Below are 135,856 nucleotides of genomic sequence, written 5' to 3'. Positions count from 1 at the left end.
ATGATTTGCATTTTTGATACATATTGCTTATACGAAGTATGTAAAAACGAGATTCTGTGAATCTTTTATTATACTTGGTAAATCAGTCATAAAATATGTGTTTTAATTAATTTTCCAATACTTATTAAACTGATATTCCAAATATATGTACAACAGTTCATTTTATTAAAAGAAAATGATTGTTCTTGATTCTTTGCCGTAACTGAAAGGCAAAATTAGAATCCATGTACTCCCAAATCGATTAATATGATGCACATGCTTGAGGCTAGCAGCGAGTTTTTTTACGACAAGTAGCAAGATTGTTGGCAAAAGAGTTGATGTTCTACTTTATTTAATCAAATTCATTGAATACTTTAATCGTATCTAAATGGAATATACTGGGTGGGAACTTGGAACTTACACATTTGGAAATAATAAATATAATAGGCTGTGATTCTGTTGTTATACATTTAACAAAAATCTTTATTAATCTTTTTCTGATACATATAGACATTATGATACATTACTGATAGACAATGCTTATTTACTTTATTCAATTTGGCCACCATTGGCCTCACAGATGGTGACAGGCCTCTTGCAAGTATTGCGAATGAAGTTTGGGTCTGTGGGAGTCCACTCATCATCGATGGAGGCATTCATGGCTTCAACTTTCGGGTGGCAAATGATAGAAGCCTCTCCTCTCGATGTACATAAAAAAAAGTCGAGGGGTTTGACATCTGAACTGTATGGTGGCCACATTCTCTTTTCCCAGAAAACGATGTTGTTAGCTTAGAAGGTCTGAGTAATTTTTGCAGTTTGAGCAGGGGATCCATCTTGCTGAAAAATTAAGTTACCGTCGGGGAAATTTGCTTATACCCAGAGGGGAGGTTGGTCTTGAAAATATTGACTTAGCTACTGTGAGCTTGTAACCCTCCAGGAACCAGATTAATGATGGGATTTTTCCTTGAGTCTCCTTCCTCTCCATGTAGTCTAGTCTCTTCTTAACATTGTAGATGATCTTATGAGTCCTTCCCGTCAGCCTGACCACTTCTGTTGGAGTGTGGCCCGCACGAAGATAAGGTGATGTCCTATACCTAGAATCTTGCGGCGTTGACATTTCTCTTCTAATTTAAAAAAATCAAAAAGCAGCATGTGTTTGACATACCTATAGCTACCTATACAATTACAGACAGTTCTAATTTTCTCATACGCAATCTCTCAAATTAACATAATACAAGTGTGCAATTTTCAAGTTTCCACCCTGTAGATTAAAGGTAGCAAGAGTTGATGCTATTATAAATACCTGAGATTTTAATGACAAATGTGCAACGATGCACACACATTGCTTAATTAATTTAAATTTTGAGAGGTCGTACCGGGCCTTTGAAGCTGTTCATTTCATGATTAAAATATAATTATTAGCTAAAAATATATATTATAAGTCTGTCGAAAAATCGGATGAATCAATTTCAGCTATGAGATATTACTAAATTATAATGATGTAGCAGCTCCCAAATTTTGATGACCTGTACGGCGTTATCCTTAATCCATAGAACAGAACGTGTTCGAATCGGACGTAAAAGTTAGGCCTCAACAAAAATGTAAAATATTTTCGTGCATGAAAGAGACTAAAAAAGTTTATTTAACTAATTAAATTGGTTAACTGAGATAGGTATTTTACGCTAATATGCTGACTTCAAACCTGGTCGTAGAGATATTATTGATGCAGAACGCTGTGGACGTCGAAATGAGGCGGTAACCACAAAAAACATCCACGTAATCGCTCTGAATTATCGGAAAAGGAAGTTGTGTGAGTTAGCTGATATCATAAAGATATCAAAAGAACGTGTTTCCTTGACATGGCCTGAATATTTGTCCCTGAGAAAGCAATTTTCAAAGAGACACTTCACCAAAAACGTGCTGATGATTCTGAAATGTATTTGCCCGTGTTTTAACGTACATACAAAAATATTTGCATTGGTATATGACTATCGATAAAACATGGATCCATTACTTCACTCCGGACTCAAAACGATCATCATCTGAGTGACAAACAACTGGTGAACCTCATCCGAAACGTCCCAAAGCACAACAATCAGCTGGTCTCGCTATTCTGGATGCACATGACATGAAATATCGCTCTAATAAAGAGGTTATCGCTGAAACTGAGCACTATTTTGAGTCAAAAAATAAAGTGTTTTATAAAAGAGGCATCGAAATGTTAGTGGGCCGTTGGAATGATTGTGTTGTTCTTGACGGAGTTTATATTGATGAATAATGCCAATTTTGAACGAAAGGCAATGCCCGTTTTTAAGCCTGGAACTATTCACCCCTTAAGTTATTACAAAAAAATCCTTGACAATATAAATGGATTCATTCATCATCCAAAATGCATTGACTTACGTAACATGATTTTAATTAAAATATGTTCATACATAAATCAGGTGGAAAAAAACGAAATGTTTCTCAAATAAAATATAATAATATAAAACTCTTATCTTTAATAAAGGATCTATGATGTCAAGTCATCAAATTCTTATTTTTCATGGATATAAAAACATATTACATAAATGAATTTGTATAATGTTTTAAATATATGTAATATAATCTAATGTTGGGGTTCTATCTAGAAATCCTAGATCGATTTGAAACCGTTACAACTTTACGTGTACCGAACTAATTTGGTACTTAATAGAAGTTTAGTCTCGATCCCCCCACAAAGAATAATGCGTTAAGTTATATGAATTTGAAATATTTCACACTCAGGGGTACCACAACGAATTTCATAGCGGAGGGGTAGTATTTTTATTCATACAACCGACAGTGTGACTCATAAGTCTTCCGGGCAGCAACTTCAATTTAATATTTTTCCTGGAAAAATGTATATTTTTAACTATTTTAAAAGGCATATGATTCATGCCACCTCTTTGTTTGTTTGTTATTAAGCAAACTTGTTCCTGAAACGGTTTCTTGTGCCTCTAACAACGACATCATGAACCTGAAGCACGCCATAATTTGGCTTCATTTGGGCCATTACCAAGGACTTGTAAGAACTCAATGTGTCCAAGTCATTGGTCTACTACAAAATCAAAGGGTAGAATGAGACTGGGTGTGTCTATGACATGATAGAAAGATGGATCATGAGGATAGTGTCTCTTGATAAACTATGCGTTGGGTGGTATGGGAGGACCTAAGGATGAAGCCGTATCGTCTACAAAAGCTGCAGTTTTTCAGCAAGGCCTCAATGGCTTACCCTGGTGAAGGTGCTTCTGAAATTCCTCAATTCTTGTATGTACGTTTCAATCATTTGGACTGACGAAAAACCCTTTAGCGCAGAGCTGACTTACAACAGCCACAACGACTGGGTGCTGGGTTGGAGTATCAAGAACATTCCCCTGATATGAAGGTAATTTACTTATCTCCTTGTTAGCCTGTAATTCTGCATGGGTCAACTTGTCGGAAGAGGCCATCTTTACAGCATGTAAAACAGTTCCGAATCGTCTAAGAACTGTAGTTGCCGCAAATGGTGGCCATGTGGAATGAACTGTCACTCATTTTGAAGGAAATTTTACGTTGATTGCAATGGTAGAAAAAGATGTTTACTTTCTTGTCAGTGAAGTTGTCCTAAGACTTAGGATACAGAGTGACTTATAGGTCACCCCGTATATATTCATAATGTCTTCAGGAGTCCATACTTCGAGGCTTCCGCAGGGGAAGAGTAAGTGCACAAGTCTCACTCGCTAGAAGCGGTAGTACTCATGTATTTACAACTTGTATAATCAGACAGGGGAGAAAATCAGCCTAAAACATGAGGGCGAGTAAATTGGTTCACGAACTGAAAATGATTTTATATCGTTCCACGGTCTGAGCCTCCAGTTTCTACCTAAATATTTTTAATTTCAGACTAGAAAAATCCCTTAAGACCGAAGAGTAAAAAATCGGTATCGAACCGAGTCTCAACACTAAATTATAGGTATATGCAAATAGTACACAGAGCTACCTCAATCATCATTTTTATCTCTATTTCTTCATTTCCTTCATTACTGCATATTAAATTACATACCGCCTATGTGCATATATTGTAGACTCCATTAAATACCAAATACTTTGTTGTACTTACTTTAAATAGTAATGTGCATACAGGGGCTTCCTTTTTCCAACAGGCAATAAAACAAGGTTCATAAATCAAAAAAGTTTTATTTTTTCTTTATTTATCTGTATGATTGTAAATATACACTTAAAATAGAGTTTGTGTTATTGTCTTTTATGGGGACCCATACGGCTGGACCTAGGAGGCTGAAATTATGACTGGAGCCTCTTTTAAGCCGGGGGTAGAGATTGTTTTCTTTGTGTGGGGGGGGGGTAAATAAGGGGGCTTATTCTATACTCAAAACACAAAAACTCTTTTATTGAGCTCAAGTAGACTAGATAGGGGATTGAGTTATAAATCAAAAAGTGATTGGTGTATCAAAAAAAAAACCTATGCGAATAAGGACGTTTTCTAAATTTATTGAAAATTAAAAAAGTTATAGGCAAAAAAATAGTCTGTTGAAAATTGGAGAGAAATGGATCTCCAATGGAAAATAGGATTCGAATAGAAAATAAAGTATGTAGAAATTTGTCTGGAAATTTGTTTTCATACAAATTAAACACATAATGATTGATTTTTAATTGAAATATTTGTCGTTTTCTGTGTAATTTTTGGGTTTTTTCCCCTCCTTTTTTCGTCAAACGTTCAATTTTGATAAAGAAATGCCACAAAACGATACATTGATTTGGCAATGTTTTGACAAAAATGAAAATTGACTTCTTATTTAAAAACATTTTTTCATGTCGATATGTTATTTTGTTATTTGAAGTTTGCCAAACTATTTTTTTAAATTCATAGCAATACATATGTTATAATGCTCGTCCACATAGAAGGCTGTAAAAATTAAGAAAAAATACATTGACCATTGTTAATGTGATTCCCCGCTCCCTCTTCAGCTCCAACAACCCAGAGTAACCCTTTGCTAGTATGATATACATGAAAAGCCTTATTTGACACAGTTTTTAAATATAGTGGACGTTTGTAATATTGTTTAAGTACTGAATAAACCAAACTTTGGTATTTTAATACTTTTTTTTTTCTTCTTTTTGTTTCTCTTTAAATAGCTTTTGATAAAGAGGTTTAAGAAGGTAAAACGCAAATTATAATTATTAACATATCTTATGTTATATTTTTCATATTTAAGTGATTAGATAATTTGTTTATGGAGATTCTGCAAATGTCTTGAAAATCTTGGTTTTTTCGGAATAAATCCGGTTCCAATTATTTGATTTGACCAAATTGCACATATTTAAAAATCCTGCAAAACACCAAATCTGATAGTATTAATTTGAGCTCTCTAACACCATCCATTGAGATATTTTCACTCAAACAATTTTGCAACTTTTAAATTATAAAAATGTATTGAAAAAATAGTTTTCTGTATATTAGTAATTGATTCAATTTAATGATGTTCGTAAATGGCACCAATAAAAACTCTAGATCTACTTGCAAATATTTAATATTATAATTTTTGCAAATTTTTTCATAAAATTACAGTTTTCCACAAAAAGAAAGTTTAAAAAAATTAAAAATATATCAAATTTTTGGATTTTTTTCAAAAATTCACAGCTTTACACAGAAAATTTAATTTATTAGAAAATTTTTTTTTAGAGATATTAAAAAAAAATTTACACACAAAATTGAAATTAAAAATTTTCTACTAAATAATAAAAATTCCCTGATTTGGGGAGGGTTTTAGCCCCTAAAGCCCATTCCTGTGGGACACCACCGTGATGGGAACGCACGTTTCTCATTACTCCAAGGCATGATAGCGACTAACGCTTTTTAATATTGACGTCATAGTGTATAAGTGGTCGCGTGTTTTGTTTAAATCTGCCTTTCTTATCCAACAGTCGGTACGATACATTAAATTCTAGCGATAGTGACGTCATAGTCTATGAGTGGTTTTATTTTGTCATAATCTACCTGTCTTGTCCAGCAGTCTGTACAATACATCAGATTGTAAAATTCAAGCCAACCCGATTACATGATGACCTAACCTTGTGAAAAACGTAATCCCTTATTTTTCGCTTCATTTCAATGCTTTATAAAAGGTGTTGCAATCATCTGATTTGAGCCAAATATGTCCCGTTATGTTCGATAACTTTTTGCTAACGAGAATTTAACTTATCAAATGCCTTTTTTAGTAGTAGCCCTTGTTCTTATATGCAAAAAACTCCTACAACCAATTTTCACTGGTCAAATTTGAACCCTATGTGCGTTGGTCATAGCCAAGAATAGTAAGTAGTCACTTGGTACTAGGTATGGACTGTAGGATAGATCTATAAGAGCTCCCCATCTTAGCTCCCGGAGCTTCTGACGCGCCATCAAAGATGTGCATGGCCTCTTGTTGTCTTGATAAAAAAACATTCCTCTTCTAGTCGAGACTCTTTTTGTATCCAGCCTTCTGCAAATGGTTCAAAACGGGTTTATGATTGATGCTCATCTCCTAGGAGATGCTTTGACTGTCAACAGGACGGTTTATCTCAATTTTTTCCATGATTTTATCGACATTTTCATGGATAGGCCTGCCATTGCTTGGGTTACTTCATCCTATCAGGGAACTTAAATCAAAAGTACAAAACCAGAGCCAGTTCAACGTCAATGCTGGATCCACAAAAAATACACATGGGCCTTCCAAAGCTTCTTGGCCGTATGACCGAGGTCATCAAGTGAGCAGGATTTCATTATGAATAATGGAATGTCATGAATACAGCTTTCAAATAATAAAAAAATTATGATTCTATCCCATCTTGTTCGTTCGTTATAAACCTTTAAATATTTTCTCAATTTATCTGGAACACCCTGTATATCTAAAAATAGTCTAAAAAAGTGGGAGCTAATGCCCCTTATGGCTTCGGCCCCATTGATGTACAATTACAGCGAGGCTATGCATAGAAAGTAATGTTTTTCCAAGGATAAGAGATATTAACGTTTGAATTAAAAGGTAATACGATAATCATTCACCGATTATATGTATATCTTATAAGGAAAAGTTATTTTACACAAAAGATATGATGACGTTTTTATAGTGTATGTAATGACAGTAACCCTTCTCTTCTCCATCTCAATGATAGCCACAAATGGAAGTTCTCCTCTACTCCAGAATCCCCTCATTCTATGAGGAAAACAATAACATATACAATAATATTATCGACATCATTATCTTGTGTGCTAATATGTAGAGATTGTGTGGGGTTAAGTATATCAGGCAAAATATTTTACCCTCTTCGTCTTTTTATCTATCTAGGTACGTGAAAACTACTTTGGATCTAAGGTAAATAATAAAAGATGGGTACCTATTATGTAGTTTGTAGATATAACTATATACGAGTACTATGTACCTATTTTATAAAATCTCTTTAAAAAATGGCATTACGAAATCATTGGAATGTTATAATATTTCTTAAGTCGGTACTTTTTAAATTCATGTTTTCCTTGGAAGTTAAAATTATATTCGTCTTTCTTACACAATTCAAAAGTGCATAATTTATTATTAATAGTATTCTGCCTCAGTCCGATATCTTTTTTTTTCATTTCAAATTAAAACCCTCCAAAATGTCCTTTTCTAAAAGAAGGTCGCAGATATATTTTTAGTATAAATAGTCAATCTGGATCGAATTACTTAAAATTATAACTGTTTCAGACCAGTATAGGGATTCCAGATGCATACCAAACACTAATTATTTATATACTTTTATCAAATACAAAAATACTTTGTAACCAAAATATGGTGTTGATAAGCTACGGCCTTAAAGGCTGTATATGGCCTGTATCATACTTTTTTAGAGCTGCTAAAAATCTAGCATAAAATATAACAAATGTGATTGAGATGAAGTTTCCACATGTTAATAGTTGTAACTATTAAATATTAAGTGATCCATTGAAATCCGAACAGTTACTCATTCAATAGTTATTGAAGGTTGAGTGGTTTAAATTAATTCATACTTCGATTTATTAAAACATAAATAATTAGTTACGTAACAAAATATACCTAAACTTTCTAGCTAATGTACAAGTCGAGAAAATGTCATGTGAACGTAGTTGTTGTTCATGATTTTTCAAATAAATATTACATTTTGGTTTTTTTACAAATTAAATGATAATATCTTTAATGATGACCTGTCACTAAAAAGTTTGCTCAGCCTTGACCATAAGCTGGAGCTCTTTATGAGGAGTAATAAGTTAAAAAAGTAAAAAAAAAAAAAAATAATAAAACTTAATTGCAACAAAAAAGCTGTCTTTTATACAAAAAAACGTCATTAAATTTCTTGGCTGAAAAAAAAAATCTAGGGTGGATAACCTTATTCAGATTGGAAATTGAGTAATGGAGGTAAAAAGGTGACATAGGTTTCCCTTAAGACCAAATCTAAAAGTAAGTGTCCAAACAAATTTACTCCACTACAACAATATATTTTTTTAACCGCCAGGGGGAGCTTTGATTATGACGTATTACTTTTTAACTAACCTCAATGAATTCACAAGATGAATTCTGCAAGAATAAATTGCATATATATTTTATGACGATTCTTAACTTTATTTCATCTTTTTTAAATCCGTTCTAATACTGACAGTTCGAAGGACTGTCAGTATTATGGAATAGGACTGATGGGATCGTTCCTCAGACTGGTATGGACCGTATAAGTAAATACTCACACAACAGTAGTTATTAGTAATGTAATTCTCCAAATCAATCTTGTATTAAATAAATATTTTGATGGTCTTCTCTGGGGGCCAATCCCTCAAGGTATTGATCTCGTGATCAAAACTAATGTTTAAGTAATTAGATTAAACACAACACTAAATTAAGTGCTTTGGTATATATGTAGGTATATCGATAAAATATATTGACCTTGGATATATTGAGAGAGAAACCAAAGCTTATTAATATAATTGATTAATAACTAAAGTCCATGTAATAAGACTAAGTAATTCAAAGTCCAAGGAATCAAAAACTACCTATCAATCAAATAATATGGCTTTTCATCGAGATCAAAATATTTTTTTTATCACCATTACTTAATTATTTTTAACTACATCAATAAAATGACTAAAGTCATACTGACAATGATTTATGTCTGAACACAATTTTGACTTCATACCTATAAGAAGATTCAAAAAATTTTCATTGTAATTGTCTTTTATGGGTTGTAATATTTAAACATTTTTATGCATGAATTCTCGATAAGTTATTTTTTTTTGAGGAATTGTCAAATTGCATTTCAACGGTCAAGCTGTGTGTCACGATACTTGATAATTATTTAAAGATTTTGTTAAAATGTAATCTATTAATTATAAAATAATAGGTAACCTTAATTATTTATATCAATGCATGCCCTACATTGAGTCTCCCCCCCTCTCTCTCTCTCTTGATTTAAAATGATTGAATATAAACATATTCATGCTAACCCTCCTTAAGAGGGATCGACTCATATTCACCTGTTCATCATATACGCAATAATTGTACATATTATATAGCCTAGTCCTTATAATGAATGTGTATGTAAAAATTAAGTGCATTATTGATATACATATATTAGGTTGGGCAAAAAGTAATTTCGTATTTATCTCCCTATTTTTAACCAAGTAAATCTTGGTCATTATTGGACACATCGGATCATACGATAAGGCGATGTAAAGGTGTGAGTGAATACTACAAACTTTTTTGACAGTATTGCATTAGGCCGGTTCAGTATTGAATTATCGTGCAACGAGTATGGAGAAATTCGCCATATTTTACACTGTTAATCCTTTTCGAGTACACTGTATAACTTTGCCCGCACGTTATACTTTCTCGGCCCATTTCAAATGGGAGAAAGCGTCAATACAAAGTTTAAATTCAATTATGGGAACCTTTTATTAATAAAGAAATACTTGCTAAATGAAGCACAGCAAAAAATGTATTATTTGAGTTGTAGGAAAGTGACAAGGAGTTGATCCGTGGAGTGAGAAATGTGGCCGGAGGAGATCACATCTCATTATTAAAACTACTACCACTATTTCTGCGATGTGATCTCCTCCGTCTATGGATCGACTCCGAGCCCCCTCCCTTTGTATACTCTATAAGAGAGGTCTCATAACTTTGTCAACATAATAACACCTTCAATCTAATTTCATAATCCTCCATTGTACTAATTGGCCGAATATCTCCAAGAAGTCGAGCGCCCATTCCTCCTACTTCAACCGCAATAATATATTAATTGCTTCTCAAGGTTATTTCCTTAATATTTAAACGTTGCAATAATTGAATATCAAATTTCTGCTGTCGCTAATTACAAGATCAAGTTTGACGTCTGGGCAAACTTCTAAAGTGTCCCCTCTTTCGGTTCGTGTAGGAGAGTGGTTGTGAATTTTTAATTAAAAATAAATAAATTTTCACAAAAATTCTGCCCTTTACTGTGAACAACTCGGACGTTTGAAGCTGTCGATCGAACAGAAGCACCCGGGATTGGTGAATAGAGACAACAAAATATCATAAAGATAACACCGGGCCGCATTCATCTTTGATGACGCACGATAAGCTCGGACGGGATGTTGTTATCCATCCACCCTACAGTCCCGAACTGACACCTGTTCCTATCCTTGGCCAACGTGCTTGGAGATATGAATTTTGCCTCAATAGAGGCCTATGAAAATTTGTTGCTAGAGTTTTTTGGCAATAGGGATAAGGGTACTACGATAAGGGTATTATGAAGTTGGATTCTCGTTGACAACAAGTTATCAAACAAAACAGTGTTTACTTGGCTTAAATTGGATGACTCTAACACTTACAACAATGCATTGAAATAAAGCAAAAAATATGAAATTACTTATTCCCCAAACTATTATTATACGTTTTGTTCTGATTGATATTATGTTAGCATGTACATTACATACGTATTCAAAATGTGGAAATTGGATGTTCCTGTCAAATAGGTGTCAGGCAAATATAATAAAATACATACATATAAGCTTAGCCTGCATAAAGATGTATAATTCGGAATATTTCATAAAAAAGGTTTTGAATAAGGAAATGAAAGGATCGAGTGTAGAGGGGGATCAAAGGTAGTGGCAACATGCCTTTTTCCCCAAACGTCAAAAAATATGTAGTCACAAAATTGATATATCGATTATATATTATTACTAACAGAGGGTGCTCACGTTATAGGACTGAATAGAGGGAATAGAAACAAAGAATGAAGGACACAGACAAGTTACAGAGAGAGAGAGAGATGTAGAAAGAGACGGAAGGAGAAAGAAAGAATGGAAATGAGGTAAATTCATTCATTTTCAGTCAAAAACAGCCTCTTAATGACCTCGCAGGCACAAAAGTCATAAGAAGGTGCATGGTTACTTTATATTCTACTTGCTAAATTTCAGACTCCTCTGTTCCACCGATTTTGTTTCCATGAATGAAAAGAAAAAAATAAATAAATAAAACAAACTCAGATCTGCAAATTTATATAAGATGATGTCAATTTTTGTCGACTGTTCTTTGAGATATTAAATAAGAACTGATTTTGAGAAAAGTAATTTTTTGGAACCTTTTTTTATAAGGCAATCCCTTTCCTATTGTTTTTGAATTAACTTTTGCCAAATGAATTATTGATTATTTTGCTCCCAGTTCATCCCATTTGTATAAATTCAAGCTCACTCATTAAAAATAAAGTTGAGGTATTGTAAACAACATTCCAAAATGAATTAGATGTAAAAAGTGTTTTAATATTCCCTAAATACGTGGTCCATCTTATCTAGTGGAACATTTCATTTTCAATTTTAATAAATCATTCATTTATTCGTCGATTGTCTTCAAACTCAGCAAAATATAAGTTTTGTGACTCAAGATTCTTTATGTAAAGTTTCGGCTCAATTAAAACCTACAAAACAAACGTGAACGAGTAAAATGGAGGGATAACGGAGATAAATTCTGAAGCTTCTCCCACGTGGCATGCCCCTCATGGCTATATCTAAGAATCTCTGGTCAGAATCAGTGAGACATGTCTTCAGAACAAACAAAAAACAGTCGGAAGCATGGCCTAGGTCCCATTGTTTGTGGAAGGGAAGGAGTGGCTCAATGCAGATGATTACATCGAACTTCTGAATGAGAAAGTGTTACTTTAGGCCAGATAAAATTTTGGCGACAACTTTATTTTCACTCAATAGAGAGCTCCGAGTCATTACCTTCCTGAGAGAGAACTTTCTGGACTTTTAGGATCTCAAAATGTGGCTGCCTTCCTCTCCAGACGTGAAGCCCTATGAATAGTTTATCGAGGAGGATTTGGAGGAGAGGGTGCGTTTTACTTCTCAAAGGAGTGTCCAGTCTATAGAGGCTTCCATCGAGAAGGAGTGGACCAGGATCCCATGATCGATTGGAACAGTTAAAAACAATAAAAAAATGTGGGTACTATTGCAAAGAAATGGATCGTCTTGGGACTCGATATTGAACCTAGTTCTTTTTCTACTGATAAATAGTAGGGATAAGTTCCTCAACGAATATATTATTACCTCCGTTGGTCAGTTCCAGAGGAAAGTCAAAATTATATATTATATTCGAGATCCAGTAAGATATACATTGCAACAAAATTTGATTTGGCAAAATAAGGACACCTGGTTCCTATGAACATAGCTTTAGAGAGCCTATAAAGTTGACACAGCTGGACCCATTAATAATTATTAGGAACTCGTTCACTGACTCACCCAAAATGGCTACGGTATAAACTGCCACATCCTCTCGTTATGTCTTTGTTGTAAATCGGAGCTGAAGTAATCTTTTCATCTTCACTTTTACAGCCAAAAAAATATTTCATTATTATTAAAAGGTTGCAATAATTGAATTTCGACTTTCTGCGGTCGTTGTCTCCAACGACTAGGCAAACTAATACAATCTAACCCTTGAACAACTTGCGATAAAATATCTTTAGTAAAGAAAAAACTTGATAATTGATGGAAATTTTGAGCTTCTGAGTAGGCTCAATAATAAATCTTATTTACAAACTCTTTGCATCTTTTGAAATAACTTCTTGAGGGTCTATATTTTATGTCACTTTTAAGTTGCAATACTTTGAAACTAATTATAATATGTATTTTGTATTGTAATTAACATTTTCAAATGCAAAGAATGCATAAAGTAACAATACAGCTCTCAAACATAATTTATCATATACATAGGTATACATAGCTTGATGTATTACATAAGGTAGTTGATTAAATTGAAGTTCAATATACGAATAAAATGACTCAGATAAGAACTTGATGATTAGGGCGTTTTTATGTGTGTATTGTATACTTTTCTAATAGCTAACAACACATAAATCAGAGCTGATTTTTGCGTGAGCAGTGTCCGGGGTAAAGATAAATGTGGGGGCCTCTTTTTCAAATAACTTTTTTTTGGAAAGGCAAAGTCTTCTTAAGGCTTTTTAAAATAAATTGTATCATTTATATTAGAGGTAGATCAGACTAGGAAACATTGGGGGTCGTGCTAAGTCAGGGTATGAAATATTGGGTTCCAGGCCAAACCTCGGCTTTAACGCAAAATATGATACAATTAATTTATTCCAATATATACTCATGAGAGCTAAATATATTTAAATCATTAGCATATAATAACTCATTCAATAAGTACAATACCACATGTTCCATTTCATAAACAAGCATTAATTTTGAAGCTTTACATCTTACATGTAAACTTTGGAAGAACGGCCTAGAATCTCCGTACATAACCCCAACATTGTTTATTATATCAGGGTTTTTTTTCGGAAAGTCTTTTCCTAAAAAGCCGGTCTTGACTGGGAGGTTCGTCCTGGATATAATTTTATAAACATTTAAATATATACACAGAGAAATAATTTTTTTATTATATAAAAAAAACTATGAACTTATTTTTTGTTTTTTTCTTAAATTGGCCTTTTTTAAGAAAAAAGGATGGAAATAAATCATATTTTTCTATTAAAAAAACATCAAAAAATGAAATATGAACTAGAGGTGGATTCGGTTCCGGTGCGAGCCCGAAAGCCCACCATTGGAACCTCATTTTACCAATCCCAAAAAGCCCCAGGCCCAAACATTCCAGCCCGACAGTTATTTCTAATGTAAAATATTTCCTTTACAACTAAAAATAAGTTGACAATGATGTTATTGATTTTTGTAAGTTATACACTTAATGGCCCAATGTAACACTTTCTTATCCAGAAGTCTTCAAAATGTAACTTCTTTGTTGTTCCATTTTAATCTTTCTCGTTTCTTTTGTTTTATTATTGAGTTGAAACTTTACATACGGAATCTTGAGTCAAAAAACCTATCTTTCCCCGAGTTTGAAGACAATTGACGAATAAATTTCCAATTTATTCAGTTTAAATTAAGCGTATCTCTACATAATATCAACCATGTACATGGGGCTTTTAATCACCCTATACACTATAGGTATATTTCAATAACATGCGGTCATAGGTACAATAAAAATAAATTTGACTACGATAGCTGAAAAAAGATAAAAATATTGTAATACTAAATATCCTTTGCATTAAACATCCATTTAATTTTTGCATATCTCTAAAATATTATTTTAATATAATCATAGTATTAGGAATATTCAACTCCTTTGGAGTTAATGGATCTCATTAATATACACAAAAAAAATTATTTCATCAAATATTGAAAAAATATGTATTTTATCATACACCTAGGGGGTTAGAATATACTTAGCATGTATTTTTTGAATAACAAGTTGAGTATTAACTTTTGTTAAGAGCCAAAATTATATGCTATCAAAACATGTCAAAAACAAAAAAGCAAGAAATATTAATGCAACACGCAATCAGAATTCATGTATAGATAAAGATAAGTAAGATGCATGCATTGAGCTTTAGTTATTCATCCAGATCTCACAAATGTAATGTAAAAAAATAATCTAGTATATAATATTTCTATTTTAGAGACTGACATGAAATATCCTTAGTAGACCGATTTTAACTGTGTAACCATTATTCCCGTTTATATGGACAGCTGTAACATTGGACAGGATTATATTCAATTACATGTTGCAAAAAACAACTGACTTGTAGAATGTTTAAATAAATTTAAAGAATGCCAAACCTACGTTGTTGCAGGGGCGTCCTCAGAATTATATTTTTTTTGGGAGGGATGGGGGTGGAGGGGGGGTAAATTAAAAAAAAATGAAATTAATAAAAAACACCAAAAATTTCAAAAATTATGTTAAAAAGTTTCAAAATTAAAATTGAAAAATATAATTTTTTGATAACACATTTCAAAAATTTACATATGTTCGCTAAAGATTTGAAAAATCCACAATTATTCACTAAACATTAAATAATTTAGAAAAATAAAATTTGCTGAAAAAAAATCCTAAAATATTTTATTTTTTATATTTTCATAGCTATTTACCAAAAATTTCAAAAATTCTTATCTATTCATACAAAATTGATTTTATTGGAAAATAAATTAATACTTGAAATTTCTAATATTAAAAGTTTTTGGAAAAAATTTCAAAAATCTACAGCTGTTCATAAAAAATTCCAAAAAGTCACAACTATTCTAAAAAATTTGGAAACGAAATTGAAAAATTAAAATTAAATTTGCTGAAAAAAAAATCCAAATATTAATTATTTTTAAATATTCATAGCTATTCACGAAAAATTTCAGAAATTAAATTTCAAATATATAATTTCTTAATAAATATTCAAAATCCATTGCTATTCATAAAAAAGTGATTTTATTCAAAAATGAACTAATATTTTTAATTTCTAATGAAAGAAATTTCAAAAATCTACAGCGGTTCACAAAAAATTCCAAAAATCAATAGCTATTCGCAAAAAATTAACTAATTTCTAAACAAATTTGAAAAATTAAGTTTGTTGAACGAAAAAAATATAAATATTAAATTTTTTAGAAATAAATTTCAAAAATCAATAGCTATTCATAGAAAATTAATAATAAAAAACAACTATTTGGGTGGGGGGGCTACAACCCCTCCAGTCCACCTCTGCTGACGCCCCTGTGTCTTGTTGAGTTTTTGAGTGGCTATGTCTAACTAAAGATTTAAAACAAAAATATATAAAGTGCATGTTAACTTGATTAGGCTCAAAGCTATATTAATATTTTTTCCCCCGCAAGATGTCACTTTCTAACGATAACACAGGTAATGACGCCATTAAATCATTTTATATAAAATTAATATAGTTAATTCAGTTAAAAATGCAAATTTATAGAGATAGTGTATTTTGTAATAATATTCAATGCTTCTACATGGAAAAATAGTTTCCTAAAAACATTAATTGTACAAATATCATATGCCTCGGTTTCCCATTTGACTTATAGCTTTAAGTCGAACCAGCTCCGGATTATTGAACCAAAAGATAAAAAAATGTTGCAAGCTCTCTCTAATAATAGGAATATCAAAATCATTGTGTGTGTTTGAGAATCATGGCCTAACCAATGAATGGATTTTCTTTAAAAATTTTCTCTAGGTTCTAAATGATCAAGAGATGTTTCTAGTAACATTTTTTTTGGGGCTTTCAGACCATGACGACATTAAGATAGCATTTTTCTAAAAACGAGTTTTTTTGGCTTACAAACGACATTTTCATGAAAAAAAACAAAAACAAAGACAATAAAATTTTAAGAATGAGTCTTTTTGTATTTTGGTATGAACCATTACACACTTTTTTAAGACTTAAATGAAGGGAAAAAGGAAATAATCAGACAAAGGATTTTAACACTAGTTCATTCCGAATTTTGTTTTCTCTAAACCCTTATAATCTCCTTTAAAAAAACAGAAGAGTAATAACTAATTTTAATTTGTTAATGTCCCGGGCAATGCCAGATATATCTAATCCATCTCCTTATAAAAAAAGGGTGCCAAGATACATGCCACCACTAACATACAGCGAGAATAATTATTCAAATTTTGACGGTCTTTACTTTTTGTTTTACATTAAACAGAAGAATTCTTAATTTATTTTTATTCCTTAATGTACCAGGGAACGCCGGTCAAACCTACTCTAGTCTAGTATATTAATAAAGCAATTCTGGCCTATCCGGAAATTTGTCGTCACCTCCTTTTTGAGTGTGTGCAAAATGTCTTAGAACTACGAATGACAACTTGATCCAAAAAAATATAATAATTTTGCATCAAATATATTAAAAATATTTAAAAATTTCAATAATTTAGAATATATTTAAAAAAAAAATAGGATAGATCCTTGTAGAATTCCACAATAGAGTAATTGGATTTTGAAAATAAATGTTCTTCTTGGGTAGAACTTCAAAAGAAGTTATTTTTTCTGCTCTGAGCAATAAAGATCTTAGATGGTTACATGAAAATAGCAATGCTAGTAAAAAGTAATTTATCAATTGAAGATCTTTTATACTAAATACCTGGGTGCTGAAGAAAATATCAATCTGTTGACGACGAGTTGATGGATACAAATGGCGGAGTTCACTTTCCAGCTAAGTTGATTAAAGCTACCTTGAATTCATCCATATAAATTGTCATCTATTTTGTAATGATACAAGACTGTTTTGAAAGAGTTTGTTGTCTTATGGTTAAAAAACAACTTTTATTACGGGGAATTTTCTGGGAAGATTTTATGCTAAGGATTTCATTGCAGCCTTCAAAACTTTTCTATTTGACTACACGATCAATGTTGATATAATGGTTTTATAAATAACTCCAAGCATTTCCGGGTACTTCCATTAGTATGAACATCAATAAGTTTACTGACTACAAAGAATAGTCGGATTTTTAATCAATCAAATAGTAAATCCTTCGCCTTTCCAATAAGTTTATGTAGGCAAATCAAATGATTAAACCTCTATTTAAAAGGTCAATATGACAAAAGTATATTACATAATTGTATTTTAATTACAATTATGTAATATACACTACCAATCTATCTAGAGTCATTCCTGTAATTATTATTTTTTAATAATTAAATAGGTCATGTAATGTGTTATAATAAATACATAATTAGGAAGGAAATTAAATCCCTAAGCAAGTTGACCTCAAAACACTTCTTCCTATATATATATATATATGTTACATTTTTAGCAAGTTCATTCAACTTTTAAATTATCTGGTGACAATCATTTTTGTATATATCTACAACAAAAATTGCAAAATCAATCGTCTCTTTTATTCATTTGAAAGATTTAATTATTAAACATTTATGTCTGTTTCTCCCTTGTTAACTTGGACCTGTTTTAATTAATGCTTTATTCTAAGAAATGAAGTACACGTATTTATTATAAGTAATATATAACACGTGGATATTAACATCCATCTTAACTCTTACCTTCTTGAAAAAAAAAAACAATTTTTTTTATTAGTAGAGCATAACTAATTCTCTCCATGCATCGTGCTCTTAGAGTATCTAATTAAAAAGCACTCCTGTAAAAGAAAAAAGGGGTAAGCATTTGCATACGTCTTTTATGCATCTTATATTAATTTTAAATTTCTTTGAACAGAGTTGCTGTTGTTTTTTCTTTTCTGTTTCTTTTGAAATTCAATACTAAACAATATAATATATATATATATTGTATGTTACTGATTATTAATACCGGGTGGAAACTTGAAACTTACACCCCCTATTATAGTGACTTGAGATGTTCTGTGTGAATCATTTATTCTAAGATCTCTGTAATTGTGTAGGTAGCCATGTATTTTAAGCACCTTCTGCTGTATGATTTTTTTTAAATCGGACGAGAACTGTCATCCCAGGGAGATTCAAGGCTAAGGCCATCAACTCTTCTTTGTGTGGGTCACACTCCAACAGAAGTGACCAGGCTGACAGGAATGGCTCATAAGACCATCTATGCACAGTGTTAAAAAGAGTTACTACGAGACCATAGAGAGGAAGGAGGGGCCTGGAAAAAGCCCATCATACCCTACGGCATTGTGGTGTCTCTGACCTGGTTCCTATATGGTTATAGTCTCACGGCAGCCATGCACATCCTGCTCCCCTGGGCTTAGGCAAACTTCTTCGACGGCAACGTTGTCGTTCAGTAAAATAGGCACCGTTCACACTGCGGAAATTACTCAGACCTTTTGAGCTAACAACATTGCTTCCTTGGACAAAAGAATGTGGGCACCATATTGTCCCCTCATCTCTTCTTTCTGACCACACATTGAGAGGAGGACCTGTAGCGTCCACCGCCCGCACGTTGAAACCATATAGACCTCCGTCGACGAGGAGTGGGCGGCCCTAGATCCGAACTTCATTTGCAATACTTGCACCTCTTTTTTCATGAGGTGTGTCGCCATTTGTCAGGGTTATGGCACCCGAATAGAATAAATCAATTTGACATTGGCTATGTATTACAAAAAGATTAATAATATTTTTTGTCAAATGGATAATTAAAGTATGGCACGCCATTTTCTTTTTTCTTTACAAGTGTCTAAGTTTCATGTTTTCACCCAGTATATGTATAAAATATAATATATGACGAACTTCCAAGTACATCATTCTATTGTAATTAAGAGACAGTAGGTTAGTCTAATTAACCTTTACATTCTTACTATTTTAGATACACTGGATTGGTAATCACCTACATCTAATATCAGTATTTGATTCCTTGCCAATTTGTAGTTTTTCCCTGTGTCAAAGATTATATATGGGATTTAGGTACGGAGACTGGATAGGACATAACCTTAATGTGCTTCCTCTTGAGCCATTCTTTTGTTGCTTTGGTCGTATGTTTTGGATCATTGACTTGCTGGAAGATCCATTACACAATCCACTTGTTTGTCTCCCAAGATTTTCAAGGTACGTCCATCCTTCCTTCAGTGCAGTGAAGTCGTCCTTCCCTCTCAGCGGAGAAACCCTTCCTTAGCATAATGTTTCCACTCACATACTTGACAATGGCATGACTCAGCATTCTTCTTCCTCACAACACTTTTTTGCTCTTACATACAACATCTCTCACTGTTAAAATAAATCTACCATTAAAATTATAGACGCTCTTTTCTTTGTCATTTGAGAAACATAAAAATCGGCCTGAGATCGAATACTTATCTTTTCCACTCTACAGAAGTGTTGATTTTGAGTTACAACAATCTAGTTGGTCAAATTTGAATTTTTGATGCTTGAGACAAGGGAAATTTGAGTCAATATAGGAAGTTTTAGAAAATTTTAATTGCACAAAAAAAAAGTTCTATATAAAAATCAGGTTGAGGAAATTGTAATTTTGCATTTCCCGCCCTTTTCTTAACTAAGTTTTTCTTTTCATTGTTGGTCACCTCAGATCATACGATGATTTACTTTCAAGGTGCTAGTGTATACAACAAAGTATTGCGCTTGGTCGGTCCAGTCGTTAATTATTGTGCGTAAAGTATGGATGTCTCAAAGGGAGAAATTTGCTATATTTTACATTTTTACCACAAGAAAGGTAAACACGTTAAAGCAACAAAAAAAAAATATATATACGGGCACGATACTATTTCTGTATGTGTTGCCCAAAAGCCGGTCGACCAATTATTTTTCCCGCTCTATTCTGCCTTCTACTTTGAACAACTTGCCCATTTGAAGCAGGATATCGAACAAAAGCGTCCAGCATTGGTGAATACGAGACATCATCAGGACAACACTAGACCACACACTTTTTATCGACGCTCCAGAATCTCTGGGAGCTCGGATGGGAAGTTGTTATCCATTCACCACCTATATTCCGGACCTGACACCAAGTGACTTCCAACTGTTCCTGACTATAGCTAACATACTATGGGGTAAAAATTTGACCTCAATAGAGCCCTGTGAAAATTATTTATTTGACCAACAGGGATAAGTGCTTCTACGAGAAAGGAATTATGAAATTGGATTCTCGTTGGCGACAAGTTATGAACCAGCACACGTTGCTTAAATCAGATGATTGTAATTCTTCTTTTTAAGCCTTGAAATACGCAAAAAATACCGAATTACTTTTTCCCCCAAACAATTTTTTTTTTTTTCAGGACATTTCTTCCTTGTCGTTTCTGTTATAATCCCTTAGCTGGTTGTGGGACAAATTGAACACATTGGATGGCGCCTTATTTGAGCCGCAGAGCGTATTTTGGAGGATTTTTATGAATAATAACATATTATGAAAGCTCAAAATGAGGAGGTTACTTAATTTTGTAAAATTAAAAGAGCAGAAAAACTAGATGCCGAATGGAATTAATATATTTTTATATTTACTTGATTTTTTATAATAATATTTCGGGCGAGTTCGGGAAATTTTTAATAAATAGTCGAATCTAGTCAAATCAAGTTTTTTTCTCGAGTTAAAGTAATGCTCTTATGCAAGAAATATAAATAGGTAAATAATATATTATATTGGGGGAGGGATACGATATATATAATATGTGTATATATAGATTTGAAGGTAAGTATACTTTTAAATTGCTATTTCATGAGCTTCCTTATATTTTTTTGCTTGTAAGAACGATTCCATTTATTATCTATTAATGTACAACAAAGAGATGATAAGAGTGTTTATCTTTTTTTTTCGATTCATATTTTAATGAATAATAAAAAAAAAGGAAAAACACCCTCAAGGACGTCACGAGGGATCTATTTTACCTTTTTTAAGGACAGAGAATGGAACTGGACTGTACGGCGGTCCTCGATCCTACAAAATACTAGTTGTAATCCGTCAGCGATGGATTTTGATCCTTGGGGGTTCTCCCCCGAGGAAATTTTGAAAAATACAGTTGATTAAAGTAGGATTTTAGCGCAATATGTGAATAAACATACCCTATAAACGAATATACATAATGAAATGATTACCTCTGATTAAAAATTCCACACTGCCTTGGTATAATTATTAATAATAGATGGGCAGATGAATTTTGGGTTATTCGGTATTTTTATTGTAGGGCCATGGGATGGAATTTTCTCTAGAAAAATTTCGACTAAGGACAGTCTTAAGGGTCCTAATACCGGACTGGACCAAATAGATACGGACTAACACAACAATATTTATAGTGATACAAAAAAAAAAAATTTTTTTTTCAATAATGTCTTAGAAAATAGTTTCTTCGTGCAAATGCTACACATTCTAAAAAAAGAGAGGAATAACTTACCAAGGATCAAATATTTAAATAATCTAAGTAAATGCATCTATGAATGAAATATGTGTTTATTCTTCATGTAGTATGACTTTTATTATCAAATAAATCAATGATTTCAATTTGTGTCAAATAAATAAAAATATATTTTTTCTGAATTGGAGTAACACTTCAGAAGTGGGGATCAGGCAAATAGGAAATAGTTGTCACATTAAGTTTTCTTAGATGTACCGATTATACCCTTTGACCTTATGTTTTAATCCGATTTTGAATTTCAATAATCGCTCAACAAATACATGAAATATAAATACCTTTGCATTTGGCTCTTGACAACCCCAGTACCCTACTTTTACTATGTGAATTAGTCTTACATACAAAATTATATAATATTTTGTTGTCATCTGTCAATTTTTCTAATTCCTTAGTATTTCCTACGCTGATTCGTTGAATTTGAATAAGCTTTTTTTATTGTCTCTCCGTCATTGGTCAGATGGGTATGAGCTGATTAGGTGTAAGTAGACCTTTAAGCAATACAATTAATCCACCTGAACCAATGTTAATAGAAATACAAGGTTATACCATCATGTAATTAGCCTTGCCAGAATTTTTCATTTGATATATTGTACCGACTGTTGGGCAAGACAGACAGATTAAAAAAAAAAATTATAACTGTTTAGAAAAAAATAATTTTTTTTGAAAAAACATTTCTTAAATTAAATTTTTCGAAGAAATATCAAAAATCCACAGCTTTTGTAAGCAAATTTGTAAACTAAATTTTCAATATTACATTTTTCGGAAAAAAAAATCAAAAATCCATAGCTATTCACAAAAAGTTAAAATATTTGAAAAAAAAAAATATCAAAAATTCATTCTGTTGACAACTAAATTAAATTTTTTGGAAAAAAAAATTTCATAAAATAAAATGCTTGGAAATTTTTTTTTAAATCCACAGCTGTTCACAAAAAAATTAATTTTTTGGAAAAAATATATATATTTTTATTAATTTTTTTCGAAAAAATTTCAAAATTATAGCTGTTTGCAAAAAAAGTATTTTGTTTGAAAAGACATTTCTTTATTTTAATTTAAAAAATTAAATTTTTCCGATAAAAACTTAAAAATTACAGTTTACAAAAAATTAATTTTTTTTGAAAGTAAAAGCAAGTAGATTTAAATATTAAATTTTGGGGAATTTTTTTTTTGTATTGCTAATTGATATATACACATTGTTACCTCATACAAACTTTCCTCCAAAAATAAACAGAAAAAAAGCCATTCATTATCTGGTAGTTAACCAAATAAGTGAATCATACCAACTGCTATTTTTCTTTTATGTACTCGCAGACTATATTTGTCATATTATTTCTTAATAATTGTTAAAAAGAATTAAGTATATACGTATACATATTTCGTCATATTAAAATCATAGTATTTTATACGATACTATATGAAATTGCTTGGTAATATATTATTTGAAGCAAAGCCATACATTTGTATTTCTATATAATAGGTAAAATTTATTTATAGAAATAATGAAATAGACAATATTTTATAAACTACGAAGGATCAACATTAAATTGTATTCCTTTCCTTATGGAACCGGAAAATATTTATAGAATAATTATTACTTTGTTTATTTATCAACAATAATAAATTATGAAATAGCCAAACGTGACGAATGAATCGACAGCTGAATACAATATACATAGATCATTTTTGTGTTAGCAAGGTAAGGCCCTAATACTTTTGTTTTAATCCTTGGGAAAAGTGATTCACAAATAAAAAGGGCGTGGTCCAATTTCATGTCACTTTTCAAAAGTTTTTCAGTATCTTATATTTATCATATTTATCGCTTCTCTAAAGCATATGAATGAATACCTAATAAGGAGCAAAATGGGGCGTACACTGTGTCCGAAGGGAATGGGCAGGAGGCTCCTCCACAAATTAAGGAATTTTTGATTTTTTTTTCCAAAAAATTAATTTTTTTCTGAAAAGCTCTGGAGCGTTGAAATTTTTTTCCAAAATATTTAATTGTTTAAGAATAGATATGGATTACTAAAAAAAAATTCCAAAAATTAAATTTAGTATAAGATTTTTTTTCCAAAAAATTAAACTTTTTCTGAACACCTCTGGATTTTTGAAATTTTTTTCCAAAATATTTAATTTTTAAGAATTTGCTATAAAAAATTTAATTTTATGTGAATACCTTTAGATTTTCAATTTTTCTCCTAAAAATGAATATTTGAAATTTTTTTTGGAAAAATTAAATTTAAGTAGAGTTTTTTTTTTTTTTAAATTAAATTTCTTCCAAGTTACTCTGGATTTCGAAATTTCTTTTCAAAACGTTTAATTTTTTTAGAATAGCTTCGGATTGCTAAAACTGTTTAAATTTTGTCTAAACAGCTACGGATTTTTGAAATTTTTTTCCTAACAAATATATATTTGAAATTTAATTTCAGAATTTTTTTTCCAAAATATTTATTTTTTTAAAAATAGCTATGGATTACTAAAAAAATTTCAAAAAAAATAAATTTTTGTGTTAAAAGCTGTGTGATTTTTGAATTGTTTTTCCAAATATTTGAAATTTTGTAGTTTTTGGATTTTTTTTTACAAAAATTCCAAGAACCAAGTCCCCCAAAAAAAAAAAAAAAAAAAAAATATATATATATATATAATCCTGCGGACGCCCCTGTTCTTGTTATGTAAGTATGTAATTATGAGTTGGATGCTTCAACAATTGTTACTGATGATGTGTTGAATAAGTTGAAAGATGGAACCGAAATTGGATTATTGCACTTATTTTTGTATACAACCTGTATTTCATTTTACATTTGCTTGTTCTGACATTTATTTAGTATTCACATCCTACTTGAACATAACCATTCAAATAATGGGTTTCCAGAATAAGAGAGTAATAAGTGAACCAATAACATACAAATCAGCTTCTTATACCTAGTTTAGAGCATCTTTGCGATTAATTTCGCATATATATTCAACAATTCATGCTTTGGTTGCAATTAATTTTTGTAAAAGGCCTAGAATCACTTTTAAATGCTTTGAATATAAATCTCCTTTAATTTTGATGTTAGTGTTATATAAAATAATAATGCATTTGAAAAGGATTCACAATGTACTTTTTATGGAATATGAAAATTGTCACATGGATTTGTTGCTTTTCTTCACGTAAAATTTATATTTTCAAGTTCGTTATATGGTTTTAAAAAAACAAAGTTGTTCAAAATATACATGTTTTTGAGAAAAAAACAGTAAACCCATTTGTAAATTGTGAGTTAAGACAACAATAATCTTAAACGAAAATCAATTGAAGGAGAAAATATATCCAAAATAATTGGCCAGGGAAAAAGTAATTTCGTATTTTTGACTTTATTTCAAACCTTTATAAGAAGTGATATAATCATCAGATATCAGCCGAGTATGCCCTGTTCTGCTCGATATATTGTTGCCAACGAGAATCGAACATAGAAGACCTTGTCTCTATTCGTAAAAATACTGGGACAACCATTTTTGGCAGGTTTCTATTGAGGGCAAATTTGTACCCCCAAGCGCATTGGCCATAGACACGAACAGGTGGCAGGCAGTCACTTGGTACCAGGTCCAAAATGTAGGTTAGATGTATAAGAACTTCCCATTCGAGCTCCTGGAGCTTTTGATGTGTCTTCAAAGATGTGCGTGGCCTGGCGTTGTCTTGATGATGTCCTGTTGTATCCTATTTACCAATGGGGTCACTTCTGTTCAATCTCCTTCTTCGAACGGTCAAGTTGTTCACAGTAGAGGGCACAATTAAGGGTATGGCCACAGGGAAGCAGCTCATAGTAGACTTTTTCCTAAAAATCCATCCAAACACACAGCAACACCTTCCTGGCAGTTAACAATGATAATCAGTCGAAGGTAATCCAAAATCAATTTTGATAAAAATCATTCCAGCTTGCTCTTCTGTTGACCTTATGTACACAGCGAGTGGTCCATTAAAGTCTGAACACTTTGAATTTTAAACTTTAACAATATACGAATTATTAGTTAGCAATAGAATTTCATAATAAATAATACATAAATAGTCGTGTGCCTGAGCTCTCTTAATTATTAATGTAGCCGCCGTTAGTGGCAATGATGTCTTCCTGGCGGTGGCGAAAGTTCTGGCATCCACTGCAGATGTAGCCATCTGTCATGGCGTCCCACTGTTGGTAACTTTGAGGGCCTCGGTGTTTGGATGACAGGTATAAAAGGGCCTCCCCTCGACATACACAAAATGTGAAGTGTATGGCAATAGCACCAGGGCTGGTCAAAAGTGTCAAAAAAAGAGTTCAGAAGAATCATTAAAAAGAATCCTTCCACCGAGAATATGGTTTTCTTTTATTGTGTGTGTCAAAAGTGGCCTCTCCGCCTTCATAAGCCACTTTCAACCCACTTTTTTGATAGCTTTCTGGTCAGTCTGCTGTAAAATCATGAGATCTCTTGCATGGGCCCTCATGAACTTGGGGGATTGGCCTGTGCTGTTTTCTTTAACTTCTGTGTGTCCAGTTTGGCCTTTCTGACAGTGCTTTTCTTCTTCTCCAACGTTTCGGACTTGCTGAAGGCGTAGACGGTGGTCCTGGAGATGTCCAATTACTTGGAGTGAGAGAATGGAAATTCGTCGATCCCGTTCAAGTGTCAATTTCTCGACTTGTAAATAAGCTAGAGAGCTCAAGTTTGTATTGTATTGTGATTAATTATGTATTCTTACATTTATCGAAATATGAATTTACTTCAATTACTCAACCTTCATTAATTTTTGAATTAGTAAGTGCTCAGATTTAAATGGACCACCCGGTAATATGTTATGTGATAGTAGCATCATGCTATTCTCAAAAATAGGTATATTATATTCCTCCTCTTAAATATACATTACTTGAACTAAAAACTGGATAAGAATCGTTGATTTATAGAAGCACAAAGCAGTCAATAGTCTTACCCTTCCCACGCAATTCCTTACGGGATTTGTAGTTAAATACTATGTTATACATCTTATTTATGTAAATTCATCATTAATTTCTACATATCTACAAATTTCCTTGAATTGCAATGTGTCAAACTTAACATATGTAATCTTGTAGGCCTTGGGCCAAGAAACTATTCAAATCATTCCATGCAAACATTCAATTACTTTCATATAATAATATATCAGACGTTCATGAGTTCCACATTGCATCTTAAAGCCAGGAAAGTGCTTCTTAATGTATTTATTTCTCAAATCACATTAATGAGATAATGAGATTGGACCCGTTCACATTTTTCTCTGTTCATTATATTATTTTTAGAAAAAACCGTTTATGCGCTCAATATTTAATTTCTTTTTGTTAATTCATTTTTTTTTTAAAGACGATAAACTTGTAAACAATTTTTGTCCCAATTTAGTTGACTAGAAATTCACTTTTTCTTTCCAAGCTGATGTAACTGAATCATATTTATTTGTGCAATTTTTTCTTAGAGAATTTACCTTGTGATTTCATGGTAGTTTAGTAATTAGTTTAGAGTAACTTAGTGTACCTTCAGCTGTTCTAGAAGACAAAATGTATTTTTGTAGTCAACAAAATTTGGACAAAAAAGGATTACGTGATCACTTGATTTTAGCTTTTGTTGTGAGGTAAAAGTTGCCTTTGGGGAACAATATAAAATGATTAAAGACTTATTTCCGTTAAGGGAATTCAAAAATGAACAGAAAATATCCTCCCAATATTCAAGCACTATATTCATATTTGTTCATAATTGAACAAAATTTGTGTCTTGTAAGCTTATAGATAATTAACAGGAAAATATATTTTGTGGTACACCTTTGCTCTGAGGTACACTATAGCGACAAAGTATTCCGTTTGAGAAACACTGTGGTGATCATGAGTCAAATTATCTGCCATACATATCCACATATTTACATAAGCTATTTATCTCTAAGTAACTAATATCTGAAATTGATTCATTTTAAGCCATAATGGAAATATTTTCACTCCTTGTCTTTTCTATTCCAACAAACGGAGCAAACCCATGTTTCGTACTGACCATTCACATGAAATTCCAAGATAGAATAATTAATTATCATATAAATATGTATGGGCGTCTGTAGAATCATATATTGCGTGAAAGATTGGTTTTTGGAACTTTTTTGGATACAAAAATCAAAAAAAGGTTGTTTTTTTATATATATTAAATTTTTTGTAAAAATATTATAAAATCCAAAGTTATTCACAAAAAAAATTCTAGCAAAAAGCAAAAATTCCTTAATTTGGTTTGGGGGGGGGCTACACTCCCTCCAGACCACCCCCTGGGGACGACCCCTGTCATATGACCAATATCATAATTTTGTGAGCTTTATACAATTAGTTTTTGAAGTAAATGATGATATTTAAAAAATATTAAAATTGAAACTAATGAGTAAATAAGGCTTCAAAATTTAATGGTGGGGATTAAAATGGTGATTTATTTCATTATGAATATTCATAATGTTCCACAACCTTTATACAAATTTTGCTGGTCTAATTATATTGTTCAAAGTTATTATTAATATTGAATAAATTCTTAAATTGACTGAAATTTACGTTTTATTAACAGTAACATACCTATCAAGTGACTAAAAACCTAAGGATTCATGAAAATTCTGCGTATAATAGAAATGTTAATAAAAGAAACCGAAAATTCTGACGATAATTCTGACAATTTGGAGATTTTTTTTTTTGAGGAGTTCAGCTAAAATCAGCTGTGACGAGGAAGGAGGGGATGGAAGAAATAATCAAAGTTATAGGCCATAATTTCTCCGATGTCAATCTTCCATTCTACTCTGAGTTTACAATTATAACTCGGTCTTTTATGATCACACTTGAATGTTTAATCAGGTTTTAGGTATCATTAAATCTTTTTAAGAAAGAATGTTCAAACTACTCAGGAATTAAATAATAATCACAACTAATAAGGAAAAGAAAATTCATTCTTAAGATTACAAACTAAAAAATCCGCTCCCACTTTTTATGACATGTTTTATACACCTTTACCATTGCTATATACTAGATGGACCACTCCAAAATCTTGGATTAGCCAGGGCAGTAAATATATAGATCAAAAGTTAATTAAACTATATATAATCAGAGTCAATATCAGTTAATAATTATATATACCTAGGAAAATTAACTTTTGATCAATTAATTTTTGAATAAATTTTATTTAGGATTGTAAATTATTTTCTTGTGCGAATTTGGGATGGATCCCCTTATTAGTTATTAGTTGGTAGTCAATTTATAATTATAATATATTCTTAGTTTAATTTCTAGTACAATATTGAATATAATTAACACTCTAATTTGAATAATTTAAAAATGACATATAATTAAAATATATGTCAATTCCATGCAATGCTTTATAAATATTTCAGCTTATCGGTTGAATTGTAATTACAAACTTGATTTTGTATTCTCTTATTAAGATTAGTATGTAATTTTTTCTCTGCGTCTCATAATCCTTTTTTTTTCTTTGATAAACATTCTTCGTTTTTTAACCAATCAATTAGTTTCCACAAATTAGGTGATGGAACTTTGAATAGAATGATGGAACGCTTCTATGCTGTTGTTTGTTCTAATATTACTATTTAATGTTCTTTCAGAAACATTCCAACATGGAATGTTAAAGAAAGTTGGTACATCCTTCTAAGGGTATCCCCACAATCTTGGTCCGCTCCAATGTAGTTATTCTCAAGGTAGGAGAATAAATCTTGGGGCAAACTGTCGTCATCCGATATATCAATGAACACAACGATGACTTCCTCTATTGTAAGAAATATTAAAGATTTAAAACATGTAATCTTGAAGTTGAAGTCACCATCAGTGTCATAATGATTTTTAAAACCAAAATCGGCAATATGGCGGTACAAATTCTTTGCCATTTGAAACAAGCATCCCGTTATGCTTATAGACGGTAGGAAACATTTATTGAATGCATTGATGGTTGCCTTATCGAAGTCAATTATCAAGGTATTTGGATTTTGGCTTGGGTGAAGGGTGGTCAAAGTATTAAAAAGTTCACTGTATTTGTCTTGGGATATCCCATGAAGTAGCAGAAAAATTCTTGGAATGGAAACATTTTTATATCAGGGCAACATTTGAAAGTTCCATCATGGTTTTAAAGAGAAATGTCCTGAGTCAAAATAGTTTGAGGCAAAAGTACTTACCGCCATTATTCACAGCTTGTATCAAAAGTTAAAAGGATTTCAAGTACTTTTTCGATTTGTGGGGGGAGCCGCATGCTTACATAAAAAGCATGTTTTTTTTTTACAAATAAACATTTGAAAACTTGTTATAAAATTATTATCGTTTTAAATGGAAGCATGCTCAATTTACATATTTATTTTAGTTGAAGTAAATCAAAGCTTTAAATAATTCCTTAGTGAATGTAATACACTAATTTAAGACTATACCATGAAGTTTATTGTTATAGGGATCTTGCTGCTATCCCTAAACTTCTTCATATGGCAAAAAAGGTCGTTCATCTAATCTTAGTTAACTTTTATCACAAATATATTTATGAATATTATTAGAATGTAGAACCAAGTCGAGATTATGTTAATTTCTGTTTCTTTGTAATTAGAAGAGGTATATTACTTGCACTCAAAGTTATTGATTCATCCAAACTAAGCCTTGTTCTTACAAAAATACTGGTAGGGACTATTGCTCAAATATTTGTTTTGGTAAGTGTCATAAATTCAAATAAATGCACAAATATGTTTCAAAAATTGTATATACACTTATCACTTTTACAGAAATCATTTAAAATGTTGTTTAATTCCATCCATATTCACTGAAATAATTATTGCTTTATGTTTGATAAGATACCAAATAGAACACATTTGTTTTGATTCTAGCCATTTGGTCAATGGTCCTCCCAGACTATGAAAATCCGTTACTGAAATGTGTCTTGTGAAAAATCACCATGTTAGTTGCAATCCCTTATTCTATGATCATATACTCTATTCACTTGTGAATTTTTTTTATTTATTATCTCGTATTGCTACAACAAATATTTGAGCAATAGTCCCAACCCGTGTTTTTGTATTACCAAGGCTAAGGTTGGATAAATCAAGAGCTTTGAGTGCAAATACTATACCTCAAATAATTACAAAGAAACATAAATTCACATAATCTCGACTTGGTTCTACATTCTAATAATATTCATAAATATATTTGTTATAAAAGATTATTAAGACTTGATGAACGAACCCTTTGAGCCATATTTAGAAGTTATGGAAGATAGCACGATCCCTATAACAATGAGTTTCATAGTGAAGTCTTAAATTATTTTTTTAAATTATTCACAAACAGACTTATTTAAAGCTTTCATTTACATCAACTGAAATAAATAAATAAATTGTACATGTTTCAATTTAAAACGATAATAATTTGATCAATAACAAGTGTTAAAACGTTCCTGCTCTATCAAAAAACAGCACGATTTTTAAGTAAACATGTGGCTCTCCAACATTTCGAAAAAGTCCTATAAGCCGACTTAACTTTTGATACAAATCATATGAACAAAAAATATTGAAGTATGTATCCTATATCAGCGTGGCTTTCTTAAGTCGAAGTTGTTTATTGTACATTATAAGTATTTGAAACAAATGCCGAGTAGTCCATTCAAACCTGAACCCTTTTAAGTTTTAACCTTCAACACGATATAATTTATTAATTAACTAAAGCATTATAATAAAACTAATTGTATAAATAGATGTCTGTATGAGCTCTCTTAATCATTAATGTTGAACTCCTTAGTGGCAATGATGGCTTCCAGGTGGCGGCTGAAGGCTTGGCACCCACTTCGGATGTAGAACTCTGTCATACTGTCTCAGTGCTGGAGAATAGTGACTTTGATGGCCTTTGAGAAGCCTAAATAATTAGAGTGAGCGAATGGAAGTTTGTCGATCACGCTCAAGTATCATTATATTGATTTGTAATTAAGCTGGAGAGCTCAAGTTTATTTTGTTTTGTAAGATAATTGTTTTTACTTTAATATATTGAAATAAGAATTAATTTCAATCACTCAGCCTTCATTAATTATTGAATTAGTAATTGCTCAGATTTCAATGGACCACGGGGTCTAACAGGAGTAACAACAAGTGCTTAATATTTAGTTACTGAAAATGGCTCGATATTAAATATAAATACCTTATTATTTCACAATATTAGTATCGATATTTTTTTACTTATATTCCTCAATCAGGATACAAGACACAGTGTTCAGATTTCAGGGTTTTAAATGTACCTCTAAATGGGGAAATCATTCTCAAAACTGATGATTCATTCCTTTGACTAACTTGTTCTTCTAAAGTTGAACGTCCTATATTATACATGTACTAACTAGAACTATGATTAATGTACACCTGTATGTATAAAATCACAAAGCATACACAATGTATTTAATACTTCTGAACTCATATTATATTTTTCAAATATCTTATTTAAAATGATATAAACATAAAGAGAAAAGTAAGTTACTGTATTTGAGGGACTAACGTTAAGAAATATTTGAGATATTTGGATCTGGACCAGAAAAATTGTCAACACTATATTTTCAAATACGCGTATTGAGTCGTAAATTATCAACAACAGCCTCATTCAATCTAATCCTAAACAATTTTAAAAGAGATTTAATGAATAGAACCGAGAATAATGATGTTTTTTTTTGTTTTTTTTGTACCGAGAAGGGAAAAATGATGCAAACTACAATAACAATTTTTTTTTAAGACTGAATCTACCCAGATCTATTGTAAATCCATGACTTCCCGTACGTAATTGTATGTACGTTAAAATTACATTTTTGAAATTATTTTCTTAGCTACTAACAATACTAAAAACATCGGTTTCATTGTTCTTAAGTATACATGGTGAACCCCTCAACAACAATTTTACATAATGTGGTATTTAATTTGTACGCAAAAAGTGGAATAAAGTTTGCAAATATGTGCAAGACGGATCTTACAAGAGTGAGGACGAATATTCAGAACTACAAGAGGTAAAAACACACGCTTTATAATTGATTTTAATGTTTAAAAATTATGCAAATATATTAATTAGTGTTGAAACTCGGTTCAGGATCGATTTTTTCCCCGGTTCGGTCTTAATCTATGCCATAAATTAAGTTTTAAATGGAATTTAAATAAAAATATATTTAGACATGAATATTAGGGCTTAAAAAAACCAAAAAAAAAAAACTAGTTATGAATTTTTGAAAATGTTTTTTCCAAAAAAATTTAATTTTTTGTGAATAGGTATTGATTTTTGACTTTTTTTACCCAAAAAATTATGATATGACGAATTAGTCACATACAGGTGTAAAGAGATTTTGTCTTGACCTATTTGGTCTAGTTTTTTTCGGTCTCCCTTTATGGACCTTTTTTTTGGTTTCACTTTATAGACCGATTTTTTTTCGATTTCATATCTTATAAGAGACCATATTATTTTGTTTTTTTATGGATCAACCGTTATATAAAATTTGATTGTTTATGTCATTTACAAGATGGTCAACATCAACCCTGCTGACGTCATGTAAATAAACTCTATATGTAAACAGTCACTAACAATCTTCGTAGTTGTAGCTTTGAAACTTACGAGAAGAATGCCTTGTATTAGTATGGAGATTCGGCCCAGCATCAATATTTTCCCTCGTTTGGTCCTAAGTGATTTTTTCTGGACCAATAATTTTGGTATCACATTGTGGACCGATTTTCTGTCGGTCTTACTTTATGGACCGATTTTTTTCGGTCTTATATATTATAAGAGACCAAATTTCTTTTTTTTTTCTAGATCAACCGTTATTGATTTTTTTTATATCAGAAGTAAACCCAATTATCTAGAACAATTACATAATACATATAATATAAATTTATTCATTGGATTATACAAGCAAATCAGTTGAATAACAGCTAATTATAAATATAAGTACTAAGAATCCGTTTCTTCGTGAATTAGTTTTTTTTATTTTTATATTATTCTTAAGTGGACTTATATGTTCTCCAAGAGTTAGAACCACAGGAAGATAGAGGGAATCGAATGAAAATACTTCTAACTTGATCATCCATTTCCGCGAAAGAGGACGGGAATAATTCATCTAAGCTATCTCTGTTCAAACTTTGTATGACGTCATTGTATTTGAAAGTACATATAAGGTCATGTTTTAAACAGTTTGTCTATAAAATCGATCTACACCGATTTGTCAGGACCGAACTAGACCGAATTTTTCCTTTAGACTGATCTATACCAATTTTCTCTATGAGACCGGTCCAGCCCCCGCTTTTTTGTTAGACCGAACTAGTTTGATCCATCAAAAAGTATAACAGCCTACTACCGGGTTATGATTTCCATACTGAACCCTAAAAGTAGTATTTATATGTGCCTGATACATGAATTATTTTCTGCTACATGTTTAATTTATTATAATTTTATTTTGTCGAAATTTGTAGCTAGGGAATTTTCGCCAATCATTCGCTCGATACGAGGCATAAAGTTTTTGCAGGCCTTGATCACGTCCACGGAGAGACTTTGTTCCAATAATTGATGATGGAGGCATTCAAGGAGTGGATGTTGTTGTGTAAATTGGGAATGACCTTCTTTTCTAACTCCTCCTAAAAGAAAGAATCCATGGGACTCATATAAAGGGAGTAAGAGGGCCAGGTGTGGGCTAATAAAATGATACCTTTTCTTCTTCAAAGATCAAAGAAAACATGATAAAGCCGTTGCTCTCAATGACCCCGAAATTCATGGTTCTGGTTGGAAACTTGGTCTTAAAGCCATGGGCGACATTAGTTATCTTTGTGGCCATCCATTTGTCATTCAGGATATTATGGGATCTGTCAAAAGTCCATTATTTCTCATCCGAATAAAAGATGATTGGATTACCATGAGATTTCAAATCATTCAGAATTTTTCTTCCGTAGGGAGGCCGAGTGGCATTCATTTTGTTGGTAAGGATATGTCTTTTTTGTAAAGGCGGTATGAATTCATCCTCACGGCAATATTTATGGCCGTGAAGACTGTTGCACAGCTTACTTGGCACTTTTTTGGCTAGAGCGTTAATCGGAGTCCTATGAGATAACTTCAAGGAACGTTTCAGGCCTGCAAGGAATCTGGGAGTGCGCTTTTTATCATTCTGGGACTTTCGGGCTTTTATTTTATATGTCCCTACCTCCTTCCAGTGGCTATAGACGACGTAGACTGTGCTATTTGGATACCCGAGCATCTTCTTGATGTACACTGAGCTGTGTCCCGCACAATCCAATTCCATGATGATATTCCTACGGGTCTCCTCCATCGAAAATACTTGTTTTGAATTAAAGGTTGTTGAGCTATCTTTAAGCTACGGCTCCACCTTGTACTTTAAAATTGAAATAGCCGAGTTAGGTGCTTTCCTTATTGGATAGGATGTAGCTAAAGATGGTCTGTATTTACCTGAACGACCCTGCATCTATCAATGTATATAAGAAAATACTTTTAATTATATTTATTATTGTAAAGGTAACTTGGAATAAAAGAATACGAAAATTTGTCATAAGCCTATTTATTATCATTTTAATTAATAGTCATAAAATGTCTTGTTTGACATCCACCCAAGCCCACAATTATGTACGTGCCCACCCACTTCAAAAAGGAGACACATTATCTGTTCTCATATACCTATGATAAAATAAATGAACAGAAAATGATCGAGTACATCTTCGAAACCTTTAATGATAAAAATCAAGACGCACAGAACTTTTAAAAAGTAAAACGAATACTTAAAAGTATAAATGTACACTTTTTACTCAAAGAATCATATTTTGCAGAGTACAAGAAGCCTCAAATTTTTCCATAGTAGGTTGTTTTTTGCTCCCTAGTAGAAAATGTCTTTGTCCAATGTATAAAATAGTTTAATAAGAAGCTCTTAAGCAAATTGAAAATAATTATGTTTATTTTTTCTTACTTTTATTTCGCATTCATATCACGGTATTACCTCGTTAACACAAAAACCACATGTATTTTATTGCCAGCTGTCAATTCCTTCGTCTCACTATATACGTCATAGCTATTTCGAGGGGTGTCTGAAGGATTATATTTTGAGAGGGGCTTGGTTTTTTGGAATTGTATAGGAAAAAAAATTGAAAAATTTAATTTTTTTAACAAAAACATAATATATTATTTATTTTTTTTTCAAAATCCACAGCTATTCACAAAAAATTCAGAAAATAAATTATATAGAAAAAAAAATAATAAATTCACAGTTATTGATAAAAAATTATTTTTTTTTGAAAAAAATTTCAAATACTAAGATATTTGTGGAAAAAAAATTCCAAAAAATTCACAGCTATTCAATAAAAATTAAGTTTTTGGAAAGTTATCCATAAAAATTTTTACAAAATTAATTTTTTGGAAAAAAATTTCAAAAATCTACTGTTTATCACAAAAAATTAAATTTTTGGAAGAAAAATTTCAGAAATTCAAAGTCTTTTGCAAAACTTAAACTTATGCGTTGCACCATTTAAATAAAAAAATTCAAATATTCAAATTGTTTGGGAAAAAATTTCAAATATAGAGTTTTCTAAATAAAAAAAAAGAAAAAACAAACAAAAAGAAAACACAGAAATGAAATAATTAATAATACATTATCCCCTATGTCATAATTAAGGGTGATAATTTTGGTAAGAATAGAAAAGCGTGCGAGCAGAAGAGAAAAAATACTTATGGCATAATTAATTAAATAATATACATCTTCTTCTATGAATCAAGAACGTCATCATTCCCACCTTTATTATTCAATATTAATATAATATTAGATGGTGATAGTCGATAGAGAACTGAATAAAATGCCTAAAATAACGTCGCCTTCTGTCTGGATTTCTGAAAATGGAGGCCCAGGAATTTGGGAATTACTTACCAGATGAGAAACAGATGGTTTGTCGGATTTGTCGAAATAAATGTGCCTTTGGTCTCCTATCTAGAATTACGCGCCACTCATTATTCTCATCTCATATCAAGAGAATGGATATTCATCTAAAAAATCAAGTTAATGATGAATACATCAAGTCAGACTTTAACTCTGATCTCACAAGGATGCTTATTGCATGTAATATAACCTTATCAATTGCTATTCATCTATGTTAAAAAAATTTATGGAGAAATACACGAGTAAACCTATCCCGTCCCGAGGAACCATAATTTAATTAATGGAGGATGTTGGTTCTGATGTCATATATAGAAATACATATAAAAATGTTTTGAGTCGTCTACACCAATTGACGATAAAGTTATCAGTGAAAAGTATAAAATATTTACTAATTTCGAAATGAAACTCTGAATTTTGTATTATCTAACAGTAAGTATTCAATCTTTTTTTAAATCTAAGCCTAAAATATGATTCAATTTTAGCTAAACATATCAAGAATTATGATACACAACTCATTAAATAGTAAAAACAACTGCTTAAATGGTCACAGCAACGGGGGTAGTAGCTTTGGATGGTTCGCAACTAGTTTGTCTGAGACTAGTTTCTTCACTTAAAGACTTGGGTATGATCATAAGGTTTTCCAATATTACATAGTCAATAAATATTACTTCTTTATTACTTAAGGCTTAGCTATGGTTGATAGGCTCCAAGAAATGGTGTTCAGAAAACTCATAAAAGGCAAAAACAACTGCTTAAATGGTCACAACAACGGGGGTAGTTGCATTGGGTGTATCATTATAATATAATTACCAATTGTGTATATATGTTATATAAGCATTAATAGTGGAGAAAAAAATATTTTTTGATGCTCTTAATAAGGAGTAATATCGCCGGACATTACTACATAATTAGCTTTTGCTCTAAATCTTTACGATGTCATGTTAGAAAACTACAATAAGTCAAGAATGGTTGCCTGAATTGTCTTATCCGTTAAATTTGACTGCATGGATTAACTTTTCTTTTTTTTAGATAAATATGAAATAAATGAAAGTGGGATTCTAAAAACTGTTCTTACTAAGATTGGAAGAAGATATGGATTGAAATCTAACATTATTTTATGATTTACTTTATCATTAATAATTATTAAAATATCATCGGTAGAAATATATCTATCCTGTGCACAATTGTATATGCAACTTGCACATAAGGAAAAAAGGTGATGATCTTTTTGATTAAACTCCACGTCTGGCTTGTATTTTGCAACCTCAAGTTATGACATATTGAACTGAATTCCGATGTTAGAACAAGAAGATATTATTTGGATCAATCTATTATTTCAATATTCTGTATTTATAATTTATTGTTATTATTAGTTATATGATTATAATTGTTTAATTTTGTATATTTAACTTAAATGTATGATGGTTTATTTTTTAGTATGTAGATTATATTTAATTGAAGCCTTCCTTTTTAAACCTGGAACTTCAAATATATTTCGAAATACTCTACTTTGTCGTTTCATTAGCTATTTTTCTGAGAATATGGTTCACAATAAATTACTATTTCATGGAGTGTGACGTTTTCAAATCCACTGTAACGGATAAAAATCGTCTAAGTCAATTATATGTTATATCTTTATTAAACATTTTGCTAATAAATACTTTCGTTACACCCTCAAAAATCATAATAAAGCAGGCAGCTGATAAATACTGATGTGATTATCACTGATAATCACATCAGTATTTTAAACAATGCTACCATGTGTCTTTCTCCCCCCTGTCTCCTCGCACGCGTTTTTCTCTACAATATTATCAACTATAGTCATAATAAAAATCCTGAGAAAAGTTATAGGGATTTATAAATAATTAAAACATTCAGCTATAACTTTAAATTATTCAAAACTCTGCTAGTCTCTTCCTCCTTTCTATGCCCTTAGAGGGTACAAAATATGCTGTGCCTTTGTAAGGGCACCATTAACTTTTTGACTCTCTGGTTTTCTTAAAAAGGTTCACATTTTTAATAGATGTTAAAATTTGAGGAATTTGTATAATCAAATCATTTTACATGAGATGTCAAAGATTTATAACCAATGATTTTTGCATTTTGAGGAATATCTTGTATTAAAAGGTAAGAGATACCTTATGATACTCTCAGCTCCCCTAGAAGACAAAAATGTATTCTTGTAGCCAACAAAATATGGACAAAAAGGGATTAAGCGATCATTTGATTTCATAGATGTACAACATCTATGGCATTAGGGAGATAACCGCCTATTTTTTGCACGACAATACATATGTGTGTGAGAGTCTGTGTTTAAATTACAAAAAGAACAACTCAGTTAAATATAAATCAGTTTTATTGTTGATAAAATCAAAAAAAAAAATATGTCATTATCTTTTACAGATTGTTATTGCAACACTCAATTATGCAACCAACAGACCTCAAGAGTTATGAAGAAGCCAATTTCAATTATAGCTTTGAGTGTAAAAGTTGCCTTTGAAGAACAAAAAAAAAAGGAATGAATACTTTTTTTCCCGTTCAGGCGTTCAAAAATGAACGGAAAGTATTCCCTAAATATTCCAGCCTGGTGATAACAAATGAATGCCGCATGGACCGTATAGTTAAACAAAATTAGTGCTTTGTAAGTTTATAAATAATTAACTGAAAAATATATTTAACGGTGCACATACATATTATCTGAGGTAAACTACTGCGACAAAGTATTCCATTTGAGAATCTCTGTGGTTTAACATAGACCAATATGTTTATGCAAAGTGTTGGAGTCTTACTCTTTAAATATCATTACATAATTTTCTGCCTTACATACCCTCAAGGTTAATAGAAATACAAGGTAATACGATTGATGTTTGACTTCTGTCACGCTTTATAATATTGACATCATAGTGTGTATTGTGGTTGCATGTTTTCTCAAAATCTGTTTTTCTTACCCGACAGTCAGCATGATACATAAATTGAAAATTTTAGCAAGCGTGACGTCATTGACTATGAGTGGTTGTGTCTTTTGTCCAAATCTGCCTGTTTTGCCAAGAAGTCTGTACAATACATCAAATTGAAAATTTTAGTAAGCCCAATTACATGATGGTCTAACCTTGTATTTCTATTAACCTTGACATACCCTTCATATTTTCACCTAAGCTATTTATATCTAAATAACTTATATCTGATATTGATTATGTTCAAGCTATAATATGTAAAAAATTACACACTGTTAGTACGGAACCATCACATACAATTCCATGTGAGAAATATTAATTATTATATGATAATTATGGATATGAGCAATATCATAATTTTTGAGATAGATACATTAACCAACATTGCATAAATAATGTACATGCTTTGTCATAATTTATCTGAGAGTATGTCGTGCAATTTACTTACAATTAAGTAACGAAGACGATCGTGGGAGTTTTTCCTCCTTCATGAGGGTTTTCAGTACCTTGATTTGCTCCTTTACAATAATTCCGTTTCTTTTTAGAGAACCGGCTCTTTCAGCTCGGCTAACTAAAAAGAGCCGGCTCTTTCGGCTCCAAAACGGCACTTCAGATACTTTTGTTGCTTTAATAAATATATTACAATTACAGATGTCCGCACGGGGTGTCCGCAGCTTTAGCTATTCCAAAACAAAAAAAAATTGATTTTTTTTTTCCAAAAATATTATATTTAGATTCAATTTTTGAAATATTGTAGAAAATTAATCTTATTGTGGTAAGCTGTGTATTTTTGAAAAAAAAATCCAAAATATTAAAGTATTTTTAAATATTTAAAAAAAAATTAATTTTAGTGTTGTCAGCTGTGTATTTTTGAATTTTATTTTCAAAAATTAAATTTCTTTAAATAGCTACGGATTTTCCCAAAAATTTAATCTTTGAGTTTTTGTTTTTTTTTCAAAAAAATAGTATTTGCAATTTCATTTTAATATTTTTTTTCCAGAAAAAGTAATTTTTTGAGAACAGCTGTTGCCTTTTGAAATTTTATTTCTACAAATTTGATATTTAATAATTAAAGTTTGAATTTTTTTTTCTTCAATAATTAAATATTCTTTAAATAGCTACGGGTTTTGAAATTTTATTCCGAAATAGTTAATATTTGAGTTGTTTTTTTTCTTTTTTTTTTTAAAGTAATATTTGCAATTTCATTTCTGAAATTTTTTTTCCAGAAAAATTAATTTTTTGAGAACAGCTGTTGCTTTTTGAAATTTTATTCCTACTAGTTTAATATTTAAAAATCAAATTTTACAACAATTCTTCGTTCACTTCAAAAACTGGCTCAGAGAGCCGTTACGTTCGTGAACGACACATAACTAGTACATAAACTTAATTATTCCCCAGTAATTATAAAAGGAAATATCAAGTATCCAGAATAGGTGAGTGATTAGGGATGTTCCAGGCCTTGCTCTTAATCCTTTTAATCCTTACAGAGCAAATTCTTTTTAAAAAAATGATCGGGTGATGACGTCATAATTGGGATTTTCAATGGAATTTATTTATCATTGAGAAAGGTAGACGTTTTCAAATATGTGTTGGTGCCCAGTGTATACATATATTCTATAAATACTAGTCGTCTGTCAGCTCATATTTATACTGCCCAGTACAGTCTAAATACCTATAAATCAGTTCCTGGGACTAGTCCCAGGAACTTCCGTAGGGAGTGGTGGGAGAAGGTCTATAGCTATAGTCCCTCTATCCCAAATGAAGGAATCTTTGCTTTTTATTAGAAAATTTAATAAATGAAACTTAATTTATTTTTTGATTTTTTTTTCCAAAAATTTAATTTATTGTGATTATATAGTTGAAATATAGTTTCTCAAAAAGTTTCATATTTAGTAAATAACTTTCAGTTTAAAAAAAAAATTCCAACAAATTAACTATCTACAGTTTTTTTAGATTTAATTTTTCCAACAAATTAATTTTTTTATGAAAAGTACACAATTATGGAAATTTCGTTCCCAAAAAATCAATTTTTGAGAGAAACTATGGATAACAGAAAATAAAATTAATATTCCAAGAATATAACTTTAAAAAATATTACTTTTTTGTTAATGTCTGGATTTTTTTTTAAATTTTTGTCCAAAAATGTAATATTTGAAAAAAAAAAATCCAAAAAATAATTAAATTTTTGGATTAAAAAAAAAAATTCTGAACAGCAATAAGATGTGACGTTTGGAGAGAGCAAATTTTCTCAACCCCAACAAAAATTCAGAAAAAGTTTTGCTCTTTTCTGATGAAAATTTTTTCACCGCTGATGACACTGTGAATTAGCTGAAGAGCTTCTACATCACAACGAAACCTTCAGACAATCTCTCAGCTTCAGTGAGTTATGTCTTCAGAACAAAAATCCAGTCGGAACCATTGTCCTATGTGTCCCATTTTTGTGGAAAAGAAGGAGCGGCTCAATAGAGATGCCCACATCGAACTTCAAGTTTAGAAAGTGCTACCATGGGCCAGAGAAAAGTTTGTGGACAACTTTTTTTTCAAAACGGAGCTTCCTATCATTGTCTTTCTGAAAGACAACTCTACAGACTTTTGGGACCTCAACATGTGGTTTTCCTCCTCTCCAGACGTGAACCTCTTAGACTATTCTATCTAGGCCCGTCTGGAGGAGAATGTGTGAGCTACTCCTTACAGGAGTGTACAATCTTTAGAGGCTTCCATCAAGAGGGAGTGGACCACGCTCGAGTCTGACTACTTAATAAAGGTCTGCAAGGGATTTAGGCCTCGTATTGAGGTAATAATTAGAGCTGAGGGCTCACATATTGAATTAAAGGCGTGCCGAATAATATTTTCAGATGATTTTGTTAAATAAATAACCTCACAAAACCTCTTCTTTCCTTTTACTCTTGAAAGTAATAAAATGTGTACCACTAGATAAAATCAACCCGGTACATTAAACGTGAAAATATTGTTAAGAACTCTCAAATCTCCAGGCGATTTAGTATAATAAGACTGTTGAATAGCATTGAAGATTTATTGATGTCTCATAAATTACTGTGATTTATTTTCAAGTTTATTTTGAACTTAAAAATGTATATTTTTAAAGAAAAGTTGCTTGTTCTTGACGGCTTTGAGAGAAATGTTAGGATATAATATATAGGTATATTTGTAGGTACAATGTAGCGTATTTTTTAATCAATCATTAAGTAAAGGGGATTTAAGGTATTAAGAATTAAGTATTTAGATTGGAGTCTTTAAAAAAGTGTTCATTTATCATCCAATAAGGAGAGAAAATGCATTGATTAAAATACTCACTAATTAGTCATAAATAACCCATAAGAGGAATATCACGAATCACCATCATAGGTCAGTTCCGTCTCATCTTTTTGTTCTTTAATTGAAGGTAACTAACGAATAATGATGTACATATGTAGATTGTAGAAGAACCAAAGGGGAAATTTATATTTCTCAAATATTTATCTCCATACACCTGCAACAAGGGCGTCAGCATGGGGTATGCTGGAGGGGCTGTAGCCTCCTCCCACCTAAATAAAGGAATTTTTGCTTTTTAATATAATTTATTTTCTTCATTCGGACAAATTATGCAGCAGAGCAAAAAATTTAATATTTGAATTTTTTTTCCAAAAAATTCAATTTTTTGTGAATAGATATAAATTTTGAAATTGTGAATTTTTGAAATTTTTGTTGTGAATGAGTAAGGATTTTTAATTTTTTTTTCAATAAATTGAATTTTTTGTGAAAAGATATGTACATTTTAAATTTTTTTTGAAATTTTTTCTATATAGATGTAGATTTTGAGATTTTTTTCAAAAAGTTTAATGTTTCAAATTTCATTTTTCTTAACTTAATTCAAAAAATTTAGCTTTTATTTCTAAAAAAATTCCAAAAATTTTGTTTATTTAAAAACAGATTCTTTAAGTTGCTATGGATTTTTGATTTATTTTTTTTTAAATTACATATTTGATATTTTTAGAAAAATATTTAATTTTTATATTTTTCTTTCCAAAAAAATTAATTATCTGTGAATATGGGTTATCTTGTTGATTTTTGGCTTTTTTAACATACCTAAAATACATCAGATTTTCATCTCTAATGTAAAAATAGACCATCGGATAATACATTGATCTGAGAGTCTCATTTCAAAAAGCTATGCACATGATGTCTATTATAGATGGGTGGCTCATCGTGAATTATGCTCGTAGGAGTAATATTAATTAATTAATTAACTCTATGTATATTGCTTTTGTAGGAGGGGGTAATATGATTCATTAACCTCTATGAAGGTTAATGAATCAAATTATTCCCTTGTTTGAATCCTAAATATGCTTTTCATTAAAAAAAAATAATGCGGATCTCATAGCCAGGATTATCTTTGCCCCTTCACTTATTTTTTACACCGTGACCTCATTTGCGACGAATATTCAAGGTTAAGAAATTGAGAAATTTATGTATTCAAAAAAAAGAAAAAAAATAGGATTTTATTTTTAAAAAGATCTAGATTTTTATATAAAAAAAAGATCAAAATTCTTTTTATTAAAAAAATCTCAAGGGAGTCTAAATTTTGTAAATCTGTAGTATTTAGCGGACAATATTTACACACCCCCTCGGTTAAAGTTGAGCTGGCCTGCCGTTTCTAATAGAGTATGAGTAGGATTGTGACTTACATTGAGGTGAGTGAGCTCACCCACAATTGATATATGTCTCATTTGGTTCAATCTATGAGCTATATTGACAATACGTTATAAACAATACTGACAGAACTGAAAAATCCGAATTAGTACCAACTAATTTTTCTATCAGTTGCTTCTATTCATATTTATTTAACATTTCTCACAGTCCTAAGTATGGGTTTTGTTTGATTAATTGTTTACATACTTGGCTCAAAATCGCTGCACTATCTTAAGTATATGAATGATTTGTTAATAGTACTTAATAATTAAGGTATCAATTCCAATTTTTTAAGTCCAATTTTTGTAGAAATACACCATATCAATAAACATGCTTTTATCGGCTCATGACTGAGTCAAAATAAAACGAGAAAAGGTAATTAGATACCCTCTAAGCTCTTTATTTGCATTTAAAAACATCAATTGTCAGATTAACTCAATATACAGTATAAACATTTTACATCATATGATATATTTTGCAATACTATGTAAAACAATTAGGATTAAGTATTTCTTTGTTGTCGTTCCTTCCTTCTCAACTGATCTACATTTCTTTGTGTAGGCCATCCATATAATATCTATTTACTAGTGATGGGGCGATAAACAGAATCGGGAATAAGAGAATCAGGTGTTTTTTCTAGAATTGGAATTAGCATCAGGAAAATAATGTTTAATTTGCGATTCTGATTCTTATTGATTATTACTGGTATTTAATAATTTTTTTTAAGTTTAAAAAAAATATTGAACCCCTTCAAAGGTTAGAAATTTTTCCTTTTCACTAAACAATTTAATATAACTTTTCAATTTTTTTTCCCAAAAAATTTAATTTTTTGTGAACAACTCAGCATTTTGGAAATTTAATATTTCAATTTTCTTTCTTTTATCTTAAATTATAAGTTATTACTTATATGAGAACAACTAGGGGTATTTAAATTTTCTGTGAACAGCTGTTGATTTTATTATTTTTTTATGAACAGCTGTGGATTTTTGAAATTATTTCTACAAAATTTAACTTTTTGAGAACAGCCAAATTTAAATTTTTGTGAATAATTACGAATGAATTCCGGAACGTACTCCGAAATACCCCATACCCCCTCCCTCCACCCATCCTCTTGCAAAGGATGCGTATCCTGGCTTACAATGCAAATGTTCTGTACTTTTACGAGTAAACCCTGATATGTGATTAGCCCTTCATAGTGTATTTACTTTGAGTGATGGCGCAGTAAAACAACGATCATAATTGATAAGAAGGATCCCACAAGAGGCACTTCAAAAAATAGGTAAACATGATTCCTTCTTTATTTAACTTTTTTTTGAATAATAATTGTGAAGATGTTAAGAAGAATAAGTTGAGATGTTGGATGAGATCTTTATTGTATCGTACAATATTTCTTCCGAAAAGAGACACAATAGAAGATGACTAAAATAGTCCGTAGTTAGCTAAATTCTTCCCCCCCTAATGCCATTTGCAAAAGTTTAACACCATCTGGGATATTTTTTTATTTTTAATAGAAAAGTATTGAAAATAAAATATTTCAGAAATTTCTTTTAAGTGGAATTATTTGCTCAAATGACGTAAAATAGTGCTCAATCTTACTTTGCACCCTTTATGAATCTCAAATTTGACTGATTATTTTCAAATTTTGCAAAATTACTGAAACAGCTGTCTTGCTACAGCACATTTTTACGTTAATTTTGCGCACAGAAGAGCCTTCTTTTTTTTGACATTCTCCAAATTCCAATTTGAAAAAAAGGCATTTTCATCAACTTCTTAATTTTATTGGGGCGTCTATATTATAAGTTCGTTCTTCTTGTTCCTTTATCCTCTCCCCCCTAAATAAAGCAGATGACAAAATAAGCCTCTTTCTCTAGCGTCACCCTTTAAACATAAGAAAATATAGCTTTTTTGTTCATTTTTGAAGAATATCAATTACAGCCAATATGCGATCACAACCGTATCCTACAAGCGTAATTAGTCAACAGGTTGATAAATACACTGGTTAGATCCAATGGAACATGACATGTACCATTTTTGGATAATACGAGTTCACACAAGTTAAAGGAAACGATTATTTTTTAATTAGGTTTGTCTTAAACTCTATGTATAAGATTATTATTTAATCATTGTTGGGAATTGTTGTTAAGAACTCAACAACAAGAGCTAATTTTGACTAAATCAATGAAGGATCAGTAATGGACTAGGAATACCTCAATCCATGTATAGACTACTTAAGAAGATAAGTTCTCATTAGTAGGTATATGTAGATTTATTCGTACGTATATATAATCTCGCTTATCTGTTAATGGGAATCAAATTCATATGAGTACCACCGGGACCAGTGGTTTATTTTTTATTTTTCCTCTTTCTTTCTATTCAACGCTTCAAAGAAAGTTCTTTGAACCCTTCATGATATAATTATTTTACTGTTGGTTCTACCTCCTCCTAAAAAAGTTTCAAGACGAGGAAGAGTACCCATGTAGGAAACATTCAAAACAAAAATTGAAGGATTGAATAGGGGATATGATTCAAAAGACTAAATATTTACATACTTCGTCAAAGCAAATACTTTTAATTGTTTATAATCGTTAGCCATTACTTAAGTGTACCTACAAATATTATATATGCAGGTGATAACTTATTGCCATGTATTTTAAAAATATGGATAACTAATAAAAAGACAAAATCCGAATTTAACCAATCAACGTTCAAAACACTGGTTTTTGAGTTTTTTTGAAAAAATTGAAAAATTAAAATTTTTTCATAACAAATTAAAAATTAACATTGGATTTTTTTTTCAAACATTTAATTTTTGGAAAAAAGTCAAATATTAATTTTTTTTGAAAAAAAAAAAAAAAAAGCTTTTCACAAAAAATTGAAGAATAATAATTTGCTAAATATTTAATTCCGAACAATATATACAGCAAATTGTTTAGAAAATATCGCCTAAGGCGATCTAGGACCAATTTCCAAGACTAATGTAATGTAATTAGTAGTAATAGGACCATTAATAAGAATCGGGTGTTTTTCCTGGAAATGGAATCGGCATTGTGAAAATAATTTTTTATCCACGAATCACGAAATTATTATTGGTATTTAACTAATTATTTATTTTCGAAGTTATGAAAAAATAAATAGGGACTTTTGCTTTTGACTAGTATGTTTAACATTTTTATATTTTTCCAAAAATTTAATTTTCAGTAAAAAACGAGGTATTTTTGAAAAAGTTTAAAATTCGAAAAAAAAAATGATACCAGAAGTTAAATTTTGAAATTTTTTCAAAAAATTTATAAAAGAAATTTAATTTTTCTATTTTTTTTTTTTTTGAGCACATCTGCGGATTTCTTAAACTGCTTTCCAAAAAAGTTTATTTTTGTGAACAACTGTGGATTTTGTAAATTTTTCTTTACAAAAAATTATTCCATAAACCAAGACAAGAAGAATAAATAAATAATGAATTATTATGTGAACAAAATTTTATCTTTAAATTTTTATTTAATATATTCAAAATTTAATGTTTTTTTAAAATTTATGCATGAGTGTTGTGTACTTATAGTAGCACCACTCTACGTTAATTGTTGTTTATGTGTAGTTTCTTAACGTATTTGTTTATTACTACAATTTTATTTTCAGCGCCCTCTTTCGGATATTGATGTTTTCATAGATTGCCCATGCCCCATTGAAACTTTTCTATGTAATTAAATATTTTTTATTATTCTATTTAGTGGTGGTGGTGATTAGTAAACCATATGTAATATTTTTTCTTGGAAACTCTGATCATATTTCTTTAGAAATTTATGTAAAAATACAAGAATATGCATAGGTATTAAGTACCGAGTGGTACTTTAAAAATGAACACTTTGAATTTTAAACTTCAACAGGATTTAATGTATTAATAAAAAATAAAATTTAAACAAAATCGATACTACAAATACAAGTGTGTTTGAACTCTCTTAATCATTAGTTTGACTACCCTTGGTGGCAATTATGGCTTCCAGGTAGCAGCAGAAGTCCTCGCACCCGATGGCGTCCCAGTGCTGGCTGAAAGTGGTTTTGAAGGCTTTGGTGTTAGGTTGACGGACACTGCTGGTCTTTCCCTCTATAAAGGATTCTACATCGACTACACAAAAGGTGTACCACATGTCATACCACAAGGACATGGCGGAGGAAGTATGCTTTGTGATACTAAGTGTCTCCATTGATTCATCAATGTCTCCAAGGGTTGAAGTGTAATCGAATAGGTATGATTCGGGGCTGTAGAGGGGGTAAAAGTATCCAAAGAAAAAGTTTTGTACAAGAGGAGATGGGTTTCTTTCATTTCTTGTGTCAAATGTGGCCTTTCCACCCCCGCAAGGCTCTTTTCAACCACTTTTTTCAAAGCTCTCCGGGCAGTCTGCTGTGAAACCCCGAGATATCTTGCATAGGCATGAGTGCTTTGTTTAACCTCTCTTGATCCAGTTTGGCCTGTTTGACTAACCTTTTCTTCCTCTCCAAAGTTTTGGCCTTGCTAACGGCGTAGATGGTGGTCCTTTAGTGCTTGGAGTGTGAATGGAAACAATCACGTTCAAGTGTCCTTTTCTCAATTTATACGTAGGATAATGAGCTCGAAATATGAATTAATTTCAATAACTCAACCTTCATTAATTATTATTGAATTAGTAATTGTTCAGATTTCAATGGAGCACCCGGTATAGTGCATTTATAGCTGTATATTTATATCCACTTATGTTTTTTAGCCATTTTGAATAGATAAATAATTCTCACTTTACATTCATTACATATCTATATTGTACGTTATACTAACATATGTTTAAAAAAACAACAGCATCGATTTGATGGATCATAGATACCCCCATATCTGTAGCACAAAAAAAATAGTATACAACCATAGGTAATCAGTGGTTCAATGGAAATGTATGATCAAAAGAGATATGATTTGACCCCTATTCTAAAGAGAATTTGCACCAGGCCCATTCAAAAAGTTTGGCTCTCCCACGCAATATTATTTATAATAATAGTATTCATAGGTTAATTCACAACACAAAAGCATCGTTTTTATCGTATATTCATAAGAGATAATTCTCATCTCTTCAAACAGTCGTTTTGTTTATTGTACGATCCTTCAATATATATAAGCTATTTATGCATACCCCTGAAACATGCCTCGATAATAATAAAAAACCTGCAGGGGAGATTTTTTCATAATATAAACACAATCCTTACTTCAAGGTACATTAGGGTAAGGACTTCTTGATCATTATTTTTAATTCATACCCTGTAATGTTAATGCATGTGTTTATAACAAAAAACTTAATAAATTACCTTGATTTAAATAAAAATGTAAAAAATGTTACGCATAAACGGTTTTTGTAGATCATTGATATCAATTTATTGCTATAACGTATTTTTGGGACCCTTATAAAGGAATTTATTCTTGAATTTGCTAGTTTTTGATATAAATAGGCCCTTACCGGTCTGTAAAGTATGGAGGTCTCAGCGGAAGAAATTCGCTGTATTTTGCATTTTTACTACATGAAAGGGAAAAATGTGTCGAACCGGGCCAAGAAAATTTATCGGTTTGTGTCATACAACAATAGTCAATAGTTTTTTTCTCTCACTCAAATGTCCCCTCTACTGTGAACAATTTGACTGTTTGAAGCTGGCGATCGAACAGAAGCGGCCAGTATTGGTGAATAGTAGATTAGTCGTGTTTCATCAAGACAATGCCAAGATAGTGCACACATTTTTTGATGACACTGCAGAAACTCCAGGAGTTCTGATAGGAAGTTCTAATGCATCCAACCTACAGTCTGGAGCGGACACCAAGTGACTACTACGGAGAGGGGTGAGAATTTTCCCTCTTTGATAATTGATTGTACTAGTTTTTTGCCAATAGGGACAAAGAGGGTAAACTTGGCTTAAATCAAATGATGGGAAGACTTCTTATAAGCCATTCCAGTAAAGCAAAAAATACGAAATTACTTTTTTCCCAACATATTGTATAGTAATATTACTATTCTTTGGAGGAACGTTTCTCAATAAGTGGGCTTCGGTCCAAAAGTATATCAAGGATCTCTTATAAGTCGGCCGTAGAGAGCTGATGAAAAAATATTAATATAAAATGTCCTCCCTTTGCCGAATATTTTCAAGGTGTTAAATTAAAACAAGATTTCTACGGATCCTGTCGTAAAAAAAGATAGCTCATCCCTGAGATTTATTCTATTTGATATCTGTATAATGAATAATTCGGATGCTCGAAGGTTATACTGATTTAGATATTATTTTGGAATTTTTTGATTCCTCAGTATGTATTAAAATAATTATAATTTCTTTTACGTATCCAAAACTACATATATTTATAAAAGCTAATAGTTTAAATTTAAAATCATTGTATGCGTGACAGTTTTTTTTTCAAATGCAATTTAAAACAATAAATATTCAAGCAAAATATATACATTATATTAAAATAAGTCAGAATATGAAGTAAAAAAGTATTAGTTACCCTTATTGCGACTTTTAAGAAGAACATAATGTGGCCTCCAACAAGGAAGTTTAAACACCAACAATGAAAAGGACCCATGCCAATTTATATTTTAATGATATGTACATTAGGGTGAAGCTGTAGTTCCGATTGTATTAAATTTGATCTTTTTTGGGGCTAGTGGATACTTCTATTTTTTGAAACTTTAAATTTTCAAATAACAATAAACAATAAAAAAGTTTCTCTCTCGGAGTCCTGTTTTCCTAGGATTTCACATTGAATTGATTCCAGGGGCATCCGCAGAGGGTGGGCTAGGGGGCCTGTAACCCCCACCCAAAAATAAAGAATTTTTTTCTATTTACCAGAAAATTTAATATTTAATTTGTTTTCCAAATAATTTAATTTGTTGTAAACAGCTGTGGATTTTTGAAATATTTTCCAAAAAATTTTATATCTGAAATTTTTTTTAAATATCTGTGAATTTGTGATTTTTTTCTCAAAAAATTTCATGTTTGAAATTTAATAATTTAAACGTTGTGAATTTTTGAAATTTTTTCCCAAAAATTAAATTTTTTAAGAATTACTCTAATCTTTTTATGATTAACTTGTAAAAAAAAAACCCAAACCTATTACTACAATAATCAAAGTACAACCGATATAGTTCTCGACTCTATGACATTTAATTTTTTTTGTAAATAAGCATGGATTTTTGATTTTTTCCCCCAATTTTTTTTTTAAACTATAGATTTTTTTAAAAAATCAAAAAATTTACTATTTAAAGATTAGTTTTTGTAAGAAAAATTTTGGAAAATTTAATTTTTGTAATATTTTTCGAAAAATTTAATTTTTTTTAAATAGCCAAGGATTTTGTAATTTTTTTTCTGAAACATTAAATTTTTTACGAAGAAACATGTATTTTAGAAACAAAAAAATATTTGAAATTTAATTTTTGAAATTATTTGTGAATAACTGTAGATGTTTTCAATTTTTTCAGAAAATTTGAAATTTCAATTTGATATTTTTTTATAAAAAAGTTATTGATTTTGTATTATTACGTCACAGATGTATTCATAAGGCTCACACAAATTACCAAAATTGAAAAACGCTTTCGTCACGATTCTCACTCTAATGTTACTTTAAATACTTCCTAATCAAATTGAATGAAGTTTTATGATCAGAGATCTTTATTTGAACACTCATCCATTTAAATCCATTATTCAGCCATTTTTTATTTTTTTTTTAAACCTTCTTCCCACATGTTTTTTTTTTTTTTTTTTTTTTTGGGGGGGGTCATTCAATTTAGATGGTAAAAATATATCAAATGATATATGTATTTGATTATATTATTTTTCCACTTATTCAAGAAGGTTTTGACGAAAGTAAGTTATTTGGTCAAGGTACATATATGCGCAGATTGATTATAAAATACAGAACACACTTGTAATTACCCATGTATATAGATCTTAACTAAGTATTGTATAATATTAATAACTTCTTATGAATTGAATATTTATTAATATTAAAGTGTAGTTAACAATTTTTATATTAACATTTGCTTATATTTCGTCAGACTTGCTACGTCATTCTGTCCCCATATATGTACATAAGGAATTAATAAAAATATGATTGACAGACTACTCTCGACTTGTGAGTACTTTCGATATGTGGGAAGAGCAGGACCATGAGTAGAATTGTTCGTGGAGGGGTTAAATTTTGAGAAAATTTAAGCTTCATATTATATATAGAGGGTTGATCTTATAGAGTGGCAGACTTAATTTAAATTTGAATAAATGGAAAATTTATTCGTTGATTGTCTTGAAACTTGGAAAAAGGCAGGTTTTGTACATCAATATTCCTTATGTAAAGTTTCGACCCAATTAAAAACAAAACAAACGAGAACGAGTAAAAGGGAGCACGTGGCATGCCCCAATGGCCATAGCCAAGGAGCTTGGATGCAGCCTTACCACTGTTTATCTTGCCAGGGACTTATTCAGCACTACCATGGTCTTGGGTGTTGTGGCCAGCACAGGCAAATTCTGCCCTCCATTTTTGGGGAGAGGAAGGAACGGCTTAATGCAGACGCTTATATCTAACTTCTGGACAGCAAAGTGTTACCATAGGCCAGAGAAAAGTTCAGAGACAAATTTGTTTTTATATCACACAAGCCTGAGCTCCACGTCATCCCACTGCTAAGACCTAAGTCTTCCTAAGAGACAACTTTCCAGACTTTTGGAACCTCAACATATAACCACCTTAGTCTGCAGACGAGAATCCTTGGACTACTGGATCTTGGTGTGTCCAGAAGCTTCCATCAAGAAGGAGTGGACCAAGCTTGAGTCTGACACCATAGTCCAGGTATGCAAGGGATTTAGGTCTCATATTGAGGCCATTATTAGAGATGAAGGCTCATACATAGAATAAAAGTTGTGCCAAGCACTATTTTCAGATGATTTTGCAAAGAAAAAAATTGTTCTCACAAAACCCCTCGTTTAAATTTTACTCTTCAAAAATTAAAAATAATAAAATGTATGCCAATAGATAAGATTGACCCTTTATATTATAATTATAAAATAGTGGTCCCAAACATTCAATTCTAACTGCGGACCGCTCAACACTTGACGATTTTACTGCGGACCGGGGAGGGAGTGTGGAGAAAGTTGAAATAATAATAGTAAACTTGAATAATTCACTGTGTACTCCCAGAGAACTTTATCAGCAACTTTGCTCCAACATTGTAACGCTAATATAACATCAAAAACTATGCGGTAACGTTAAATATAGGAGCCCTTGTTCATTTGGAATGAGATGGACCCATGGTGTGGCTTATGTCCAGTCTACTCCTTTGCCTTGTTTTGGTGTCTGTCACTGCAGAAAAAACCCAAAGAAACTTTCCAAAGACGCATATTTCTTACTCATTTTCCTAGCTCGTTTAAATTTTGGAGCAAGGTGTTGAGGATACAGTCATTTAAACATGAAATACGTTTAAAGCAAGAAGAAGAAAATATTAAGTATGAATACAGACGACAAAAGGGGCGGAGGCATTGTAGCCTGTTACTCATCTGATGGATCAATTCAAAATGATAAAACCGTAAATTAACTATCTTTTGTAATTTGCATTAATACTTAACATTTTAACTTAATCCTTCTTCCTCCTCGCCGCTTCCAGCTTGCTGACAGCGTAGACAGAGGTCCTAGAGACTCCAGCGCCAAGGAGTTCAGATTTTAATGGGACACTACGTATGAAATCACAGGACTCAGGAAGAATGTAGTACAAGAGGAGTCCAACTATTGAATGAGGAAAATCGAGCAAGGAGTAGAGTAGCATTTCCATACAAGACAATTTTTATATCTTATGTACTTGAATAATTTGGCTGAAAATACAAAACCCATCGAATAATTGGGAGATCAATTGGCCCGTGGCAACACCGATCCCGATCCCGTTACATAAATCTCAAATATCTTGACACCATAAACTAAATATTAATATTTTAATAATGAACTTGTTTGTAACTTGAGAATTATCTGTAATTCTAATGAGTCGATTATTTTTTGGTTAGGTATTTTATTGCCCATTTACTAGTTATTCACCATTTCCAAGAATGGTTTTAAGTAATTCATGTATATTTTATATTCTTCATTTTTTCAAACCATTATTTGCCCAATTCTTAACAAAATACAAAATAATTATTCTAATGTTTATTTCAAAATGGAGTTTGATTATTTCAACCCCATTCCCCTCACATAAGACTAATTGAATGTATGTATTAGCGTTGAGACTCGGACCAGTACCACTTTTTTTTTCCGGTTCGGTCTTTATTGATTTTTCTAGACCGATTTGGACATATTTTTATGGTCCAGACCGGGGTCTCAGACCTTGAAACGACTTTTCTTTGGTCTCCCATTGTATACCGATATTGATTCGGTCTCAACTATTATGAGAAATCTTTTCTTTTCTAGATCAACTGTCATTACACGATAAGTTCTAAAACAAATACTGTATACATATAAGAGACGCTGGGATCACAATTAATCCGAGCCATCTCTGTTTAAACTTCGTGTCACGTCATTTTATTTGAAAAAAAACAACATATGATGTCATGTTATAAACAATTTATCTGTAAAATTGGTCTAGTCCAATTTTTTTGGGACCGAACTAGACCGAATTTTTATATGTGACCGTTCCAGACCGAGTTTTTTTTTTTTGACCAAACTAATTCGGGCCAACAAAAAATATAATGGTTTCACATCGGTCTAGGATTTCCAGACCGAAATCAAAAACTAGTATGTATGCCTATACAAGGTCCAGTTTAATTTTTTGTGATGCATGTGAAATACTTGGCCTGGGCCTTGTACTCTAACGTAAAGTTATATTATTTAGCAAAATAAAATTTGAACTTATTTCTTATTCTTTGGAAATTTCTTTTTTCAAATTTGAAATGAAATTCATATTTAAACTAGTCTTTGCAATATACCTCCCTCATACTAAATCCAATGACAATTGACTAGTAATGTGTTAGACCTTATTTATTAGATACAGTCCATTCCAGTCTTAAGACACGTACGATCAGTACTTTGAACTTTCAATCAACAGGACCGGACCTTAAATGTTGTCCCTAGTAATTTTTATAAGACAATCGAGGATTTATTGAACCAAATAAGACATATGAAATTTGTATTACGATAATTGCTCCAAAAAATATTCTTTTATTCGTTATAATACAATATAATACGAACATCTTATATTGTTAATAAGTTCAATATTTAATTTTCAGTGAATATCTGCGGATTTTTGAATTTTTATTCGAAAAAATTTACTTTTTCTGTGAAAAGGTAAGGATCTTTAAAAATCGATGATTAAAAATACAAATAAATACTTTGATAAATAAAAGCACTGCTCAGGTTGTCAACTACAAAAAATAACAAAAATGGTACGCAAAAAAATACTTAGAATTTACATCCTAATATATATACAAATAAAATCTTCCTGAAGCATTTTCATTTAACTACATGACTCAGTCTATGTTTCTACGGAAAGAGATTAAGATTCCTTAACCTCATTTTTTCATATACTAAATTTACCTGCAAATATCTTTCCTCTATATAAATACATAAGTTTATATTATAATATACGATAATATTTTATTATGTAAAAAAAAAAAAAATATGGCCCCAAGAATATGATACTTTTCAAGAAAGGGGGAAAAAAATGAAGGAAAGAAATGTAGAAAAATAAACTGAGAGATCGTCCACGTGGTGCTAACAAAGTAGAACCAGTCTGAAAAGATGAAGACGTCCTTTTTTGTCATCTTGTCCCGGGTAAAGGTGTTGTTCTTTTAAAAATAAATATATGTTGACAATTTACTCAAAGTTTAACTATTACTAAAAGTAATTTAAATTTGTTAATTTCAATATATATACATCCCTCCTTTTTATTGGATTTTATATTACCAATAGAATGTACGGATAATTCTGGGACATTTTTTTAACCTTTCAAAACATACACAAATTCCATCCCTCTAAAAAGGATACAGATCGAGCCACGTGTTCTTTTCTTTTCTTTTTTAAAATCAAAACATGTTGAGGGATCACGAGTGATATAAATCTGATGTATTTATTAAATTTTCTTATCCAAAACTGTTGTCATTTTAATTATTTAATTGCTGAGTACTGAACATCCTTTTTTCTATTTCTAGCAAATGTCCTTGTTTATATCCTTCTATCCTTTCCTCTCTTGTTACGGCTTATTGTAGCTGATATAATTAAACGTCATGACAACTAAACTGCTCTCTTCCAAGACATTTTTCAAATTGTCCGGACTGCCATGTAGATTCTCGTTGTTGTTTTTTAATGCTCCAAATCCTCCAGATTAGCATAGCAGGTCATGACCCTTCAGATGCCTCTATTCATGTTCCTTGGCTAATATATACTCCAAAAAGGGATCTTAGGAAATTGAATATCTTACCTGAAATTAATATACATACATAGAAAATAAGGAAAAACAATCAAAAAATTGAAATTTAATCATCTAACATTTATTTGGCTTGCCTGTTAACATGTCAAGTATAAATCTTTATTATTTTATTTTTTTAGTGTTTTCAGAGCCTCTCAGCATGTGAATAGCATATATTTGATAGATATACGTGTTATTGTAGTACATCTACAAAACAAATTAATTTTTCGTGAATCTACAAAGCATTATTTATAAATAACTGATTTGTACATTTTGACGTTAGATCTGGTCTTTCTCTTGATGTTGGTTTATTATAATCTGATGGAAATTTTGATGGAATGTTTACTAAAAACGACAAAGTTACATGATTTATCTTCAACTTGAATGTCCCAATCGACATACCATTTCATTTGCCCATGATTTTACAAAGACGGAAATTCCAATAAATGAATTCCAGATACGAAACATAATTATTAGAAAAATTTAATTTGAGCCAAACTATGTTAATTAATCTATTGTTTAATATTTTTTGATTGATATGTATTGTCCTAAATTTTGAATTCTATAATACATATATTATTTGTAGATATCTATATCACTGAATTGGCTCTTGATAGAAGTCATTAAACACCTATGTACAAGGGAAGTTAGATTAAAATAAGCAATGTTTCTCTATTCTGTGCAGTAAATGGAAGTATCAAACCAGACAGACCTCTGAATAATGGACAACAACGATTTAAAAAAAAATTCTCTATTCATATATATATTAGCAAAGGGTTACCCAGCGTTGCTCAGGCCAAGGAAAGAGTGGGAAATCATATTGACTGCCACCTGTTCGTATCTATGGGCAAAACATTTGTTTAGATAAGAAGTCCTTCTTTATATTTGTCAAAAAATTGCCGAATTGAACATGGCGAATAAAATTTCAAAGAACTTTTTTGCATCACTTTTGCAAAAAAAAGTAGAAAATAACATTTATTGGAATTGTAAGGAGGAGGACAAACCTAACAAGATTTTTTTCGCACTTGCAAAAAAAAGTGATGGAGAATAAAAAAAAGAACCCTTCATAAATGGTTCATTTTTGCAAATATTATGTAATAAAATCTTCCAAAAATTGAAAAGGAATTATGAAATAATATTAATGTCAAAAAATTTAGGTTTAATGTATCGTTTGGCGTCATTTTTTCTCAAAGAATGAAAATTGACGTTTGATGAAAAAAAAAAAAAAAGGGGTAAAAATTACATATATTTAAGTTAAACTTCAATTTTTATGAGTCAAATTTATATACAAAGCAATCTTTAAATAAACTCTAAATAAGCTTATGTTATCTAGAAATCTAAAATTTTCTTGGACATCAATTTTTATCAACCTGAAAAAAAATGAAAGAGCAATTTGATCCGACTTTTTTTTTTTTTGTCCATAACTTTTTAATGTTTAATACATTTAGAAAATGAGTTAACTTGAACGCTTGCAAGATTTTGTTCATTTTTAGATAGCATTTGATATAACTCCATACAAATACTTTTTTTTTATGATGCGTACGCTCGATGGTATTGTTATTTCTTAGATCAAGTATCTCAAAAATGACATGCAGACGGACATACTTTGCTTTATTAGTAAAGAATATATATAGGAAAATCCAATGTGGAATGGGCATACTAAAAAACCGAAAAATCATAATAGTAACCCTGGCAATTTGAAGAATGTTTTATAGGAGAGAAAGAATCATGGCAATAACGTTTTATTACATCAGCTACAATCAGCTGTGACAATGGAGGAAGGAGAAAAGGATATAAAGAAGGACATTTGTTAGAATTACTCCAATGTCGACCCCAATTCTACTCCGAGTCCAAAAAGGACTTACTATTAATTATAACTCTGCAACACATCCTCGGGATAATGCTCTCTCTTTTATTAGCAAACACGAGTGTTCAATCAGGTTTTCAATATAATTGAATCTATATAGGAAAGGAAGCTCACTGCTCAGGAATAAAATAATAATGACAACTACTAAGGAAAAGAAAATTCCTTCTTTAAACTACCAAAAAAAAAACGGGCCAGCTAAAAATACACCGAATTTTCATCAGTGTATATGTAAAAAACTGGCCATTGCAACCACAGTTGCAAATGTGGGCCCGCACTTCCAATAGGTCTCACCCTTAAAGGAAAAAAAGGTCATTTGAGAAAAGAAAGAAGATGAATTTTCAAATACAATTTATTAAAAAAAGTAATATAAAAAGACCCAAAAATCCTGACAATATAAAAATACATCATTCAATCAGTATATAGTTGATTTAAATATGTACCATTCAAAATATGTCCCAATCATTTTTAAAGAGAGTATTGAATGAAACATTACCTTTTCTAAGAACCATCTTGAAACTTCATTATTTGAAGAATATTAAATACAGTATGATTAAATAAATGTAAAAAAATCAAGGTTCTAAATCAATATTGTACTTTTGTTTTTATTAGATTGATTTTTCAAAATAAAATCTGCATCGATTAATTCTTGACATCTTCAATTATAGCACACAAATATCTACCTTATTATCTCTTATGTTTGACTTACATTCCTGCTAATTATGAACAGTAAAGTCAATTCATTTTGATGGACTTACATAATCTACTAGAACCCAAAGCTAAATGAAATACAAGGTTATACCATAACGCGTGTACGACTGATGTTTGACTTCCCCCATGTTTTTTAATATTCACGTCAGAGTGTATATGTGGTTGCGTGTTTTGTAAAAATCTGTTTTTCTTGCCCAAGAGACAGTACGATAGATTAAGTTGAAAATTCTAGCAATGGTGACGTCATAGACTATGAGTAGTTGCGTGTTTTGTCAAAATCTGCCTGCCTTGGCAGCAGTCGGTAGAATACATCAAATTGAAAATTCTAGCAAGCCGGTTACGAAATGTGAAAATCCAGTGTGGAATGGGCATGTTAAAAAAAGAAACCGAAAATCAACATGGTAACTCAGACAATTTGAAGAATTTTTGGAGGAGAGAAAGAATAATGCTCATGACGTTTCATTAGATCAGCACCAATCAGCTTTGAGAAGAGAGGAAGGAAAAAAGGATATAAACAAGGGCTTTGTCTAGAATTACACCGATGTCGATCCCCAATTCTACTCTCAGTTGAACAAGGACTTACAATTATAAATCTGCAACAAATCCTCAGGGCTACGCTCCGTCTTTTATCAGCACACACGAACGTTCAAACAGGTTTTGAATATTGTGAATTTATTAAGGAAAGGATGTACACTACTCAGAAATTAAATAACAATGACAACTGCTAAGGAAAATAAAATTCATTCTTTATCATACAAATTAACGGGCCGGCTAAAAAAAAACACCGGATTTACATGTATTACTATAACAATATTTTATTATTGAATTAGGATGTGTCCATAATATATATATTTCATTGCGAATTATTTTATTATGCACATACTAAGAATACTAATACTAACTTGCGTATCCGCGGACAGACAGCTACCATAATATTATAAAGTACATAAATACAATAGCTAATAAAAACGGATAGGATAGGGTATTTATTTCAAAAACGGAGACAGATACAGACATTAGACATAATATAAAAGTTGTTTAGAATTCTAAGCTACGTACTTAAGGCACAAGTTTCATTCTGATCAGACCAAATTTTTGGGCGCTGGAGGACAGGTTTGTTGTTTCGCTAATAAGTTGATTTTTTTTTTCATTGAACAAGATCGATTCCCCGTGTCTCAATGCTTTTTAAAAGTATGGTTTGTACATTCGAAAATGCAACAACTAAAATTATAAATTAAAAAATTGAACTATTTTACAATCAGAAAAAGGGAGAAAGTATATTAAATGTGAATTAAAAAAAAGGGAATTAGGAAGAAGATTAGCAAGTTAGTCTTAATAAGTATCTTCATTATGGTTGATGGAGGGTCATAAATATTTGTAATTAGTATGTAGTCTATCGAATAGTATTACTAAATTCTGAAGTTATTTAAAGCATTAATAAATCATATTTACATAATACGGGTACGCTCTACTACATATATAATATATTCATTCTTTACTAAGGAAATATATATTTTAGAGTCCCTCAAGACACGACATTAAATTCTTTTGAAGTGTTGTTTTTTTGCTCTTCTCTTATTTTGTTATTGTTAATTTTATTTTTTACCTGAATTTACTTATTTTAAAAGATGAAATCAATGTATACTGTATAATGTACATAAGAGGATATTGTATCCTTAGCATAGGTGCTCCTGTCACTGTTTTCCAATCCCCCTTCAATTTATTTTTCTTTTGATTATATTTTGGATATTATTCCCATGATTGATTGTAGCTTAGTTTCAGCTGATATCATTGCTTTACCTACAGGAAATAAGGGCCATAAAACATGGACTTCCTTTCCATCTGTCCATCCCTCTTTCTAGAAATCAAGTATGATTGCCTTTGGTCTAAATAACCATAATTACCATGACCTCTCCTACCTTCTCCGGCTATGTATTTATTTGGTGGGCGTCTAATATATGTGTATGTGTATGTTAATTACATATAAAAACCTTTCTTTAAAAAGAAAGAAAGAAGGCCAAACTTATTGGGGGCTACCTAATAATGACAGCCCTTTTTAACCGCTGTATTAAATACTATAAACCCCCATGAGTCCGAATATAAAAAGATTTAACAGCTGACATAAATGTGCATTTTTTGTTGTGTCTTTGTTGGCTTTGGGGGGCACTTTTTGAAGTATATTATCGAACATTATATGAACTAAAACATATTGACCAGTTCAAATAATTCTGAATCATGGGCCCGAGGCTCATCAATTGGTCCACTAAAAATATGGGAGCGGAATCCTGGTGGAGCACATAGTGAGTTTAAATTCACCCAAGGCAAGACCACATCCTTGAGGACATCCTGGTACTCCTTGCTCAATTTTCAGGCTTTTGGAAACCAATACTGGGCTTACTCTACCCGTCTGATACCACGATCCACAGAGGCTGGGAACCTAATCAACCGGGTAGGCGAGGTAGCGTTTGTTCATGGAGTTTCTCAACTAGTCCACGGTCCAGTTTTTCTTGACTTTTTGCTGGGCTGGACGCGAATCAAAGTGGAAATCGCAATTTGCTGTCGTACAGTGTATATGGTACAACCTTATGATTGGAACGTGGAACAGAACGGATATAATGGATGAACGCTGAACATTAATAAAAATGAACGGAAGGACAAAATAGCAGAACACTTACAGTCCTAGTTGATGGTATGCTTCAATGAATTTTAGAATAGTATTTTTTTATCACTAGAAGTCCAAAAATAGGAATAGATTTAATTATATTTTGGGGTTTAAACTCCTTCAATTATTTCCTTAAAAATATAAAAATTGGGGTACATTAAATGCACCCCAATGGCCATTTTACAATAGATGAATTTAAACAAAAATGGACAATCAAAAAGTTGTATAAACTCTTCGTCATTCTATTCACTCATCTTTGCTAATTATAGCCTATAGGATATTTTTACATATGTATATTTATATAAAATGACCTACCTACTCCATGGGTAGGTCGCCTCATTTTTTTAACCCAAAAGGGGTTTATTTTTTTTCATTTTTTAAGCAACTGATCATACGATTATTTTTTTCTTTTCCCTCTTTGACTCACTCTCCGACTCTTAAAACTAAGCCTATGATGCATGAAAAGAAGAACTGAAAGAGAGTCAGGAGGTAAAGTGTTTGCTCCTGCATATCAAATCTAAGGTAAATTCCATTATGCAAGTACGGTGATTATATTAGTACAGGAGGACAGGCCATCGCGTACGCCAGCGTGCGCATTATACATAGCGGCCGGTAAATGTTTCCATCAACCCTCTGTGTTCAATACGACTCCTTACTCCTATCATCATCACCATTATTCATTTGTGATGAGGAAGAAGTAGTGGGTTTCACTCCATGAATGTTATTGCTAGTACTCACCTGTGCTCTCCTCTGATCGGCATGAGATAACATTCCAAGTCATTATTTATCATTAGTCAAGTACATTCGTGAATAAAAACAAAAAAAAAAGATTAACTGTATTCTGGATCCTTAAAAACATGTGAAATTGAAGGTTCCACTCGAGGGATTAGATAAGAAGTGACACTATGTTTCTATATTTCCTACTCTCCTGCATCATTCTACTCGTGGGGATTCCTGTTGAGGCCTACGAAGAGAATTACGAGTGTTTCGATCCTCCAACTCTAAATGGAGATAAAAACTCTTTCCTACATTTTGATATTTTAGACGAAGAGAATGTTCAAGTGTCATGGAGAGAACTCTGGAAGGAGACAGACTGGAGTCTTTGTTTCGATGAAGTTCAAATTGTCGCAAATTTGGATCGAGAAGATGAAATGGCAGTCCTCATTATGGATCCATATGTAAGGAATAATCTTTCTTTTCTATTTACACTCTAACGATTATACAACATACTTAATTTTGTTGTCTCATTTTGGTACTTTTCATGGAGGGCGTGGGAATGCAAATAGACCCTGAATTATTTTTCCATAAAAAATCACAAATAAAATGAATCAATACTTTGACATACATTATTGGGGAATGATTTCTTAGGAAAATATAACTGAATTATATGTAATATAGTAAGTAATGATAAACTAACTTGTAATGTAGTTAGCTATGCATACTTTTTTATATATAAATATGGGATTTAAGATACAAAAAGTTGCAAATCATGCCATTTATCGACCTTTTCACAAAGATAATAACCCATTGGCCATACGGCTCAAATGACTCCTACATAGAATTATAATGTAGGACTCAAAAAATTGAATATTGTTTTAATCAAATGGAGAGTCAGAATAAAAATCTTGTCTCAAAGTACATTTATTTATGCATTAATGATGTTATGACTCGAAAATAATTTCATTTTTAGTAGGATTTCACAAAAATGAATTTTTTTTTTCTGAAATGAGGAGTTGAAAGCTGCTTAAAAAATTCAAATAAGCTTGATGAAGAAAGAAGAGTCTTAGTACTCCTACAATTATCAAAAAAAGTGTAGGGTTGATCTTATCAATTGGTACACATTTGATTATTTTCAATTTTTCAAAGAGGTTTTGTGAGGACACTTATTGAACAAAATCATCTGAAAATCATGCTTGGCAAAACTTTTATTCAATATCTGAGCCATCAGCTCTAATAATTGCCTCAATACGAGGCCTAAATCCCTTGCAGACCTCGAATATGTAGTCAGACTAGAGCTTGGTCAACAACTCCTTCTTGATGGAAACCTCTAGAGACTGGACACTCCTGTGAGGAGTAGCACACAGCCTTTTCTCCTCCAGACACCCCTAGATAGAGTAATGCAAGGACTTTTCTCAGGGCCAAGTTAGTACCTTCTTATCCTGAAGATAAGCATCTGCATTGAGCCACTCTTTCCTCTCCTCAAAAAAGGAAGGACAGAATTCGCCTGTTTCACGATAAACAGTGGTTCGACTGCACCCGGGTGGGGGGTTGGGGGGTTGGCCATAGGGTACATTCTATGTTAGACAATCTTCAAAAATTCACTCCTTTGTTGCACCATTTTACTTGTTCTCGTTTATTTTGTTTTTAATTGAGTCGAAACTTTAAAGAGGAATCTTGAGTCACAAAACCTCTCTTTCACTGAGTTTGAAGACAATCGACGAGTAAATTTCGAAGTTATTATAATTTAAATTAAGTGTACCAATGGATGAGATCAACCCTATCTGTGAAGCATGAAAACTTATAAGCACTATTTGCTGACTCACTATTATTATAGAAAAAGATGCAAATATACCAATTTATTGGAAATAGAGGGAGGTAGAGAAACAAAGTGATAGTCTCAAATTTCAAAACTATCCCTTAAAAAATTATTTTATCATAAGATAGGAGTTACATTTACTAATTTCTTGCTTTCAACTACTTTCAGATTCAGAAATCCTTGAACGTATCTGTTGTCCCATGTATTGAAAATACGTATGTTTTAAAGGCCATTCATGAACCCACGGGAGAGGCTGTGATCTCTTTGGGTAAAGCACGTCCCATTGTAACTATTCGATCATTGAGTCTTTTACCTACTCCTTCCAATGGTATTCAAAGATCTTTTCAAACGGATAGTGATAAAATTATCTATTTTATCAATCCCAAAGATATCTTTGTGCGTGGGGATTGTGTGACTCGTAGATCTTTTACACTTTACACACGTCTACATGGTGAAGGAGATTGGACTCCATCCGTTGTTGAGCATTCAGAAAATGAAGCCGAGATATATTTATATTTAGAATTAGCCTCTCTTAAAAATATTGACAAATGTCGCTATTATGATGTTAAGTTAAATGTCAATGAACAAGGACATGAAGTGGAGATGGATTTAGATTCCATTTATCCCTTTGGAATAAAAGAGACAAAATCTTTAAATGATTCTATTGGTGCTCCTGACCCACCCTCAGTTATAGAACAAATAGATTCGGATACAACATCTGTGAAAATTGCTTGGGACGAAAGTAATATCGCCTGTTCAACGGCCTTTATTCTTAGTTTTATAGACTTTGTAAGGGAGGATGAAAAAATTCCTCACGGTGATGGAGGAACGTATTTAATTACTGATTTAGAGCCTTGTTCTAAATATGAAATTTCCATTAAAACAGAGTTTGAGTCTACTACAAGTGAAAAAGGAACATCTTTCTTTTTAACTACACGTCCTATAATTTCAAATATATTCGAATTGCAATACATTAACATAAGCATATCCAAAGCCAGTGAGGTTCAGTTTTCATGGGACTCATCAGAGTACCCATGTTTAAAAGCTGATGACTATAATGTTCACGTTTCTAATGTATACAGCGATGATGAGGATAGAGAATATTTTAGTATCCAAGATGGGAAACTACTTTCTTCGGGACAAATCTCCTTTCTCGCTAAAGGTCTCAAAAATTGCACGGACTACACGGTAAGACTTAAATACCTTAACCGAATAAGTTCATTCAGTACTTAAAATAATTTGCTGTTTCTTCAAGTTGGCCATTGCATCACCGGAATTGGGAGACGTAGTACCTGTAGAAAAAAAATTTCGAACAGGAGGAACGAAGAATAAAGTCCTAGGCATTCAGGTCACAAATTCCACAGCAACAACCATCACATTAATTTGGAATGAGGACCCTTGTGCTAAAGGATATCAAGTCTCACATTCAAGAATAGTGATGAAACATCAGGGTGAGTCGCACTTAAGTTGACAAATAGTTCATTCATTATATTATAATAGGAAAGATTAAATCATAATTACATTACATTATAATTATCACAAAATAATTTAACAATATCCGGATTGAATCATCGATCTAGACCCTCAGGTTTTCCAAAACACATGTCAAGTATTTTTATGTAATAATCTCGTTCCTCAATGCATTCTTCCCTGCTAGCCATGTTTTTAACGTTTTTGGAGAGGGTAGACATCAGTTCAGGATTTTCTGTAATGTCACTTAGAACTGAGGAGTCCTCGGAATGTTTCAAAAGAGTATGTAGAGCCATGGCCACTTGCTCATTTGAGGTGTCTTGGACAATAAGTGCAGCAAGTTGTATATGCGTACCCATGGAGGAAAATAAACGAGCAAATTTGGATGGATTTTCTTGAATGAGTGCAGACATAAGAAAGGAGGCTTTGATTTTAAGTTTGGAAACATGATCCATGAGAGCACGAATGAGGATAGAGGGTCCATCCAGGGATATCCATTCATCTTGCGATGCAGGGCATTGTCGTATGATACAGGAGATGGCATAGAGTACTTTGACGCGCACGGAATCTGAGCTATCCGAGGAATCCAGGAGTTCTAGGAGGAGATGAAGGAATCCATCCTCCGCCATGTGGGTTTGACAGTAGGGATTGTTTTGCGTGAGTTCTGCAATGAGATGGGCCGATTGGGATTTGAGAGAGTCATGGGGGCACTTAAGAGTGTTGAGAAGGGCCTCGAATCCTCCTACTTTATGAAAATTAATGGCCATGTCAATTTGTCCAACCCAGTCCTCAATGCATTCCATGGCGTAGATCTGCTCAGATACGTCACTCACATTTGGATCAGATACTTTGGGATCAATCAGAATTTCGATGGCCTTCGTAAACTCCTTTATCACATCCACTGAGAGATTCTTGAGTACATTTTGTAGAAACTCGATACGCTCTGGATCGATAGGCTCCGCTCCGGAGTCGGAAGGTGCATCTTCAGTCTTTGTATATTCCGCACAAAACTTCAAGAGTCCACGTAAATCTCGGGGTTGTCGGTTCGACATATTGGAGTTGATTAATAATTATGCTATGATAATAATTGCGTTTTTATAGTTTATAGTTATACAATACTTGTTTACATTTATGTTATTCAATTTTGTATGGAGCGAGCGCAGGTCCTTTACTTCTAACCAATGAAAACACTTTCTTCCTTTTACAAAAAATATCCAGAAAGCACTAGAACTCACTAGAAGCCACTACTAATTTCTCGCATTTTTAAATATGACCCATATAATAATACTCAATGCCTTGATTATTTTCAAATCCATGATTGATATAAATTAAACTAAAAATCCAAATCCTCCTAATACCAATGCTATTAGAACAAGGTTAGACAACAAGAAAATCGCAGGGCAAACACAGCAGATTTATTATATAACTTTCATTTGACGTTACTGTGTAACTTGCTTTGATAAATTTAATACATAATAAGATTGCAGTTTAAAAGTTATCAAAAATGCAGTTACTGGACATTACACGCATTTATTTTTAACCATATATAACCTCATAAAGATGAATTTATTAATATTGAATATATCAATTAATAAATAACTCTTTGTTGAATCCTTAGTTTATTATGGTATATAATTATCTTTTGCTACATTATTGATAAATGATACTATATTACTTTGTAGATACATAGTTATATAAAATATAATTATATATTTCTTCTGTATCCGTTTAACTGAATCACTGGATGACACTTCCCTATGTAACATAATTTGGCATATTATTTAAATTTATATTAAGGTGATCGTTACTCTAATGCAAATTGTATTTTTAATTTTTTTCATATAATTTTAAGCTATGTATATACTTCTTGCTACAATTCCAATCAAAAGTATCTTGTTTTTGTAATTCAATGGGATCTTTGAATTCAGACGTACATTAAAATACATGCATTTGATTCTTTTATTTGGTCATTCATTTTCTTTGGTCTTTTTATGAATCAACAGAATTTTTTTCATTAATTCCAAACTTTGTGGCGTTATCACATATCTTATATATTTCTATGTTAATACTATCATTTTTAGATGATCTAATTCTAATAGGCAGGAAAAAGAGCTTTTTAATTTAGAGCTCATTACTTGTACTGTCTTTTTAGAACTAATGATGGGTAATATAGATTCAAACATACACATATTTTTTTCATAAGGTTTCGATGTGTTGAGTCAATACAAGTTAGTTCACCGAAGAAGTATACTTTGGGTTTCACTCATTTCTTACACTTAACTAGTCTATATGTTGATAGTCACAGAATAATTATTTGGACTAAGATTGTCTCTTCTAAATTAATTATTTCATTTGCAATCTTAAAGCTATTCATCGTAGGATCCGAAAACAGTTTACCAATTAACCATAGGACATGAAGTTGGTTGATACCTTCTGTATTATTCAAGTCATTTTCAATCAATTTCTTTAATCCTAATTGTACAATGAACAATATGAATAGTATCAAATGTTATTACAAAATAGAATAAGCAATGCTTTATTAATTCAAATTAAATATGCATAGGAAATAAAATTATATTATTTAATTTTATAAATTTTTGACTAACTATAGTATAATAACCAATATTATTTGAACAAGGTTATATAGCAACAAAAAAAATCTCATTTAAGTATATTAAGATTGACTGAAAGGTGTATAAACTGGATTTTGATAGATACATTCTCGAGGTTGAGTGGTTTATAAAAAGAAAGTTACGAATAAATATCGAAACATAGATGTAGTTAGGAGTGATTCCCAAAGTGGGAGTCGCGACTTCTGTGAGAGTCGGGGGGATACAGCGGAGGGTTCGCGAGATGAATGCCAAAAAAAGGATATAATTTAAATTGGCAAAAAAACTTTGAGTGGCATCAAAACTGAAATAATGATGAATTTACATATTTTTTATGTCTCTTCTGGATATTGTAAAAAAAGTATTTCCCAGAAGTTAGTGCTTCAAAAAAAATAAACATAACTGAATACACCTCTTTTACTGTCAAGCCAATCATTTGACGTCTGATATAAAATATTTGCTTATCGAACTTTCATGTGACCAAATACTGAAAACAGAATTTGATTCTTAAACACGGGATTTCTGCGATGAATGAGTACCCACTGTTGGTTAAAGCAGCTTTTGATTTACTTATATCATTTGGATCAACTTATTTATGTTAGAAGACATTCTCAGTATATATTTATACCAAAAATAAATACAGAATGCGGCTAGACGTAGATTTATTGTGTCCAAAACTAACCTAGAATTAACCTTCTATGCTCAATACACAGTTAACATATGTTACATTAAGACCTTGATTTGTTTATAAATCATTACAATCTGTAATCTTATTCGTTTATGATTCCCAATTTTGACTTTATTTACCGCCAAAAAGGATAATTTATATTATAGAAATGGTTCCAAGTAGTAAATATATCGTTGATTTTACGTTTACAACATATTCGATTATTTCGTTGTTGTATTTCTTATATTTTTCAATATATGTAAAATTAAAATCTTTATTTTTGTTCAATATAGTAAAATAATTTGTATTTCTTGCCTCTGGGTTAAACTCAGTGACGGGTAAGTTAACTTATATTTTTAACTAGTTAAGTTTAAGTTAATTAATTTTAGAGTAATCTAAGTTAAATTAACTTATCTAACCTTGGTTAAGTTAATGTTAATTTCCATGTTAAAAAATAAATATATAATTTAAAGTAATTTAGAGATTTATCAAGGTTACATAATAAAGATTATTCTGTCGGTCTGTCTGTGATTTTTTCTACTTCCAATTGAACGATCAAGAAAAAAATACAGATTCAAACTCCAATCAACAGGCGAAAAAGCAATGTAAGCGAAGCTTGCTTCGTATGATAACTACAAGAGGAGACTAATGTTTTCTACAATAATTTTGTAAAAAAACAAACAACTATTTTACTAATTATTTAAACTGATGAATTTGCCCTTCAAAAATAAAATGGCAACTTTAGATTGTATTTGTACATAATTATGTAGTAAATTTAATTTCAAGAATATAAAAAAACTGTATCCTCCATTGATCTTTGAATAATGATGGATGTAATTAATTCATAACGATAATTATGTATTCGTAGGTTAGCTGCCGAACAGAAAGGGATGGAAAACTTCTTCCCTACTGTATCGAATGCCTATGTTCTTAATTCATAAACTTAAAAGGTGCAAAATAATTTAATTTTAAGTCATTACATTTAATTGCATGTATTCATGCTTGGATTTGAATGGTTTTGGAATAAGAATAAGTCTTATTTAAAAAAAAAAATATTCCTCCAATAATTTTTTATTGGAGGAATAACTAATTCCTTGGGAGGAACAAGGTTCTTATGTTTTGTCCCGAAATGGAACTAATTGGAAACATCAGTCATACTGTATTGATTTCTTATATTCCCAATCATGAGCTTAAAAGGATCAAAACAATGTAACTTTTAATAATTAGGTATATCTAATTAGTGTATCATTAGTCAGCAGATTAAATGGATTTATACACAGTGTCGGATGGATTTGGATCATCGAGAATATGTTTATTTATCTATGATATGGAGTCGCAAATTTTCATATAGCTGGATGCGGAGCCGGTATATTGAAATATTGAAAGTCCAACCTGAAGAAACTATTCGAATCATACTCATTTTAAATTCTCAGACCCTAAAGTAATATATGAGCATCAACAATTTCATTGAAGCAACACAGATTTAAAAATCAATTATTCTTAATTTATAGTTTGCATCATATTTTTGTGACCATGGCTCTGAATCCAACTATTTGATTTATGCGACTCCGTGTGCAAATACACTCGAATCTACCGACTTTATGAATGAATCACTTGAGTATTGAAAGATCATTCGAATAATAATATTTCATATTAGTTAATTATTTGAATGAAACTTACTACATTATGATCTTGTACAAACACAAGCTGAAGTTCATAGTTTTACGTTAGAAAACCCACTGATCAGTATTTTAGGTAGGATAAATTCACTTTTACACCCCTCTTCATGTCTCTTTCCTAACTAAAAATCATACTTGTTGTAAAGTGTAACTTTAAAAAATTATGAGTTTCTTCTTCAAAATCTATAGTTTAAGTTCTACCTTTGTTGTGTGCCATCAATCAAAGGATATACTTATTTTTTCTTTTTGATTTCAGAACAAAAATCGGGTTTTGATGATGAAGAAGAATACTTTGGTGAAGGGTCAGGAATTGAGTCTAGTGGTTTTGAGGCGGATACTTATCATGATAGTGATGCTTTGAGTGGAAGTGGGTGGTACAATGGTGAATATCAATCCACTCCTGGATTTGACTTCAAAGTGGGCAGAATGGTTTTTGAAAATACAATAACGATTCGAACTCTTGAACCTTGTAATAAATACTTCATAAATGTTAAAGGCTATTATGCAGAAAGTAAATTAGGAAATAAAGATTCTGACTATGGCCCTTCATCGATTATTGAGCATGAAGTTCTTTGTCCTTCGAGTATGAAAGACTATGTATCCACTACAATAAAAAATGTTGAGGAATTATTAGCTGGAAATTTTTTGGACCAAAAAACAAATCCACCACCTCATGACACTTCTTCAGACTTTTTCTTAGAAGATGAAGAGAACGTGTCTTCTACCATTATGCCCTTGATATCATCCAATGGATTATTAGAAGAATCAACAACAAATCCTGAAATAGCTTCAACAACTGATATTGAAATAGCTTCAACAACTCTTTCTTACGACATGAGTACTCCTTTTGTTGAAACATCAACATCCTATCTGGATACTACTACAACAGGCGAGGACACTACTTCTACAACTAATGAGGATATCACTTCACAATCAATGGATAGTACGACTGAGATATATGACATAAGCACAACTGAATCGAATACAATGAATTATTTTACAGATTCGACTCATGGCTTTATGTCCACTACCCAATCCCTATCTACAACAATGGATGATTTAATGTCTACAACCCAATCACTATCTACAATAACGGATGAATTAATGTCCACAACCCAATTTCTATATACAACAACGGATGAATTAATGTCCACGACCCAATCACTATCTACGACAACTGATGAATTAATGCCCACAACACAATCATCTACGACAACTGATGAATTAATGTCCACAACACAATCACTATCTACTACAACTGATGAATTAATGTCCACAGCGAATGATTTTATGTCTACTACTGAATCCTCCACTGTAACTACGGATTTCTTTACTTCAACAACAGACACTCCTTCTACAACACATATGCCCACTATGTCAACTGATTTCACATCAACGACAATAGATGCATCCACTACAACCACACTTGACTATCAAACAACAACAACATACGTTCCCACAACCATTCTTCCATTAATTCCGATACAAAATGTCATTTATAACATCAGTGAAAGTAATGACAAGGATTTCCCATTGACTCTTAGTATTCATTGGGCTCAAGCTAAAACTGTCACTTCAGATCTTCGGCTTAACAAACAAATGATCAGCTCACATGATACAACACATAATTCTGAAACGGATTACAATACAATCCACACCAATACGGAGGTAGATCATTGTAAGGAATATAGTCTTGATATCGTGGACAACGAGACAGGTGAAATATACTGGGAAGATAAGGCAATAACTCCATTTAACCAAAATAGACCATTAGATTTCAAAAAGTTTTCAATGAACGAGTCGAATGGACAAGTTGAATGGGAAAACAAAGAATATTTTATTAACTGTCTAACAGGCTTTGCTATAATCTTCAATGACAAGAGTCGAACTGAGGTACCATTAAACGTGACTTCCATTTCATTAATTGAAAAACAACCCGAGCTAAGTCTTTGTGATCATGTTGATTTGAAATTCATTCCAATGAATCATGAACAGACTTATGATAACGCAGAGTACTCAGCTAAATTTCAGTACATACCTAAAGTAAAAACTGAAATATATAGTATAACCAATCATAATATGTTTATTAAATTTGGCAATGATATTGGCTGTGAGCCAGTAAAACTTTCTTGGACAAACTTAAAAAGTCAGGATGTTCTTTCTAGTGAAGTGTCCATGCCACAATTTGAAATCAAGGATCTTGATTCTTGTACTGAATACAAAATTCTTATTACTTCTGAAAAAAATTCAAATGTTCTATTTGATCAAACAATCAAATCCTTGGTTGGAGAGCATGCCCCAATGGAGGACCACGAAGTAAACGTTTTAATAAATAATGAATCCATTGTCATTTCTTGGATGGACCAATGTCAACTAGAGTATGTGTTCGAAACATGTCTTACTCCATTGGATTGCTCATTGATGAGTAATTATAAAGCATTGACAACGAATACAACTGAATTGACCTTGAACAAATTAGAGCCATGTCGAACGTATATGTATAACATAAAAACTGAGGGATTGCTTTTATATAATGGTTCGTTTAGTACAGAGCCCACTTCTGACATTCAAGTTGATTCTAGTTTCTTTGATTTTCAACTATCCAAAGATGAAATTAGTATCAAATGGACAGGAATTTGGCCTTGTATTAAGGAGTATAGGGTTCAATTATTGGAAGATGGGGATCCTAATGAGAAACCCATTTTCTCCAAAGATATTTTAAGTTCATCCAATATGTCATTTTATTTGGAAATTTCTAAAGATTTGACATTAATCAACTGTAATTCCTACACTTTTCAGATATCTACTATACTTTTCGATCCTTCTTCCTTAGTTTTGTTTTCTAAATCCTTTAAATACTCTAATGGATTCTTTCCTCCCATTCAAGGACTGGACTACTCTAGGCTAGGACCAGACTTCCTCTTCGAATGGAAAAAGCCTGAATATTGTGGACTTAAATATTACATTGCAGAGATTTTGGACCAGGATTTAAATGTGATCTATAAGTCATTGAATGCGACAGAGTCTCTACATTTAAATACATCCAACATGATGCCATGTTCTGAGTTTCAATTAAAGTTAAGCTATATTGGAGATGGAGAGAGTGACACTGAGTCCGAGTCTTCTTCTCTGAAATTTCATACCCTACATTCCGAAAATATTCCTATTAATGTTAAAGAGGATTTCAATCAAATTGAATTTTCTATTGGTCCTATCAATGGGTCGGGGCATTGTGTGGATTATTATGTTTTAACGTTATGCCGTTTTGATTCAGGTTCTTGCCAAGAAAAAACTATTCGAGCAGAATCAGTAATTCAATCGCCTTCAAAAATAGTTATTGATGGGTTATCTTCTAAAACATCTTATCTTTATCAAGTGACTGGCTTCAATCAAGAGGGCATGAAGGTATTCTATGATTCAGATCATCAAATTGATACCAAGTCTTTTATTAAAACTGCAAATCTTCGATTGTTATTAGCTAAAGAAAACAAAATTATTCTTGAGCTGAAGTCTTCACTATTTAAAGATCATATGGATCCAGAATACTCATTCATCGCAAATTGTATTGAAGAAGAATCTGACGAGTCATTTAGACAGAGTATCAAGAGTAAGCCCAAACTCGTGTTTTATGACTTACCCATGGCCTCTAAATTCACTTGTGGGGGAGAAGTTATATATCAGAATGAGGTCTATTCATTTCATCCTCCATTAGAGATTTCTACTCTGGAAGGAATCCCTTCTGAACCACTGAATATTGCATCTCAGAATGTAACACCAACTGGAGCAAGTATTAAATGGTCTCCACCCTCAATCACAAATGGTAAAATTGGGGAATACTTGCTTACCATAAGGATCATTTGTGACTCTACTGAATTATTTGGTCATTGTCTTAATGAATGCTTTAATTTAATTGAAGATAAGGAATATAGTTCAAATACAAATTCTATAGTTTTGAAGGATCTCCTTCCGCATAGGGAATATTCTGTGAAAATATCCGCCCGTACAACCACAAGAAACGAATTTAGTATTTGGAGTAAAGTCTACGTATTTAGAACGGCACCAGGAAACCCATTTGTTCCTGAAATTGTATCAGTTAAAGGAGTATCTTCTTCAAAGATAATTGTTGATTTTGATTATCCTTGTCTCACTTCTGGTATTACTCGTTTTGATGTATTTGTTACTAAAAGCATAACCCTTAAAAAGAAATACCATCGAACACTGAAGAAACGAATTGAAGTGGGTAGAAAGCGATTTATAGTTGAAGGCCTGGAAGGAGGTCACAACTATGATGTTCAAATTTCAGCAAGGGTGGAAAATTGCTATTCAAAGCAATGCTTAAAAAAAGAGTAAAAAGGCAGAGGTATTCTTAGAGTGTGCTTATAGGTAATGTAGAGTGTCAATTTTTATTTGTCATTTTAGTAATTTTTTTAAAATACTTTTATATTGTAATTTAGATGTGATGATGGAACTTGTATTAACAAAAAGTGGGATGTTCGATGTGACTTTATTCAGGACTGTATTGATGGTTCGGACGAAAGAAACTGTTCATGCAATCCTCCAAAACATTTCCAATGCACCAATGGTTACTGCTTGGAATCATGGAAAAGATGTGATGGAAAAGCAGACTGTAACGATATGAGTGATGAAGCTGGTTGCCCGGGTTGTCTAGCCAATCAATTTCAATGCAGAAAGAGTGGAAAATGCATAGAACTCTCTCGTACATGTGATCGTAAATTGGATTGTCCGGACGGATCGGACGAGCATGACTGTCCCTACTGGAAAAAGAGGTTTGTATTTCTATTTTGTACATTGAATTTGTTTGAAAAAATTATTATCTCTCTCATTTCTTAGTTGTTGGTCTGATGAATTTCGTTGCTTGGATGCTACTTGTATAAATAGTAGATTTGTGTGTGATGGCATCTGGGATTGTTCAGGAGGAGAGGATGAACGATCTTGTGACAAATCCAGTTGTTCATCTTCTAGTGAATTTACATGCAAGCCTCGGAATCTTCATTTCCCCCACAAGGAGTCAATTTGTATTCCGCTCCACAAATATTGTGATGGTGAAAAAGACTGTGTTGACGGGAGTGATGAGTCATTTGGTTGTGAATGTCATCGTATAGGGAAGTTTGCATGTTCATCTGGGGATGAATGCACGGAAAGACTACGAGTTTGTGATGGAACAATCAATTGCAAGGATGGCTCAGATGAGCATGACTGTCGAAGATACGACAATTCATCTTTTATTCCATCAACAACAGCCTCCACTACAACCACTACAACGATCTCAAGCATTTCTTCATCTTTGTCGAATATACGTCCTCTATATGATGATTACGAGTTTTACGATGATTTGGAGTCTGCTAATCAAATTAAAGAAACTCACGATAAAGTTTCAGGACTTAATCTTAGAATATATCCAGAATATCAGAGTATGTCTATTGGAAGTGATGTTGTTATACAGTGTCGTGATGAAAGTGATCATCGATTCGAGGTATTTTGGACTCGACCCCAGAAGTTACCTATGCCAAAGAATTATCAAGACAATGGTAAGGGTCGATTAGAGATATACAAATTGAGACGAGAAGAAGCTGGAGTTTATGAATGTAAATCTGTCAATTCCCTGCTTCCAAAGGGAACTCTTGGTGTAGCTAGAGCTTATGTACATATGGAATATCATCCATAGGAACTTTCCATCTCAAACAAGTATCAATAGTACCAATCTCATTGCATTACTTTATACATTCACTTGTATTAATTACTCATCTCTTAAATAAGTATTATTACAACTCTATTTGAGTTGGACTCAATCGTGTTTCTAAAAGAATTTTATTAAAAATAAATTTAAAAACCATAAAAAATCATAACAACATACTATTTTTTAAACAAAATGACCAGAATGATAATAATAATTATAATAAATATTCGGCAAGAAATGCCCTGTACAACTATATGTATAGAGATGGGAGAAATGGATACAAAATTTACAATACATACATTATTAAAGAACTGACCGTACTATTTTTGCGGAGCCTTTGACAGCACTCACCCAACCTTTGTACATATAATTTTGTTCAATTTCTTTCTACTTATTATTACTTTATTGTTTTTTTTCTTAAAAAAAAAGATTTTATCACAGGTACTCAAGGGTAATAATAACTTGTTTTCTTCGCTACAATAGTAGGTGTATTAACGGTCGTTATTTTAATGTTTAAGGAGGGATAAGAGTAAAAAAAAATTAAAAAAATACATGAACAATTTGATGAAATATTGATCATTTTGTATTGTATATGAATAAAGTTATAAAAGTAAATGGTAGTAGGTAGTCTATTAGTGAGGATTTGATCTCAAAATGTAAAGAAAAAAGGATAAATAAAAGCACGGAACAAGAAAAGAAACAACAACTAATTTAGGAAACAAATCTAAAGATTTATAGATAGCATTTGTAAAAAGTGAGCAAAATGAATTAAAAATTATCTATGATTTTTTTAAACGGAGTTGTGAGGAAATCTTTGATTGTGTCTAGGACGGAAGATGATGAGGACGAGGAGTCTTCATTGTTTTTCAAAGATCCCCCAACGTTCCTCTTCACCTGATTGTTCTGTCTTAAGTTATCATTGAGTTCTTTGAAGTTACTCTGGCTCCCTTTGAAATGGTTGGAATCTGGGTTTAGAGGCTGCTTTCGTCTTGGAATGATGATCTCCGATTCCCGAACATTTTCATTCATGGGTCTAAATCCAAAATGAAGGTTTGATGGTGGAGAAAACTGACGTGGTTTTGAGCTTGGAGGAGGAGGAGGAGGAGGAGTTGAGGGAAATTGAATGTTTCTGACTAAAGGCGTCGTCATGGGTTTGAAACCGTAGATGAGGGTGGGGGGTGCCTTAAAGTATTGTGATGGATTCCTTGAAGCTCTGATTGTATTTGATTGACTTGAGACAAGATTTGAAGGCTTGATGATAGACTGGTGTTTCTTGACTGTATTTTGAAATCCAATGTCCAGGATTTGTCGAGTCACTTCACTTTTTACTTTAACATCTTGATTTTGTAGTGAATTTTCCGGAGTGGCAAAGTCCTGAATGGCAGTAATACTCGGGTTTCGTATGAAAGTGATGGTTTTAGGAACTCTTGAATCGCTTGGAGTTTGATTAACGACTAGTTGCGTGGGCTTCAATGTTATTTTAGCTTCAGTTGTTGATCTTTCCCAACTTGGAGTGCCTCGACTGATTGAAATGGTTGTTTCACGCGTTATGAAAGGATTAGGAGTGGTTGTTGATCCTAGATTTTTTGTGCGAAGTAATTGCCCAAGAGAGGATAAAGGCACTTTTTCAGTTGTGAATGAAATAGCGGATGTAGGATTAGAATTAAGTACCGTGGGCCTGGATGTAGTGAAGTGGATTAGAGGCAGGTCTTTTACGTTTCTGTCCACTCTATCTTTGAAGGGGAACTCTGCTTCTTCGATTCCAAGTAGTGAAGAGAATGAGCTAAAACTGTTTTGAGCATCTAATACTTGAGAAGAAATTATTCTGGGTGGTACTGGGGTAGTGGTGGCCGTGTGTGTGAAAAATACATCTGAAAAAGTAGATGGAGATGGAGTCGGTGTAGTAGGTTTGGCTGTTGTGGTAGTTGTTGTTGACGAAGGCAGAGGTTCATCCGTTGTTTTACTAGAAAGAAAACCATAATCGATCTCCGCATCCCTTGTTTTGTTGTCAATATTCACTATTTTGAAATTGTTAACTCCACTGCTTCGAAGGAGAAAGTCTTTAGGGATGTTTTTGATCCCAAAGAGTTTGATAGCCTCAGGAGTGTTTCGGACTATGATAGTTTGTCCTATTGATGATTCTGAGTCATTGTGTTTAATGACTCGTGCAAAAGAGGATTTTGAAACCTTAGAGAGATCTTGAACACTTGCAGCCTCTGAGATTTGGACACTGTTTTCATCTTGAGAGCCAGCAACATCTAAAAGAGGCTCAAAATTATCCGGAATATTTTGATTATTTCTAAAAACTCGATTCCCATTTCTTTTAGGAGCTCTTCGTCGACTGACTGCTCCTGGTGAAAGAGAAGGTAATGGAGTCGTCAAATCCTCATTACTTATATCTTCGTCATTTGATATGAATTCAAATTCTGTATCATAGCTTGGAGTGGTGGAAAAAGTTCTTCTTGGCGTTGTGCTTCGAGGAAAAACATCCTTTGCATCGTTCGATGATGAGTATTGCCTACCATTTACATTATTATTATTGGCATTAAATCCAAAATTTGTATAGTCAGGGAAGTCATCTTGCTCATTATCAACATTTTCATAGTTTGCCTCATACTCCTTCAAAAACTCGTCAAATTGCTTTAAGGAGACTTGGTCCACTTGAAATTTTAAGCCAAAGTCATTTTGAACATCAGCAGAAGCCGTTCCCACAACTCCTCCTTCCCCATTGAAAAGAAAGGGTTTTGGTGTAGTAGCTGGAGTTGTATCCTCATCACTTTTGTTCAAGGGGCGTGTCTCTTGTGTAGGAATAGGGGGGCTTACATTAAAGTCCTCATACTGATCAAAATATTCAACTTCAGAGGGTATAGGAGCAGGTCCAGTTGCTGTATCCTTTCCATTTGTACTCAGAATGGTTCCATCTGTATTTTGAGTGTTTATTGCCTTGTTGCCAAATGAAACTCTGTTTCGATTGTTGTTAATATTATTTTGTCTATTACCAAAAGCTGGGATTTGAGTGAATATGGGTTGAGAATTTGGTCTTTGCGTTCCTCCTTGAGCTGCCCCTTCCTCTGAACCACTTATAATAGTAAAAACATTGCTGAAAGGGTCATACGGGGTTTTTGTTGATACTTCTACTTGATTTCTATTTGCATTATTAATTCGATTGAATTCTCTAACTGGAATCCTTGATGGACGACCATTGTCTGAAAGTTGAAATCTATCTCCAGGCTTATTGGGCTGTTGCCGACCATTGTTTGAGAGCTTGAATCTATCTCCAGGTATGTTAGGTTGTTGCCGACCACTATTTGAAAGCTGAAATCGATCTCCAGGTCTATTAGGCTGTGGTTGGTCATTGTTTGAAAGCTGGAATTGATCTCTAGAGTTAGTGGGTTGTTGACGACCATTGTTTGAAAGCTGGAATCGATCTCCAGGATTGGTGGGTTTTTGGAGGCCATTGTTTGAGAGTTGGAATCGATCTCCAGGATTTGTGGGTTGTTGACGATTATTGTTTGAGAGTTGGAATCGATCTCCAGGATTTGTGGGTTGTTGAGGGCCATTGTTTGAGAGTTTGAATTGATCTCCAGGATTGGCGGGTTGTTGACGATCATTGTTAGAGAGTTGGAATTGATCTCCAGGATTTGTGGGTTGTTGACGTTCATTATTTGAGAGTTTGAATTGATCTCCAGGATTGGTGGATTGTTGACGGCCATTGTTTGAGAGTTGGAATCGATCTCCAGGATTGTTGGATTGTTGACGGCCATTGCTTGAGAGTTGGAATCGATCTCCAGGATTGGTGGGCTGTTGACGGTCATTGTTTGTGAGTTTGAATTGATTTTCAGGAGTTGTGGGTTGTTGACGGCCATTGTTTGAGAATTGGAATTGATCTCCAGGATTGGTGGTTTGTTGACGTTCATTATTTGAGAGTTGAAATCGATCTCCAGGACTTTTACCGATATTTCCTTCATTAAGAAGGATTTCATTAATAGGAGGTGGAGATATACCTTCAATAAGTGGGCGCCTCGTATTAATAACTCCACTTCGTTCTTCTTCAGATAGAAAATTCTTTAAGACTTCTGAATTACTTCCTTCTCTTGCACCTCCAGTTCGAACAATCTCCGATGGATTAGTACCTTCATCTGGATCATAACACCATTTAGTAACAATAGGTTTTTCTCCCAATCGCGTACTTTTAACACCATAGGTGCATACTTCCCGTGGAACGTCCTTACATTGTGACTCTGGAACAAGATAGGGTACCAGTTTATATACTCCTTTGCAGGTCTCTTGGGGAACTAAATCACAACTCTCTTCTGGGACCGGAATGATGGACGTAACAGTTTTATTGTGACATGTTTCATCCCCAGGAACAAAGTCACAGTACTGTGATCCACAGAGCTCAATGGGAAGTTTTTTACAAGCTGTGAGACCCACATATTTCTTTGGAGCCTTTTCATCTTTGCTCTGCTTTTCTACATATCTAGTTGAGCACTCTGTTTCAAAAACCGTTTTGCAAATCAAATTATCGTCATCAACGTTTTCATCTTTACTTCTACACTCCTTGACCATGGGCCTATAGCAATGCTTCACTGTTTCGTTTGTGGGCAAATCTTTAAAGATGATTCTACATATTTTTTCATAGTGATCATCACACTTTTCCACTCGTTGAGAGGTAAATCGGGTCACGTAGGTGTAGTGACAAACGTTGATCTTGGAATGAACACACTCTAAAAGCCTTTCTTGCTCCTTTTTTTGAATGGTTGATTCCTTATTTACACATTTAAGACCTGTTTCTGGATCATCATAGGCATTGCGAAAGTCTATAGAGTCAGCATCACGTTTCTTACGTAGGATTTCTTGTGCATGCGTGCCGAGTAGTAGGCCCAGTATTGTTGAATAATATATTACCTAATAGATAAAGAAAAGAATAAGTAAAAACGAAAATAAGAAGAACATAAAAAGATAATACGTAATGATAAAAGGGATTCACTTAATTTGACATTGAAAACGGAATAGAAATGCTCATTTAAGATTAATTTAAGTCAACGTATACATACATACAATCGTAATCGAATGTATGTATGTATATGTGAGTATATAGTTCGTTTCTCACGGAAGAAAAAAACGTCTTCCGCTCTACGTATTTGCACGACTCCTTCCATCAAGAATCCTCAAAAAAACTTTTATTTTTCTTTGAAAAAAAAAATGATAAAAAAATAATAAAACAAATTGGATAATTAAGGCTCCTCTAGTGAGAAATGAAAAAAGTTAAGTTGAACCATACAGCTTTATAACGATTAGAAGTACTTATGCATAAATATTAGATATAATAGATTAATTAAACCTAAAGGGAAATTCTAATCCTTTTTACGTTTGATAATGCCAATAATTATTATCTGTTCTCAACTAATGTTCTGTCGACTTGAACAACAATTATCGACTCGACTCAAATGAGTGAGTTCAAAGACGAGAAAAAACCCTCAAATTGACTTCATATTTTATTGAGTTGGTTTAATTTTCATCTCTAAACCTCATCAAATGTTTTGAATTTTGGGTCCACGGTCCCATATGACTTTCAAATCACTCTCAATACAATTTCTTATGAGTTCCTTTTAAACCCTGAGAAAACAAACTAGACATATGCCTCTGTATTGTGATGTACGGAGCACGAGGATTGTTTACTTATATTCTTTTGTTAACAAAGCGACAGAGAGTGGTGCCATCTTGTGTAAAATAATGCAAACCCTTCAATTATCATATTATTCAATAAAATATATTAGTGGATATTAGAGGTGGATTGGTTATATAACCAAGATTTCAAACGCCCGCCGTCCAAAATTCATTTTGCCAAGACTGAAAAGCCTGTGTCCCGAACCTCCCAGCCCGACATTAATATCTAATGTAAATCATTCATTTACAACTAATCAATGACGTCATCCTCGATTTGATAAGTTTGAAAGATAATCTGACGATGACGTTACTGATTATTTGAAAGTGTTGCGCTTACAAAAATCAATGATAATTGATAGCATACATTCATTGCTATCCTCCAGAAATGAAGAAATAAATATTATGTTTGAAATATATTTAGCTCTCATGAGTAGATGTATATTGGATTATCTTTCTTGTATAGATTCTCGTATCCTGGCTCGAAAACCTGCAGAGTGGCCCGAACCCCAATCAACCTCTAGTGGAGATATGTAGCCACTTCATTTTTTTCTCTTTCTTTTTTCTAACTTAGTTCAGCTCGACCCAGGTTCACATAACAATAGTTCCAACAAATGAAAAGGGTTAATAAAAAATAAAATAAGATCTTATTTCAGACTTGCTATACGGAAATAGGAAATATATTGTAGAATTTACATATTTATTTGATTCTATTCAGACCAAATGAAAAGTATAGCTCAAGAAGAATAGGCTTAGAGATTATTCTTCTTCGTCTTTTTGTATGATATACAAATACCAATTTCATGTTGATGAGATTTAATTTGTCTGATTCTCTATTTTATAATTATTATCGTTTTTTTTTTGGAGGTTGTTTATCCCCAAAAGGTCATGTCGTACTTTGAGTATATATATGTATCTGCTATACAAAAATAAATAAATAACATGATTGAAATTAATTACTTATAAATTGAGGTCTATTTTGGGAAAAAATGCTCCAAAAAAATATGTATAATACTTCACTATGTATTGTAAATGGAAGAACTAATTGAAAAAGTATTGAAAATAGGGACTCTGATATATTTGATGAATTTATTGGAGATACTTACATTTTAAGGTCTGGCTTCCAAAAATTATTTTCAGTATTTAGATTATTTACCTTATTTGTGTCAATTCTTGTATTTCGTAACCTTTCATCCGAAGAAAAATATAAAAAAATACCTAAAATGAATTAGTATTTAGACCATTCTTCCATGCTATGCAATTATTAATTAATAATAATTGTTAAAAATTATTCACAGCTCAATAAAAAGTTTTATGAATTCAGCCAATTAATGTTCAGAACACTAATAACAGAAAAGACGGAGACAAATCGATACTTGAAAATTGAGTACAGTGTAAATTTCCATGTTATTAAGATAAAACCGTTTAAAATATACAAAAGGATCCGGTATGTTGATCCCAAGTGAAAATCAAAACATCATCACTAAAATTGGTAGAAAATACAACTGTCCGAGACGAAAAAATTCTTGGAATTTTTTTCTAGAGTACAAAACAGCTTCCCAAATATGTGCGGAAATTAATCATAAATCCTGAGCCTAACATAAACTAAGATCGGTAAGTTATACCAAACCAAAACCCATTGGGACAAAGTCCAATAAACTTTAATGTTACATGAGGTTTACTCAGCCATAACTTAAAGCTTAAATATGTACAACAATATCTCAAAGAGTCCAGTTGATATAATAAACTGTTAAAATATGGGATGTTCTATACTTTTAGTATTAGCAAAGTTCATTTTGTTAACGTTCTTTTAAAACTAAAAGAGGTTCTAGAAATAAAAAGCGCACTTTAACAAAATCCAGACTGTATAGTGATGTTTGGGAATTGTGATTATATAGACTATAGAGCACGTTGGAAATTTGTGAAATAAACTTATACACGAGGTAACTCGGATTTGTAAGCAAAAATATGAGTCTCTACTCGGAATTTCACTATTAGGCCCTTTTTCCCCTATGCAATATTAAAAAAGTATCAAAAGTAACATCTTGTGGATGAGGAAAAGTTTCAACGTAGACAAGAAAATATCTTCAAGCTAACAGGGCCGTTTCATCAATTTGATTAACAGCATTGCTCTAAACAAAAGAGAAGTATTGATCCCTCTAACTAAGTAAATACTTATTCATAACAAAGATAATATTTCTATAACTTATAAAATATGTACAAAGGGAACCCAAATCTGGGAACCTATATAATTTATATATACGTTTGAATGTCACCTTCGATACAATATATTTATATTTTTATATACATAAACCATTACAAGCACAGCGATAAATAATTCCACTTTAAATATTATTGCAACCAATTACCATGTCTATTATGGATAATATACTTAAACCTCTTTCACATCACTTCAATTTTGAGGATAAAAATCTGGTTTGACGATAATAATTAATAAATAATGAGAATCAACAAAAAACAGGGCCGGCTAGTAGTATTACGGGCATTTTCTACTCTTGTAGAAGGCCTATTTTAATGTAAGCCCACTGTGATATAAGGTAGTCCTTACTAATGAGGACAAAGTCTCGAACTAATATATTATATACTTGATTCACAGTGAAAACTGTTTGTATGGTGACACAAGGGCGTCCACAGGATAATATTTTTGGAGGGTCTAGGTTTAGGATTTTTAAAAAAATCCAAAAATTATTTTTTTCAAAAAAAAATTAGATAAATCAATTTTTTTGCAAAAAATTTCAAAAATTTAATATCCAATATGCAATTTTTTGTAAAAAAAATTTTAAAAACTCAAAATTGTTCACAAAAAATTACGTTTTTTTAAAAAAATTTCAAAAATCCATATCTGTGTACAAAAAATTTCACTAATTAAATTTATAATATTCAATTTTGTGGAAAGAAAATTCAAAATTTTCCAGCTCTTTACAAAAATTTAAATGTTTCGGAAAAAATTTCTGAAACTATATTTCAAATTTTGAAATATTTTGGAGAATCATTTCATATACTCATATAATGGATTTTTTTTTTAAATTAAATAAAATATTAAATTTGTAGAAAATTTAATATTTTTTTTTATGAAATTTTAGAAAACATTTCATTTGGGGGAGGACTATAACCCCCCATCCCACTCCTTGTGGACGTCCCTGAGAGGAAAAAAAGCATTACTATATATATGTAATATGCAGCAACCAAACATAGGAAAATCATATAAAAATCCCTATTAATAGACAATAACAATAATATTCATGGCCATGTGAATTTGGGAATCAATTATTATTTATGTGAAGAAGAATATTAGAGACGGTGTTTCGTAAAGTGAGTAAAACATAATTGATTCTACACACTCCTATCCGAAAAATATTATGATTATTACGATACACGTTTATAATAAGGCCAGAATTCAAGCTCAAAAACATAATAATAATAATAATGATGATAGTCATAAAAAGACTCCTTGGATCAGCTGAAGAGAAGGAGAAAAAAGGGAGGCATTATCCAAAGCACCATATTGAATTCACCACCATAAAAGTAAATCGTAAAAAAAGGGGTAAAACACACACCGAGGAGTTTTCTCCCTCCTGACTCCAGAAAATTATTTTTTTTATACAATCAAAATGCTCAAGGATAACCCCGAATAAATGGAGTGTACCTACTTCTTCATATTATGTTGTAAGACATGATCCTCATGTTGTAAAAATAACATACTCATAGATAGAGGTAAATGTATATAAATAAATAAATTACATGGTTTCATCCCACCTGTAATTTTACAAGATTGATACACTTTTTCCGTATTCTCTCCTTTTTTTACAACTACCCTTGACCTCCATTAATGTAGACTAGAGTAAGTTTTTTCCGGCGTTGTCCGAGAGATTAAGAAATCAAAATGTATTTTGAACTCTTCTGCTTCAAATAAAACAAGAAATGAAGAACTAAAATGTTTATTTATGGGATCTTTTTACGTGATCCTTCTTCCTTCATTTATTTCTTATGTAATTTGTGCATATAGAATGAAAACCTCGATAAAAAAATAAAAATAAAATAAAAACTGTAAAATTGTAAGAATTATTCTCAATGCATATTGGTATATGTCTCTTTGGAAACTTTTTTTGAAGGAAATTATAAGGTTTTGAGAAGAAAAAACTATATTCTAGTTGTTCTGTCGTTCACTGAATTTCATTTATACAGGGAAAAAATAAATTTCTACTCATAAAATGAAGCCAAGAATATAATGCAAAACAGATCTCATTTTTTTTCTGGGTTTCTGGTTTTTCAGTTTGAAAAATGTTTGAAATTTTAGTATATTTGCTAGTACACCCATATAAAAATAGGATCACTCAAAAAATTACAAAATCCAACCAAAATCCTTGGACTTACATATTTTTTAAATAGATATTTTTTTAAATAAAATATAGAATATTTTTCTTTGACATAATCTATGATATTCCTTATCACTATAAATGATGATAAATAAGTTTTAACTGTATAAATAAGACTGTAGTTTTTCATTATTTTTCATCCTAAAAATGTAAATATCTCGAGTTCAAAACAAGATACAGAAACAATACAAACAATTTTATAATCATGAAAACCCCTTTTACATCAATTACTTCAATTTGGTGATTGAATGAAATCATGAAATACGTCTCTAAATGATACCTAATAGTACCGAATTACAATAATCTCAAATATTTCTGAAACCTGACAATCCAAATATAAATTGAGATCCGTTTTGGTTTTTGCGGTCAAAAATAGATTATATTCTTGACTTCATTTCATAGCTAGAAATTTTGACCCTCTAATTGTTCCCTTGTGTTATTGTCAAAAATCCTATGTCATATCTCTCTTTTTTTTCATTCTTCTCTAAACCTTACAATTTCCTTTTAAAAAAGTGCGAAACGATACTTAGCAACATGCAGCGATAATAATTCTTATAATTTTACTTTAGTCGTTTGTTTGCTATGTTTAGGGCACCATGGCCTTGAAGGTCCTAAATAATTGTTACCATAACCATCTCTTGAGCCTTAGAAACCTACATGAAATTTTTTAGCCAAATCCACTCGTTGGTTTGGCCGTGATTTCCGGACCCCCCAACACACACATACATTCGCATTTAAATTATAGATATAGTAGACTTTCTCTCACGGGGATTCCATTTCCCAGGATTTATCGGGGGCTTACATTTACAAGCAGTAGCAAAGGAGTACGGATTTCTCAATGAGGAATATTTTATAGGGTACCAAACGGTAGAGAGGATACAAATTAGAAAAACAAAATAAATAAAGAAGAAGTGAGATTTGTGCAATTAAAAAAAAATATTCAAAGTTTCTTTCCAAAAAAACAGAGTTCTAAATTTTTGTTACAAAAAAAAATTTGAAATAAGTCGTCTAGGGGTGTTTTAATAAATTCAAATAATATTCTCAATTAATTCTTCTGTAAATCCTAATCTGTAAGGAAAAAACCAAATAAAATCGCAACATTTCTCTAATTTGAAATTTAAAAAATATATGTAAAACCTCACTCTCTCAAAAATATACTAATCCTTATTACTAATACTATTATGATAAACCAAAAAGGTATTATTTATCAATTCTGAAAAATAAACTCAACATCATCACTTTATAAAGAGCAGGGTAGACCGAATAAATTTGAAACATATTTTACAGAATTACTTGGAGATTCTTCAAATTAGACTATTTACTAATAGTCAAACGAGTGTAAATATATTTATGATAAGTACTTTTTGTGTAATCTTCATTTGAATGTAAATCTCTCGGTCTACCCTACGATCAAGTCATTGAATTGACTGTAAGCTCTTGTTGGCACTTAAAATCATTGTCTTAGAGAATTAAATATATATGTTAGGATGTCTTGTGACACTCTACTGTAGGGGTACTTAAATTTACATAAATCCTCCCCACTGAAAATTGTGCCAACGAGGAATTCCCGAGAAATTTTGGATTTAATCATTTCATAATATGTTTAAGCTTCTTTAAATATAAAATAAATTACTTAAATTTGAAAGTGTTTATTATTTAATCTCTCATCCCCGAAATTTTCTGGAGCTTGTTGAAGAACAATTTCCTAGGAAATCAGAAAACCCAGGGTGAGAATAAATAATAAAGCGATTAATTTAAATAATTGTTGCTTTAGGATCATGTTCCAGAATCTTCATTTGTACCTACATACATATATCCTCAATTGCAAATTGAATCGTGAGAATGGAAAATGGAGAATTACACAATATATATATGCAAAAAACATATTGAAAAATAAATTATCGCATTAGTGATGAAGAAATGATTATTATTGAAAATCTTTACTCAGGATATTTGCAATCAGATAGTTACAAGTAAACTTGTGTAACACTAATTTATAATCATTTCAAAGAAAACCTATTGCGCAAAGTCCATGATCAGAATAACAAAGTCCACATTCATATCTTAGTTAGGTGTCAAACATACAAAGTATTGCTGGGGTTCGGTCTGGAAATCCTAGACCAGTCTAAGATCGGTGTAGATCGGTCCAAAGGAAAAATTCGGTCTAGTTTCACCCCAAAAAAATAGGTTTGGCCAATTTTATAGATAAATTGTTTATAACATGACATCATATGTATTTTTAAGTACAATGACGTCATACTAAGTTTAAACAGAGATAGCTCAGATAAATTTTAATGACGTCGTCTCTCGTGGAGTATGGAATTCTGAATTTTAGTATCGCTTGAAATGGACGATCAAGTTGAAGTATTTTTATTCGATTCCCTCTATCCTGCTGTGGTCCTAACTCTTGGAGAACATATAACTCAGCTTAAGAATAATCTAATAAAAGAAACTAATTCACGAGGAAACGGATTTTTAGTATTACGAATTATTACGTGTTACTCAACTGATTTGCTTGTTTAATCGAATGAATAAATTTATATATATGTATAAAATAATTGTAATATATAAGACCGGAAAAATCGGTCGATAGGGTAAGACCGACAAAAAATTGGTCCATAAAATGAAACCAAAAAAACCGGTTCACGGTCTGAAACCGCGGCATGGGCCGAAAAATCGGTGTAAAAATATCACTTAAGACCGAACCAAAAAAAAAAAAAAAAAAAATCGGTGTTGCTCCGAGTCTCAACACTAATACAAAGGATCCTTCTCGTAAGTTTCAAAGCTGCAACTACGAAGATTCTTTGTGACTGTTTACATATAGAGTGTATTTACATGACGTCACTATGGTTGACGTTGGCCATCCTGTAAAGGACATAAACAATCAAATTTTATATAAATAGAAGTCCATTTTTTCATAAAAATGACGTGTATTTGGATGTTGAAACGTATAAAAGAACTTGAAGCTTTATTATCTCTCCAACGTTTAGTTTGATTATTGATCAGACTTAAATGTGTGTTTAAAATATGTATTTTCCTCCAATTGTTCTCCATTTTTACTTCCCTGATAGATCCAAAACAAAAGTAATCGTAAAAATCTAATCATTTCATGGGATTTTAAGTTCCAATTAATTAGATTTAATTCGAATATCCCTATTTTTTTTTTTGCAATCAATTGAGGTATTTTTGATGTTGAAAGTCATTTGATGAAGTTACAACGATACTTATTGGAAATTGCTTTCAAATATGACGCCCTTCACGTGCTTAACTTTATTGTATCACGCAGCCTGTCCTCCAAAAAGAAACAGAAAAAAGGCCGGTAATCATCTGGTAGCTAGCCAAATAAGTCAATCACACCAACTGCTATTTGTCTCTTAACATCTCCCAGACAATATGTCTTATATTATTTATCAACAATTACTCAAATTAAATACAAAAATATATATATTACATAATATTAAAAACCTACGTAGTATTTTATTCGATACAATATTTTAATATTGCTTAATAATATTTTATTAAAAGCATTGCTACACATTTTTATTTCTATATCATAGCCAAAATTTCTTTGTAGAAATAATGAAATAGCCAGTATATACTCGTATATAGGTATACGACCAGGGATCAACAAGGAATCATGTTCCTGTCCCTTTGGAAACGGAGTATAAGAATAAAATAACTTATTACTTCATCTATTTTCAAAAAGAATATATTATGAAATAGTCATATGAGTGAATCGACAGCCGAAAATAAAATACACAAGAGTGTTTTTGTGTTAGCAAAGTAACGTTGGGCCATCATACCTTTAGTGTATCTGTCAGCCTTTCCTCCGAAAATAAAGAGAAAATGACCAAGAATCAGCTGGTAGTCAATTCTTCTGGAAATGTTATTCAATAATTGGCAGGAACTGTTCACATAATAACAAAGGCTAATTCCAATTCAACCAATCAACGTTATATCCCGCATAAGGGTAAAGAAAGTCAAAAAATTGTCAACTGACAATAATATACAAATTAAATTTGAATGTTACTATTAGTGAGGTAATGCCATGTCTAACAGGAAATCCGGAAAACTCTTTTTTGAAAATGATTTAACCGGGATACAATTAATATTTATTTCTCCATTCAGCTTATACGAGGTGTGTTCAAAAATTAAGGTGCCTATGTATTTTTAGGAACAAATTATTTATTTATTCATCAATATTTATATTGTCCCCTTCAAAGGCATCCCCCTTAGATACAATACACTTGTGCTAACGATTTTTCCATTCCTCAAAGCACTTCTCATAAACACTTTTCGGTTTATACTTGAGCTCTTACAGCGACGTAGTCTTCTCAATCGTTGCAAATCTTCTTCTTTTCATCGCTCTCTTTAGTTTTCCGATCAGTAAAAAGTAACATGGGGCCAAATCCAGTGAATATGGTGGCAAGGGTATGATTGTGGTGCTGTTCTTGGGCAGACAAATGCGACGATTTTTAGGTCAAAATTAAATAGTTTCGGAACAAACTTCACTGACACTCATCTCGTGTCCAAAACGTTCGAAAAAATTTCGGTTATCCTCAGCAACTTCTCTGATAGTGATTTGACGCTTTTCAAAAACAATTTTCTTCACTGCTTCAAAATTATCCTCTATTGTTGACGTGCTTGGGCATCCAAGAGCGAGGCTCGTCAATAGCATCTTCCCAGCCAACTTTTGGAATTACTCAGAACAGTTTCACCGTTTACCACTGCCAACATTTCAAGTGCTTTAGAGCACTTAATTTCATTTCTACCCAAAATTTGATACAAATTCTTTGATCCATGTTTTTCACTAACAAAAAACGCCGGTAACGCAAAATACTTCTAATCGTTGTGCCTCTCACAAACAAATTAAACATATCATGACTTGACACCATATGTACTTTCAAGTACAATAACGTCATATAAAGTTTAAAAAGAGATAGTTCAGATGAATTTATTCCCATTTTTATTTATTTCTCGTGGAAATGGATTATCAAGTTAGAAGTATCTGCATTCGATTCCCTCCATCTATAACATTATCGAACATACAAAATGTACATTGCCCGCGAAATTTGAAAAGTAATCTTACTTTTTGAACACACCTCGTATTAATAATTTTAAAATGACGCCGGGTTGGAGATTTTTATGTATAAGTATATACTAATACTTGTAATTACTTGAACAAGGATGATTTAATGAGAATCTCTCCTGAAGGCATGTCTCATCCTTCGTTCTTTGCTTCCTTTTTATAAAAAAAAAATTATTATAATAAAAAAAAATATCAATATTAGAATAATGAGGGAGTATCATTCTACAGAGTAGCATCATTTATTGTAATCCCAACTTTCATTATAATGTTAGATCTTAATAAGTAGATTTGTATAAGGTACATCAGGTCCTTTCTGCACCGTCATTCTTTTAATATTCCTACAACTTGTATATAAGTATATTATGCCTATATAAGTATGTACATCCATACATTATGATCTTATAATTCATATAATAATATATATAAGAATAATGAAGGTCGTAGGTGAATTTTGAAGAGGTAAAGAAGATCTGCGTGTATATGTATGGAATAGGATGTATACAAATATTTGATTGTGACGTCATTTGTATGTACATATGTAGTATATTGTATGAAGAACTTATTTATCATAATATAATTAGGAGTTATTCATACTTGATTGACCCTGGAGCTAATATATGTCATTCACTTCCGAGGATTCTATTTTGAGAGGGGCTTCTTGGTTTTGAAATTTTTATGAAAAAAATTATCAAATAGTAAAATTTTTCAAAAAACCAAACTATTCTCATACAATTAAATTTTTTTCAAAAAATTTAATTGTATGAGAATTTTTTTCCAAAAAAATTTATTGTTTGCTTACAACTGTGGATTTAGAAATGTTTTTCAAAAAATTTAATTTTTACAGAAAAGCTATGAATTTTTGAAGAAAATGTCAATGAGCTGTTGATAAAAAATTAAAAAAATATATTTCTTGGAAAATTTTTTGGATATTAATTTGTTCCAAAAATCCACAGCTTTTCACAGAAGACAAAATTAATTGGAAAAAAATTTGAAATGTTTCTTTTTTTAAAAAAAAAAATTTGTTTCGAAAAATTGCATATATTTACTTTTTTCAAAAATCCATAGCTTCTCTGTAAAAATTAAATTTTTTTGAAAAACATTACTAAATCCACAGTTGTAAGGAAAAAATAATTTTTTTTTGGAAAAAAAATTCAAATATCCACAGCTATTTATAAAAAAATTATGATTATGGACAAAAAATTTAAAAATGAATTTTCAAATGTTAAATTTTTTGAATTTTTTTTTCAAAAATCCACAGCTGTTTTTTTGGATGAGAGGGGAATTCAATGAATATGATTCACCAACAAATAGAAAATGAAGATATAATTGAATAATATGTGTGCATAGTGCTCTCTCAAGTTTTGACATAATTTCAACATGAGATTTTTCATCTTACTATCTGACGTCATACGTCTTATGACGTCATTTAACTGTATTCTCAAATTTTGAAAAACTATTTGTTGACTTCAGCCTAAAGATACTTTTGACATGTTTTGAGGTCTATATTGCAGAGGTGAGGTAGAGAAAAGTGGAAAGACAGATGTAGGAAGTGATGCCGTGTCCCTTTCGCTACCCCCCCCCGTATGAAAAGCTGTCCATTAATGCTGCTCACCCCTAACTTCCATTTGAAACTTTATGGTTCTGTACAAATATTCTATACTATTTTTACTGAAATGGTGTGAAACTTTCAATGTGTGTTATGTGTCATCATTATGAAAGTCCGCCATCTTGAAGGGTGCATATATTATTACAACTCCCTTGTTTCTTTTTTATTATGTAAAATTGTCCATTTTTGGTCGTGTATTCGGATGTCATAGTAATAGGACTGACAAACATTAAAACTGATATCGTTAAAGTCTATGAAAAATCTCTCTCTCTCTCTTTTCCAATGTCTATCCAAGATCCTAAAATGTATTTAAAAATGTGTTATTACTTGTGTAGCAATATTTATTCAAATATCACGTCGTTTCTTCGACATTCACTTGTATTCCAATCATGCCTTTAGTTATTTTAATTTTTAAAGTCATTAAACGAAGTTTTCCTAAGATATTTCTTAAGTAAGTATATCAACTAAGTATGTCCCTCTATTACCTAGTTACTTTTGATATAGGATGCAATTTCTAACGTCAATGAAAGTGCTTTACAGTAGGCTTATAACTATTATTATCATGAATCAATATGAATAAGTTAAATTATATCCTGAGAGGAGATTTTAATAAGCACCACTCTATTTAATTAGATGATCTTTGACATTTTTTTAAATACAATATCAATAATTTCCCTTTTAATAACCAACAATACTGCCCTTTCTTTGGGCTGACCTGGTTCCAAAAGCTTTTATTCAATAAAATCATGAAATAAAACAGCCTGAAGTCCAACTATAACACTCTGAGGGTTCGAATTCGGATAACAGGGCGATATTTGAGTAGTCCTGCTCTTTGTATGTAATCCTTATGTTGACAAAGGTTATTATGAAACACCAATACTATTCATTAGTTTTTTGGATTGATAGAAAGGGATTTACGAATAAATATTCCAAAGAAATTATTGAATATTAGAACACAATATTTACATCCATATGGACATACTAATTATGTATGTTATAAAGGGAGAGAGAGATCCTTCGTTTGTTTACTCTTTGAGCATATGTTTTCATTTGACTTTAAACAAATGCTTTTGAACTTTCATCGAGTGTCGCAACGCGCTTTGGGTTAGAAATTCCAACAGATTATATATTCTTTTTTAATTACTTATATACATATGAAATTATACTTTAAAAAAGGTTGCAAATTCCTTTTCGTACTCGTATGTCCACATTTCATTTTGCAAATTATATGTTTGCCTTTATATATTGTAACTGCTTAGATAATCATCAATAGCTAGTCCACAAAATTGATACATAAAACTTACTCAAGTACATAGGTATTATCAGTCACTATGGAAGATGTTTGTCCTTTTTGAAGGTCAGAATGAAGGGTTTATTCTTATTCAAACAAATGTATATGTTTGTGTTTTTATAAATACATATTTGATCTAATTAATATTAGTTTACTTATAATTAAAAAGGATTCTTATTGGACTGGACACGGTCTGTTTTACATAGTAGATTTGAAAGGACATTTCGCGGCTTGGATTCAAAGTCGAATGATGATGCAATAATTTGTGTACATTTCATCTATGCATGAAAATATGTTTTTATCTTTATTATGTAGGCTGTATGGCGTATATTATATTAAATAGGCATAGATTTAGGTCTACAAAATCTCTCTCTTACAAATGAATAAACAAAATGTCGAATCAAATTGCATGAAAATAACGACAAAAGTATTCATAAATGATGGATTAATTATTATGATTATAAATGCAAAATTCCAGCCCTTCAAATCATAGTCTGTTTATGATCCTCCTAATTAAATAATAATGATTAATTACAAGCTATGCTTAAATAAAGTACTAATTTTACCCTGGTGATTAAAACACACGCATTACAAAACACGTCAAGGGCCACCTTCATTCATAACCTTGAACTGCAAACGCTATGGGCATAAACAGAAGATACGACAATCAGGACTCAACAATGTGTCTTTATATTCAAATGTCGAGGTCTGTAGAGCGTAGTTATGTATAGTTGAAGTTATAAACAATAATTAAAGAAATGCCATTAGATACCAGGTGTCTCTTCCCTGCCTCCATCCATGATGATGCAAGAAAAAGTCATTGTGTTTTTTATCTTATGAAAAGTAAGACAACTGAAGAATGAAATCGTGAAAGGGGCAAGCTGTACGTCTGCTCTTCGTCATTTTAATTCACCCCAGAGAATGAAATAGCACTAAAATATCTTTGTATGTTTCATAATCTTGCTCCACCAACTCTGTCAATTCTTGATTAATCCTATACTTCCTGAACCCAATTTTTTAGGGAGGATACTTTTTTAGTTTCTGATTTATAAATAAATCTTGGAATTTAAAAGATTATTATTACGTGTTCATATAATATATATTATAATGGATGACTGGGTGATCCATTGAAATCTGAACATTTACTAATTCACTAATTAATAAAGCTTGAGTTATTGATATTGATTCATGTTTTGATATATTAAAACATAATCAATTAGTTACAAAACAAACCTGAGCTCTCTAATTTACACACAAGTCGAGAAAATGCCACTTGAACGTCACGAAATAATGTCCATTTGCGCACTCCAAGCAGCTGGGCGTCTTCAAGACCACCGTCTACGCCGTCAGCAAGTCCAAAACGTGGAAGAGGAAGAATGGCTCTGTCAAAAAAGACCAAACTGGAGCCAGAGAAGTTAAAACAAAACAGCCCAGGACAATTCCCTAAAGTCCATGAGAGACCATACATGAGATCTTGGTGTCTTCTTTTGACACTTTTGAGACCAGAAGGGAAATAAACCCATTTTCTCATTTGTAAAACTCTTTTGAACTCTTCCTTGACACTTTTTTCCCTCTACGGCCATGATACATACCCATCAACATGCTCTCAGAAGGTGTAGTGACCTGTAGTGTCTGTCATCCAAACACCAGTCCCTCAAAGCCACTATCAGCCACCACTAGGACGTTATGATAGATGGCTATATGGGTGTCAGGTCTTCTGGGCCGCCTTTAATCCATCATTCCAACTAAGGGCGGCTGCATTAATGATTAACATAGATCGGACATATATCTACATATTAATTGTATTACTTATCTTGAAATTTCATTGTTTATTAATAAATGATATCTTGTTGAAGATTTTAAATTCAAAGTCTTCAGATTTTAATAGACCCCTCAGTTTCGTATTCTCTATGGAACATGTTTTGTTTCATAATCTTTATGTATTAGTTTAGAAATAATCCACATATATCAATATATTCTAAAGTGTACAATTGCTAATATTATTTTAGATTATGAATCCATGGGTATAAAATATGAAATGGCAAAAAAAATATTCCATTAGTTCAGCAATGCATTACGTGTAGTTTTGTGTGGGTCCAGCACAGTCCGGATCGTGAAGGGCAAAATTAGGGATGCATTTGGAATAGAGCTCTAAAAAGATCAATACGTTGGTCGCCCTCACTTCAAATTAGGTGAAAATGGGCACAAGCACATTCATTTTCATTTTGACTTACTCGTGTCAAGATTTGAAAGGAAGAAATAGGGGTTAAAAGTTCATGGAATCAAAAATATTCTGAGTCTAATTACGTAAATCTACTTACTACATACATTGAGCATTTAACTCTCTGTTTAATTGTTTGACTTTTTTGAGGTCCCATGAAGCTCGTATTCTTCTTCTAAGAATAATAGTTATGTAAAAGTAGGAAGTAATGATACCCCACAGGGTTTTTAATGAATACACATATCTTAAATTCATCATTGGCAATTAAAAAAAAAGGATTGGTTCTTCAAAAGAGGAGGAGAAGGAAGAAAAGAAACAGACAAATATATCATTTTTTGCGACAGGTTCACACCTTTTTCACGAAGGTCATCATTTAATGCATAAATTTCTATATAAGAAAACGTAATCAAGTTGTATTTGAAAAACCACTACTTGCTTAATAAACATAATTTAATGGAAATCATTTATTCTTATGCTACGTGAGAACTGAAAATTGAGATGTTGTAAGTCTGTCTACGAATTTGCAAATGCATTTATTAATCGGGAAACGGCATGTGATTTCCTTTTCTGTTTTTTCAAAGTATATACAAAAAAATAATATGTAAATAGTTTGATATATACTATATATTTTTGTTAAAATATTCACAATTGTTTTTTTATATGCAAAAAATACATGTAATTATAAATTAGCAAAGCGTTGATGACAATTTTATATCATGGACGTTTCATGTGGATTAATCTAAACTTTAAAAAAAAAAAAAAAAAAGATATGTATGTATTCGACAATTCTTCTTTATGATTGATCATAACTTCCTTGGCGTCTCTAGACCCCTTATTAGAGTGGAAACTATAGATTCCAGGTGGTGGCAGAAGGCTTGGAACCCTTTGCAGATGTATTCCTCTGTCAGCGCGTCCCTTGTGATAAAAGTGGTATTTCCAACCTCACAAGGTTCTTTCCACCCAGTTTTTTTGACAAATTCTGGATAGTCTGGTGTGAGACCCCGAGATCTCTTGCATTGGCCCTCATCGACTTGAAGGGATGGGCTAGGTCTACGGGTCCAGTTTGGCTTTTTTGACAGAGCCCTTCTTCCTCTGCACCGTTTTGGACTTGCTGACGGCGTAGACGATGGTCCTGGAAACGTAACTACTTGGTGTGCGTGAAATTCGTCGATCACAACTATCTCTGCTTGTATTTAAGCTAGAGTCTCAGGTTTGTTCTGTTTTGTTAATAATTTTGTATGCTTTAATATATCGTAATATGAATTAATGTCAAACACTCAACCTTAATTAATTATTGATTTAGTATGTGTTCGGATTATATAACCCGGTATATATAAAATAAGTCAATTTATTTAAGTTAAGTCATTCGATTACGGTGTTGATAATATTTGAAGTTAAGGCCCCACCCCCCATCCCCCCAGCCAGCCAAAGGATGAAAGCTAACAACGCCCCTTCTCTTTGATAATCGGTCATATTAATTCATTCCTTGATTTATCCGGGATTTTATGTTTAGATATAATTAAATATTCCTTTTAGTCGTACATAATGATTAATAAAGTGTTTTTGGCCGTTCTTTAATCATCGTAGTGTCAGTCAAGGCCTTCATAGTTCATATCAAACAAACACACTTCTCTTTGACCTCAAGACAATTTATGTAGATTTTTTCGAACTTGATTTGTTGGGTTATAATAACACTTGATCATAAATAGCAGTCAATAAAATCATTTCCTTATTTGTTAAAATGATGATCCCTCGTGACCTTTTCTTGTGAGGGATGCAAGTCAAGGTGTGTTGAACTTGAAATTATACATAGGCACATATATTCCTAAATAGAACTGTGTTCCATTTTTGTTGGTGGTTGTGGCAATGATATCTGCCCTAAAGTCTAATATATATATATATATAAATATATTGTAGGCACACACACAAGATTATAATATAATTCAAGGAGTTATATACTTATGTATGTAAATCTTCCTCCAAGGGAGGTCGTTTGCTATGCTTTGATGCATTTTATGTTCTGAAATAAATATTATATCCTATGCATATAATATGTTCACTATCTCTTTTTAGAGGAAGGATTCAACAACTTTTAATTTAATTTAATGTTTTGTCCCAGTTGAGGTTCTGAAGAAGTTCCTTGCTCCTTACGCAGTTTATAATTGAATATACTTATTTTAAATACAAGACACGGCGTTGCCATACTACTATAAAAAAAGTAATATGTATTTGTTATCAGCTGTCAATCACTTATGACTTAACTAGCTATTTCATAATTTATATATATATTAATAAATAAATGATTTACTAGGTTTGACTTAAAGTACTCTCGGAGCGTTCTTAGTTTGTTACACTCTACTTGTGTTCTATTTTTAAAAGGAAAATAGTACGACTTATTGTTGATCCTTTGTCATTTGTAAATAATAACATGGATTCTTGATTTTAGTATGTATACCTTTTACCAAAAAAGTACCGGGGATTTTTAAATGAAGTACTAATTTTATCATTAGTATTCATTTTGTTGCCTTCAAAGTAATTTCTATTAGATGCAAAGCACATATGTAAACTTTTTTTCCAGTCCTCGAAACATTTTTTATATGCACTTTTTGGCATGGCCTTTAACTCTTTTCACGAATTTTGTTTAATGGATTCAATAAACTCAAAATGGGTTCCACGGAGTGGCAATTTAAGTTCTGGCAACCAAAAATAAAGTCGCACGGAGCTAAATCAGGTGAATATGGGGTTGATCGATGGTATTTATTACATGTTTGGCTTTGAATTCGCTCACAATTGTGGCTCTGTGCCATGGCTCATTATCGTCTAGTAAAATCCACAAAAATTTAATTTTCTGGAAAAAGCTGTAAATTTTTGAAATTTTTCTCAAAAATTTATTTTCTTGAGAAAAACTATGGTTTTTTGATTTTTTTTTTTCAAAAATTTAATATTTTTAATTTTTTGGGTAAAGTTTAGAATTTTTGAAAAAAAAATTCCAAAAAATGTAATATTTGTTTTTTTATCAAAAAATCTACTTTTTTGCGAATACCTATGGATTTTTAAACTCATTTTTTTTTAAATTAATGATGTACTCTGTGAATAACAAATAATTTTTGAAATTTTTTCAAAAATTTATTTTCTTGAGAAAAACTATGGTGTTTTCATTTTTTTTTTTCCAAAAATTTAATATTTTTAATTTTTTGGGTAGAGCTTAAAATTTTTGGAAAAAAAAATCCAAAAAATCTTATATTTGTTTGTTTTTTATTTCAAAAAAACGTAATTTTTTGAGAATACCTATGGATTTTTGAACTAATTTTCTTTGAAAAATTAATTACTTTGTGAATAACAAAAAAATTTTGAAATTTTTTACCAAAATTTTTTTAATGTTTGGATTATTTTCTTTCTCCTTTTGGAGAAAAAATGCTAGCAAGACACAATCTCTTAAGAATAAATTTCCTCATGAACAAAGAAGCAACTTTTTTCCTTTTTAGTCAGTAACCTCAGGAAGCTCGCATGTTGTTTCAACTTGTAAATTACTTACAAATATTAAAATCATCCAATTATCATAATAATTATAATTGCATTCATAATTAAAGTATGTAGTTTCAATCATTATTGAAAGTATGTGTAGTGTGTTCTTCTGGGTTCAATTGGTTTTTTTTCCCTCTTCGCTAATAAATATCAAATATATATAAATTTAATCGTGACTAAATATTGATATTGTTAGCAGTTTATTTGTTTAATATTTATATAAGATGTTTTGAAGGACAGAGGCTCAGTCAAACGGCTGGACTTGTATTAGTTATTATAAAAGAAAACACAATAAAAGCTAAAATTCCACTGTTTGCCCAAAACAATTAAGAACCATTATGAGTATTTTGTTTTGTAAAAAAAATAAAATATTGTTCTAACACTTTTAATAGAAGGTATAAAAATAATTGTTCTTTCTTCTTCTTCAAGGTGAAGAAGAACCTACACTCTAAATGAAATAATGGGAAAGAAATTGAACGGATTGCAAAAAAGCACTTACATCTTACATATAGGTATATATATACTTTTTTTTAAATTGTTTAATAATGGAATATCTGATAGTATGTTCCAATAGATACACTCCATAATGATCAAGGACGTTCATCTTCTTTATTAATAGGGATTAATAGAAATTGCATTGTTTTTGAGAAAAAACAATTGTTCATTAATGTTACATTATATAAATATTCTTTATGCACATAAGTGAAGACGATTCCCCCCATGCCCCAAAAAAAAAAATCCCTGTGCCATTCTTTAATATTTTAAATGATAGTCATAAAAAATAACATTTTTCTATCAGGGACTTCCACGGAATATATTTTGGAAAAAAATTTAAAAAATTAAACTTCAAATATACAAATTTGATATTTAATTTTTTTTATAAAATCTACAGCCATTCACAAAAAATTAAATTTTTTGAAGAAAAATTACGAAAATTCACAGCTGTTTACAGAATAGAAAACTTTTGGAAAAAAATATTAATTGTTTTAAAAAGTTATTTTTTTATTGGCAAAAAAATTCCGAAAATTAATTTTTAATGTAAAATTTTATGTAAAAAAATTCCAAATACTATATTTTTGAGGAAAAAAGTATATTTATTCACAGAAATTCAAGTTTTTGGAAAAATAATTTAAAATTTAATTTCTATGGAAAGAAACTTCAAAAATAAATTTTTTATATAAAAATTTTTTGGAAAAAAAAAAACATAATAAAGTTTTTATGAAAAATACATTTTTATTAACAAAAATTTAAATTTTGTAGAAAAATAATTGAAAAATTAATTTTTTCTCAAAAAGAAAATTCAAATTGTAAATTTTCTAGTAAAAAGCAAAAATTCCTCAATTTGATGTAGGGGGTGGGCTTTTTTTTCATGACTCAGAAAAGTAATAAAAAGTAAAATACCATTAATAAGTAAGAATCAGAACATTATTTTCCCAATACCGATTCTAGAAAAAACACCCGATTCTCAGATTCCTGATTCCGATTAATCATCCCATCACTTATACAGATATTATATTATAAATTTCCTATTGGAAAGTAAGATTTTATTTTACATTATTTACATAATTATAAAAATAAAGAAAGTGATAATTGAGAATATGTAGTTTTGGATCGGTCTATAAATAAGATTGCTGTCCTATCAGTACGGTCCTAATAAAGTTTGTAAGTCCTTGGACCGGTCCCTATTGGTCTTTAATGGAAACTACAGCAACTAAAATTATGACCGATCCAACGCTAGAAGTATATCACAGGTAGGCCCAGGTTCAAATGTATTATTCCTTAATAAAACATTTATTTTTTAAAATTTGAGTTTCACAATATTTATTAACGGGATCTTGTAATTTAAAAACAATATTTCACAGGATCCTACTCAAAAACCATTTCCAAGGATATGAAGAACTCTATTACATATTTAGTATATAGAATTATTGACAATTTAAAACAACATTGAATCTCTCTTATCGGCTAGATAAACTAAACATATTTGGTTCGATTCGTTCACTCATCTAATTTTGTGTCTGATCAGAAAGAAGTTGAAATTTCCTTCCGTTTAATAGCCATAGTCATCGTAAGATTTCTTTTATCCTTTGTCACCTAGAGGCCATTTTTGATCCAGTGTATTCGACTATCCGACTTTATAAGTTTTTTACTAAATTTTATTGACATTTTAGTGATTGTCTTGGTCGCAGTAACACATTTTGAGGGGTTTGAACACTTCAAAGCATCGGACTCAGTGTCCAGACTAAGAACAAAGCAACAATATTCATTTTGTAGAAAAAAAACAAAGTAAAACATATTCTCTATTCTAACAGAGTCTTGACATAGATTTTTCTATAGAGCTAATATGAAAATCTATGATTTCAATTGCATTGGGAACCTCGAAATCTTTTTCCATGGAATAAATTTTCATGATAATCCATCACCAAAATTATGGGACAAATAAATTTTTGAGCCACTTGCAAATATATTAATGAAGCAAAGTGTGTCTCTACATGCCTCATTTTCTAATTTGTAACAAGATATTTTTAGATTGAACAAAAATATTTTGGCCAAGGAAGTGAACTATCCCTATCCATATCGACTACCACCCCCAATTTCCTTCTTCCCGGGTAGCCACATATTATTGGTATCATGTACAATATATAGTTATATCAGAAAGCCTTGATCTCTTGTAAGGTGGCCAAAAGATTATTTATTATTATGTATCGGATTATACTTAAACGCTATATGACATCATAGAAAGGTTTCAATAGAATACACCTCTTTGGATTACCGGGTGGACCATTGTAATCTGAACACTAACTAATTCAATAAGTAATTAAGTTTCAGTGATTGAAATTAACTCATATTTATATATATATATATATATATAAAATAAACAATTAGTTACGAATTAAAACAAACCTCAGCTCTATGACTTACGTACAAGTCGAGAAAATGACACTTGAACGTGATTGACGAATTTCCATTGTTAAACTCAAAGCAGATGATCCTCTCCAGGACCGCCGTCTACGCCGTCAGCAAGTCCGAAACGGTGCAGAGGAAGAATGTCTCTGTCAAAAAGCCAAACTGGACCTGCAGGAGTGATAAAAAACAGCTTATGCCATATCCCTTATGTCCATGAGGGCCCACACAAGAGATCTCGATGTTTAACACCAGACTGTACAGAGAGCTATCCAAGAAGGGATTTGGAAAGATCCTTGAGAGAGTGGAAATGCCACTTTTGACACCAGCAATGAAAAAAAACCCATCCATTCCATTGCAAGAGTCTTTTGACCTCTTTTTTTGCCACTTTTGGCCCCCTACAGCCCTGATACTAAGCCCTCGACTACACCTTTTGTATGCATGTCAAGGGGAAGGCCTGCAGTGCCCGTCATCCAAATAACGAGGCCTTTATAGCCATTGCCAATCAGCACGCCATGTCAGAGGACTACATCCAAAGCGGATGCCGGGCGTTTCGTCGCCGCTTGGAAGCCATCATTGCCGCTATGGGTGGCTTCATTAATGATTTTAAAAGTACTCAGTAACACATCTATTCATAGTATTAATTTTGATGAAATTCAATTGCTAATTAATAAATTATATCTTGTGGAAGTTTAAAATTCAATGTGCTCATATTTTATTTCACTTTTGTAGCAATTTTGAACGTTTAATCATCCTCCATCTCTCATTTCATAAAATAAATAATTCATCATTAAATTGCATTGTAACATGTATAGAGGTAGAAAAAATTTAGAATAAATATGCGTGTAATATAATAGTAAATATTTCAATTACAATGGGTATAAAACTTGGTCTATGAAGATCTGTTTGTGTTTTTTTTATGGTTTGTAAGTTGATAAGAATATTATTATTTGACGTGCAACTCTGAAATCTACAATAAGACCCTTCATATTCAATTATTAATAAAGTAAGCACTTATTTCTTTGATAAGTCTAAACATCCTTGGATTTTAAAATTGACAGGTTTCCCCCAACCATTTCATTCCATTCCTTCCACTTCACTTTTTGTTTATTTATTCTCAGTCTATTTCTTGGTATGCACAATAGGAAGCAACCATAGAAATAAAGGTACAACCGAGGTAAGAGAGCTCATTGAGAATTGAGATCACACACCCAATTATTGTACGTCAACCCCTTTTCAAATCATAGAATAATCATTATTATTGTGTAGTATATGAATACAAAAGTTGGGATTTCCCGCCTACAGAAATACAATTTACCTACATACACATACGTTCAATCCTTTATTCCAAGTAAGCAAGTAAATAATTAGCTTCAAGCAGACACTGATATGTACATTTTATGTAGTACTGATTATGATAATGAAGAGACTTGATAAACTTTCTGGATAAATAAATACGGCCTTCAGGCCGTGTTTACCTCCTAATATACATATGTATGTATCCACATACATATTATTTAACCTCATTCAAACACTCTCAAATTTATGTATTTATGTACATAAAAAATGTTTCCCACTTAACTGTCAATTTACTCACAAAAAATATATGTGTTTTAAAAAATTGTGAAATATTTTTTGTCATTGTTTTAAAAAAGCTCTTTAAATCAATTTTCTAGGGGACTGTATCTCTCCTTAATATGAGGTATAATTCCTTCCGTCTCTGTTATCAATTGCTGGAGAACTCCCAAATTTTATAAGATACTCTACAATGGATCATTTTCATTAATATTATCGATGAAATTACTTGAGTAAATCTTTAAGGATCTTTCATAAAAATCGTAGTTCTTTTAAACGTTCACAATTTTCTCTGATCTTATCTCATCCACCTACAAACTGGTTGTAATACAAAGACACACTAACGGAGAGTAAGTCCAATACGGATGTTTGTCTACCACGCCAGTTCCTCATCATACTTCCTTACGACAACATACCACTGTCTTATTTAATTAGAAACAAAAACATTGTGCACTTATGTGGAATTTAAACAGTAAAATAAACAACGCGTTTTGCCTTATACAGTTTAGTGCACTACTCAATGCGTAAACAAAAACCCCCAGAAAACGTGCAAGTATGGTAAGGACCCACTGAGGATGTTCCTGGAAGTTTTTTAACCCAGAAGCGGCTAAAACCGTCTGAAGTCCTCCTTTGGTAAGGAAAATAAACCAAAAAATTGAAAAGAATCCCGGTCAATCCATTAATGCAATCGCTGAGGGCTGTTCACCTGTCCCTAGAGTCTTCAAGGAAGACTTACGATATCACAGGTATGCATGGCGCAAAAGAAAGAGCTTCTAACCTCTTCAAACAAGGAGAAAATAGTCACCTAAATCAATGCGTTGATCAAGCTAAAACAGGAGTCGTCTGTGAAACTAGTCTAGTTCTTCTCAGTCAAACGCAGTAGTATAACTCAAGTAACAATAAATGATTAGCAAAAAGTCCTTATAACGTCCCTAGAATCATGAAGGACAAATACAACGAGCCAGAGATGGTTCTTGACGTTGTTAGCAGCAAGGGTAAGGTTAGGCTGTCTTTCATCTTCAAACAGGGGCATGGGATCAATGCCATGGTTTTCATTAATGTACTGCGCACACAATTACTGTGAAAGGGACAACTTTTAAAATGTTTCCAATGAAGGTCCCACCACAAGATTCCTGAGGATGGAAAAAGGAGGGCACTCCATACTTTACAGACTGGTATGGTCAAGAATGCAGAACGTTGTGAATGCGTGGACTGAGCAAACATTGATTTTATTAATAATATGGCAAATAGATGTTATAATGTTGAATTTTGGGTAAAAGTTTAATAAAATTTGTTAAGAAATATAGAGACTGTAACGTTTTACTTTTTTTTTTTTTTCTACTTGTGAATGTTTAGTTGAACCTTCTTTATATTTAGATTAATTGGGCATTATTTTTTAATTTGGCTTAATTAAAGGTATTATTATTCTTATAAAGATTGATCGATACCTAATATACAGACCTGTATAATTTTGACTCTTTTAAAAAAACAAACTTTGTGTAGGGTAGAACTCAGAAACTCGATGCTTATTCTTTCCAGAATGAGCGCGAGAAGCGATGCAATAAATATCCGTTTCAATTTTCCCCAACAGAAACATCTGAAAACGGAAAAATCTCTTCATAATCCATCTCCATTTTCAACTCTATTTTTGGTCTTATCGTTTTCCTCTTTCGTATTTTGTTTATGAAAAATAATACATCAAATCGCAAAAACTGGCACACTGCTTGACATTGGTTTAATTCCCACTAAACAACAACGCCGACCATCAGCATGTGACCCAAACAGATCAGTATTCTGTTAACAAAATTCATTTGAGTCATCGTTTTTCTCCTCATTTTACATCGAATTCCGAATATGTCGAGTACTGGAGTGGTCAAGTTCTGAATTTCTACAAAGTTTTGTTCAATAAATTGATTGATTCGAAACTTAGTATTACTCCATGTAAAAGTCTTTGAGCCTCTTCAAAATGATGAGTGAATCCCTACAGAGTTCAATTTAGGACATTTATAAGTAATATTTATCCAACTTCATTAAGTTTTAAGAGTTTCTATATTTTTTAGTCTCAAAAAAGGGTTTGAGAACCCCTCCATTGATATTAGAGATAATTATTCCTTATCAACCAGAACAATTTTCAGCATTAATTATAACTTACATGTGTATATACGCACACGTAAAGACAAGACAAGGGTAGGATGATAGGGAAATCATCACAGTGACTAGCCTTAGAGCTAAAAAGTAAAAAAAAAAAAGTCATAATAGCTGTAATTATTACATATAAAAAAAGTTAAAGGGCAAGAAAAACTGGGAAGTCACCTAATTATGTTGTACATTATTGTAGATGGATAGGTATATATTAATTCACCCAAACTGGAGTCTTTACCCTGTATGAGTTAATTAATTTTTATTTTTGAAAGATCAAGAAAGTTAATGAAAAATTTATAAACAAAATAATATTTTGATTGATGCATTATAAGGGTTTTGTAGACTTGAGTCGATAGATCCGAAAAGGGGAAAAAGATAAGTAGCTATGCATGCCAACTGACCATGGTTTAATTTATATTCAATTAAATACTTTCAGTGTGTAGGCATTGTATGAATTACTTTCCTACTGTTCAATCACTTAATGGGCACTAATGAGCTAATATTTTTATCGGGTCAACCTTTATTATTTAACCATTTTAACACAAAAAGTATTGAAGTCCATTGTAGGGTCCTGGTTGCATTAGGAAAACAAGTTAAATTATTACAATTGCAGCCTAAAGAACATCTTTTGGTCAATGTATTCGCCCTTAGCATTGATCGTAAGCTCCAGGCGTAGGTGGAAGCTGCTGCAGGTCTCGGGATTTACTCGGCGCATATGGAGGACAGGTCTTGTTCACAGAGGTCTTCATGGCGAGGATGCTGTTAAGGCGTCTCCTGCAGGCCTTGGACTCAACGTGCGTCTAGATAAAATATTCATGAGGATTAGGTTCTGGGCTCTGCGGTGTCCAGAAGTCCAGAAATGCATGTTAGACTGGAGACATATCGGTGCTTCTCTGCTAAATCCCCAAATGTAACCACTCTGTCATTCTGCGTGTTGAAGACGGGGTCAACAGTAAAAGATCTTCCCAAATGAAAAGATCACAATGAGTTCACAGGTTCCCTTGATGTGGTTCAGGATCTTTTTTTGTCACTGCACAAGGATTTTTTTCTATACTCTTCTGTCAAAAACGATACTCGAAACATCCTTTGATGAGGCTTGGGATTAAAATCAAGCCGACTCAATAATAAAATATATAGTCCTTTAAAAAAAAAAATATCAGGACTCTAGAAGATAATATTTACCTCTCTTATGGAATTAAAAAAAATAAAATCCAATGTATTGTTGGTGATTATCTATGAAGAGAAATGAGGAAATTCCATAATTAGGAGCGTCCTCTTTATAATGAGTCTCTGATATTTACAAAAAAAAAAGTTTTTTTTATAATGGGGGTCCATGGATGTATACATTCTACACTTGTGTAATTAGTCTTTTCAACACCGTCATGACTTCAAATGAATTTCTTCATGGATACATACATTAATGACAGTAAATTGAATAGCTTCATGCATACATTGATGTTATTTCTTATAATTATATAAAAAAACTAATTAATGAAGATATACATTAAGCTTTCACCTGTCCGTCCTTTGACCTTTAAAACATCCGCAATTAAGTGACAATATATTTCAATTTGAAAAGCTTTTGAGTGTTTATTCTTTACCTATGTATGTACCAGGTGGGCCATCGAAATCTGAACACTTACTAATTCAATAATTAATGAAGTACATAGAAGTGATTGAAATTAATTCATATTTCGAGGTATAAAAGCATAATCCATTCGTTGCAGGAAGAAACAAACCAGAGCTCTCTAGCTTACGTATAAGTGGAGAAAATGACCCTTGAGCGTGATCGACAAATGCCCATTCACGCACTCCAAATAGTTGGGCGTCTCCAGGGCCTCCTTTTACGCCGTCAGCAAGTTCGAAACGTTGGAGAGGAAGAAAGGCTCTGTCAAAAAGGCAAACTGGAACTGGAGGAGTTAAAGAAAACCAGTGTAGAGAGGATCCTTTTGATACCAGCAATGAAAGAAACCCATCTCTTCCGTTGCAAGACTCTTGTAATTCAGTCTTTTGAACTATTTTTTTACACTTTGGGCCTACCCCCCACGACAAAGCTACAGTGTTCCAGCACTGGGACGCCATTATAGAGGACTACATCCGCAGGGGTGCCAGACCTTCTACCACAGGCTGGAAGCCATTATTACCACTATGAGAGGCTACATTAATTATTATGAGAGCTCAGACAAAATATATCCTCTTCAATTTTAAAATTCAAAGTGTTCAGATTTGAATGGGCCACACCTAAGCTACAATTATTGAATAAAAGGTGCACAAAAATTGGCTAAGTACCAACTAATGATTTTGGGTCTTTTTTCTCATCCATTAGGAGAAATATTTGCGAGATACAATAAAAATAAGAATGTGTTAGTCGCTATCTGGAACTCTCAGGATACCTATACAGTCAAATCTGGATAAAAAAACTGCTATTTTTCATATGAAAAGTTGATTATATTCAAAATATTTAAAAAAAACCAACATTTTTTTTTTTTTGAAACCAATGTAAATAAGAAATATTAAAACTTCCCCCCATGGATTGAAAATCCATGTTAAATGAATTTAAAAAGAAATATACAATAAACAAATGTTGGCACCAAATTACGATCTCATGTCTCATGACAAAATGTTCCCCCATGATGCCACTGTGAAAAAGCAGAACAGCCGCTACATGATGATCAAATATCCGGAAAAATGCCTCCACTTCAGTAAGACATTTCTTCAGAATGGCTGGAACCATTATTTTGGGCGTTGGGGAATCTACCCTCCCATTTTTGTAGGGGAAAAGGAGTTGCTTAATGCAGATGCTAACATCCAACTTATGTATAAGAAAGGGCTACCTTGGGCCAGAGAAACGTTCGGGGACAACTTTGTTATCAATCAAGATGTAACTCCATGTCATTGCGCCGCTAAGACCCAGGCCCTCTCGATAAGACAACTTTATGGCCATTAGGGACCACAAATGCGGCCAACATTCTCTCCAGACGCGAAGCCCTAGGACAACATTGTCTTCAATCAAGACAGAGCTTTGTTTCATCGCACAGCTAAGACCCAGGCCCTACTGAGACAACTTGCCGGACTTTTGGGGCCTCAACATATAGCCACCCTCCTCTACAGACTTGAACCTCTAGGAATACTCCATCTAAGTACGTTTAGAGGAGAGGGTTTGTGCAGCTCCTCACAGAAGTGTTGACTCTCTAGAGGCTTCCATTAAGAAGGAGTGGACTAAGGTCGAGTCTGGCTATATAGTCAAGGTCCGCAAGGGATATAGGCCTTGTACTGAGGCAATTATTAGAGCTGAGTGCTCAAATATTGAATAAAAGTTGTGCCGAGTACTATTTTCAGATGATTTTGTTTAATAAATGTCTCACAATACATCTTTTTTATATTTACTCTTGAGAAATTGAAAAAAAAAATTGAATGTGTGCCACTTGATTAGATAAATCCTGTATTACACGTTGTAAAAATTTGGTATCTGAGAGAACGTTGACTATAAGCGTATTATATTATATCCGAATTTCTTATCTCTGGATTAGATTGTATATGATTTAGGTATTTATAGATATTTATATCCCATCTTTCTTCCTTTATATGGTATTCGTACAAATGAGTTTCAATATTATTTATATACAGGCATGATTTTCGCTTTTTTCTTTTGTATTTTTATAATTTATTTGTTTTATTTCATATTTAAAAATATATTACTACGTAGATATTGGTGAAACTCCTTTACTCCAAATATATATAAGTGTATAATACGTAAATATTTTGAAATAATAGAGAGAGCAAAAAAAAAAAAAAATGGAAATATATTTTTTTCATTTTCTGTTCGGACAATTGAATTGATTAGGTTTAAATAATAATCTATGTAAGTAATATTTTTATATTCTTCCATCATTATAGGTAGAAAATTCAAACATGCCATGTTTCACAATAATATATATATTTGTGTATTATGTACAATGTCAGCTAATGGATGAAAGGGGGCTTCTTTTCATTTACATATATACCCAAGCAGAAATTTCAAACGGTCTCTAAATAAAAGGTTTACAACAATAAAGGAAAAATAAAGAAAAATTATAATAAAAATTCTTCAATTCCTTACAAAACAATAAAAAAGAAGAGGTCAAATTAGAGTTGCTCAAATTTGTACATCCTATAGGGATACCTCTGGATAGGAACAGGCACTGTGACAGTTCTTATGTAGGACTCAAGACTGCTTTAGTCCTAAAACTGATAAAGTTCGATCCTTAATTACGTTACTCAACTTTATTTCTTTTTTTTTAATCAGTTCTAGTTGCCCGAAGGACCGTCAGCCGCAAGGACCGGTCCCAAGGACTGCTCCTAAGAATGGAATGGATCGGAAAGAATAAATAAGGACTGATACAACACCAATGCAAACCCCAAATTGGATATTTTAAATTGACTTCTAAGTATGCAGAGAGTAAGGTTGGATATTGAGCAAAAAAATTGAGGACCTTTCATACTTTTCCTTTCTATTGAACGGTGTTCTTTTCCCAGCTTGTTTTTGATTATTCTACAAAGAAACCTTATACACAAGAAAGTTACAACCAAGTAATTAAGTGAGGACCACTGGGCTTGAAATATGAGATACAAAATTACTTATGTCTTGGGGAAAAGTGATTAAGTGATGTTATCTGTGTTATGTCAAAATGTAGATCTCGTAAGGGAAATAAATATTTCTAGCAAACCAAATTGTCATAAAAATTGATTATGGATTCCTGGTTTCATTTAAAAAAAGGAATGAACAGAAAAAGGGAAACTGAGTAATCTCTTAGCCACAGAGCCTCTTATCACCATTTTAAGGTATTTTATGATAAAAAGAGGCTTGTATGTCGTATAAAGAGAGGAAAAAAATCACAGACTGAGGGCTCCCTGATATCAACTCATTCATTATTCAAAGGAATGTATTATGAAGGAATCTTTAACTCATTGCTTACATTAAAACTGGAAATTCAAATGCAGATTAAATATATATAGTGTTATTTCTTTGACCTTGGGGACCGGTTTTGTATTATAGGCTTTTGTAGCCTAGTAAATATGTATGTAAGTGGGTCATTGGACAGTGTGCTTCTTTGTCTTTTCTCAATTTGATATAAATAATATACTATTTTATCAATTATTTTTTCTGCAAAATACGGTGCCTCTTTTACCCTCTCTTCTTGTTTCGAATCACAATAAGTTATTAATATTCTCTTTTCTAATTGATGATAATAAACTCATAATTAAGATGGGGATGCCTTGAAGAAGAAATCATCAGGGAAATGATGGAGAAAAAAACAAAAAAACAGGTTCAAAAACCGCGTTTCAAAATCTATTATTAATAACAGATTTATTTTATTTTTTAACTTGGAGTTGATGATTTGAGACTCTTCTAGTAGTGAAAACTTGCACGACCTTGTGCATTTCATGCTCAAAATATAATCCAACTCCTGTTAAAAGGGTCCACCTTCCTAATAACTTTGTTGTTTTTTTGCCAAGTTTAAAATAAAATTTTGTATTATAATTGTCAAAATCATAAACAATGTAAAAACATCCCGGAAGTAATTGATAAATAATCTTTTTTGATCAGTACAAGTGTACATAATATTCGTTTCACAGAGAAGAATATAAATTTCGTTTATAGTGTCGTGGCTTTTGTTGATAATTATTCAAATAGAGAATCTTCTTATAAGACACAAAGCCTTTATTTTAAAAAATGAAGAAGGGCGTAGCCATAAAGGGAATGGAAGATTGCCTTTTATATAAAATATTATGAGTAGATATATACTCAGAACAGGCCTTAGATATTGTGGGACCCTAAGTATAATTGAGAAATATTATTTTTACATTTTTATTAAATAAATATATGGAATTCTTTGTAGGGTATTTATGAAATGACGTTTTTTGTGGCCATATTTTATTTAATGACCTTTTAGAAAAATATTTCCTCACTTTTTACAAATAATTTTTTTTTTGAAAATACATTTTTAATGTATTTATTTAAATCAGCACGAGGACTTTTGTAAGTGTGAGGCCCATTGTAACACTTGTGGCCTAAGACTGGTTCTAAATACTATGCATTCAGTTTCATTGCAATGGAGACCAGTTTATATATATATATACATTTTATATTTCAAGGATTCGTTTATTATAAAATGAATTATTCTTTCATTTATGTATATATTTATAATTATTGATTTGATTATTAAAAAGTTAATTATTTCTGTACAAACATTTGCTAACCTCGTTAAAATAAAAATAAATGCATATCAGATTTGTGACATTTTAAAGTCATTATCCATTCTATGTTTAGTTATTTATAAGGAAGGCAGAGTTAGGTATAGTCTTGTGTTGACTCGACATGGGTCAATAATTTTTAGACTTGACACAAATGATGAGTTGATTTTTAAATTCGAAAAAGCTGACATCATATGAGTGTTGTTAGTAAATGGGCACTATAGTGGTACCGGAGTACACACATATTTCAAACGATACTAGAATATTAAATGGATATCGAAACCGTTTCTTGCAGCGTCATTACATCATAAAGAAACTGTCCGACCAATGACGTAACCCCTCAAAAATATGGGCTAGAAAATTATACTCTATGATACAAAGCAATATATTGCTTCTATAATGACTTCAAATTTCTGAGGTAGCTCAAACAAAAAACCTGTTGGTCCCCTAAAAGGGCATATTAATTGCCTTTAACGACATTTTTGTTATATAATTGTTTGGGAAAAAAGTAAATTGTTTTTTTTCACTTTATTTTTATTCTTTATAAGAAGTGCCACTACCAATCAGCTGATTTAAGCCAAGTATGCCCTGTTCTATTCAATAACTTGTTCCCAACGAGAATCCAATTTCGTTACGTTTTTTTTCGTACAAGCCCTTGTCTCTATTCGCAAAAAAACCCTCAATCAAATTTTCACCGGCCTCTATTGAGGACAAATTTGTACCCCTAAGCGCGCAGGCCATCGACAGAAACAGGTAGTAGTCGCTTGGTGCTAGGTTCAGACTGTATGGTGGATGCCTAACAACTTCCCATCTGAGCTTCTAGAGCTTCTGGCGTACCATCAAAGATGTGTGCAATCTGGTATTATCTTGATAAAACGCAATCCCTATCCTATTTATCACTGGCTTCTGTTAGATTGCTAGCATCAAACGGTTGAGTTGTTCACCGAAAAGGGCAGAATTGAGTGAGAAAAATAAATCACTCGAAACACTGTTCTGCAAGTCGAACTGAAGGAGTAAAGGGCCCATATACATCGCAAATTTATTAGTCGCATTCGATGTGTTTTTCCCTTTCTGATAGTAGAAATGTTCAATATTTCGAATGTCTTCCTTTGACGCCTCCATACTCGACGCAGAATAATTCAAAAATTAACCGAACAAGTGCAATACTGTCCGAAAAGCCTTTGTAGTATACAATAATACCTTTACAACGCTGTATCGTATGATTGGATGTGATCAATAATGAAAAGAAATATTCTTAATTAAAAAATGGAATGGAAATACAAAAGTACTCTTTCCTCAATTTAAAATTTTTAGTCGAAAAGTATCAAAAGATTGCAGTTCTATCCAGTTCAGTCCTGTATATCAGTTCTTAAACGTTTAAAGTTTGGTCTTTCATGACGTCACTCAACTTTATCTCTTTTTTTTTTAATCAGTTCTAATAGTGATGGTTCGAAGGGCTCATAGTATAAAAGGCCTGTTCCAAGGATTGAGAAGTCTTGTATGAAAACTGGACTAGACCCAATAAATGAGGCCTCTCACAACAATACTTTATCTTTTATTGAATAGTGTTTGTCATTTATGACCTTACTTCATCAAATGTTTTCGGCTTAGTGCACAGAATACCCTTAGGGTATCATCATTTCCAATGAGGAGACAAACTAAGTTCAAGTCGATTCAACACTTGTTCAGTAGAAACAAGTAGAACAAAAAACATTCAATACAAAAAGTCAATAATTTTCTTAAAATAGTTATAAATAAAATCTCCTTGAAAAACCCTTTTTGAACAACAATGATGACGACCATAACAAAAATTGAGAAGCAAAAATGTATTTTATTACAATGGTGTTAAGTACACAAAAATAATTGTTTAACTCTTTACATAAGTACAAAAAAAAAGAAAAAATAAGGGGGGAGTAATCGAGGATTTCCATCAAATTCAAGGTTGAAAAGGTCTTCTTTTTCTTCTTCAACACAGGAGGATTTCTCACATTCTATGTACGTACATACAAAAACCCTTCAAAGAAGTGTGTAGCTCTCAAATACATGATCCGTAAACACAAAAGCAAACTAGAATGATTCTACTCAAATAGTAGTGTGGAGTATTATTCGATTAATTATCATCAATTTATATTAACAAATTATTATTCTTTACCATTTGAGTGAGTTTGGAAATATCTCACTTATTGTACACAAAATGAAGGGGTTTTTTAATTTGAAAGAGGCCATATTCGGCCAATAAAGGTAATAAACTATAGCTGAAATTCTTTAGTATCTTAACTCACAATCGACAAATTTATGTATAGAATACCTAAAATTGACTCATTTGTGAATATAGACAGGGAAAAAAAATAAGGATTTTTTCTTTATCTGCATTTTTGTTTAAGGATGGTTTTATGTTGCCGCACCAAATATATTTTGTCGAAATTTGGGAACTAAAAACATTTAATAATGATATATTATACTAATTCTCTAGTACAATCAACTTCTATTAGAACAATCATTAGATGACGTGCCTACTAAAAATAAAATGCAGGGCTTTCATGCAACTCGCAATCTTCACATGCATATCCTTGGAAATGAGTGAGAAAATAAACTGATAGAAAAAAGGGGTTTGTTTTAAGCTCTCAGAGGTCAAAATGCATTGAATACTAAATATGATAATAACCGTGAAATTTATTTATGATTGTATTTTAATTCGTCAAATGGATTAAAATTAAGAACAATATAGGGGGAAATATTCTTATTAAACTATGTAATAATTTTAAATCTATGTTTGGAGCTTAATACATTTTTATCTATGCCGCAAGAAGTAAGATATCTTGCATACCTATTAGTCTGGACAGAATCCTCTTTAGAGAGACCCCACAAAGTGATAGAGAGCTCCGATATGAATGGAATATGTTACTATCCTTTTTCATTTACCCACACTTATTTTTTTTTTTGTTTGAACAATGAATAATAAATGATTGTCACAAATGTTATATTAATTAATTAATATTATTTTGTGATGAAGTTGCTTTTGGAATGTATAGATATATGAAATTAATGTACAGAGAATAAATGTAATAAAAAAATAAATATAACAAATAATAAATTTATTTTTACTTTGTTTATCTCTTAAAAGAACATAAATTTATTTTTAGTTTACGATTGCATGCAACACCATAATATTCCTCTAAAATTTAAGTTGAAATGCAAAATGAATGTCGTTAATTATAATATTTAAAAAAAAAATTATACATTTAGGATGAATTAGAGACCATTTTTGATTTCCAAAAAAAAAAAGACACTTTGTTTTGTGGGTAGAGGTTTAATAATTGGAAATTCATGAATTTATTATTGATTCTTGTTTTTTAGACAATATTTTGGATGTTTTTCTTTTGTTATTTTAAAATATATTTTATATGAAAGTTAATTTTTTAACATGCGTCTTTTGTCTCTAAAAAAATTGGATATTTTATGAATTTATATAAAAAAAAATCCCTGGATATTCCGAAAAAGATGTAAAAATAGGACATGTTTGGGGGTCAGGGAAATTTAGGGTTAACATAATTGTGCAAATTTGAACTACATAATACGGCATCGAAGACAGTTATCAATTAGTAATTTTCATCAAAATAATCAACAATTACCGACACCATTCATATGGATTGCCATTCTAAAGAATATTCAATTATTCTATGATCCTCATCACAGCTATAGATTATTCATCTCATTTGATGTTTATAACTTGTACATAATATATACACATTGCATATGAATAAAAAAAAAACCCTGTTCCACTCTAAATACGTATTTGTATACTAACATTCATGGATAGAAAACTGTGAAAAATATGAAGCAGTATGAAGGTCAAAGATTTAATTAGCAAATGCATATATGTTTTTACTAAGAAAATATGAAGGAACTGACCATATGGCACCCCTCAATGCCTTGTTATTTGCTACAATGATTGAATAAATAGTCGCTATTTATTCAATCCAATTCAACTACTTGAGAAATTATTATTGGTTTATTTTTATTGCATATAAACTCATACATCTTTGGGAGAAAGACACTCCTCTTTTTTCTTCTACATTTCTACTTCTTTCATTTAATTTTTGTAAAACAAAGTTTAAAACAATATTAAGACTAAAGAAAAATACGGAAGTAAAGTGCATGAGAGAAAACGTTCAATGTCATGTCTTTATTTTTAATACTTTGTATGATTATAATATATTATTTTCTTTAGCAAAAATAATGATAAAAAATGCATTCAATGAAAAACATATTATGCATGGACCATTTCATTAAGTCTGCAAATGAGCAGAAAAAATAAAGGAAAAAATATAGAAACCTACGGACTCGCACTAATTATTAAGTACTAGTTATTTCGATATAGCAGTCACAAAACCTCTTTTTTAAAAGGAAGGGAACCATAATAAAGAATCTTTCATGGGCGAGTTTAATTTAACCCTTGTTGTTTTGCAAAAAGGTATATAATTATTATTATTTTTTTTTTGCCAAAGTGTGGAAATACATAATATACAACTTTCAACAGTCATCATTCCATGTGTTTTGTTATTTATTTACCTACTTCTAGGAGTAATTATGACTCAAAAAGGTCGGAGAGTTCAAGGAGGGAGCCGGGGAAAAATAATCACAATATGATGATTAGGATTTTTATGTACTGCCTCCTCTCTTTTGACAAATTTTATTCTTTTATTACAAAGATATAATATCTACAATATTATATATTAGCTATATAACTATGAATCATCCTTACCGTGATAACTAATTTCATCCTCATTCTATCAAAAGTGGCTATCTACTTATTCCTCAGTAGATGGATATTCTTCAGATTTCGTATTTGTAAAGTCTCTTATAATGTTATGATGCACTGTTGACCACAATCAATATTTCAAGTGCCTTAAAGTCTCATATATTATGTGTCCGGGGGACTCTTTTCCTCACGGATTCTCAAAATACACTCATTTTAAGAAACGGAATCGCGTAGAGAATTTACATATTTTTCTAAACGCTCACACACTTGTAAATAATAATAATAATAAAAAAAGTCCGTTAAAAAGAAAAGAATGTGGTAGAGGCAATGTCAGGATACGCGCGTTCAACGCGTATTTTTGACGCAGAAAGGTCCTTAATCAAAAGAAGAAATATTTCCGTCTACTCCTTCAATAGCTCTCCTCTTGACGCATTTATTATTATAGTCCGTAATGAATGTAGGTACGAGGTACACTTATTAATTCTTGTATTTTGCGAATTTGTAATTTATTTCTTCTGAATAATTATTATCTATTGCCCTTGAGTTTTGGATCATTATGGGGCATTTATTACGTTTTAAAGAATGTGGCACGTCAACACAAAATCAACAAAGAATGATTTTGGTACAAATGTATCCTGGATTACAGTTGCACATATTCTTTGACAAATTATTGTGAATTTCTGCTAATAAATTAATCTGATTAGCCCTTTGAGATGCTGCAAATTGGCTCTAAGCTATTTTCTTCTGATTATTTTAATGAAAAGATCAATTTTGGCTATTTTGACAGTTCATATCGAAGGCAAATCAAATAAAAATATAAACCATAACTAAAATTCTTGGGTATCTTAACACATCCCACAAATTATATACAATATCCAAGAGTCGTTTGAGAAGTCCGTGTCAAGTCCGAGAGATGGCAATACTGGTGCATATTGAGATTATGTTTAGTTGGTAGTATCTCTTGGAAGAGCACACGCCAACCCTTAGCCCGATCGGTGTATTTCTTTCTGTTTACAACTTGTTTGAATTGAGGAAGTGGTGTGATTTTCAAACAATGGACGATTTCGAGTTTGAACCCTATTTCCATTAATTATCCATGTTTAGGGGTGCCCCTCTGGTGGGAGGGGGAACCTCCAAAATAATTTACTATTGTTTTTTATTAAAAAATTGATTATTTAAATTTTTTTGTATTTTATAAATAGGTATGAATTTTTGAAATTCTATTCCAAAATATTTTATATTTTAAATTTTTTGTCTCTAACTTTTGATTTATTTTTTTTTCGAAAAATTAAAAATTTATTTTAAAATATTTTAATTTCGAATATTTTTTTCAGTATTTTATCGTACACCAAGGCTTCCTATAAACTATAATCCTGTGGACACCCCTGATGTTCAATTTGGAGAAAAATCATTCCAACTTACTTTATTGTTGCAGAACCACATATCCATGTCATCCCGTTAACCAAAAAATTAAGGAAGGATTACGAGCATTCACTTACTCGTGTTGAGTTGGTCCTTATTTAGGAGACAGGACCACGGTCCAGTCCGGTCCGGGCCCATCCCTTTCAGTCCATTCCCACTTGTCGGTCCTTAAAATCGATCCCTCGTGACGTCAATAAGGGTGTTTCTCCTCTTTTTAATTATTCTATTACATAATAAAATAAAATTATATAACCATGTAACAATATAATATGTTCGTATTATATTGTATTATGATGAAAAATATAATATTTTTGCAAGATATGTGCAATAATCTTAATACATATTTCATATATCTTATTTACCTTAATAAACCATCAATACTTTTATGAAAAACAGTTAACCGACAGTCCTAAGGATCGGTCCCAAGGACCGATAGCACCGGTTCTATGACTGGACTGGACGTAATAAATAAGGCCCCACACAACACTGGTCGTACCCCATGAATTCAATAATAATAATAATAATACTAACAATAATTGCTCCATGAACATTACATGCACAAGAAGGGAGGAAGGCAAAACGAACAGTGCATGTGTTAATGGTGTGTACTGAATATTAAATGCCCCTCGGGAGAATAAACTCTGTCTATTTCACAATTAAAGTCTTCAATTTGTCTATTATTTTATAATATATAGTCATAATCATATTCATAAATATTCCTTGAGGAATCAAGTGTCAAAAATATAGACATTATTTTAAGTACGTTTATGTTTATATATAAAAATTTGAATAAATGCCACATTAATCATTTTATTTTCATGTATATTCATTAACTAAAAGTCAATACTTTTTTCCCATCAAATAATAAAATATAATTTAAAATTAGTAAGGGTAAACATTTTTTTTAAATCATCATGAAAGTTATTTAATGTTACATTTTTTAATACTCTCAGAAATGTTTTTATTATTATACCGAGGTAGGTATTAGTGATAGGACGATTCCAAAAAAATTCCGACTCCAATGGGATCCTAGTAAAAAATTCCTAAGGCCGATTCCAATTCTTTAATATTTCAAATAATAGTTGAAATACACCGTTTAGCTTTGTTTTTGGATTTTTTTCTAGAAAAATCCAAAGATTCAAACTTTTAAAAATATATTACAAATGCTAAATTTTTTGAAAAAAAATTTCAAATATACAATTTGATATTCAAATTATTTTTTTAAATCTACAGTTATTCACAAGGAAATAATCTTTTTGGTAAAAATGTCAAAAACCCATGGCCATTCTCACAAATTTAAATTCCAAAATCCACAAAGAATAAATTTATTTGCTCAGAAATTTCAAAAATTAAATTTTTAATGTAAAATTATTTGAAAAATAATTTCAAATATTAAATTTTTTTGAAAAGTTATTTAAAAAAAATATTTTTTTTCAAAAAAAAAATCAAAAACTCTTGGGTTTTCTTCAAAAACTAATTTTTTGTGGAATAAAATTTCCAAAATCCAGATCTATTCACAAAAAATTAATTTATTTGAAAAAAAAATTCAAAAATTAAACTTCTAATATAAAATGATTTGAGAAATAACTTTAAATATTAAATTTTTTATCAAAAATTTCAAAAAAGCATAAGTATTCAAAGAAAATTAAATTTTTGGGGGAAAATTGAAAAATTAATTTTTTTGGAAAAAAAAATGTGAAAAGTTAAAGTAAAGTTCAAATATTAAATTTTCTATTAAAAAGCAAGAATACTTTAATTTTTTTTTTTTTTTTTTGGGGGGAAGGGTTATTTTTTTATAATTTAAAAAAGTGATAAATAGCTAATAACCAAGAATTGGAATCGCAAATTAAACATTATTTTTACGATACCGAGCCCGATTTAGGAAAAAAAACAATTCACTGATTCTGACTTTTATTAATTGTACCATCACTAGTAGGTGTTAGGAATGAGGAAAAATAAAGGTATATAATATTTTATGTAGACGCACTTGACATTGAAATTAACATTTTTTTTTCAAATACATACATCATGTTGACAATTTTTATTTTAACAAAAAATTATTATTTTTAAAAACAAACAAATATGAATTATTTCTAAGAAGTTTTAAATTTACATTTTAAATTAAGGATTTGTAAGTGGTTCTAGGTATATGAACTAGTGTTGCGTCGACTCAATGTGTGTCCATGAGGATTGATCGACTTCCATCAAATTTTAGTTCATATTTTTCAAATTCCGGCAAAACAAATTTTACTTCATCATATTTTAATGAATCGGTTTTTATCACTAAAGTTCATCAAAGGATCTGTAGAATTTTTGATGATCCGGATATCTCTAAGTGATTTTATAATCAATGACAAATTTTAATGAGGCTCTTCTAATCTCTGAAGAGACAACTTATACAATACCCAATTGGCTTGTAAGGAATTGCACGATCTCACAGTTTCTAAGAACATCCCTGCAATATTACATACTACATTAACTGTGGTAATATGAGACTTTTGTTTTAAAATAACCTTGCTATCCATCAATAATTTAAATCTCTATTGCCTGGTTTTATTTTTTATCTGACCCTATAATTAACTAATAATATGCTATTATATCGCTATACATTTTTTTTATTTCCATATTATAAATAAAATTAAATTACCTACAAAAATGAAAAAAAAAAAAAAATATTATCTCTAATTATCCTACTTTTCTCATCCTTAATCAATCAAAAAATAAAAATATTACAAATTTAAATGGATATTCACTATTTATTACTTTGATTAATTCAAATTTCACGTGTTTATCATTGACATCAAGTAGTATTCAACGCAGTTATTAATTCTTGTTATATTCAGAAAGCAATTGTACATATTATATTAGAGGGGGGAGTTATTGGAAATGTGTACCCCCAAAGAGAATGATGCAATTAATGACGTCCGTGAAAACGGCTTCTATAAATATGTGGAAAACTATTAGTGAGTGTTGTAATTTATATGATGAAATAATATCTTTTTAATGTACGAAGGGGTAAGGGATATTGCCATTTTACTTAATAGGTAACGAAATTGATTTATTTTTTAAACGTATAGTAACTGGCAATGAAAAATGGGTCACATACGTAGAAAGCTGGCAAAAAAATGGCGGTCAAACCACAGTGAAGCGGCTCAAATGACCGCCAAGACTAGGATAAAGGTCAAGAAGGTTATGCGTTTTGTTTGGTGGGATTGGAAAGGAATAATCCACTCTTAGCTGTTCCCATCGGGCAAAACACTCAATTCAGACTTATATTGTCAACAACTGACTAGATTGAAGCAAGCGATCGATCAGAAGTGGACAATGTAAAGGGCGTTGTATTCCATCAAAACAACCCCAGGCCACACACATTTTTAACGACGAGCTCTGAGAGACCTGACACCAACCGATTAGTACCTTTTCAAACATTTGCAAAAATTTATTGATGGTACAAAACTGGCCACCAGAGAGGCTTGTGATAATGAACTGGTCAAGTTTTAGGCCAATAGGGACTTCTTCAATCGCGTAATCATGAAATTACCTAAAAAATGGACAAAAGTTACTAAACAAAATGGTGCATATTATATCTAAATACGATAATCCTAACTATGTTAATTTTATGTTCTAAATAATGCAATAAAGCACTCAAGACTTTTTACTAGACCTATTATTATTATTTAAATCACAAGTAGATTCCTTTCCTTGGGTGAGATGTTTTTTTTCGGTTCATTTATATAAATATCTTATTTGTCAGTTTTTTTCCTTTTTTTTTTTCTTCTATCAGTTACAGTACTCCTCGTGTACTCAAGAAAAACATGTTTTACAGCTTCATTTTTGTTACTAGTTTTTAGAGTCCTCATATTATTAGAAGTAGATAGTAATAAATAAATAATCCTAGGTGGAGATTTCACTGTTTGTCCTTCAATAGGCCTACTACCCACTTTTCATTCGCATTTCCTTTGTCTCTACCCATGGATTGATCATTATAATTAAATATACATTTTTTATATTTTTGCCCTTTTTTCGCATCAATAACCATTAATTCCCTGATTCTAAAAATATGGATCAAAAAATGAATGTCCCCTAGTATAGTTTCCCCATTAATCCTTGAACGTATGTATATGTACAGATGCTGCAAGTCAATACAAAAACAAACTAGAATGATTTTTCACAATATTAAGCATGAATAACTATATTTGTATTCTTTGACGAGTTATTGTAAAATTTTATTAATAAATTATTCTGATTAAAGTGACAAAATCAATAGTTTTAATAAACAAAATTAATAATCAATATATTTCAAAGGGAATATCGTGGTCAAATTAAGTCAAATAAATTAAATGAAGAATCCAAACTATAGTTAACACTCTTGAATATAAATAATTATTACAAACATTTCAATATAAAGCCTAGGTTTGACATAAACATGTCTATAAAATATTGGGATGTTTCTTGTATTTATGATGTACAAAAATATATTGAATATTTCTCCTTCTCTTGATTTGAGTGAAAACTCACCACATATTGTAGTAAATTATCATTATTTGCAAGGATTTGACCTCGTATATCCGTTTTGTTTATTTTTTTGTACATGAAAGTGGTTTCCTGACTACGACCCTAAGGCAATATTCAAAAATAACAGTTCCAAAATTTCTTATCAAACTGACTCCTTAATAAATGATACGAAATGCTAGTTAAAATATTATATGCACATACAAAAATACGTATTTTTAAATCCCTCAAAGCTGTATTGGAGTCTACATTTTACAAGAGCGAGTCCAGGTTCGAGAACTACAGTTCTGAGTAGATGACTAATTAGAAATTATGGATATATATTAATAAAGCACAATATGTATGTCTGTGTGTATACTTAAAGCCATTTTTGAGTTTACATACATATTTAAGGACTGCATAATTACTTGATGAAAAAAAAAAAGAGTTTAGGGTTCATCTTGAACAACTAGGTTTATAGCTAATTTTCAGTCAGATAGCGCCCTAAGGACTAAGGTCTTTATATAGTTGAGAGACAGACAGTGCTTTACACTTAAAATATATTTAACGGAGGTTTAATTTTAAAGTTTAAGATCTATTTATATTCAGTCACCATCCTTTTTGGACTCGGTGAAGGAGGAAATAGACTGGAGCCCGATGAAAAGCATGAGAAAGATGGTCAAGGACATCGATGTATCTGAGAAGACACTTAAGAGGATAGCAAAAACCTGTGAGAACGTTAGAAGGGGACATCAGCTGTTGACAGAGGTGACGAAGGTGAGGAGGATCGAGAAAGAGACGAAGCTACTCCGCTGGATAAATAAGGATCGATCAATGATCCGAATCTTCTCTAACAAGAAGGCTTGGAACGTTGAACAGGCTTGGAACGCTGCTATGAATGACAGGTACCTTGCTTACCACATTAATGAGGTCCCTGCTATTCACTAGACAAAGCACCCTGCTTCGGTCATGATCTTCGTATTCGCGTGCTCTGACAGGAAGAGGATGAATCCTCACTAGTTCATAAAGGGACCTAGATTGGACATGCAGGAGTACCTTGACCTCATGAACAACGTGGTGAAGCCGTGGCTGGATGAAAACTATCTGGAGGGGTGCTACGTATTCTAGCTCCCTACCACAGCTCGACAAAAGATTGATTTGATGTGGCCCCTGGGCTAGCTGGACCTGAAACCACTAAACTATGAGGGTGTGGGGCGCCATTGAGAGAAAGACTTGTGCGATCTCTCACCTCAATGTGGAGTCCCTGATGGCTGCGATGGAAAAAGAGTGGGAGGGCATGAAAGATGACTTTGTGAGAAAGACATACTTATCCTTCCTCCCCAGGATCGAGACCATGCTGGTTAGTCAAGGGAGACCATTTTGAGTCATGATATAGCTAATGCCATCCCAATAAACCAATAAAAATATCAATTATCTGCCGCTTTTATTTTCGAAAATCTGGGCAAAATTGTACAGAGGAATCAATCACTCAACAATTTGCTGCTGTACACTGTACAATATAGTGTTGTGTCTGTGATAATTTAAGGATGAAAACTACAGTCCCATTCAGTTCAGTCTCATGCTGGTCCACTTCAATCCTGTATATCAGTCGTAAAACTTATAAAGTACCTTGATTAAAAATTACTAAATGAACGAATACATCTCAATTAAAGCACAATTCAGATACATAAAGATTTGCAGTTCATTTTATATATAAATAGCCTTTTTTATATCCTTTTCTCCTTCCTCTCTTGTCAAAGCTGATTGTAGTTGATCTAAAGAAACGTCCTAAGTATTATTCTTCCTCTCCTCCAAAACATTCTTCAAATTGTCATGGTTACCATGTTCATTTTCGGTTTCTTTTCTTAACATGCACATTCTACACTGGATTTTCATCATTGCCCTAAATATTTGACCCCACATGTATCAATTTCAACATCTCATAAATTTTTAGTTATCTTAAACATACACGAATATCATCCCTTAATTTGATATTTGTATGTGACTGCATTTTGAAACTGTCTTATATTATCCACTACGTCTTTTTTGTAGATGTGCGGGGCTACTATAGCAGCAGAACTCAATAGGATTTTAAACAATATTAATCATGGAAAACAGTTTGAAATGTGAAAAATTCAAGCTCAAGGTGAAGTTAATATCACAAGAAAATGAAATTTAGTGATTGAAATTTGAGATCTGGCTAGGTGTTGACTGTATTAGGGCGCTATATTAGCTATTTTTGTACATTATACATTATATATATAGGGTAGAAGAATCAATCTTCCCCTAAAGGGGTGGGGGTACATGCAATGCTTATACATACTATATTAAATTTACTCAAAACAATAATTAATAGTAATAATATACCCTTGAATATTCTTATTTATGTAATTAATTACAGTGTGTGTTTTTATTCTTTGTAAAAGTAGGGTTAGATTAGTTTTTCCAAGCACCATGATGTAATTAATTTTCTTTAAGCTATTTTTTTTAACAAAAAAAAAAGGATTGTAATAATAATGGTAAGTACAATTGGTCAAGGTTCATCTCCTTAGATCACTCACATTATTCAATCTACAAACATTGAAGGGGGAAAGAAATCTTCAATTCATCATATTCAAGATAGTTTTAAAAAGTTGATTGTACTATTTACAAGGTCTAATATATAAATTAGAACATAGTTTGACTTCATCAAGAGGAATAACAAGGACATTGTGGTCAAGTTAACTGCCATATATAAAGGATTGAGAGGCTTAGAAACCATTTGCTTCAAATTTTGCCGCAAAAATATCAACAACAACCATGGAAAATACTTTTGCTGAATTAGATTGTATAAGAATGGCTAAGGTCCATCGTCGACCGCCTACTATGATATGTACAGAGTTGCCTTGATAAATTGGCAAAATCTTTAAAGGCTTATAACGAACAAACTACATGGAATATAACCACATTTTTTTATTATGTGAAGCCTACATCTAATGCAATTCTATTATTCATAATGAGAACCTTTTTACATAAACCAACTCTACTAATCATTAAGTCATTTCATAATCACGAGGAAGCAACAAGCAAAACGGCAGTGCATCTAAGATCTCCTAGATGTTGGAGTTGATCTGAAGAAGATTACGGACATTGTTAAGCGTTCTAGGAGCCAAGTTTTTAAATCGGCCAAGATGGAAAAAATGAAGAAGACCCAAACAATGGCCTCGGTGTTGTGGCCTCTGATGGAAAGAAAATACCTCCTTTCTTTTTCAAGGATGGACAGAATAATGACCAGGAGGCCTACCTAAGGTGCTTCGGTACACCATTTTGCCACAGCTGAAGACCAACTACACGGAGAGTAACTATGAGTGGACTCAGGACGGTGCCCCTCTCAAACGTTCTCCAAGTGGCAAAAGTTATGTGCAGATAACATGGCTCGATTCTGGTTCAAAAAAATATGGACCCTTCCGCACCAGTTTTAAACCAAATGAACTTTTCTAAAGGGGATACCTTGAAGAGGAAAACCAACAGGACCTCATACCCAAATGTAGACTCACTCAAATGATCCATAATAGTTGCATGGGACAACTTGTCAGAGGAGTTTGTCAGTAAGTCCTGCATGGCATTCAGGCGGCGTGTAAAGACTGTGATTGATAATGAAGTTAATGAAATGATAATGAATAGCTGGTCAACTAAGCTGTTGAAGTGTTTTCATATTAAAATGAATCAATAATTAATCAATGATAGTTCCAAAGATTTAAAAATTAAGTTTAAGTTCGAAATAAAGAAAATGGACGCAACAATTTTTTGACGAATAAATATTTGAATTATTAAATTTAGATTTTATATTATAGACCACTGATCAGTACTATACCTGAGGGAAATTCACTCTCACAAGGCTCTTCAATGTTTTACTTTTCTTTTGTCCAACTAAAATTCTTAAAATAATACGAGGAAAATTGCATTATTTGTTGCAACTGATCCTTTTGTAATAAGTGATAAAATATCTTAACCATATTCACTTTGAGTAAGTTTTGAATCAACTGAAAGCAAAATAGTCAACAATTCAAATGATGTAGATTATATTCAATAACGGAAAAAAAAGTTTGCATCGCAAAATAATTTTTTCTTGAATATCTCATATTGACAAAAATTATATATTTTTGTTCACAATAGTCTGTGCTGTATTACAGAGTTGTACCATCATTTTCATGACTATCATTTCTGCTGTTCGAGGAAAAAGGAACTGATATATACATATATTCATAATTCAAATAAATAAAAGTAAATCCTTTGATATCGTTGATGATTTTTTTTGGAAACATCAGACCAAATAAACCTTCTTTTTTATGATGAAATAATAGTTAAATTGCTACTCTATCTATTTTATGAATACTGTTAATCATTTTTCTTATTTTTTTCAAGAAACAATGAGCATTGTGGTAAGTGTTTTGAAGTCTTTAGAATATGTAGTGAAGAACATTATATGTACATTTACCGAGTGGTAAATTAAAATCTAAACACATACTTTTAATGTGTGTCTAAGCTCTCTTACTTATTAATGCAACCACCCTTAGGTGCAATGATGGCTTCCATGTGGGGGCAGCAGGCCTGGAACCATCTGCAGATCAAGTCCTCTGTTATATTGTCCCAGTGGTGGCTGATAGTGACCTTGAGGGCATCGGTGTTTAGATGACGGACACAGCAGGCCTTCTCCTCGACTACATCTTTGGGGTGTAGTCGAGGGGGTCAGCATCCGGGCTCTATGGGGCAAAAAGTGTGAAAAAAGTCCAAAAGAACGAAAAACAAACTAATTCAAAAGGAGGAGATGGGTTTCTTTCATTGCGTGTGTCAAAAGTGACCCCTCCATCCTCACAAGGTTCTTTTTAACATCTTTTTTTTATACCTCATTTGACAGTCTAGTGTGAAACCCGTGTTCTTTTGTATGGACCCTCGTAGACTTAAAGGGATTGGCCTGGAGAGTTTTCTTAAACTCCTCCGGATCCAGTTTGGTCTTTTTGACAGAGACAGTCTCCCTCTTTAACGTTTCAGACTTGCTGACTGTGTAGAAGGTGGTCCTGGAGACGCCCAACGGCTTGGAGTGTGCAAAGGAAAATTCGTCAATCACGTTCAAGTGTCTTTTTCTCGACTTTTACATAAGTTAGAGAGCTCAAATTTGTTTTGTTTTGTAACTAAAAGCTTATGTTTTACTATATCGAAATAGAAATTAGTTTCAATCACGTAACCTTGATTAATTATTGAATTTGTAAGTGTTCAGACTTCAATGGACTAGCTGGTACCATAAGTAATAATAGATACTGCAGAAGATATAATTACCATCATTAGCCATATTTTGAACATGAACAGAGCATAATCCATCATATATTTTGACTAAGGTATTTCAAATATGGACCCAAAATAATAAGAACACAAGGAACAAGAGGGAATATCAAAATGAAACATTATTTTTTGTAAAAAACAACAATTCTTGTACATAAAAAGATTAATGAAAATATGAATATCCTGCTTGAGGATTTGTGTATGACAAATAAAAACTTCATCTAACTAACAGTAAATATATTCGACAAGTCATCCTTCGACAAGAACATATCATGAACTCTATTCAAGATATGGAATTAAGTTACCAAATCTTATGTTGTTATTGTTTGTTAAATTAAGGTAATTGAATCAAAATGAGTCCTGAATCGACTCTTTCAAGCAAAGTGTGTATCGCGTGCTGAGGACTCTATTAATTACAATAATGAATGTTAATATTACTACTAAATTACAAACAAAATTATGAATAAATAATGTTCTTCATAATTATTCCCTGGAAGAATCACTTTTGCTACTGCATCATGACAACTTAATTAATATTAATCATAATGTTTCAAGCCTTTCTTAAATACTTATTACATACTCCTATCATTAGGATTTTGTAAATAGGAAGTATTTAAGGCTCTTCTTGTTGTTACAAACATGTTTAGACTCATGCCATATTCTATATAAATTAACGTAAAAATATACAAGATAAAATTTATATCTACATATTTTGTAGCAATAAACAACAGAGAAATAAATATAAGTTGATACGGAACATGTGTACAGTCCATCAACATTGTTCAAAAAATATGTTTTGTGGTTTTATAAGAGCCGTTACATCCCTTCTAACTTGTAATATTATCTAAAGAAAATATTTATATTATTAATAATATGTAATTGGCAACGGAAGTTATGTTGTCGCAATAGCAATTTCTTCAATACTTTTTCCGGTACTAAAATATTAATATTTTGATACTTTTTGGTATATTTTCTACTAAAAATGCAAAAATATTCCACCAGTCAATGGGGTCGTTGTTTAATTCTATTATTTTGTTAACATATCAGATGAGAGTGCGGCTGTCTTGGAACAAAATAATACAACATCCTGAATGGTAGGTATGCAGGGGCGTTCGTAAGGTTATCTACTATAATAATATTATTATAGTTGTGTTTCTTTAAATTAAAATATTTATTGCTACATATCATATAAAAACATACAATCAGTACGGGCAACCATAAAAATAACTTTAACTGTTGGTGCCCTTGCAATAGTTTGCCCGATTAGGTATCATGAAGATGTTCTTGGGATGGTACATTGTTCATCCAGGGCCGGATGTGAGAATTCATTAAGAAAATGGAGAGGCTGGAGACAGAATGCCCTTAAAAAAGGTCGAATATTGTCAAAAAGCTGTGTCCCCTCTATTATAAATCCAGGTTATTCATAAACCAGATGAAGTAGTTTTTCATCTCTTAACACACACACACGCACAATACAGTGGGCTAACTTTATGGTGTATGAGGTAATAGTTTCGGCGTAGGAAACAGTGAACAGTGGCGAACTAAACCAATGAGTTCAGTTTTCCTTTTGAAAAAACCCAGTGATGAACTGAACCAATGAGGTCAGTTTTCCTTTTGAAAAATCCAGGAGATGCTTCCACCTCCCAAGTATAACTCCTGGGAGCATCGCATGGCTTGAACGGCAATAGTTAAAGTGCAACCAAAGTCTCAGCCATTTTCCTATACACTTGGCAGATACCTTCTACCTAAAAGATGACCGAGTGATACCAACAATTCAGGTTAGGAGGTTGATTCATAGCTCTAGCTTTGGCTAGGATACCTACCCCCTCATTTCACTGGAACCTCTTACCCAGTGTAGGGAGAGAAGGACCTCCCTAGCTAACGGCCTCAAAAGAGTTTTTGTATCTTAGAAAAGGGAACTATTTGTGTCTATCGACTGCAATGCTTCAATTACTGCTTGAGAGACATAATATTATATATATATGTACGTTTATATACATAAATAAAATACATAACCAGGATATTTATTTCACAAAGGGAGACATTAGACATAAAATAAGAGTTGTTCAGAATTCTGAGTTACGTACCTAGAGCTATGTTTCATTATGATCAGACCAGATTTTGGTCTCTGAAGGGCAACTTTGTTTTTTCGTTAATAAGTTGATTTTTTTCATAAAACAAGATCGACTCCCCGGGTCACAAAGTTTTTTTAAGGTATGGGTTTTCGAAAATGCACTAAAAAAATTAAAAATCCTAAAACTAGTTATTGGTCAAACGGAAAAATAAAGAACATTTATTGAATAAATCTTGTTGAGCCTGCAGATCTTTTGCACAACAGGTGGGTGGGGTGTATTAGAGGAGTGTAAAAATATTTCACCCTTTAGAACAAATGATTTGATGGTAAGTACAGGAGTGTCAAACTCAAGGACCATGATTTGATTGTATTTAGTGACGTTGAGGATAGTCAAAAAGTCGATTCTTTATAAAAATGAAGTCTCATACCGGATGGATAGCCATGTATCTCAAGCACCTACTGCTTATTTTTTTTAAATGTAAATCATACGAAGAATATCCTCACAGTGAGATTTAAGGCTTAGGGCACCAATTCTTCTTTGTGTGGGTCACACTCTAACAAAGGGGGTCAAACTGACGGGGAAGGCTTGCAATACAATCTACATATAAAAAAAGGCTAAAGAACAACGATAACATAGAGAGGAAGGAGGCTCCCAAAAATCCCATCACTAACGCAGATGCCCTCAAGGATTCCTCTGATTTGGTTCCCGGAGGGTTACATGTTTACGGCAGCCATCTACATCGACGTTTTGAGGGCCAAAATGCTTCACTGGGCCTAGGAAAATGCACGGTAAACTTTAAATGTTAATATTATATTAATTTGCTTAACAACTGTCAAGGCACTTAAACAATCCTTTAGTGTATTCATAGACAGTTTTGTCACATCGTAAGCGTGTAATCGTTGATATATTTGTTGAATATTGATGTGAAGATCCTAAATCCTCAGTAGAGTGATATTCAGTTATTTACAGACTAAAATCAGTGAAAGAGTTTTCTAAAAATATTAAGAAACGAAATAGAGTAGACATTGGAAGGAGTTTCAATGGAATAAGCTGCAAATAAAGGATTATCAGTCTTTTTGTTCCTCGATTTATATTTCAGATAATAAGAAATCGGTGAAAATTATACTTTCGTTTTTTTTTTTTTTTTTTCAGGAGCAATTAAAATGGATTTCTTATGCAATATTGGACTCAAGGAATACAGTAAAGTTTATAGAAATTTGTCTCTAAATTGGTTTGCATTCAAATTAAAACATTCTACAATATATTGAACAGAAATATCTGTCAGTTTCAAAATAATTTTTGTATTTTATTTCTGTTTTTTTGATCAAACGTCAATTTAAATTTTTAAGAAAAAAAGCGATGCATTATGAACTTAAATTTTTAGACCCAGAATGTTTACAATAATAATTTTAATTTGCAGAACATTTTATGGAATAATTATTGCAATATTTGCAAAAATGAACCACTTATTGAGGTTTATATTTTAGACAACATAATTCTCCATAACTTTTTAGTTTTGCAATTACGAAAAAAATATTTGTCTATTTTTTTTTCCTCTTTACAATGCCAATAAATATTTCCATATAATTTTTTTTGCAACATTACTCCATTCTTCAAATTTTAAGGGTTATCATGTTGATTTTCGGTTTCTTTTTCATGCCCATTGTTCACAGGATTTTCATCACACATTACAATGGTCGCCCGCAACAAAGGGGCCTAAACATTAAGAAGAAATAATATTGAGGAATAATGTGGGTTAGTCCGAGTATTGCTAGTTGCTTATAATGATTTGTGTTCATGGTATATGAATGAATGACAGTTTTTTTAAAGGACATTTTTGATTTAATTATTTTAAATAAACAATTTTTGGAAAGGTTTAAATAATTTTTTCCCATTTATTTAGAAATTTCTTCTCTGTCTATATATTTCAATAAAAATTCGTTTATCAGTTGTCATCCGCAAGACCTGTTGCAATTGCCTTATAATCTCCCTAAAACTGGCCCTATAGTATTTTCTAATTTTTCCATTTTCTGTTATGTTAGAAGTGTTCAATAAATAAATTTAGTTTGTTTTAAATTTATATTCAGCCCTTTGAGAACAAGAATGATGCCCTTGTACAAAACGAATTTGATACCCTTAATTGCAGCTTTGATCATCAAGAATATATAAAGGCTAAATGGTATGTTGATTGGTTCAATTTGGATGCATATTTATGTACATAATATTTTGATGTTTCGACAAAAATCTCTTCTACACGGAAGAATTTACTATAATTAAACTGTCTCTTCACACTGAAGGACATTGATCAATTTTGAATAGAAAAAATGTTAGTACATACCTATATAAATATTTGTATTTGATCATGTTTGCATGTAGCTATATCAACAGGCCATGGCTGGGAAAGAAAAACAAAGTAATCTTTTGGGCTCTACCTCGTCTCATACATCGACTACCACTCCTTGAGATTTTATTAAACTCCTAAAAATAGTATTAAATATAGTTAAATATTTAATTACTTTTCATTTTCAAGGTCTGTGATAGATTTATTCTAGCTCATGGGTTGTTGACTCTCATACTATTGGTATTAAAGTACATGATAATCAATTGATTAATTTTCTTAGAGCTGCCCACTCCTAACATCTATCTATGTATGAAGCTACGTAAAGTCATACAAATAACAATAAAAAGAAAAGATTGTAAATTAAAATCAATTCCAATGAATTGCCAACTCATCAACAACTTTTGATTCTCTATATCTTCAAAAAGAGTTATCACATTTATGCCGTTGTGTTTATTTGTGGGCTGGTGTGGAAATGAATGCATGATTCGGAGAATTAACCCTAATCCATCATCTCCTCAACTCATTTGCAACTTCCATACGTCTCAGGATATGGTAAAATAAACCGACCTTGAAGCGTGTCATTTATTTAATTGAGATATTTAACATTATAAAGCTGTACATAGAATAATTGTATAGTATTTATATGCATAGATATATTTTATTGTATCCTCTTTCTCTCATTAAGATGTCTACATAAATTACATACAATCTATTATTGGGAACTTTATAGTGTATAAACTTAGTTTTTTAACAAATTCATATTATTTAATTGGGAATTAATTATTTATAAAAAACCATTTTATACACTTTAAGGAACGCAACATCTTTTTGTACATACCGAATGGCCCATTGAAATCTGAACACTTACTAATTCAATAATTAATGAAGGATAAGTAATTGAAATTGATTCTTATAAGGATATTTTAAAGGATAAACAATTAGTTACAAAAGAAAACAAGCCTGAGCTCTCTAGCATACGTAAAACTCGAGAAAATGATACCTGAACGTATTTGACGAATTTCCATTATCGCACTCCAAGCAATTGGCCATCTCTAGGAGCACCGTCTACGTCAATACCAAGTCCGAAACGTTGGATAGAAAGAAGGGCTCTGTCAAAAAGGCCAAACTGGACCCGGATGAATTAAAAAGAAAATAGCCCAGCCCACTCCCCTCAAGTCCATGAGGATCATGTGTCCATGATCACAATAAAGAGATCTCGGGTTTCACAACAGACTCTTTTTTGACACTTTTGCCTCTCCCCCCCCAACATCCCTGCTATCACCTTTTGAGTACATGTCGACAGAAAGACCTTGGACCTTAAAGTCACAGTCACCTAGCACTGGGACGCCGTGACAGAGGACTACATCAGCAGTGGATATCATGCCTTCCGCCTTAGACACACATCTATTTATTGTATTAATTTTGTTGAAATTCTAATATTAATTAATAACTTATTTCTTGTTGAAGTTTAATATTCAAAGTGTTCAGATTTTAATGGACCACTCAGTACGAAAAGTAGTGCTCTCACGATATCAGTTCAGATACCGGTATTGTTAATATTTTTTTGATTCTGTTTCAAATGAAATATTTATTTAAAAAAATGTCTATACAAAAGTTTTTGCAGAATATTGAATGTTTTTGCAATTGTGGTTTATAAAAACCAATATGATACGATATTTAATTAACAACAATTAAAGTCTAGAGATGCTAAAAAATATGGTGAAGAGGTGCTTAATCGAAAGAAGATGTAAATATTTTTATAAAGCAAAGTAATTGGAATGA

General features: G+C 31.6%; 3 protein-coding genes and 1 long non-coding RNA gene across 7 annotated transcripts; 2 read left to right on the top strand and 2 right to left on the bottom strand.

Annotated features, from left to right (window-relative positions):
- Positions 1 to 32,853: 32,853 nt before the first annotated feature.
- Positions 32,854 to 37,836, top strand: LOC139907633 (uncharacterized). The gene is made up of 4 exons (XR_011784356.1): positions 32,854 to 33,143; positions 36,789 to 37,475; positions 37,529 to 37,668; positions 37,731 to 37,836. It is a non-coding gene; the product is annotated as an uncharacterized lncRNA (long non-coding RNA).
- Positions 37,837 to 43,229: 5,393 nt separating this feature from the next.
- On the top strand, positions 43,230 to 75,955 carry LOC121126406 (uncharacterized). 4 transcript variants are annotated; one of them, XM_071891813.1, is made up of 7 exons: positions 43,230 to 43,366; positions 62,803 to 63,532; positions 65,059 to 66,078; positions 66,146 to 66,341; positions 71,572 to 72,522; positions 72,562 to 75,698; positions 75,770 to 75,955. In XM_071891813.1, exons 2-6 carry the CDS (start codon positions 63,260 to 63,262, stop codon positions 75,663 to 75,665), a joined length of 5,544 nt encoding a protein of 1,847 aa, XP_071747914.1. In that variant the 5' UTR covers positions 43,230 to 43,366; positions 62,803 to 63,259; the 3' UTR covers positions 75,666 to 75,698; positions 75,770 to 75,955. The 4 variants fall into 4 exon arrangements, with proteins under 4 accessions (XP_071747914.1, XP_040577667.1, XP_040577674.1 ...); XM_040721733.2 differs by having other exon boundaries at positions 71,572 to 75,698; XM_040721740.2 differs by lacking the exon at positions 43,230 to 43,366 and having other exon boundaries at positions 61,746 to 63,532; positions 71,572 to 75,698.
- LOC121126443 (hsp70-binding protein 1) lies at positions 66,353 to 67,509 on the bottom strand. The gene has a single exon (XM_040721773.2). It carries the CDS (start codon positions 67,410 to 67,412, stop codon positions 66,459 to 66,461), a length of 954 nt encoding a protein of 317 aa, XP_040577707.1. The 5' UTR covers positions 67,413 to 67,509; the 3' UTR covers positions 66,353 to 66,458.
- A 1,170-nt stretch (positions 75,956 to 77,125) lies between the features above and the next one.
- On the bottom strand, positions 77,126 to 118,638 carry LOC121126422 (uncharacterized). The gene is made up of 2 exons (XM_040721750.2): positions 118,430 to 118,638; positions 77,126 to 81,921 (listed from the first exon to the last, which is right to left on the bottom strand). The coding sequence occupies exons 1-2, from the start codon at positions 118,451 to 118,453 to the stop codon at positions 77,782 to 77,784; spliced, it is 4,164 nt and encodes a 1,387-aa protein (XP_040577684.1). The 5' UTR covers positions 118,454 to 118,638; the 3' UTR covers positions 77,126 to 77,781.
- Positions 118,639 to 135,856: the final 17,218 nt, after the last annotated feature.

The sequence above is a fragment of the Lepeophtheirus salmonis genome, chromosome 1, assembly GCF_016086655.4.
Source record: "Lepeophtheirus salmonis chromosome 1, UVic_Lsal_1.4, whole genome shotgun sequence".
In the NCBI taxonomy this organism is placed as follows: Eukaryota; Metazoa; Arthropoda; class Copepoda; order Siphonostomatoida; family Caligidae; genus Lepeophtheirus; species Lepeophtheirus salmonis.
This window is presented reverse-complemented; position numbering and strand designations above follow the sequence as displayed.

Coding starts and splice junctions, on each gene's coding strand:
- LOC121126406 (XM_040721733.2), top strand. CDS start 63,260: ATGTTTCTATATTTCCTACTCTCCTGCATCATTCTACTCGTGGGGATT. Junction 63,533..65,058: donor TCCTCATTATGGATCCATAT/GTAAGGAATAAT, acceptor AACTACTTTCAG/ATTCAGAAATCCTTGAACGT. Junction 66,079..66,145: donor AAAATTGCACGGACTACACG/GTAAGACTTAAA, acceptor TGTTTCTTCAAG/TTGGCCATTGCATCACCGGA.
- LOC121126443 (XM_040721773.2), bottom strand. CDS start 67,412: ATGTCGAACCGACAACCCCGAGATTTACGTGGACTCTTGAAGTTTTGT.
- LOC121126422 (XM_040721750.2), bottom strand. CDS start 118,453: ATGAGGATGAAATTAGTTATCACG. Junction 81,922..118,429: donor GGATGAAATTAGTTATCACG/GTAAGGATGATT, acceptor TTTATCTATTAG/GTAATATATTATTCAACAAT.